This window comes from Choloepus didactylus, chromosome 2 (genome assembly GCF_015220235.1).
Source record: "Choloepus didactylus isolate mChoDid1 chromosome 2, mChoDid1.pri, whole genome shotgun sequence".
NCBI lineage: Eukaryota > Metazoa > Chordata > Mammalia > Pilosa > Megalonychidae > Choloepus > Choloepus didactylus.
This window is the reverse complement of record NC_051308.1, coordinates 59,484,296-59,606,191: the sequence shown is the minus strand read 5'-3', so window position 1 is coordinate 59,606,191 and position 121,896 is coordinate 59,484,296. Positions and strand designations below refer to the sequence as shown.

Here is a 121,896-nt window from a genome sequence, read left to right as displayed (position 1 = left end):
GATCTCCTAGAGGTCAGGGCCTCGGGACTCTGGCTACCCCAGCCACCTCAGCAGCTCCTTCCTGAGCCACCAGGGAGCAGCAGGGCCTCCCAGCGTCCAGCCTTCACTCCCGGGCTTTGCCACACAGAGGTGAGGAGGTAACTGGGCACAGAGGTCAGATGGGGATCCAGGTTAGCGGGAAAGAAGCTTAAACCACAGCAGGAGGAGATTTAGGTTAGCCAGTCAGAGGAAGCCTAGGATAATCCCTTCCCTCTTCAGGTCTCTGTCCAGCTTCAACCCAGCCACTGCTTCCTCTCTCTGGTTTCTACCCACCCCCACCCCCTCTGCCTCCTCCCAGCCACTCTTCCTCTTTCCTTTTCTTCTTCCCAGACCCAGAAGTTTCTCAGGATCAGCTGCCTAATCTGCACGTCTCCCTCTAACCTTCCCTCTCTGCCTGACAGTAACAGGCAAACTCTCTCTCTCTCTCTCTCTCTCTCTCTCTCTCACATGCACACACACACACACACACACACACACACACACACACACACACACACACACACACACACACACACACACACACGCACACACAGGTGGGTTGGCCCTGCACCCGCTAATTGGACTGGAGTTTGAGAACTGGCTTCTGTCCTAAGCTGAGGCCTTTCCCCCCCTCAAGGCATCTTGAGGTTTGCATCATTTCTTCTGACAGGAGCTGTGGGCGTCTGGGCAGATGGGAACCTGGGGGAGGTGTAGGGGGCCACTCCAAGGCAGGAAGCGCCCATGCTACTGTACTTAAAATATTCCGACAGCAACTTGGGAAGGCCATCTGGCCCATATCTCTCAGGCATGGACCAGCTCTCAACAGCAGCCCCTTAGAAACAAATCAAAATACCTAAAAGAAACCCATGGGCCTTTGAAACGTTGCCAAAGATGGCCTGAACTTGAGCCCTGTTCCCTAATATCTTCTTTAGGGTGAGAACTGGGCATTGGCTTTTGCAAAAACTCTCTGAGCCTGGACCTGAAGTTCTGGGGGAGGAAGTCCCAGTATTCTGGACCTCCAGTCCTAACCCCCAGCCTTACTCTTACGGCTCTGCTTGGTTGCATGAGAGAATCGGCATTAGCTCATCCTGCTATCAGATGGTCCAGCCACACCCTCCAGTGCCTACCTGGAGACACTGCCCAGTTCTGTCCACCAGCAGGAGTTCAGTATCCCAGTAAGAGCCTTTTGGGGTGCAGGCTCAGGGCCGTTAACTCAGACACAGGCTCAGCCTGACTTCCTCTGTAACAGGAGACAGACTTAGCTACAGAGGAAACCAGAGTCTGTTATAAATAGCAAGCAAAGGAGAGAACTGCTGTGGATTACAAACACCCCATCAATCTTAGGGAAAAAAAACAACTATTTTTAGTTTCAAATGTTAATGAGGATTTAATTAATGTTTTTAAACCTCAAACCTGGGCTCTCTGCCCTTCTACTTAGCAATGCTTTCTACTACAGTATTAGGGTCAAAGGCAGAAGCAGGTGTGGGTAATTCTCAATGTCACAGAATCCTTGAGTTGGATGGAACCATAAGATTATCTAGTCCAATCCCTTCCTTTGCAGGTGAAGAAACAGAGGCCCAGAGAGTTCCAGGTTGGTACAGTTAGCTAGGGGATGAGCAGTGACTGAAAGCATGGTCCCTGTATGCCCAGAGTGGAACATTTTCCACGACAGCACAATAGGACTCTTAAGACCTCACTCTGGCTAAACATCTGAGATTGAGCTGGTAGGTCTGGATAAATGTTAAGTCTGTGCAAAACAATAAAAGACAGGCCAGAAGCTGAGATGTGGTCTTTCAAGTCACGGAAACCTGGGCTCAAATCCCAACTCTACCACTTCCTAGCTAGGCAACCCCAGGCAAGTTGTGTAACCTTGAAATGAGGATAACCATACCTGCCTCATTGTAGGGCTATTATGAGGTTGAAATGAGGTAATCTGGGTCAAGTGTTCAGCAAGTTGTAGGCACTCAATACATGTTAACTTCCTTCCCATTTCCCTTGCATTCTCTATTCCCTCAATGGACCTTTATCCTCTAACCAGGCAGAAGAGTGGATTTGTCATAAAGAAGTCCATTGAGGGATAGGAAGTTTCATAGATGAGTGTGAGTGAGGCTGGGGGGTGGGGGTGGGGGGCTGTTGCCTGGCGCAAGTGGTCAGTGTTGGATCCAGGGGGCAGGACAGTTATCTACCCCCTGCTAGCCCCTCAGGGATGGGGCCTGGGAGCCTGGGTAAGTGTGCAGAGGCAGGAGGGAGCCATAGCACGCTGGCCCCCATAAACACAAATACCACTGGTCCCAACCTCACCTGGGGCTCTCTGGAAGGGAATCCAAATCTTATTTTATTCACCCCATGTGCCACTCCATGATGCCAAGGGCTCTAAATGAATTTTCTCATTTAATCTTTGCAACGATCTATGATGTAAGCACTGTTATTATCCTCATTTTTCAGAAGAGGAAATGGGCTCAGAGGTCACTTGGAAAGTGTGGTGGTCATTAGGGCTGTTCACCAATTATTTCCAGCTTTCTGCCTTCTGACAAGAGGGTAGGACAACATGTCCTCGCTTTTTGATGTAAACTGTGGCCCTGTGACTTACTTTGGCCAATGAAATATGGATGGAACTGACACACGTTGACTCTGGTGGAAACTTAGAGAGCCAATGGCACCCTGCCAACCCATGTGGTTTATAGAGGGTAAATGAGAAATGAACAGTCATTGTGTTAAACCACTGCAGTTCTGGGCTTGTGTGTTACCACGGCATAACCTAGACTATCTTAACTGATACAAAGGCAGAGCCAGAACTCACAGCCCTGGTCTGTAAATATGCCAAGGGGGCCCAAACTCTTTGCAGTACTCTATGCTGTCTGCCTGGCCTGTGGGGGTTCTGATTTGCTGGCCCCCCTGGAACCCTGTGGGGCAGGTAGAGGGGGACAGGCCACCTCTCTTCTCAATCCTCCACACTTCCACCCCCTCTCCTCAAGTTGTCGGATATGAAAAGTGTAGCTGGGAGGTGGAGAGCTCTAATCGGGGAAGGAGGCCCATGATTTGACAGGCTACTCAGGTGTCCAGGTCTTTGAGTCCTGAGGTCTGACTGGAGGAGGGTGGTTTTTAGGGGCTCAGAGTACTCTGGTTGGCTGTACTGAGCTACCTTTTGGGGATCCTCAGGAGTCACCCTAAGAAGTAGTTAGAAAAATTCTGACTCTTCCTCTGCCGCTGCCCATCACCTGCCTGCAGAACAGTAGAGATGGGCATCAAGATTGTGTTATCCCACAATCGAAATTAGAGCTACTACAAAGCCTTAGGGTAACTGCCCAGAGATCCTGGAGCAAACCCATACTGGATTGTAGAGATCTCCTCAGAGGCACGTGCAAAATAACAGCTACTATTTCTGAAAATCGTACTGGGCATTGGACTAAATGCTTCAGATACACACTATTACTTAATCTTCCCCAAATGCAAGGAGGCAGGACCAGTGTTAACTCCACTAAACCAAAGAGAACACCAAGAGATGCACAACGTCTCTCTGCAGTGGTGGAGCAGGGTTCGAATCTAGGCGATCTGATTTTCCTCTTTCATCCTGTGCTGACTGACAGGGAAAGGAAAAGATGGATCTGGGCCCTGACCACTGCTGAGCCCTAGGAAGTTGCCTGCTCAGGGCTATCCAAAGGCTTGTGTGGGAATGTTCCCAGCAGCTTTATTTGCCTTGGCCCCAAACTGGAAACAACCCAAAGGGTCCCCAACAGGTGAATGGATAAAGAAACCAGGTCCATCATACAGTGGAATACTATTCAGCAATAAAAAGGAATGAACTGTCCATATATGATCCGACATGTATGAATCTCAAAATAATTAAGATGAGTGAAAGAAGCCAGAGGAAAAAAATAGTACATACTCTATAATTCCACTGATACCAGTTCTGGAAAATGCAAGCTAATCTGTAGTGTCAGAAAGCAGACCAATGAATGCTTGGGGGTAGGGAGGGTGTTGCGAAGTGGGGAGGGGAAGGAGGAATGACAAAGGGGCATGAGGAAAGTTTTTGGGATACTGGATATGTCTGTTATCTTGATGGTAATGGTTCTGCAGTGTTTGTATCTGTCAAAACTTTTCAAATTGTACCCTTTATATGTGTGCATTTAATTGTATGTTTATACCTCAGTAAAGCTGTTTTTTTTTAAAGTCACTTCCTCTTTTCCCAACCAGAGGCACAGAGTGGACTGGTCATCAGGTCACTAAACTGGAGTCCTGGCCAACTGAAAGGCAGGCTGTGCTCTGCCCCTGGCCCCATGCACCTCTGGACTAACTGAGGGTCCCCTGTCCTCATCTCAGATAATAGACAGTAGGAGGGATGAAACCACAAAGAGGGAAAAGTGGGCATGAAAAAGGAGAGGGAGAGCACGGAGGAGAGAGCTGGAGACCAGGCTGGGAAAGCAAGAGAAGAGAGGAAAACAAAGAGATGGAGTGACAGGCTGGGGGACCAGGAGAGGGGAGGGAGGTGGCACCGGAATCCCTCCCCGGGCCTGGCCACGAGAAGGTGGCCTCCCGGCAGCCCTGCCCAGAGTCTCCAAGGACCCATCTCCCCACTGCATCAGATGCCATCCTTGTATGCCCCTTCCCTTTGATTAAGTTAACAAATAACTACCCCCTTCCCCATCTTGCCTGGGAGCTATTGATTTTCAGTCCCCAAGGAGGCATGCTTTTCTTGGATTTTAATAGGTATTTGCCTCAGCCAGATCCTGCAGAGCAAAGTGCCCAGCAAATGAGCATTTAACACTTTATAAAATAGGGGGAGAAGTGGGGGATTGGATGGGTGTGTGGGGGTGAGGATGGCAGGGTGTGATGATCACACAAGATTAACCTCTGAAGTGCCAGCTCTCCAGAAATGCAACCAGATGGAGGGTTTTTATGGCTCAGTAATGAATGGCAGCACTCCAGGGTGTGTGTGTGTGTGTGTGTGTGTGTGTGTGTGTGTGTGTGCACTCCGGAATCTCATGGGACAGTTTTAGAAGAATTTCAAAGGCCCTTTTGACAACAGTGGCTTACACTGGGTGGGGCAAAATCATCTCTGGAAAAATTAATGTTTTCCCCTTACCCCACCCCCACAACCCCCTCACATTTTCTGACACTTAAAACTTGCACTAGTGGACAGAGGCATCTGCTGTGCCTTGAGGAGAATTAGATGGGTCTAGTGAGGATGCAAAGAAGAGTATGAAAAGAACTTTTTTCTTTAACTTCCAGATTATGTTGGAGGAGCCAAAGGGAAGGTCAGGACTGGGTGGAGCAAAGAGTTTAAGTTGTAACTTAAATTAGAGACAACCTAGAGGGAGAGGCCCATATCTTCTCCCATCTCCCTCCTCCAACTCCCTAAAGACTTGAGGAGGGTCCTTTGGGCTGGCAGAGGAGAGAAAGAAGATGGCCTTGGCGTTGGAGGAGCTCAGGCCCCAAGACTAGAGGAGCAGACTTGGGGTGTCCTGGAGACAGGTGGGGGTCCTTCTGGAGAGGCGGCCTTTGACAGTGGCTACCACTGGGTGGCTGGGCCCGGGTCTTCAGGCCTCTCCTCGTCACTATGAGTGAGCCTCCACCTGGCCTCCAGAGGAGACTGAGAGCAGTTTTTTACCATGACGGGTGCCCAAAGCCTGCAGGTGTGGCCCACCCACTGTATGCAGCTCAAGATGTCCACCTTGGTGATCCCCCAGCCAAACTGTTTTGTGATGTCAAGACATGTGTAAAACATCCTAAAACAAAAGGTGGAGTCCCTGCTCCCCAGAGGGACAGTGGTGGTACTTGGGTGGCTGTAAACAGTGGGGAAACCTACCTTCATTATATTAGGTTAAATTATTTAAAATTGCTATTTTGTAGATCAAAAATGATAGAATATTGGCAATTTCAAATGGTATAACTGAATATATATTATTTAGCAATTTATTTGGTTATACTCTTGCATTCAACCTTCCTTCCTTCCTTCCTTCCGTCCTTCCTTCCTTCTGATACGAAGTTGATAAAAACTCAGTCTCTGCTCACAGGATACTTGGGAGAAACAAATTGTAAACCTGTAATTATGAGATAGTGTAATAATTGCCATAATTATAAAGTTATCAAGTATTATATACAAGAGCATTAGGGAAGAAGCAACAAAGATTACTTTGGCCTCAGGGAAGGCTTGCCAGAGGAGGTGAAGTCAGGCTGAGACCAAAGGAGGAGTTTTTTGGGTGTAGAAAGGCTCATAGTGGGAGGGAAGGGCATGGGCAGAGCAGGGACCAGGGAGCCTGGCCGTGAGAAGAGGGAGCTGTTGAGTGTGGAGGGCAGGGGGCATGGCGGGAGGTGGAAAGGCTCTTGGGCCAGATTAGCAGAGGATGCAGTGGGAAGTGGTGAGGGGAGAGTGTCTCTCTCTTCCAGCCATGCAGGAAGCAGTTTAATCATAGTGCATGCTGGTTAAGCAGGCAGGTTGCTGTTGGAGGCCTGGCTTCACCAATTCTTGGCTGAGCGACTTTGGGTAAGTCACGTAGCCTCTCTGAACCTCATTTTTCTCATCATAAAATGGAATGAACAGTAATGCCTATTGTATAGGTGGTGTTGCAAAGACTAAATGAGATATCAAAGGCAAGGCCCTTGACAAATGAGGCTTGATAAATGTTAGCTGCTTATTGTTCTTCAGATGAGGAATCCAAGGGGCAGTGGCATTTTTCAAAGGACACCCAACTAGAAACGGTGATAGGTTTTCAGCGAGCCTGAGCCCGGGGCTGCATTTTGCTGGCTCCTGCACACACCATTGTCGCCTTTCTGAAGTGTGGATGAAGGAGCCCGGGCTCTCCTCCTGTCCCTGCTCCCTGATGGTGATGCCGGGTGTGTTTTGCACTTTCCTTCTCTGGGTCCCATTTTCTTTTCATGCCACTGTCATTGCCACTTCTCTTCATTTACATTTATTTATTTATTTATTTACTTACTTACTTACAGGTTTATCCACACACCATACAATCCATTCTAAGTGTATAATCAGTGGTTCTTGGGATAATCTCACAGTTATGCATTCACCACCACAGTCTTCATTTTATTTTAAACAAACACCAGTCAGAACTCCCTCCTCTGAACTCTCCAAACCCCAGCATCTCTCCCACCAAAAGCACTGTTTCTGATACCCCTAGCATTTCCAATTGGTATTCTATACCAGCGCTATTGTTTTGTCCCATGTATTTATGACCAGTTTCTTTTTAAATATGCCTCTGCTCTCTGGTTTCCTCAACTGGATTTTAAATTCCATTCAGGGGCACAGTTGTGTGGTTTAGGGGAAAGCAGCAATGGGGACAAATCGTAGTCCTGCCACTAACCAGCTGGGGAATTTTGCTCCTCGGGTGCCTCACCAGTGAAATGGAATTAGGAAGCCCTCCAGTGTGGGGCAGTGCTGATGGGATCACCTGGCACTATAAGCTGTCAGCCCCAAGGCAGGAGTGACATGTTACTGGGGTCACATGCCAGAAGAATGGGGCAGGAGCCTGTGAAATAACAGTTGGGGGTCAAGGTCAGTTCTGAGGTTGGCAGGGCCTTCTACAGTGATCTGCAGCAGGATCTGGACTCTACATCCATGGGTGGTCAGTGAGAGCAGAAGGGGCCTATAGGGGTCTAGGCCTGGTGCTGAGGTACATAGGCCGAGCATCACTGCTTCCTGGCTTCCCCTGGAAGGCCCAGGATCCTCCCTGAGGTTGCCTTCCCCTGTCTTAATGGTATGGGCCTCTCACTAGCCAGCATCAGAATCAAAATAACTTCTTACCAAGTGCAAGGGCCTTGCATTGTCTCATTTATACCTTACAACAACTATAAGTAGGAATTATTCCCCCATTTTACAGAAGGAGGAGCAGAAGCTTGGGAGGGTTATGTTATGTAAACTGCCCAACCTCACACAGCACGGAGGTAGGGGAATGGGATTCAGATCCAAAAAGGTCCCGCTCCCAAGGCTGTGCTCTTAAGCACTTGCAGGGAGTAGCCATGTGCCTCCTTTGAGGATCCCAAGACAGGCAACCCGGCGGGAGTCATTCAGCCCTCTCCAGAGTAGGGTCCAGAAATACAGCAGGATCAGAACCAGGAGCGCCTCCCTGCTCCAAGGATGTTCTCCAACGGGGCCCCCTCCCTCCTCAGCCTTTCCAGGGATCCTCCTTCTGAGCACTGCACCTTCCGTAGGGGGCCCCGGGTCCCCACAGCCCTGGGATGCTGCTCTGTGCCCACCCCCTCCTGCCAATATACCCCCACCCCATCTGGCAGGTCCCCTTCCAGCAGCCAGGCACCAAGTCTGTAGGGAGCTGGCAGCAAGAGGCCCCTGGCACTGCTCCCAGGTGACAGAAGGTGGCCCCACCCTGCCGCCCCCCTCCCACCACTTGACCCTCACCCTTCCACAATATATATATATTTTTTCACTTTTTGGGCTTTATTTGAGAAGATTGGCACCCCTATTACTGGAACCCACCCATTACCAAGGTGAGGTAGAGGCAGGAGTTTGCACATTCTGATGAATCAGAATACTTTATATGTCGCAAAGAAAACTGCCCAAGCTTTTCAAAAGGATGAAGAGCTCTTAGGAAAGTTCTCCGAGCCAGCACATACCTGTTAGTCAGCTGGGAGAGCAGCATAAAATTGGCAAACAAGATAGTGGTTCAGGACGTGGAATTCAATGCTTAACTACCTAGGTTTGAATCCCACCTTTGTCCTCCTACTAGCTGTGTGACCTTAGGCAAGTTATTTATCCTCTCTGTGACATATTTGCAAAACAAGAATGGTGACACCTCCTTCTTAATTGTCAAGAGGATTCAATGGTTAATATATGCAAAACACTTAGCATAGGACCTGCCAAACAGTGTTCTCTATGTGTTGGGTATTAATATAAGAGGCTTCAGTCCTTTTTATAAATAAAAATACCTTTTAGAGTTTTACTGTTTATGAAGCACTTTCACATATGTACCATGTTCTTTAATCTTTCAAGCACCCTGAGGTGGATTATCTCATTTCCCCTTAGCACTGAGTCAGTTGAGTTGGAGATAGTGACGGTGGCTGCCTCTGGGCGGAGGACGGCCTCTGTCCTCTTGCAGGAGCTGTGATGTGCGTCCAGCCCCCATGGCCAGGGCTCTACCAGGGGGCTTCGGGCACCCAGACCACTGTGAAGGCGGCAGGGGCTGCAGGGCTGCTGCGGGAGGCACGGGGCAGTGAGCCTGCTGAGGGCTGGGGCCGCGCCCTCTCTGAACTCTTCTTTCCAGCATTTTATCTAACAAGCAGTTATCAAGTCACTAACTGGTGTTGAAAGCTCTGGGGGGAGTAACTGTGACCAGGGCGGACCTGGCTCCTGCTTCCCCGCAGCTTAGTGTCTGGCTGGGGTAAACTGATCCCTTGCTATAGCGGGAAAGACGGAGCCCTATTTGGGCTAGACTCCAGAGCGCTAGGGGGCTGTGTGCAGGCAACACTTTCTGCAGGAAGTAATAGCCAAGGTCGGAAGGACTAGGTGTCAGTTAGGTAGAGGGTTCAGGAAGTTTTCCAGAGAGAACAGCACTTTGGAGATCAGGGGTGAGAGCTGCTCCCTGTGGTCTGGGTGATTGGGAGTGGTGAGCAGGAGATGTGCACAGGGCCTAAACTGGGAGAGGCTTGTAAGCCAAGACAATGGGGTATCTTGACAGATTTTAGGTGAGGGAATAAAATGATAGGTTTTTCCTTTTAGAAAGATCAGAGATCTGTTGGGCAGAAGGGACCATTGCAACAGACGAGGCAGGTGAGGATGAGTGGACGGATCTGGAAAGAGTCCAGGGGGTGAAAGGAAGGGAGACAGGTTAGAACGGTACTTAGGAAGGCAAATCTATGGGACCTCATGAGAGCACGGTGGGAGGGAGAGGTGGGAGCCCAGGGTAACACCCAGGTGTCTGGTTTGAACAAGGAGGGGGCTTTCCGGAGAGCAGCAGCACCAGAGGAGCAGCAGGCTTTGGGGAAAGGATAATGAAGTCAAATTTGGACAAGGTGAGCTTTAGGCACAAGTGGGACCTATGTGTGGAGTTGTCTAGGAGGAGTAGGATACTGAGATCTGGAGTGGAGGACGAGAAATCTGGATTTGGAAATTTTCACCACGTAGAAGTAATTAACATAGGAGTAGATGAGATCACCAGGGAGAGTTACGGAATGAGCAGAAAGGGTCAGGGAGACAGAACCTTGAGGAACACCTCACCTGAGAGGTGGGTAGCCCAAGGGAAATCTTGCAAGCAAGCTTCAAGTTGGAGCCCTCAAGGGGTAGCAGGAAATTCAGGAGATCCTAGGGGGTGGGCATTTCAGGAAGGAGGAAGGAGTGAATTGTAGATAATGCAGCCCAGAAGTCAAATAAGACAAGGACTTAAAGGGATCCACTGGATTAGCAACAAGGTTGTTAGAGATCTGGGTGAGCTTGGGTTCAGAGAAAGGGCGGGGCAGAAGGCAGATTGCGTGGAGTGAGAAATGGGAAGTAGATACAGAAATTAAGACAAGGCAACATCTAGGTTAGAAGTTTGATCCTGAATAAAGGAAATAGATGTAGGTAGGTGGGTAGGTAGGTAGAGATACATAGGATGGAAGCACCTCAATGTGTTAAGCTGACGAAAGGAGCCAGTAGGGAAGGAGGGAGAGGGGATGATGCCTGGGGTAGAATCCGCAGGGTGGCAGGAGGAGAGAAAGGTTTCCTCGGAGTCAAGAGGGCAGGAGGAGAGCGCCAGAGCAGAAGCAGGTAAGTTCATCAGTTTGGTGACAGGAGCAAAGGGAGGGGCCTTCCGTTGGCTCCTGTTTCTCTATGAAGGAGGAAACGAGGCTCTTGCCAAGGGGTGGGTGATGTTGAGGAGAGAGGACAGCTGATGTGGCTGCTCTGCCCAGAGACGGAAGCCAGCTCTGGGGCCCAGCTGAGACACCAGGGACGCGCAGCCTGGGGCAGGCCTGGAAGCCTGGCTAGGGGTTTGCCAGGAGGCTGCCCCAGGAGGCCAGCGTGGTTACCATGGCAACGGCCAAAGAGCAGGTGCTTGGCAAACACTTACTCAATGAAGGAATGGTGAGGGGAAGAAAGAGCATCCAGTGGGGTGGGGAAGGGTGCCAGCGGGGGACGTGGAGGTCTAAGCCCTGACGTTGCCTCCCCCTGGCTGTGCGACCACAGGGCCTCCATTTCTTCATCTTTAAAAGGGAATGTAGGCCCACCTCACCAGGCTGTGGGAAGTAAGTGGCTATTGCATGCAGAAGTGCTTGGTAAATAACACGTATTAAGACCCCTCATGTCAGAAAGTGTATGTAGCTGGCACACAGGAGGTGCCTGGGCTACAGTAGCCACTGCTCCTAATTCTTCCTCGGTGAGGATACGTGCAGCCAGGACACTATGGATCTTTGATAGCCGAGGCCATCAGCAGAGTGTGCATTGAGAGCTCTGAGGACCTGCGTTGGCAGTGGACTTTGGCCAGTGAGGCACAGTCACAGCTTCAGAGAAGCTTGGTCATGGTGTGACCTGGGGGTGGAGCAGCTGTGTCTGAGGCCACCAGTCCTTCCTGTGGACTTCCAGGAGAACCACACTCTCCACAACAGGCCCCTCTCTGTCTCAGTGCAGACTGAAAACCCAGATGACCCTGCTGTCCTTCTCCTGGGACCAGGCTCCCAGGCCCATGGGCAGGGCTCCTGGGGAAGGGAATGAAGGGGTGAGGGGAGTAGGGGGAAAGGGCACAAAGTAGGAGACGAGAAGATGCCAGGTGCCGATGTTACAAGCCTGGAGGCTTTAATGTCCTGCCGGTGGAAGGCCTTATGCCAGACTGACACTGGCACTGAACAGACCTTTTTGAATGGCCAGGAAAGCTCCATCCCATCATGCCTCTTGCTGGTGAGGGGATGGGCCCATCAATATACTCCCTCTTCACTGAGATGGTTCCTGACCACCCCCACTCAGCCCATCCACCTAGCTGCTGAGAGGAGGGGAGGCTGCTTGCCCCGCTCCCGACTTTTGATCATGCCAGCTCTCAGCCCAAGCCGATGCCATGCCTTCACTGCCGGGGGGGAGTCAGGGCTTCCTGGGAGTCCTGATGCTGGTCGAGGCTGCCCAGGGAGGGGGTGCAGCTCTGACATCCCAGGGCACCGGCCATGACCTCTGGGGACTCTCGTCCTTTCAGTAGCTCTGTGGCTGCCACCTCCACTTCTTCCAGTTCCATCTGGCAGGCCTCTGCCAGGGCCTGGCGCGTTGCAATGATGAAGTCGGCATCCGCCACCAAGGTGTCCAGGCCCCCTCGAACAAGAGCCTGCAGGGAAGAGAGGAGGCTGGCTGGGCTATTCCTGGGGAGCTGCCTCTGGGGCCCACCTCACTGCCCCTACTCTCTCTCTCTCTGTCCCAGGCCCCCACAGGGCCACCCCTCAGCGCAGCCCACTGCTCTGTCCCAGCCCTGGCCTCACCTCTTGTATCAGCAGAGCAGTGGCTGGAGCTGGGCACCCAGAAGTGCTGTCCTTGGTCTGCCTGCTGTGGAGTGTTTCCTCCAGCAGGCACCCTGGAGGGGAGCTCTTCCTCTCCTCAGACATAGGAGACTCCACCCTGGGCGGCTGTTCCAAATGCACAGAAGTAAAGACCCCACAGGGATGCTGGAGCCCAGTGGGATCTGGAAACCCTAGCTCATCAGAGGGAGCCCCAGCCAAGACCCAGGGATCCCGTCCCTCCCGTTTCTGGTGGGCACATTGCTGTCACACCCATCCTCTGTCATAGCCCTGCTCCAAGCATCAGGCCAGGCAGGGTCTGTGTATGGGGTTCCCTGAGGCCTCTGACCCTGTTACCTGGCAAGGGACAGGAGGTGCCTGGCCTTCAGGCACTATCCTGTGAGTCAGCTGTCCCTTCATCATTTCCATGCAGAGTTTGCTGCAGGGGCCTGTGGGGGAGATGAGGCAAGGCTGGGAAGAGCTGCTGACTCCTGCCAGGAGCCCTGAACAACAGAGCCGGGCTTGGCCAGCCAGACCCTGTGAGCTCTCTGAGATCCTTGGGGCTGCGGAAGGTGTCCCAGAGGGTGGACACATGCTGAGGCCCAGCTACCTTGAGGTATCTGTCCCCGGTCTCTGTGCTTGCAGGTTTAGGAGAGGGGACTCCGGCCAAGCTGTTCTTCGGTATGTGCATGTGTGTGCGTGCGTGTGTATTTGGAGCAGGTATGTACTCTTATCTCCCCCAAGATCCCGCATCTTCAGAGCACCTGTCTGACAGAGGTGTAGGACCTACTGGGAGACTACCAGATCATCTGATGAAGGGACCCAGAGCTGAGGTATTAGAGGGTTCAGAGACTACCATTCAGGGGGCTTTGGGGAGACAGGATGTCTGACCCTGGAGAGAATCCAACACCAATGCAGGCCTGTGGAGGGCCAGTCTTGAGTGCCCAGGTTTTCCTCTTCCACGTCATTCAGCCCCCTACATGGGGTCCTTCTCCTCTGCCTGGACAGGGAGTTGGTTCTTACAGCTCACCCCTAATGGGGGCCCAGCTGGTTCCCATTGCAACAGGCTCCCCACTCGGCCTTCCAGCTGGGCTCCCAGACAGGAAGGGAAGAATAAGTCTCCCTGGGCCTCAGTGGGACAAGGCTGCCTTTCCTGGTGCCCGTAAGAGACTGACCTGGGGCCTGGTGGGGTTGGCCGGGGGCTCCTCCTCTGGTGGCAGGCACTTCTGTCTCTCTGGGGAATTCCCTTTCATAGTGGACACTGAAACGGAAGTAAGACCTGTGAGGCAGAGCAGGCTGCTGGTTCTCCTGCCAACGCTGCCCCCCTGCAGCCCCTAAACCCTTTTCCATTGGGTTCTGGACCCATCAAAGTGAAGAGTGACGTGGCTTTGACTCCAGGGGCTGCTGCCCCACCACTAACCAGGCCGTGCTCTCGGCCCAGCCAGCCCTGGTTCTCCAAGGCGAGTAGGCCAAATACATTCCAGCCTCCATGCCTCTGCCCAAGAAGTCCGTCCACGAAGACGCTCTTCCCTCTACCTTTCCCAAATTCCGTTTCAAGGCCCAGTTCCAGCCCCACATACTTTAGGACACTCATTCTCTGACTGTTAAGGGGGTGTGTCAGCCCTGGTCATGCACGTTGGATCACCTGGGGAGCTCTAAAGACTAGCAGTGGCTCTGTCCCCTCCCCAGAATCTGGGGTGCAGTCCAAGCACTGGGATTTTTGAAAGCTCCTGTTATGGATTGAATTGCATCCCCCCAAAAGATATGTTGAGGTTCTAATCCCTAGTACCTCAGAATATGACCCTATTTGAAAATAGGGTTCTTTCAGATGGAATTAAAAAAATAAGGTCAAACTGGAGTAGGATGGGACCTTAATCCAATATGACTGGTGTCCTTATAAGAAGAGGTAATTTGGACAGACAGAAGGGAGGACTCCATGTGACAACTGAGGCAGAGAATGCCATGAATTGCCAGCAAGCCACTGCAAGAAGCCAGGAGAGAGGCATGAAGCAGATTCTTCCCCACAGACTTCAAAGGAAGCACGGCCCTGGCGACAACTCGATTTTGGACTTCTAGCTTCCAGAAATGCGAGACAATACATTTCTGCTATTTTAAGCCGTTTCAGTTTGTGGTGCTTTGTTATGCAGTCCTAGGAAGCTAAGGCTGCTCTTTGCATGTTTCTAATGTACAGCCAAAGGCAGGAACAGTTGCTTAGTTCTAAACCTCTCCAACCCATGGCGGTCTCTGCCCCCTCTGCACTCACAGAACACCTTCTCTCTGTGACTATTTGTTTGGTCACAATCATATCACATGCCACACCCTCCAGTAAGACCTTCAGGTTGGGGCCCAGGCCTGATGCTTCTGCATCTCCATGGCACCTAGCTTCATGGTGACCCAACGGCACATGTGTTCTTCAAGTGTTGTTGACTGAACTCCAGGGTTCTCTCTGGCTGGTAAGGGGGTGCAGTCAGCCCTGGCCATGGGAAGTGCCTGTCCATTTCCAAGGCCCTGGGACTCAGTCCTTCCAGGCCAAAGAGACCACAATCTCCTGGCCCCCTGGACTAGAACAAAAGCTCTGCTTGGGGCCCAGCCCACAGATTATGATTGCTGAAAAGCTCTTCTCTCATCTTGCTGTTTTGCATGACACACATGTAATCCCAGGCTATATTTAGAGATAGTCTACAGGCCTAGGGTTGGTGATATTGAGTCTCCCTGGAACCCAAATCCAGTGACGGAACCTTGTTGTTTACAATTTTTTTTTGTAGTATGTGCTGCTGTTGAAGGCCCCTCCTTCTAACCTGCAGTATGTTCAATACATCTCTGCTCTTACACCTACTGTGGATGATAGAATGAAAAAACCACCCAGCATTGGAGCCAATGATGACATGAGGCTGCCCCCTGCTGGCCAAAGGAGTTTCTTCCTTCTGGTTCTGCCTTGGCATTAAGGTGCAGGATGGATCCCAAAGGGCACAAAGACAAGCAGAGGACAGCCTACCAATGTCAGGGTACCCCCTTCCTAGCCAGACTGGAACCCTCTAACCTTGCCCTCCCAGTCTTACCCCAGCACCCCAACACTCAGGGTTGGCAGTTGCCTCCATTACCTGGAAAACACCCTGTTGTTGCTATGGTTGCTATTGCCATAGGCAACGTTGGCATTGGCATTGTTGATATTGGCAAGGGCAAGAGGGTTTGTGCTTGGATCATGAGGGAAGTCCTCCAAGAAGACAGGTGATTCCATCTCCTCCATCTCTATCTCAGCAAACTGGAGGGGTCTCTGGTTGGCCATGACAGGGGGCAGGGAATTGGTCCTTTCCAGGAAGTTGTCCACCTGGCCAAACAAGCCTCCGGTCCTCTAGAGACAAGGAAGAGAGTGGAAGAACTGAGATCAGGGCCTGAGGGATGAAGGCTGGGTGTTCTCTGGGAACTGCTACCCTGGGACGATGGTGTTGGGAATAAATGATGTGTTGGGAGACAAATCCTATAAGGCCAGAAGAGAATGAACAGAGTAGTGAGACCAGTAGGAAGAGAGATGGTCCCACCCTCAGGGACTTCTTAATTTGATGGGGTAGATAGAATATGCTCAAGGAACCATAGAGGAGATACAGGCATACAGATAGAGAAATATGGTGTAGTGGAAAGCAGTCAATTGGGAGCATGGAGAACTGGGTTCTAGTCTCACCTCTGAAACTAACTTGCTAAGCGAACTTGGACATCTCACATCATGTTTTTGGGGCACCATTTCCTTATGAATGACCCAAAGGGGGTTAACTAGGTAGTCACAAAGAGCTTTCAGCTCTAAAGTGTTATAAGAAACACTTGACAGAGCTATGGGCTAAGCCTCTGGCTAGAGGCTGAGGTAACTGCAAGCAGGTGGGGCATTTGCTCTTGGACTGTTTCTGCAAGATGGAATGTTAACAAGCCTGGCAGGGAGTGGAGGAAAGGGATGAGGCTGGGCAGAGGAAGCTGGTAAAGGGTAGATTATATTTCACACCTTGAGTAGATTCTGAGTCCCAAGAGATGTAGGCAGTGAGGTGGAGAGGGGTGTCTTCAGCTCCCACACTCCCACCTGTATGGCTGGGCTCCCGAACCCCTTCTGTTGAATGTTGCTCCCTAGATCACTAGGGATGGTCCTCACTAACCCGGAAAATCCCCTCCTCAATCGCAGCCTCCACCATGGCTCTCTCCAGCTCCTCCTCAGCAGTCAGGTCTCCTGAGATGGTGCGGCGGATCTCAGGGGCCGCCTCCTCCTCAATGGTCCGCAGTCCAGCCTGGGGTAGGCGAAGAGAACCAGTGACCCTTCCAGCCCAGGAAAGGAGACCAGACCTGCTTCCCCTGGCCCCACTCTCATCTCTGATCCCTGCAACCAGGGCTTCCCTGAAGCTCCAGCCTTCTTCTCCACTCTCCCTCCTGGCTCATTCAAGGTTCCAGAACTCCATGAGGCCACCAGGTCCTGCTCTAGCCTTTGGGACAGTCCACACTTTAATTGTTCCCAAGGAGTCTTCTCTTAACTCCATGGAAGGAGATTCCACCCGTGGCCACCTAATTTGGAAGTGTTTTTACTCAGGGCAGTTTTCTTGTCAAGTGGTCTCTTTTGATTGTAGATGGTATTAATAGAATTTTTTAAGCTGATCAATGGGCAATGGGACAAATCAAAACTGGTGCCACCTGATAGTTTGCAATGAGAAAAACACAGTATCACTTCTGTGACGTTCATGTCCAAGATGCATATCTTAAATCTAGCATGAGGAAACATCTGACAAGTCCAAGCAGAGGGACAGCCTGACCTATCATCTTCAAAAGTGCCAACATCATTAAATTCAAGAAAAGACTGAGGAATTCTTCCAGGTGAAAGAGACTAGAGACATAACAACCAAATGCAATGTGTGGTTCTAGACTGGATCCTTTTGCTATAAAGGACATTATTAGGACAATGGTGAAACTTGAATGGGGTCCAAGGATTAGATGGTAATAAAGTAGCAATGTTTAATTCCTACTTTTGATGGTTATATTATGAGAATGCCCTTGTTTGTAGGAAATACATATTAAAGTGTTCTGGGTTAATGGAACATCATGTTGGGAAATATACCCAAATGGTTCAGAAAAAAATGCTTTTGTACTATACTTGAAATTTTTAAAAGTATGAGATTGTTTCAAAATAAAATTTGCAACTGAAAAAATTTTGAGTACACAGCCCCGAAAATGTATATATACATTATGAATTTATAAACTATGTACATTATAAGTAAAAAAAAAAAAAAAAGAGAGAGAGAGAGAGATAAACCAGACAAGAGAAAGCAAAGTTCTCATTTTCTTTTCACATCCAGTGGGTCATCTTAAGCACTACCTGGAAAATGGTCCTTCTTTGAAAATCACTGCACTTATCTAACTCAAGTCTCCCCTTTTAACAAATCCCTATTTCTTTGGTCCTGTCATCCAGGAATGAAGAGTTCCTGGTCCTTTTCTTGAGAACATTTATGTCTTCCATCATCAACCATCCAGAGCTATCATCTCACTTTCTCCCTCCTCCGTTACTGACCCAATGGGGACATGGAGAGGGAACTGGAGTCTGGGGACCTGGGTCAGCAGGAGAGTCCCCTGGAGCATAGGCTGGGCTTTACCTGGATCTGTACCACGTCCTTCTTCGGCCGATACCCATAATACTCTTCCTGGCGCTTCATGAACTTCCGGAAGTGCTCCTGGATGAGGAATGTGGCGTAGAACTTCCCTACTGTCACCTCATCATCTGCAGAGAAGCCAACAAGAGATGCCCTGAAGACCAGGAGGAATCTGACACAGGATTCAGAGTGGGAGCCCCAGTGTAGCCAGGACTGGGTGCTCCAGGCCATCCCTTGTCTTGCTGATTTGGCTGATGGCCAGTTTCCACCCTGAGGCTGGTGACTGCCCTGATGATTGCCCATGGGGTCTATTCAAGCTATTTTTGGAGGCCTTGGGCCATTCTCAGATTCCTGTAGGGCTTCTTGGAGAAGCCCCTTTCCCCCTTTCCTCAGCTGCCTCTTTACTCCAGTCTCCCAAAGCAGCACCCACCTCCTATTGGAGGAATGACCTGGTCCAGGAGCTTCATGCTGGTTCTCTTCCAGATCTTCTTGATGATGGCCCTCAGCTCCTCGTTGGTCTGCTCAAAGTTACCTGGAAGCAAGGGAAAGGCAGAGGCAGCCCCAAATTCATCCAGACCAATCCAACTCCACTTGATAAGGCTGCCCAGTACCCTCTGAACCTCTAAGGGAGCTGTTCATTCACTCAACAAGCATTGGTTGAGGCAGGCGCTGTGCTGGGCACTGGCAATGGGAGGAGGGCATCACTGTCCGTCCACCTGAGGCAGCCCAGCCCTAGAGTCATTTGCTTTCTCCCAACAGGCCTTGGCTGCCAGTGCCTAGAGTGCCTGCCAGCCTTGTAAGGATGTCACCTCCTGCTATCATGCCCCTCCCTGACCCTGTAACAAGCCTTTGGTTTCCTGTTCCCTACAGTCTGTCCCAAGTACTCCAGGCAGCCTTCCTGCTGCTCTATCTTTGCTCCTTCCTGACTCTTGACCTTCTTCTTCTTGCCCTTTTATAGAAAGCTTCCCTGTGGCTGTCTCAGAAGCCTGCAATGGCCCTGCTGCCAGGATGGCCATGAGTGAGGGTTCAGGGACAACACTGACACCCCACCTTCACTCCCTCCCTCTGCTCCCACCATGTCCGTCTTCCCAACAGTGGGGCCCTGCAGGTTCAGTGGAGCAGAGTGTGACTTCCAGCAGCCTGCTCAGAGCCAAACCTCAGGACACCCCCACCCCGGCAACAACACTGGCACTTCTCTGACTATGTTCAGACAACTCTGAAGCAAGTAGGACCAGATCCGTAGCGACCTTTGTCCTGTGGAGAGTTGTTGGGCTCCCTCTGAACCCAGAGAGGTGTGAGGATTTTGTAGCCAGGGTCTGGGCTCTTCCATCTGCTTTTCCTCAAGGCTCTTGATTCCAACCTTTAGGTCTGAGGATCTGGAGGAACATGCGCTAGAAAAGCCCATCCTCTGATGGAAGGGAGAGGGCAGCACTGGGGAGACCCTCACCTTCCGTCTTGATCTTGAGTGCTGTGCGGACCAGGGCGAAGAGCGTGGCATTGAAGGTGACAGTGCCGTCGCTGTTCAGGGGCATGTTCATGCCCACCAGCCGCTGTGCGGGGAGAGGAAGTGGCCCGCTGCCAAGGCGGGACCTGGCCAAGCATGGCAGAGCCCCCCCACCCCTCTGTGAGCCAGGAGGGGCTGGGACCCAGGGGCTGGGGATGCAGGCTCAACAGGACACCCTTCACCAGGGGAGGGCAAGAAGCATTGGGGAAAATGGTTGAGAACTGAGGTCCCCAGGGAGGGATGCGGGGACCCAGGAGATCACTGCCCTAAAATGACTCATCCCATCAGGTCCCTAACCAGCTTCCGGGCCCCACAGTACCTGTGCCTCTTCCTTTTCCAGGGCCAACCCCTCCCTGGCAGCTCTGGTTACCTTACAGGCTACCCGGTGTGGGCAGAACTTCCCGAAGCCCAGAGGGGGCTGGATCCGTCTCAGCAGGGTCACCACATCCAGGTGTTTGATTCTCCCCCTGCAGAAGGACACACAGACTGTCTGCCTGGCAGCCTCCCCTGCCCCAGAACCTCCCTATCCACTCAGAGAACAAACAAAGGGGAAAAGGAGATGGGGGGCCCTTCCTTATTTTCCAACTGTGCTCAGAAAATGGCAGCTGAGCTCCCTTTTTAAAGAAGAGACAATGTTTGGATTCACCACCAGGAATGGGCTCTCTTCTTTTTTGCAGATATGGGACCTGCAGGCCTGAGCTCTGGGCCTCATTTTCCCCATGCTGGGGCCTTCCTTGGGTTTTAGTTAAGCTGATAGGGGACTCATGGGCTATATTAATAGATATAGAGGGTATGGATCAAGGGAGGTGGAAGGCTACTTCCAGAGATTGGTCACTGGGACCATGACCCCAGTATAGGCATAAAGCAGGGCAACCAGAAATGTCAGCAGAAGAGAGGACCCAAGCAAGCCCTGCTGGTATGCGCTGCCTTGAGAAAAGTCGATCTGGGAGGCCCTATTTACCTCCTCTGTTCTCTGATGTGCAGCCATGTGAAAGAGATTATACATATCCTGCCTGTCCCCAGAGGGCAAAGTTTAGGACTTGTGTGTGGCTGCTAGAAGCAAGTACAGTGTCAAGGTCACCAGACAGACCTGCATTGAATCTTGGCTCCATTCTTACTAGGTGGGTGACCCAGGGAAAGTTACTTAACCTCTATGAGCCTCACTTTCTTCATTGGTGAGACAGATGATTAGGGGACCTATGTCACAGGTTTTGAGGAATAAATGAGATAAGGCAAGTAGTGTTTAGCACAGTGCCTCACACATGGGAAACTTCCATTGACTATCAGTTTCTTGCCTTTTAAAAGAGACTTTAAGTATGCTTCCCAAGCTTTCATGTGCATACAAATGCCCTGAGGATCTTGTTAATAACAATGGAGAGTCTGATTCTTCCAACCTGGGTTGGAGCCTGGGGCCCTGCACTTATAACGATAGCGGCTATAGCGGCTGCTGCTGGCCAGCCGACCGCACTTTGTAAGCAGAACCTAGAACGCCTTGTAAGGTCCTGAGTTCTACACTTCTAGAAGTATCCAAGTAGAAGCTGGATGACCATTTCTCAATACAGCCAAGGAGGTTTCTGCCCTGGAAGTCTTGTGGGAGATCTTAGATAAATGAAGGGAGAACTGGAGAGTGACTCCTTACAGGGCACTGAGGCAAGGCCTCAGAGCGAGAGTGGATGGTTTAGGGAGGGACCAGAACAGACCCTACAGACCAAACTCACTTAGCCTCCGGGTCATACTCTGCCCAGATTGCCTTAAATTCATCTAGGTGGTGAGGGCCCAGGATGGACCAGTCCCGTGTGAGGTAGTCAAAGTTGTCCATGATGACAGCCACAAAGAGGTTGATGATCTGTAAGAAGAGAACCAAGGGTTCCCAACCTGGAAAGTCTGGTGAGTTAATGCGGATGGAGTCGGGGAGCTGGTAGGTTGCCACTGGGTGTGGGTCCATAGCCTCTCCCTTCTTCCTTATGCCCTTTGTTCCAGCCTTTCCAAATGACCCACAGTTCCACTCTCAGATAACGCTGCTTCACGCCTTGTGCTTTACTCTGGCACATGCAGTACCCTCTGCCAGGGGTGCCTGGGGCTCATCCTTTAAAACCTGATTCGAGCAACTCTTTGGAAACTCCTCCAGTTCTCTCTGCCTTCCACCCCTACCCCAGAGACAGATGATCTCCCTGCCTTTGTGCCCCCACTGAACCATGCCCCTATCATGGCAATTATCTTTTCTACAGGAATTGTGTGTTCCTTTGAATTGAGAGATTTGTCTACACATGGACCTGCCCAGAACCCTGAGAGCTACTCTAGGGCCAGGACTGTGTCATTAATATTTCTCTCCCCTGCACTGAGCCCAGGGCCTGGCACGTATCAGGTGCTCACCAACTGTTTTGAGTGAATATATGGAAGAAAAAAGAGCAAAGGAGCAAGGAGGGCTCAGTGGAAGGTGCCAGTTCTTTGTCTACCCCATGAACAGACAGTATTCCTGGAATATCGAAACAGCATGATTCTCTATTTTCAGGGTGTCAGCTTCTGCATGATGGGGCAACTTTCTCTTCTGAAGAATAGTTAGGGGCAAACAGCTTTATAGGAAGCTCCTACCTATTTAGGGCAGAGCCTTGTTTAATTCCTTTGATGACTAATTGCTAACCAAAACAGCAAAACCTTTTGGCAACCTTGCAAGAGCATGAAAAAGCACTCATAAAACAAAGCTGAACCCAGAACAACCAGCACGGGGGTCCCTGGGATTGGTCCCTGGAGAGCAGAAGCCAGCCAGCAAGGAGAAGGCAGCTCCCACCTCCTGGGCCCAGCCCTTTCCCTCGCCCAGAGCCCCCACAGGACGTCTCACCAGGAAGGCGCAGAGCATGTAGAAGCTGATGAAGTAGTAATAGGCAAAGTTGGTGCCGCACGTGTACTCCTCACCAGGGACGTAGTCTGACTCCGGGTCGCACAACTTCCCATAGCTGCAGGCCAGCAGGATCTCCTGCCAGGCCTCACCTGTCGCACACCTGGATGAGATAAGCTCCTGTCGGCCTAACCATCTCCAGTGGCCCCTCAGGAGGCCAGAAGCCCCTCAGAGGGACACGGTGTGGACAGATGGCCAGCCTGGGGCTGCTCCACAGGTTCACTGCACAGCCCAGTGTGAACTGGGGCTCAGTTTCCCCTCTGCACTGCAGCTCCACTGCTTTATTCCTCAGGGGGGCACTGCAAGCAGACGCTGAACTAAAGGAAAAGGGTTCTTTGGGTGGAGGGCAAAATCAATCCATGATTTGAGTCATGGGGGGCAGCAGGAACAAAAAGAGAGACCGTGGTGCTGGCCAAAATGAGGCAGGGTCAGAGGTCACCGAGGCCTCCCTGAGCCCTTGGGAGGGACCTTTGACTTCTGTCTCCTGCTTCAGTGGGATGAGATTGGGGCAATAGGCACCACTCCACTCAGGACTGGCTGCACAAGTTGCAGGCCCAGTGCAAAATGAAAATGCAGGGCCACTTGTGCAAAAGTTAACAATTTCAAGACTGTGAGTGAAGGGCCCAGATCACCTGCTCGGGAAGCTGGTCTGCCTCCAGTGCAGAGCAGAGCAGAAGGAGAGCCCTCCGGATGCCTTGCAGGGTAAGCAAAGAGCAGGGACCAATGGCCCTACTGGCAGGGGGTTGGGGAGCGGGTATATGGGGCTCCTGCCTGAAGAGCAGCAACACTGCTTGGGGGAAAGTCTGGAAGTTGTTGTTCCGGTTTATTTGGGTCCCATCCACCATGGCGATCTTTCCGAACATCTGCAAATCACAAAGGGCTCTGACTTTGGAACCCAGAAAAAAGTCTATCTTCAGCTCATCTCCCATTGCCCTCTCTCCACTACCTGCTCCCCACCTTCACCCTAGCTCCCCCCAAATCCCCGTCACTTCAGACCAGATGAAACCTTTCTAGATTGAATGACGTTCTTCCCATCAAGCCAAAGAAAAGTAGGAGAGCTGAACAGTTTTCCTAACAGCAAGCAGATAGAGACTTGTGTTGGGGGATCAGCTCTCAGGTAAGGGTGGCTCTCAGGAGGCCACCATGACCTTCAGCTGTGGCCTTAGAGACCTGACCTGGCCCCTGCTGTCCACCTGTGTGCCAGGGTTTCTCCTGGATTGCTTCCAGGCTTCTAACACTGCAGCCATCTGGGGATAAGCACAACAGCCTCCTTCCTCAGTCTTGCAGCTGACCCCTGGGCTGCCAGTGTGAATGAAAGAGCCCAGGAGGGTGGTGGGTGACACCTGCAGGCTGGCTGGGCCTCTCCATGGTCCACTGGTGCCCCGCTCACACCCCAACTTAGCTAAGATCCCTCCTTCCGCCTGAGCCCACTTGCCTCTCACCTGCATACCGATGACAGCGTAGATGAAGAAGAGCATGACAATGAGCAGAGCCACATACGGCAGGGCCTGGGGGAGAGAAGGGAGAGTCAGTGCCAGGGGGCTCCACTTGCTGGCTCTCCAGCCCTGCCCCCTTTTAGCTCACAGGGGGCTCTGTCTTGCTCCCTCTCCCCAAGCCCCTCTCCCCCAGGGCCCCACCCTGGGCTGAGGCAGATGTCCTCCGGCAGCCTCTCAAGGATAGCGCAGCGACCAGGGTCCCCGTGCAGACACTGCCCTGGCCGGGGCTGGGCGTGAGCACCTGGAAGGACTTGATGAACGTCCACAGCAGGGTGCGCACTCCCTCTGCCCGGCTCAGCAGCTTGACCAGCCTCATGACCCGGAACAGGCGGAAGAAGGCGCTGGAGATGCGGGCGCTCTCATCTGGGTCCTGCGGGGCGGCAGCCCCAGAGATCAGTCTGGGGGCAGCTCCTCAGAAGGGCGAGGGGCAGGGCAGGGTGGGAGGTGCAATGGCAGGCATTGCGCTCTGTGTGTGTGTGTGTGTGTGTGTGTGTGTGTGTGTGTGTTGAGAGATGTTGGAGGGATGCATTCCCACCCCACCTCATGACCCCTGCTGTCTGCTGGCTGTGGACCACCCCCTGGCTCTGAGGCCCGGGGCTCTTCAGCTGGGAGGAGGGGAGGTGCACTTGGAGTGCCAAGCAGTGCAGCGAGCCCATGCTTGGAGCAGCAGCAGGGTTCCACCCCGGGAGGAGGTGAGGCTGCAGCCGGGACCACTGCCTGCCCTTCTGGAGCCTTCTGCCTCACCTCACCTTCTCCTCAAGCTGCCCGAGTTGAATGCCCTGGTGGACCTCTTGGGCCCCCTCCCCTATGTCCTCCCAATGAAAAGGTTTCTAAAAGTTGGGCTGCTCTGTCACCCTAAATCCTGCCAACCCCAGTCCTTTCCCTCCCTCCTGAGGCTGTTTTAAGCTGGGCAAGCCTCTACCCTTTTGCCAGCCTTAGACTCTCGGATAACTCCGGAAGGAGAGAGCCCTCCCTGCCTGGCTTCCTGTATCACCAAACACTTTGCACCCATGAACTGCCACTCAGGTTCTGTCCCAGCTATCACTGTCCTCTCCGGATGCTCCCATCCATCTGCATTGAGGGTGTGGAGAGAACCCTCGCTCTGTTTCCCAGGCTCTGAGACAGCCACTATGTCCATGCAGGCTCTGCTGCCCAGCCGTGCCCCCGCCCTAACCCCAGTGGACCGTTGGGTGGGCCTGCTCCAGGGAAGGCGGCCCTGAGTGCTGGGGCCGCCCCATGCAATCCACGCAGCCGCAGTCAGGCCTAAACATGCAAGCTGCAGGGCAGAGAGCTGGCGGGCAAGCCGGGCAGGCTCATGCAGCCTGGAATTACAACGTTCCCGCAGCCTCCACCCAGGCAATACAGTCCCCCGCTGGAGGCCAGGAAAGTCTGTGGAGAGAAGAGACGAAGGGAGGGGAAAGAGAAGAGAGAGAAGAGGAGGGACACGGTGGGAGGGAGTCGAGGAGAGGTGTCAGAAGGGACAGATACACCGAAGAGTTAGAGAAATAGAGAGGCAGGGGAAGAAGACCCCAGATGGTGGTCATTCAGGGGACAGGGGTGGGTGGGAGTGAGGATGAAGCTCTATTGGGGACAGTGAGGCAGGCAGCTGGGGATAAGGGAGCAAGAAGGGAGGGAAGACCGGACACACTTGGCCCTTTCTCGTCTCTAAGGAGCAGCTACATGGACAAGGGGCTCTGGTTCTTCCTGTGTGTCTGGGTTATGGGATGCTGGTGGCAACTCTGGCACATTGCAGGGTATCTGCCTCATCGAACATTGTACATGGATCCACCCCCCCATCTTCTTGAGGCCAAGGATGCTGCCTGTCCTCAGGCCACGGAGGCCCTTGTGGAAGTCTCATCCTCCAGGTGCAGAGTGCACCTTGCCTCTCAGCCACATTGCCTGAGAAGCCCTTGGGCTGGAGCCCTGGGCTTGGAGAAGTCTGCTGTTTCATCTTCCAGTTATCCATCTGCAGGTGCACTAGTCCCCAGCCTGCTTGTTTCTTCAGCCAAACAACTTTCTCTTGGGCGACCTTTCTCTGGACCACTGGTTCTCAACCCTGGCTGCACATCAGAATCACAGGAGAACTTTAGGTATCTATATATACTTGGTCCCCACCCAGGCCAATTAAGTCAGCCTCTCCGGGCTGGGGCCTGGCTACGGAATTTAAAAATACATCCCAGGGATGACAACCGATGTTCTAATCCTACACTGTCCGATATGGCAGCCTCCAGGCACATGTGCCTATTTGAATGACAATGAGAATTCATTAAGTAAAATTAGAAATTCAGTTCCTCAATTACACCAACCCCATTTCAAGGGATCAATAGCCACATGTGGCTAGCGCCTGCCACAACAGACAAAGCAGAACATTTCTGTCATCGCAGAAAGCTCTAAATGACCAGTACTGCCCTAGACCTTTCCCCAGTTTGTGCTTCAGGAATGCAAATCAATTTAAATACAGCCTCAAGCCGACTTGACAGTTAAGGAACATCTGCTGCTCCTAAAGATCACATAATGACCAATGACACCCCTTCCCCCAATCCTCCATCACTTAAGAAACTGGTTTGATATATCTAGGCCTCCCCTACTTGGACTCAAACTTCAAGAAGTAACTGAATTTTATTTTGGATTGTTTATTTGGGCTGTTTAGGGCCCTCTCCTTTGTGCTGGTGAGGAGAGCTGTTCTTGGAGCATAGGGCCTTTTGGGATGCTATTTCCCAGCAAAAACTGAGCATGGAGAGAAATATACAACACACACACACACACACACACGCACGCACGCACACACAGACACACATACAGGTTTTGCCCGGAGCCCACCAGGCCACTCCTTGGCTCCGCCCCTCAGGGGTCCTGAGCATATGGAGTTCTGTCTGTCACTGTCTGTCACTGCTCCCTGCCAGGGATCAGCCTTTGGGAGCCTCAGGCCAGGGCTCCTCACACACTCCAGACTTTTCTTCAGCTGTTCTCCTCACCCCCGCCCCCTTTCAGCTGTCTCTAGTGCTAACCCCCTCTCTGCAGCCATAAGGTATACCCCATGGGCTGGCATAGTCTCAAGTGCTTTTGTTGAGCAGTGAGAAGTTGAAGGACACCCCACATTGGGAAGAGCACCTTCCCCTTCCACCCCCCACCCAGGGCTTTGTGGCTGGTCCACACCTGGGGCGCCCAGTACCCATACCAGCCACCGCCTCAGGTAGAGGCCTGCCATGACCAGTGCAGTTAGGGTGACTCAGAAAGATGCATGCTATTCTCCTTCCTCCCCCTCCTCCATCTTTCCTCCTCCTCTCTCCCTTCTGCCCCTCCCAGTCCTAAGAGGCCTCTCAGTGCTCTGCCTGTCTTGTGAATTTCAGCCCCTACCTCTTGGATCGCCTCCATCCTGTCCCCTGCTCCCCTCCTTCATTCCACAGCTTCACATCCTCAGCAAGGCTGCCCCTGGAGGCCTCAACTTCTAAGATATTGGACGTGGACAACTCTGGCCAAAATCTCCTCTCTGCCCCCTTTCGCTCCCCCTCACAATACCCATCCGGCTGCTATTTCTTGTTATACCTCCAGGACCTCATCCTTTCCATCCAGTCTCTTGGTCCAGTTCTTGGGACCACCTGCTTCCCTGCTCAGCCTGGGCTCCAGGACCTGCCCTTCTGACAATATCCTGGCTTCCACTGAGATGCTCCATCCGATGTGCTGTCCTTGAGATCTGACCTCTTTCCTTGGGCTCCAGGGCTGCCAAGCATTAACTCAGGGTAAATCCAAGCTGACTGGGGTGCCTGCCCCACTGCTGCATGGCAACCCTGTCACTCTTCCGGTAGATTCATTCACCACATCATCTGTTCTTCAAGAGTCAACTCATGCCCTCCTGCCCACTGTCCCCCTTTAGCAGAGGACTCTGCCTTCACCTTTCAGACACTCTATGGCCATCCCTTAGGAACACGCTGCTTCTCCCCTCCCCTACCTCCTCGCCTCTTTCCCTTCACAGTTCACATTTCTCATCACTTCTTTCTTACACTGTTTATTTTACCAGTGTTCTGAATCATGTCTTTTTCTACCCCCTCTGAAACTCTATTTCCTCAGTGATTGCTTCTCTCATATCATGAATCTCTTCTCTGCACTGTTTCCAATATAGTTCCCTATTTCCCTAAAGCAAATCTATATCTTGAATCTCCCATTCTCCAATAACTACCTTTCATCAAATATCTCATAAGAGCTGTTTACTGTACTCACTGCCTTATTTTTCTCACACTCTAGTCGCTGCTCATTTCTTTGCAATCAACTTAAGCCCCATGATCTTCATCACCTCGGAGCTCCCTGATGGCTTCCTAATTGCTGAACCTCACTTGACTGATCTCTGTGGGAATCTCAACTCCTTTACAGTCATCTCGTCCCACCCAAGCCACCCACCATCACCCTCCAGTCATCAGTGTCCAGCCCATGTTTATGGGGCACCCACCATGCACCTGCTCAGAGAGATACGAAGCTCCTCTCCTGGATTTCCAACTTCTTTCCACACATTTCGGCTCATATAACCCTCCCACTCTCAACAGTACTGAAAAAATTATAGTGAATGTGTTCCCCAAGTCCTGTTTCTCTTCTGGGTTTCCTGTTTCTGTTAACAGCTCAATACTTGGAGTCACCTGGACACCTTCTTTCCTCCTGCCCCCTGTCCAACACTCAGCAAATCCTGTTGGCTCCCCTCAAGGTCTCTGAGCTTTTCTCTTCCTCTACCACAATCTGAGCCCCAACTCTCATTGCTTTATGCCCATTTGTTCTGACTCCGTCTTGCTACCATGGATGAACTGCTTGTTTTCTTAAGCCCTGCCCCTTCCCCTGGGAACTGGGTCCTGAGCCCTCTCATGTATTTAAGAACTTTGCTCCTTCAGTTGTCCCCCTGCTACCAGATATTTGCAAGAGCCCAAGGATATGCCATAATTTGTCTCATTTTCAAGAAAATTCTCATTGACCCCACATCCTCCTCTAGCTTCTACCCTATTTCTCTTAGTAGCAAAACACCTCAAAAGAGGTGCCCATATTCATGGTCTTCACTTCGGTCCTCATTCTACTCCAAACATGTGTTTCTCCCCATAGTTCCAAGAAAGCTGCTCTTGTCAAGGTCGCCAGTGACCTCCTTGTTGCCAGATCCAAGTCTGTGCTTATTCTCATCTTTCTTGACCTTTCAGCACTGCTCAACACAGTTCGTCACTCAGCCGTCTTAAAACTTGATTTCGGGACACCACCCTCTTTTGGTTCCCCTGCCTCAGTGGTCAACTCATTCTCAGTCTCACTCCTTGATCCTCTTCTAATACTGGAGTGCTCTGGAGCTCAGTCTTTGGACCTTTACTCTCTAAATACCCCTTCCCTTCCTAAGTAATCTCACCATTCCCGTGACTTGAAATATCTTTATATTACAGAGACTCAGATTTATATCTCCAATTTCACCACACCTCTGGACTCCAGACTCGTAAATCTGACTGCCTACCTGGAGTTCCCACTTGGATGTCAGTAAGCATCTCAAGTTGAGAGGCTTGCTAGACCAGATGCTCCATACCTGCTCTCCAGCAGTTTCTACATCTCTGTAAATGGAAGCTCAGTTGCTTAGGCAAAAGTGCTTGCAGTTATGCTTGACTTGTTTTCTCTCACCTTAAATTAAGTTCAACAGCAAATATTGTCAGCTCAATTATCAAAATAGACTCAGAAGCTGCCCACTTCTCGCCACCTCCAGAGATGGCAGTGCAGCCACTTTCACCTCTCATCTGGACTATTGCAGTGGCCTCCTGATTGGTTTCCCTGGGTCAGCCCTGGTATCTCCTGCAGCTAGTTTTCAACATAGCAACCAGAGTGATCTTTTTAAGTCCATTAGATCAGGCTTAAACTCTCCAAATATCTCACATCTCTCTCAGGATAAAAACCAAGATCGTAACCACGGCCTTCAAGGGCCTAGGTGATCCGGCCCCTGCTTCTCTCTCTCTGACCTCATCTCTACCATTCTTCACTCTATCTACAAGGGCTTCTTGTTCTTTCCCAAGCTCACCAAACATGTTCCCACCTCAGGGCCCTCATACCCATGCTTTCTCCCTGCAACTCGTCCCCCAGTGCTTGCACGGCTCACTCCCTTGCTTTATTCAGGTTTCTGCTCAAATGTCATCTTGTTGGAGGCTTTTCTTGACACCACTCCCCTGTTCCCTTTCACTATAAGTCTTTAATCTGCTTTTTTTTTTTCATAAAATATACTTGATATCACTTGCCATCATACAGACCTATTTGTTTATTGTTTGCCTAATGGCCAGGTCTCTGACACCAAAAGCCATACCAGGTACATGGGAGGGCCTCAACAAATATTGGAGGAGTAATTGAATAATCAGCTCCCTAACTTGGCCCTCTATGTTTAGTCATGCTCACCTCCTGCCCCTCACCTCCAGCTTAACTTTGTAGAAGTATTGCTCTAATCCTTTCACTATAAAACAAACCTTCGGTGACTTGCCTGCTACATAAAGTTCAAGCCCCACCCTCCCCCACACTTATCTCTCCAGTCTTACTTCCCTTTCTGCCCTCTGCAAGCACATATGCTTCTGCTAAACCAGACCACTCAGCTTGCCCTGAACTCTCCTTTCGTGTCCTACTCTGTGCCTCTCCTACAGTCACCTTGCTCTCCTCCTCCAACTGCGATCACTTCCTCCCTTTCCTTCAGGACCCAGTGCAGAGTCACCACCTCCACGAAGCCTTTCCAGACCACCCTACTCAGAGGTGACCTCTCCATCCCTTCAACCACTACAGCTCTGGCCTGGGGCAGTCTGCTACACTCCTTATGTCCACCTGATATCTGCATTATCTGTCTACCCTGCAGAATTGTAAACTCCTTGAAGGCAAAAACCACAACATGTGATTTCCATCTTTATAACCCCCAGGGTGCAACCCCCAGTTTCACATGCAGTGGGTACCCCCACAAATATCTGTGTAATGAGTGGTTCTGCGTGCCTGATACTCACGTCAATCTCGCTGAGGATGACGTCAATGATGCTGCCAACGACAATCAAGAAGTCAAACACATTCCAGGGGTCTCCAAAATAGCCCTGGGAAGGAAAGAGATGGGAGAACGAAGGGTAAACTGTGGGCAGAGGGGCGCTGTGGCCAGCAGAGGGCAGTGGTCTCTGCCTGAGGTAATGCAGAGCTGCTGAGGCCAGGGCCAAGGTGGGGTGCCCGTGGCCTCACTTCCGTTGGTGCTCCAGTGTGACACCCCCTCCCCATCACATATCTTCCTCCTTTTGGATCTTTATGTCCCTCTCTCCAGAGCACAGACTGGTAGAAGGGGAAGGGAAGAGTTGTTGGGACTTGGGTTTTGGGGTCTTGATCTAGGTTGGGGAACTCTTTCATTCCCTGCCCTTCACCCCCGACTTTAAGCTTTGTCTGGGCCTGACAGTGCAGAACTGGCAGGAGGTGGCTGGGCTTGGCCGGGAAAGTGGGAGTGAGCTTGGGAACCAAAGAAACAGGATGAGACATCCTCTACTCATGGCCCTGAGCCTATTTTTCAGAATTTATGGAGTGGCAGGAGAATGTAAGACAGGTCAATAAAGGGGCAGGGAAGAGGTGCCCAGCATCTAGTCTGTCATCAGTCCATTGTGAGCCCCTGATGATTTTGCCCACCCTGTATCTGAAGGTGGAAGTAGACAATGGGGTGATAAAGTTGGAGCAGAAGTGCATGAAGGGGCTTCCGGTAGGATGAGTGTTCCATGAGAAGCCTCTGACCCCACCAGGCCCTGGTTTCCCTCTCTGCATCTCATCTTGCCCTGTGACCTCAGCACTTACCCTGGCCTTGAAGGCCATGAGCTTGAGGATCATCTCCAAGGTGAAGATGATGGTGAAGGCCACGTTGAGGATGTCTGAGATGTGGTTCATCTCTTCTGACTGGTTGTAGTGCTGCAGAAGGGACAGGAGAGAGGTGGGTGGGGGCTGGGGGCAGGCTTTCCCATCCTGCAGACTCATTCCCAGAGCCCCCTATTCCTCCTGGGCTGCCCCCAACCCTCCTCCTTGGCCTCCATGCCCAACCTTTTCAGCTCAGAAAATGAAGACCCCACTTTAGCAATCACCTGAATCCCATCCACTCTTATGGGCACTCTCCCTTTTCCTTTTACCCTATAAGATGTAATGAAAAAAGGAGGAGCAGCTCTGATTCTGACTCTTGCTGGGTGGGTTTATTTGCAATCTGTGTGGGGATGACTCAAGAAGGGAGTCCCCCTGGCAGGGCTCTGTGACAGGCCCCACTCATGATTTTGGCACAGGACTAGCAGAGAAGACCCCTGGGTTCTAGAGCTGGAATTATCTCTGACTACTGGTGAGATGCTGAGCTCACCAAGCTCACTGTGTCTGCACACAGCCCACTGTGATGTTGAGACAGTTGAAAGCAATAACTTTGGCCCCCTTGCCCCAACAAAAAGACCCTCCTCAAATCCATTTCTTTATACATTTTCCAAGGAATCTCATATACTTTTTAGAAAGCTGATGAAATCCCACCTCTTCCAAAAACCTTCCCAGGTAGCTCAGAAGGATCTGATAGGTGTCTCCATCCCACCTTGTCTTAGCAGGACTCTCCTGATTCTGCCCCCCCAGCCCTGTCCCAAACATGGGCCATTGCCCGTGAGCTGCACAATCTGGGCCTGCTGGCTCCGGGGTTCCCCTTCTGTATCCTTATGACCTGACCATGCATGGTCACGTCGCTGGTATGTCCTGGACTCCTAGGGGCAGGGAATCTAGATGTGCATTTCTATTTATTAGGGCTTAAGGGGGCAGATGCTTAATCAAGGCTTGATAATAATGCTGCTGATTGTGATATTGTCTGTAAAGTGTGCTCAACTCCTAAGGGAGACACCTGTTCTGTGAATACTAAACCCGTTTTTCTTATGAACTGAGCCAAGATTCCAAACAACTCATCGCTCCAACCAGACGGGCAACAGCAAGAGAAGAACAGAGAAAGCACTTCCACCTCCTTCTCCCACAACCATCTCCTGTTTACAGAATTGCCACAGCCATTTGTATGCACAAATTACCTCCTTAAGAAACCGTAAGTGCCTGGCAGACAAGGCCCAGGTCCACTTCACATCAGTGTCCCGCACAGCACATCACCACTCAGTGCACGGCACTGAGCAAGCTGGGGAAATGTCTATTGGGAGGACCTGGATTGGAACCCCGCCCTTACCTGCATGCCCAGGCAGATGGTGTTGAGCATAATGAGGGCAAACATCAGGTATTCGAAGTAGGAGGAGGTGACGACGTACCACACCTTGTACTGGTATGGGTTTTTGGGGATGTAGCACCTCAGTGGGCGGGCCTTCAGGGCGTACTGTACACATTGGCGCTGAGGCACAAGGCGAGGGGGTACGTCAGCATCAAGGGGCCCTGGGCACCCCCTCCCCATCCACCCCCACATTGGAGGGTATGCAAGCCAGGAGCAGCTGTGGCCAGGAGCTTGTGCTGAGATTCTGCTGGACTATTTAGGGGAAGAGTCCTATTGGGCTCTGAGCCCAAAGACCCGCCTCGGGCTCCCCTTGAGTTATCACAGCCCAATCCTAACATAGCTCTAGCCCAACCCAGTAGCTCTGAAGGGTTTCCTATCTCTGAGCATCACGGGGGAACCATTAGAAGACCCTCCAGCCCACCAGCTTGTACTGTGGCAGGTTGGGGATGGGATGGGGTGGACGGAGGTTAGGGCTGGGCATCAACTGAAGGCTCTGGGGCCACCCCCAAACCCAAGGCTCTCTTCACTGGCCAGAGCCTAGGACTTGGGTTTGGAGGAGGGCTGCTGGAGCCCTGCCCTCCATCTCCCACAGGCGGCCCAGGCACCTGGTTTTTGTCCAGCTCGCAGTTCTTGTACTCAGTCTCCCCCTGCTCCTGGAAGGTGACGATAACGAAGCCCACAAAGATGTTCATCATGAAGAAGGCGATGAGGATGATATAGATGATGAAGAAGATAGCCATCTCCACTCGGTTGTTGTAGATGGGGCCTGTGTCCTCACTGTTTGTGTCTATGGCTTTGTACAGTAGCCTTGGGGTGGGCAGGGGAGAGAGGATGGGCTGGGATGGTGGGAAAGGGCCAGGCCAGGGAGGGTGGGTTTTATCCCACAGGCCATGAGGAGCCAAAGGAACTTTCTGAGCATTCTAGCAATCAGAAAGAAGGAATTAATTCCAAGAAGAGGGGAACAGATCCTGGGATGCCCCTCTCTTTCCATGGGGTGCCCCATCTATCTCTAATCAATCAGTAGGGCTCCCCTTGTGGGTTGAGAGATATACAAATATGGGGGGACTGGGTACATTTGGTCAGAGACCCTTGGTCAAGCTCACTTTGGAATGACAGTCAGCGTGCCAGCCTTGCAAACCATCTGGGAGTTGGTGGGATTTGTTGAGCACCTGCCACGGGCCTGGCATGGCGTTGGGTGCAATAGGATTGCAGAAGGGCAAGCGAGCTCCCTGGCACAGCCCCCACCATGCCCATGTTGAACCCAGACCCCAGCCCTCACTCACTGAGGCCATCCCTCAAAGGTGGAGACTGTGAAGAGTGACATCATGGCCGAGAGCACGTTGTCAAAGTGGAAGTCGTTGTGAATCCACTGCCGGGGACGCAGCTCTATCTGGGTGGGGTCCCCATCCTTGTACACGTAGTAATAGCCCCTGATGCACGGAAGCCCAGTCACCCCCTGTGCGTGACTGGGCTGCAGCCTCCCCACCCTCATCCTATGGACCTGGCAGCGAGGGTGCAGGGAAGTGAAGGTCCAGATCTGGGACCGAAGGGGACTGCTGGGCATGCCCTCCCCATGGTTACCCAAGGGAAGGGCTTCTCTGAACATCCCTCTTGGGACAAATGGCTCAGGGTCCCCAGTTCCCCCCAGCCTGAAGGGTCATGCCACCCCTTAGCACAAGGCCCCCGACTGGTGGTCCCTTCCACAGCATACCTGCACTCCTTCTCTGTCATCTTGGATAAGTCGTTGCAGCTGAAGAACTTCCCCTGAGTTCAGGAGAAGGAGGAAGAGAATGAGGGAGGGAGATGCACTGTCATGGAAACAGGCTTAAATGTGGGCTATGGAAATGAACGGTGGGAAGGAGAAGGGCCGGCAGGACAGCAGAAAGCAGGGGCCTGTCCTCCTCTCCAGCAGGGCCACCTAACCCTTGCAGCAGGGCCCCAGGATAGTTTTTCTCCTTTCTGGAGCTCCCAGCAGCCTCACCCACAGGCTTCCCCACCTGGCCTAGATGCTGCCAAGGCTGAGAATTTAGTTCCTTAGACGAGCATATTTGCTGAGTGCTCCAGGCCGGGCTGTGGGGATGGAAACAGGAACACAGCTTGTCCCCTGCTCTTCCCCCAGGGGCTGCGGCCTCTGAGCCCCCTCATCACCTCCACCGCCGCAAGAAGCCCTCTGGGGACCTCCCCACTACAGGGCAAGGAAGAGGGGATGCCCCACTCCTACCTTCCTTCTCCAATCAGAGGTGAAGTTGGGGGGTGGCCCATGGGGCTGCTGCGGGACTGAGCTACAGACAGTTCAGCTGAGCCTCAGCAACTCATGGAGAGAGCTGGAGGGACCCAGCACCCCACTTCCCCCAGGCCTGGGCAGACAGGCTCTGTGCTGCCCTACACTGATTTCAGCCTTTTTATCTACGTCACGTACTGGGCACCCCCAAAAGATTTTGTTTGAACAAAGGGAGTTGATTGCTAGGTCTCAACATGGCTAAATTAAGTTGGAAACCCATGGATTCTGTTTCCTCAAAGGTCCAGAGAGAGAAGATGCCTTAGCCAAGGACACAGGACTAGTTGAAGGCATGGCTGAGACCCCCGCCCACCTGTCCCCTACCCCCCAGTTTTTGGCTGTTCCTGCCACATCCCCCCTGAATGGTTGCTTAGCCAGAGGGGTGAAGGGAGGCAGGTGACATTGGGAGAGGATACAGTAGCCACCGGGTAGGTTTCTGGGCACTTGAAATGAAACACCCTGTTTAAGACAGAAAGCAAATTTAAACTCTTCAATGTACTATAGAATACATGGGACAAGTTTCCAAAAGGTAAACTGTTTTGTAAAATGCCAATTGTAACTGACAATTTACTATTGTCTTGAGTGGACAGGAGCTGGGGGTCTTTGGATAAGAGAATAAAACCCAGAGGGGGTCCGGGTGTTGAAGGGCAATTGCTCTTGCCTGGGGGGTCCCGGGGTCCCAGGCCTGACAGAGGAGGCCGGGGAGGGGCAGCCTGGAGTTTATGGCCACAGGCAGCCGGAGGCCCTTCCACTCCCCAGGGCAGTGACCAACAAGCCCAGCCCCCCACAGGAGGCCCACCCCCGCTGCCTCCCAGAGCTGCTTCCTGGCCACAAGGAAAGGACTCGTTCAGTTTGCTTTGTAACCACCTCATCCCTAGCACAGGGCCTAGCCCAGGGAAAATGCCCCAAAAATGTTTCCTGAATGAACGAATGATTGGAAGATGATGTTATCGTGTGTCTAAGACTGAGGCTACAGAATCGTGATTTTTAAAGATCGTGCTTTGGGGACAGGAGGAGAATGGAGGTCATGAAGGAAAGTATCAAGGCTATAAGAGGGATACCCAGGTACTCAGGTATCACTTTCTGTGCCCTGCAGATGAGCTAAGAGCCAGGGGCATCCAGAAATCAGAGCTCAGCAGGAGGAGACACGCTTGTAGGACTGATTCCTAGGGGGTAGTGAATAATTGTGTTTTCCTGGGAAAGTGGGGATGGAATGAAGTGGGTTCCCAGACACCAAACAGACCCCAACCCAGGAGCGTGGTATGCAGAAGCCCAGCTGCACTGATGGAAGAGGAGGAGATTTTGGACAGGCCGGGTAGGATGGAGGAGTGGGAGAGGATGACAATGGGAAAGGAGGTGACTACAGGGCCTGTCATGCTGGCAACACACTGACGGGGGGAACAGGTGAGTGTAGGGGACACTTGGGGACACTTGGGGAGGGGGCCTCATCCTCAAGGAGAAGGTGTAAAGAACCAGAGAGAAAGCAGGTCCAATGGTGATGGCAGCCAGGTGGAGAGGCCCGGGACCCCTGCAGGGCCCACGGGGCAGCCCTCTGGTGGAACAGAGAGCTCCCTATGGGCAGCTCCCCCACAGCAGTGCTGGCAGGATGAGGGGAGCACAGGGGCTGGGAGTTAGCATCACCTGGAAAACCAGACCTAGACCTGGGGTACCTTAGCCCCAAACTCGATGCATCCAAGGACATCTGACCCCACAAGTTGGTGCTCCCTTTGCTTAGAGGAGGAAACCGGTTCTCGCCTCAGCCTGGGGCTGGGCTCTAAGCTGGGGAAGCCACCGAGGTCGGGGGTGGGGCTCACCTTGAAGAGCTGGACGCCGATACAAGCGAACATGAACTGCAGGAGGGTGGTGACCAGGACAATGTTGCCGATGGTGCGGATGGCCACGAACACGCACTGTACCACATGCTGAAGAAGGGAGGGAGGGGCCAATGGGGGAGGGTGGGTCCGCGCCCCCCCACCCAAGGGGACCCGCAGAGTGCAAGCCTTGCTGCCTCTCAGCTCCGGGAAGGGAGGAAGAGGGTCATGGGGAAGCACGGCTCCCCCAGCCTCATCCTCGCCCCCAGTTTGGCTGCATGCAGGATGGGTGCCCAGCTCTTGGTGGGCTGAGATTTCTGGAGTCAGTTCCATGGCAGCCCCTCTCTCCCCTCTCCCGGGGACCCTGCCCCAGCTCCTCTCTCACCTTCAACCCCTTGGCTCTGTTGATGGCTCGGAGGGGTCGGAGCACCCTCAGCACCCTCAGGATCTTCACCACGGAGATGGTGCTGGACCTGCGGGGAGGCGGTGGAGGGGCAGGTGCAGGGGGTAGAACGGAGCACTCGGCCCACCGCTGCCTCCCAGTCTCCACACAGGCCGCCTTTCTGCCTGAAAGCACTCGCCTGTTCCCCCACCCATTCCCCTACCACCAGAGCAAAGCTGCCTCCTGCATCAGCAAGGCAAGACGTGCAGCAGAATAAGGGCTTCCTCGATGGGTGGGTGCAGACGCTGTCTCCCCCATCAGATTGGGAGCTGCCCAAAGGCAGGGCTGTGCTCCCCGTGGCCAGCCGTGGGTCCCCTCGTGGTGTCCAGGTCGGGGAGCATTGTTGCTGCAGCCTGGCTCTGAGAACCCAAGTGTCCCTCCCTGCCTCAGTGAGCCTGAGAGATCCTCCTCTAGCAGCAATGAATGGAGAATGGGACTCCCACCCTAAGGCCCCGGCAGGGAGTGGAGGGGCCTGTGTGCCCGGGGCCAGGCCCTGCCACTGCTCACTCAAGCCCCATGGAGATGAGGGACACGGCCACCACCACCAGGTCCAGGATGTTGAAGTAGTTCCGGCAGAAGGAGCCCTTGTGCAGGAAGGCACCGTAGGTCGTCATCTGCGGGGAGAGAAGCAGCACCCTGGGCAGGGAGGAGCTTGGGGAACAGTCCTGTCCCCGCCAAAGAAGGCTTTCTCAAGGGAGCACTCGCCTCAGCCTGCTCAGGAGGAGCATTTATGGAGGCAAAGAGCCTGCTAGGAGCTCTCTCTATTTCACTCAACACCTTACTGTGTCCCTGCTCACAGTGCAGGGAGCCCCAGGCCTCCTGCTCATGTCTGCAGGACACGATAAAATTCCTCCTCCTCCCTGGAAACCTCTGCCTTTAGGATTTCTAAGTCAGCTTGAACAACCCTCTCAAGGACTTGAAGACCTTTGCCCGACCCCTGAGCCCTCTCTCTTCCCTCTGCATCCCCTTTCTAACACCCCTACCTCCTCCCCACCCCCCACATATTCATTCTTGCTCACTCTTCAGCTTCCTTCATAGTTTCTCCAATAACCTTCTAGCCTTTGCAAAATGCCCTTAAAGTTTGAGAGGGTTGAAGGCCGTTCCTGGTATTTGAGGCCCCATAGGATTTCATCTCAACTTCTCTTCCCAGCCTCAATGCCCAGGCCTCCCCTAGATATCCCAGCCCAAAGGGCCACCTTCTCCTCTTTGAACAGGTCCCATTAATGCACTTGCTGTTGTTCTGTCTGCCGGGACTGACCCTGCTATCTCTCTCTAATGAAATCCCACCCAGTTGCTCTAAGGCCACCACCTTCACCTCGGGGAAGCCTCCATCTCCACCTGCTCAACTCCTTCCAGAATCGAGGCTCTGAACTAAGGGATAGTCCCAGTTTCATATGACAGCCTGCTCTGGGCCTGTCCCTCATGCACAGTTACCCTCTCCTCTCCTCGTTTGTGAACCTGAAGGCTGGGGCTCGGGTGTTTCAGTTTAAGACAGGTCCCTGTCTGCCATCCAGAGCCTCTAGGATGGCTTGAACCCAGGTGCCCACCACGAGAACAGGTGAGCAGTGATGTGCTGTAGATGAGGAGCAGGGGGCACGTGAGCAGGCAGGGCCTCTGGAACCCACCCCAGGGCAACTGGCACTTCTCCGGGAGGGAGGGGCCTTTCCAGTCATTAATAATGAAGATCTAGGAACAAATCATGGCTCCTCTGGGCTACTGTTGAGTTATTCTGCTTTGAATATGGAAGAAAATGTCTAAGGCTCCACAGACCTGGACTGTGCTCTGCCGAGAGGAGGGCAGGCCCCAGGGGGGTTCTGCATTACCTGCCCGTCCATTCACCTGCTCTCCCACTTCTCCCAGTCTGTGAGCTGAAGCCTCAGTCGGCCTCCTGGATCCCAGGCGTCCTTCCCGGATGCCCCCCACCTTCTTGACTTCCCCCCACCCCTGCCAGCCCCAGCCCCTGAGTGAGCTCAGTCTGAGTAAATAGGAGCCACATCAGAGAGGGTCTGATTTCCTGGCCTGGAGAAGCCCCAGGCTCCGGGCTGTCTTCACTCACCTTGAGGACAATCTCCACAGTGAAGACGGAAGTAAACGCAATGTCGAAATACCCAAGGATCTGGGGACAGGTCAGGGGGTGACAGAGAAGGGGAAGGGAGAAGCCAGTGAGAGGAAGGATGAAGTAATGATTCCACTGACATCATCATCATGATCATGCAAACCAGGCAGAGAGCCTGTCTGTGCTCCATGTGGCGATGACACTGTGCAGAAGGGGTGGGGTGGCCCTCAGGGAACTTAAACTCTAAGAAATTCTGATGTTTGCAGCCACCTAGAGGATACAGCTGGGTTCTGAGCACCAGAGGGAGGTGTGACCTCCCTCCCTGGCCAAGGTGGGTGCCAGGGAGGGGCACAGAGCCTGCAGTGGTGGGCTGGGGGGAGAGGGGGTTCCTCACCTGATTCCTGACCGACTGGGCCCGGATGGGGTCCTCCGCTGCCAGGGCGGCACTGCTGAGCAGGATGAAAAGCAGGATGAAGTTGGTGAACCAGGTGGCGTTGACGATGCGGTGACACAGGACACGGATCCTGGTGAGGCGGGTGGGGGTGGGGCAGGGGAGATGTTAGCTGCAGCCTCTGTCCTGCAGAAGACACAAGATCCCCTCACCCCTTCCCAGGGTCAGTAGAGAAGTATACCCTGGCTACTGGAGGGTCCTCTGGCTGTACATGCAGGGGCCCTGCCCCCCACTCTGTCCCTGTTTTCTGAAGCCTTGGCCCCATCTCCCAACCGAGCCCCTCCCCTTCTTCCCCACCCCCATACACCACCACCATCACCCGCGGTTTCTCCACCAAAAGAAATAGGTGGGCTCATCTCCATCCGTGAGGCAGACAGATGAAACTCCATATTTATGCATATTTTGAAGGTGTCAGATTATGAAACCAATAAAAACTACAGGTCCCCCCTTTCTGTTCTCTTCCCCCATCTCTTCTTACCTGCCACATCCATTGGCCTCTTGCTTTCAAACCCTGTCCCTATCTAATGGTACTCTCGGGAAGGAATCAAAAAACATAGTCCCTCTTAGGTGTAAGCAACTGGTAAGTTTCAAAGCATCACTTCCAGAGATGCTGGCACAATGACACCAGGTTTAAGCTAAAGGAATGAATTTCTCATAGTGGAATTATAGGCACAGAGAATCAGGAGTAGGAGATCTTTTTAGGGCAGAGAAGCAGCCCTCTCTGAGAGCCCCATCAAACACCCTGCCCAGCATTAGCAGGCACCACCCACTTATTGGTGGGGCTGAAGATGAAGAAGGAGCTGGCTTCTGGAATGGGCACTGCCTTCTCTTTCAGCTGCAGTTCAGCCAGGGGGCGTGGTCGGGGGCTTATTGGGATCTCAGGCTCATCTTCTTCATCATCCCCTGTGGGGAGAAGGGGGAGGAGAAATTGGGGGTGCCTTCCCACCCCTTGCAGCTCTCCTGGCTCTGTGCTCTGAGCCCTCCTATGGGTCCCAGACGCTGGCAGGCAAAGGTGGTACCAGGCTGATGTTGGCAGGAGGATGTCAGCAGTCTGCTCCCCTTCTCTGCAGTGAGCTGGTTTGGGCTATCAGGGGTGGGTGGGGCAGGCCCAGACCTTCTGCATGTAGAGTCAGGAGCAAGGTCAGGGAGCCTTGCTGCTGTGTTTTCTTTCTCAGGGCTGGTCCCACGTGGCCTCCAACGCCACAGGCTGGGGGGTAGGGGAGCCCTGCTTCAGATGAGAGGACTTGAGTTCTGGTCCTGGGCTCTACCAACAATTTGCTGTGCAACAAGTTCCTCCCCTGTCTGAGCTTCAGTTTCCCAGTTTGTGAAAATGATGTTGGGGCAGGAGGGTGGAGTTGAAATAAATGGACCGTAAGCTGGAATCCCTAGAATCTAAGGCTTAGAATCCTGGGCTAAAGAGTCTAAAACTAATAATTTGAGAGGAACTGCAAGCATGAAAAAAATCAATCAGTATTTCCTGAGCTTCAGCCAGTCCCCAGGACCATGCCAAGTCTGGAAGAGGACAGAATGGGCAGAGGAGGAAGAGACAGGCATTTCAGGGACATTTGCTGGGTCTCATGGCCCCCTGGGAGAGCTGAGCACCTGAGGTTCTCAGCCGCAGTGTGTGGGAGGTCCAGTGACTGCCCTGGTGCGCCCTCGCTAATGTTGGGATGACCCTCCTTTTGCAGCTACTACTCCAGGCCCTTATTTCCAACAGCAGCTGCCTCTTGCCTCTCCCCAGGCTGGCCCCTGCCCTCCTGCCAAGGACCTGGGGCAAGGTGGAAAGTGTCAGGTTAGGTGTGTTCAGGCTCCTCAGAATGGAGATGCGATTTAGGTGGAAGCTGAGAACCCAGCAGGTTCCCAAGCTGGAGAAGGCAGGATCTAGTGTCTCCTGGCTTCTCTGAGGGTCTCTGCCAGGTCCAGAAAACCACAGGAAGGGCAGGGGATGCATTTTGTGCTTAACTGCAGGGACTGTTAATCCTTAGAGTTAGCATATTTGCTTTCTTTTCCCTCTTAATTCTTATTTCCTCTAGGTCCTTTTTGTTAATTTTACCATACATATCTCTTGTTGAAAAACCACTTCAAATTATTTTGGAAAGAGGCCAGATATAAATAAACATTTTCAGTCCCCCTCAGTAAGACTCCAACTGCCCAACCCACATGGCCTCTAGCCTCCACCCTTCCTACTTCTTTCCAGCCCCTTCCCTTTCCCCTGGAGTCCTCATCTCGCAGACCCCAGGTTTCCCAGGTCATCCACCCTCCCACCAGCACACTGGCCACTCCCAACTAACAGAAGGTGGTTACTAGAGGAAACAACTTAAGAAGAATTATTCTAAAACCTAAATATTCATTTCTGGAAGACAGCCTTCAAATTTTATTAAAGTCGTCTACTCTCAGCTCTGTCTTCCCCACACTTCACTTGGCAAAATCATTGATTCATTCTATGTATTGAGTGCCTACTAAGTGCCAAGAACTGTGCCAGTTAGAGTGTGAGAGCTTAGAATCATCGGGGAAAACAGATGCAAATTGACTGATTCCAGAAATAGATGGAAAATTGCCCTAGAGACCCAGTACTCTGAAGGATCACAAGTGGGCTAAGAGAGAACCTGAGAGCTCTTGGGCACCAGGGCTCTTCCAGAAGGCCTTTTAAGATTCACCCAGCTTGGTTTTGCTCACTCAGTCTGTTGCTCTCGTTGGTACCGATGAACAGGGATTCTGCAGCGACCACTGGCTAGTTGAATTTATGAGATGTTTGTAGTTTATCCATGGCTCTGTCTTACCCAATCTTCCTCCTCCCTCTGCCCCTGTCTCCTTTATGATTTTTCCAAAATTATGGTTGTGTTCATCCCTGTATCAGTCCAGCCCTCAGCCCTGCCTGACATCAGATGTGATTGAATCTGTCCCATCTCCTGCACCAGGTGGATGGGACGTGCCCTTGTTCACCATCTCTCCTGCGTGGCCGCCACGGAATACATGTGTGCCCACACCTCTCTCTACTCCTTGAAAACAGGGTTCTCAGCACTGAAGCACATAGCTGGCACTCAACAAACCCTTGCTGAATTAAGTGAAAATAAAAGGTGTGGATTTTTCTATTGTGTGTACTGTACTGAGGGAGAGGCAGGCTGGCAGATGGCTTCGTTGCAAGGCTAAGTGCAAAAGGGACGTCAGCAGCGTCCAGAATTCCTCATGGAGGAGTTGGGATAGAGAACACGCAAGAGACCGTCCCTGGGGAGAATTCAACACCAGCATGCTCCCCCATGGTCCCAGCACCCCACTCCAGCCCAGGCTCGAGGACCTCACCTGGGAAGTCAGCTGAGGGGTAGGGATCCTTCACCTCATTGACATTAGATTCAAACTCATCAATTTTCAGCTGTAGGAAGGAACATGATGAAGATGAAGATAAGAACAAAAGCTGTAGTTTCCATTTATTGTGCATTTACTGGAGGGCCAGTGCAGTCTTCCTTCCCCTCATTTAATCCTCCCTGCAGCCAGAGTGTAGGTAACATTAGGATTATTACTGTCTTACAAACGAGAAAGACAGGCCCATAAAGGTCAGACAACTGCCCAAGCTACCAAGCAGCAACGCCAAGACCTAAGCCCAGCAGCCCGAGTGTGTCTTCATGGCACCTCTTGCATGGTTCTCTGGAAGAGAGCTGAGCTCCCCAGGCCAGCAGCCCCAGCCCTTCTGGGGCCCAAAACCCCAACCCTGTGAGCTGCTCTCTCAGCCTCCAGGAAGGATGAGCTGAGCCAGCCTTGAACGAACAGGGTGGGGCTGGAAATAGTGGGGAGCCAGTCCAGGCTCTTTAATGAATAGTGGGTATCAAGTGGGGGAGGGGGCCACCTTCTTGTTCTGGAACGAGGTGCTGGGACTCTGAGAAAGTCCGGTTTCCCAATGAGAAAGTCCAGTTTCCCAACGGAAGGTGTCTCTCAGTAGATGCCGTCACCTGGTTAAGGTAACAACATAACCACTCCCCTGCCTCCTCGCCCCACCCCACTAGCACTGTAAGGCACAGTGGTGAACCAGGGGACTTTTGTAGGTCCTCCCATCTGCCTCTGAAAATAGTCATGTGATGGGCTCACCTTGGCAGTGGTGGGGATGCCCTCACCCTTGGGTTTCTGTTCCAGCTTCTTGGCCAAAATTGACTTCTCCTCCTCTGACTTGTCTGGGAGACCCCTGAAACAAAAAAATCAAGAAATCCCGAGGTGGAGGTCCAACCAGAAAGTTCTCAGGGATTCTGCTCAGCCTGACAATGCCCTCAGGGACACTCACACTCAGGGCTCTGTGGCTCTCTGGAGGAAGGGGCAGCTTTGGCCATCAAATTGGAAGGGCTGTTGGCCTGGGCAAGCCCATGTTGAGAGAGCTTGATGCCCAGCATGGGCCCGTGGCAAATTATGGGTCACTGTTCAGTTATGTTCAGTATTCTTTGATTGGTTTTGCACCTGGTTCATAAAGAATTCACAGCATGGAAGCTTGGTTTGGTCCAAGACTGAGCTCAACTATTTGGAAATCTCTTCGGAGATACCTGAACTCCTTTTCTAGTCTCTCTCTTTCTCTCCCTTTGTCTTCCCATCTGGCCTCTACCTACCCCACCCTAGGCATCCCTTTCCCGCAGATATGAGCATTGGAGGAAGCAAGCCTTTGGTTAGAACTTAGTCCCTAAAAGTGTGATTCTCAGACTAGAAGCAGTGACGCCACCTGGGAGCTTGTTAGAAAGAGAACCCCAGAAATTCTGAAGCAGAATCTGCATTTTAGCAAAATCCCTAGGTGATACATTTGTACTTTAGGGTTTGAGAAGCACTGGTCCAGAAGACTAGTCCTGCTTCCACAATCAGAAGAGGAGTCCCAGAATTAAGTCACAAAATCAAAGATGGAGACAATTGTAAAGGACCTGAGAAATCAATCCCCACTGCATAGATGAGAGGCCTGGGGCTCAGCAAAGGGAAATGCCTCCCTTCAAGAAGCACAGTGACTAGGTGCAGGGCTGGGAAGAGAATTCATAGAAACCCCCATCATAGTACCCTGGCCCAACCTAGGCCTATCTAGAAGGACAGAAGCCTGCCCACAAAGGTCAAGGGTCATGGTGTCAAGGCCCCTGCTCATCAGGCTCCTGGGGGGCATAAGCCCATCTCTGGGGGGCATCAGCCCATCTTTGGAGGGCCATGGCCACCCCAGTTGAGCACTCCAGGTCCCTCCCCAGCTGCAGGTGCAGATCTCACCTGGACATCTTCCTGCGTTTTTTCTCCTCATCCTTAGCCTTTTGAGCAGAAGTCAGGCTCTCTGCCTCAGCCAGGTTGTCCACGGCAATGGCCAGGAAGACGTTGAGTAGGATGTCTGAGGGTGTCCAGCTAAGGAGCTTCGGGGTGTGGGTGCAAGGGGAGACTCCTGAGCAGGAGTCCTGCCCTGCCTGCTTGGTAGGACCTAACCCCACTTGCCTGGTGGGGTAGTTGGAGCCCCTCTTGCCAGAGCTACCCCATGGGAGGTGGTCACCTTAGGGATGTGGGATGAGCATCCTCAAGGCACCTGCCTGCAGACAGTGCCCATGACAGGGCCTGAATCCACTGTGGCCTTTGAATCCCATCCATTTCCTGCCCAGAACTGCCCTCAGCAGCCACACTAGGTTGAGTTAGGAGCTAGTGAGGCACTGCAAGCGAGAAGCACCCCTGTGAGCTCAATGAACAGCAGTTCTCTCTCTCCCCCTCCCCACAATATCAAATTCCAGAGTGCAGGCATCAGGACCCCTTGGGACAGCTCCCTTTCTGGTCTCATCCATCTGACCCTCCCATCTGCTCCTCTTATCTCTTGGCCCACCCTGGCTCAGACTGGTCCCAGAACCCACACTGACCACCCCTGGCCACCAGGCCCTGGTTCTTCCCTGCCTGCCTTCCAACCCTTGTCTTGCCATCCTCACTGCTCTTTGGTCAAACCCTGTCCTTTCCCTACCTGCCCCATGCTCACCAGCCCTTCAGGGGTTAATTCTTACCCCTGCAAAAAATCACCCCTATGGTTCTCTAACCTTCCTGGTGGAAGATATTATCCTACAGCTATAACTGCATTTGTTATGTCCTATATCCCTTCCCCATGAGCCTGGAGCTCCCCTCCAGGCAGAGAGCCTAGATGCCTGGGAAATGAGCACCCTTAACTCTTGTTTCAAGCCCCGCTCCCACCCCTTTCCCTGAGCTGCTCTCTGCACCCTGCTTCAAAGGGGATACAGTTGCCACAGACGAAAAGTATGATGAAATAAATGCACACAAGCATTCCAGGATAGGAAGGCCCGCCATAGGCCATGATCCCGTTGTACATCACTGAGTTCCAGTCTTCACCTGTCAGGACCTAGGGGCAGAAGGAGGAAAGGGGATGGTAACACAAACGGACTTGAGAGTCCCCTGTTGGAACTGCACTGCTCAAAAGGCCTCTTCCCTCTCTGCAAGCTTCTCCCACACCTCTCCCCTCCTCGATCACTTCATCCCTTGGCACAGGATGAACAGTTTCTGCTCTCCTCGTTGCAGCTCCTTCAATGATCTAACATATCATTGTTGGCTCTCAAGGGCCAAGGAAGCTGACTGTGCGGTCGCCAGTTCCCTTTGCTGTGTTCCCAATCCCCAGGCCCCCTGTCGGGTCTGCCTCCAGGGATAGTGTAAAATGTTCAGTCTTTTGAAAGATGCGATGACCAGCCAGTTGGATGAACAGAAGAAAGAGAGGGTGAAGCCACTGTGGGACCAACCGATTGTCCAGACACTGCCCTTCCGGCTGGTACCACGAGGTGCTGCTACTCCTGACACACCGTCACTGGCTATGACAGAGAGGAGTATAGTGTGGGCACACCAAGAAATTCCTCCATGAGTTCCATGACTCATAACCATGCTCCCTTGGGTGACTTTTAGGGAATGGTTGGCTGAGCCACGCTTCCCGAGTGAGAAATGGTTTTCGTTTCTTGGGGCTTTCACTACCTGGCAAAGGGAGAGCTCGCCTTGGCTTGACTTTGCCCTCAGAGATGTGAGTAGCACATGTGGAGAGAAAGCACGCATCTGGGCTCCCAGCCCACTGCAACTCCATTCATTAAATATTATCCTCTGTGGGCCAGCACTGTGCCAGGCACAAGGGACCAAGGCAAACAAGACAAACTGGGCACAGTTCCTGGCCTCAGGAGCTTAGAGTCCCATAGAGGAGACAGATAAGCAACTATTACAGTGGAGGGAAGCTCAGGTGGTGAGAGAGTGGGGAGAGACATGGAATGGAAACCAGCAGTCAGAGAAGGCTTCCTGGAGGAGGTGACACCCATCCTGATCTTGAAAGGCAAGAAACAGGATGCAGCGACCGCAGCAGAGGACACTGCACACAGGCAGCCTACCTGGAAGACACTGATGAGGGCCTGGGGGAAGTTGTCGAAGTTGCTGCGCCGCACCTCCGTGTCCTCGAAGTCGTACCTGCCCCCAAAGAGCTGCATGCCCAGCAGGGCGAAGATGACAATGAAGAGGAAGAGCAGCAGCAGCAGGGAGGCGATGGAGCGGATGGAGTTGAGCAGGGACGCCACCAGGTTGCTCAGCGACGTCCAGTACCTGAAGAAAGAGGAAGAGCGAAGTGGAGAGGAGGCAGGAGCTCTCCCTGGTCCTCGTGAGGTCTAGACGGGCTTGGGAGAGAGGCTGAGGACTGACGGCATGCGGAGGGAGAAAGGGCCATCTGGGGGCTGGCAGCCCTGGGCTCCTGGCTGCCCCAACCGCCCTTTCCTTCCTTCCTGCTGGCCCCTTAGCTCAGGTTATAATTGCCCATTCCTTAGTAGGACTGCTGATTAACCTGTGGTTCTGTGAGAGCAAGGACCACTTCTCTTAGGTGTACCCCACATCCCCGGTGCCCAGCCCAGCTCACACCAGCACTCAGGAAATAAATGCAAATAACGAACACATCTCCTTTCCCCTCACTGCTCTCTGGTCTCTCCCTGATTCTTTGCTCCCCTCCTCCTTTCTTATTTCCAGCCCTCTTTCATTAATTCTCTCCCCCTTTCCTCCCACCTTCCTTCCCTTCTTCCCTCTCCCAGTCTGTCCTTTTCTCTCCATCATCTCTCTTTCCCACTGCCCTCTCTCCCTGTCCTGCTGTATGACAATGGTAAGAGGCAAGTAGAAGAGAAATGAGGTCAAAATGGGGAGAGTCATTTTCCTTCCACAGAGGGAGGTTATATCAAGGAGGGAGAGAAGCCCAGGCCAAGGGGCCACGTGTGGCCTCGCACAGCCCCCAGACCACCTAAAACAAGATGGTGTCTGCTCGGAACCCCCAGAGCTCCCATCCAGCCTGGCCCTCACTTGGTGATCTTGAAGATCCTCAGGAGGCGGATGCAGCGGAGAACAGAGATCCCCAGGGGTGTCATGGCACCCGACTCTACCAGCAGGATCTCCAGGATGCCACTGCACACCACGAAGCAGTCGAAGCGGTTGAAGATGGACATGAAGTACTGGCGCAGGCCCAGCCCGTACATCTTCATCAGCATCTCAATGGTGAAGAGGGACAGCAGCACCCGGTTGGCAACATCTGTAGGGTTAGCGGGGGTCAGCACGTCCCAGCCCCTCACTCTCCTTTCCTTTTCCTGCCTCTGAGTCTTGGCTTTGGTCAACCCCTTGGGCCAGGACACCCTCACCATGCTTCCAAGGCACTATCCTTTCATATCTTCAAAATCCAGTAAAATCTGGGGAATTTTTGCCCAGGGGAGGAACTCCAATCTAGATTTCTAAAAATCTGAGCCATACCATATTTAACAGGAAGAAAGTTTGATGACTTTCCAGTTCATGAAGTAGTGTAGCCTCTGCTATTCCCTCATTACTACACACCTCTCTCTCTCCTGCTAAAGGAAGGGTCCCTCCACCCACCTAAAGCCGATCTGTCCACTCATACTTTGAGCCACCTCCCCCTCCCCCATCACCTCCAGATCCCCACTGTCAACGATTCCTTTTTTCCCCTGTATATTTAACCTCTTCCTTTCAAATGGATCCTCCATCAATACTTTTGAATACCCAAGTCTCTAGCTCCTGCTCTAGCTCTTTCCCTGTCACACCCAAACTACTCTCATCACTCCACCAACACAACTCTCCAGGGTCCCAAATCAGCTCCTTGTTGCCAAATCCAGTGAACATTTTAATCCTCATTTTCCTGACCTCCCAGCAGCAACGGGCACTGTTGACCATTTTCTTGCTTTTTACAAACACTCTCTTTGCTTCTCTGATGCCATACTCTTCTGGGTTTCTTCTACTTCTCTGGCTTTGCCTAAGCCTCCTCTGAAGACACTCTCTAATCATTGAGTGCTGGGTTTGAGCTTTGGCCCTCTTCCCTCCTCACTGAAGACACTGTCCCCTGGTGGTTTTATCTAAGATCCCAGCCTCAATTGCCATCTTTATATCAACAGCTCCCAGATTTTAATTCCTTAGCTTGGACCTCTCTTCTGAGCTCCAAACCCGTTTTTCCATCTTCCTCCTTGACATCTCCATCTGGATGTCTCAAACTCAACATCCAAAGACAAGCTCATGGGGCTGCCCATCCTCTCCCAATTCTCAATAATACCTGGTCATTGAATGTCTTCCCCTCTCAGTAGGTGGCACTACCATCCATTTACCTGCATAGGCCAGAAACCTCAAATTCATCTTTGACTCCCTTGGAGGGCCATGTTTACGTTCTTGTCCACATTTGGTCTTTGATAATGCATTGGTGGTGCAGGGCATAGATAAGGCGCCCTCAAGAAAGACTAGTAGCAATGAATGAATGAATGGATTCATCTGATCTGTGGCTTTTCTCCCTACCTCATCCCCATCAAAAAAAGACTATCTTCTTTTCCTATTTCTTTTCCTTCTTTATCTCTTTCATCATTTTGAATATAGTCTCTTTTGTGCTGTTCTATTATCTCAGGTTCCTGGGGATGCTAGCTCCTGATGACTCTTCCTCAGGGTGGCTCTATTCCTTATTTGGTTTGCAATTTTTTATTGTGAGCTCATCTTCAGGAAACTCTTTTCCCTGCAGGAATTCTGTAAGCCTTGGGTTGAAAAGCATCCTCAAAGAGTGGCTTGTGTTTGCTTCTGTTGGGCACCCCAGGGGTTTCATTTGTCTAAGACTAGTTTTTACGTTACTCTCTTAGCTTAGGATTCCTGCACCATGAAGCGTAGTGCAAATTGGACCCCAAATCTGGTCAGACAGACTTAAATTTTTACTTTTCACTTGACACATTTTTCCTTCCTCCTAGAGCCTCCAGTAGTGATTAACCTCCAAACTCCTCCCATGCCCCAGTGAACAGAGAGATTTTTGTCTCTCTTACATGGGGAAAGCCCCTTCCAGGGTGATGGCTCTCTGCAGGGATGTCAGTTCCAATTTACCACCTCTTGCAGGCCAGAGTCCTGTCTCTTGTCCCTGCATAGACATGAAGGACCTAGGTTTATCCTAGGGCCTGTCCACTAAGCTAAGAGAGCAACATAAAAATTAGTCTTAGACAAATGAAACCCCTGGGGTGCCCAACAGAAGCAAACACAAGCCACTCTTTGAGGATGCTTTTCAACCCAAGGCCTAGCTGTCACCCGTAGGGACTAGGTCTGTGTTGAAAATGCCCCTGGAAGTGAGCTCATAAGTCACTGCTCCAGCTTTGGGTTGCTTCTTTGTTTCTGCCACCTAAAAACTTCCCTTTCTCTCTCTCTGAAGTATTGTTAATATAACTTATGCAGCATTACTACTTGCGTATGTGGGAGTGAGGGTGGTGGTTAGTTTTTCCACCATGTTGTTGGAACTGGTCCTCCTTTCCTCTCTCTCTCTCTTTTTTTTCCTTTATTAGAGAAGTTGTGGGTTTACAGATCAATCATGCATAAAATACAGGATTCCTATATACCACCCTAGTATTAACACTTTACATTGGTGTGGTACATTTTGAATTGATGAAAGCATATTTTTATAATTGTACTATTAACTAAAGACCATGGTTTAACTTAGGTCCGCTGTTTAAGTAGTGTAGTTCTATGGATTTTTTTAAAAAAATTATTGTTACCATATATACAATCCAACATTTTCTCCTTTTAATTACATTCAGATATATATTTCAGTGCTGTTAGTTATATTCAAAAAGTTGTGCTATTATCACCACCATCCATTATGAAAACATTTTCATCATTCTAAATAGGAACCTTGTACATTTTAAGGCTTACCTTCCCATTCCCTATCCCCACCCCATCCTTTTGTGTCTGGTTTATTTCACTCAGCATGATGTCTTCAAGGTGCATCAATGTTGTAGCATGTATCAGAACTTCATTCCTTTTATGCCTGAATAATATTCCATTGTATGTATATACCACATTTTATTGGTTGAAGGACACTTGGGTTGCTTCCATCTTTTGGCAATTGTGAAAAACGCAGCTATGAACTTCAGTGTGAAAATATCTGTTGGAGTCCCTGCTTTCAACTCTTTTTGGTATTTACTTAGTAGTGGGATTGCCAGATCTAACAGTAATTCTATACTTAACTTTCTGAGGAACCCCCAAACTGCCCTCCTTTTCTCTTAACCTACTCATCGTCATCATCCAGAGCCCCCCCCACACACACACACACACAGGAAATCATCTAATAAGTGGATGAGGCTGACTGGTTTACCTTCCTCCAAGACTGGTCTTGCAAAAACTCAAATTTAATCATGTTATGTCCTCACTTATAACTTTTCTCTGAAGTTGAAAGTCCCAAAATTTTATTAAAGTACATGAGGCCTCTATGAGCAAACACATCTCCTGCCACTCTCTTAGTCACAGGCAAAATTCCAGTCAAATCAAAGTTTGTATGGCTCCCTGAATTCATAATGCTCTTTTACATGTTCATATCTTTGCACTTGATGCTCCTTCTGCTGAGATTCCATCCTCCCTTTGCTGCCTGGGGCCTATCCACTTACCCTCTAAGAGCTACAAGCATCTTCTTCCCTGAGAGCCTCCCCTTGGCACCTTATATTTACCCCAAGCATTGCCCCCTGTATATTGAATCGAAATTATTAACATCTGTCCTTTTCTCTAAGTAAGCTCCTTGAAGGCAAGAGTAGTGTATTCATTGTCTCTGTAGCCTGAGTTCTTTTTCTATGCCTATCACATAGAATGTATTTGATAAATAGTTGGTGAACGCCTGCTATTTTTGGTAGTAGGATTTGAACCTGGATGCTTAGAGTCCTAAATTACTGGTTATTTTTTTGTCTAGTGACCTCTCACTGGAGTTATTTGCCCAGACACCTGGGCAAGCAGCTGGAGGCTGTCCCAATATACTGCTGTCATTGCCCCTGGTGATGCCAAGAGGAAGGAAGTTGGGTGTGTCAGCTCTCCCACTGTGAAAGGAGGGTTCAAACCATATGACCCGGCACTGATAGCCTGTAATTTCTAGAAAATGTCAATATCTAATCAAGCTTTGCTGCAAAACCTGTGATGCCACTGGCTGACTTTGGCACCAGGCTACTTCTGGCCTCTCCCGGCTTCACTCTGCTCTCAACTCACCGTGCAGATGGGTTAGCCAGAGGGGCTGGTTGTGGTGCTCTGAGGCGATAGACAGGGTGTTGAGGGCAACGATCAGGATCACCAGCCAGTAGAAGACCTTGGACTTCACCATGTCGTGGCACTTCCAGCGGAAGATGCGGTTCCACTGCCTCCAGTGTCGGCTGCAGGCAGGAGACAGTGGAGGATGGAGCGGAGGAGCTGCTTCACTCCAAATGCCCACACCCTGTGGCCACCTGCAGCCAGACTCTGGCCCAACTTGATCTGATCACCCACTCTCCCCTCCAGCCACAGGAGAGGAGCTAAGGTCATGAGCCAGATAGATTTAAAGTCTTGCAAAGTTCCTCCTCTTTCAAAGGAGAATATTTGTGATGCCAACCTCAGAGGGAATTAAAAGAGATAATGTAAGCAAAATGCTCAGCATGGTGCCTGGCATAGAGGAGGAGCCCCATGCATTGTAATTTTAACTGAGACAACACTGAGATACTATGTTTTACCCATTAGGAAGGCAATTCTTTAACAAATTAATATTTGCTGAGGGGAAGGGTGTAGGAAAGGGCACTTTCATAGCACTTTTGTGGGCAGCAAATTGGCAGCACTCACCAATGTTTAAAATCAATAGGCACTTTGACCCAAAAATTCCATTTCTAGGAATCTGTCCAGCAGAAATGTTCCTACTTATGCACAAGAGTTTGTATACAAGGATATTCCCTACGTACTGCTTATATTTCCCCAAATTGGAAAGATTTGTTATACAAATCATGGTATAGCCATACTGTGGAATATTTTGAAGCCAATGAAACGAAGGGGTGTGTGTGTGTCTGTAGAGTTGCCCTCAATAGATATTTTTACATGAAGAATGCAAGTCACCAATTAATACGGGTATAACAGTTTTTCAACAAATATTTGGGGAGCACCTCCTATGTGCTGGGCATTGTCTAGGTTTTGTAGTGACAGCCATTAACATAAATAACCCCGTTATGCAAAAATGAAAGCCCTGGTGTGTTTGTGTGTGTGTGTGTGTGTGTGTGTGTGTGAGAGAGAGAGAGAGAGAGAGAGAGAGAGAGAGAGAGAGAGAGAGAGAGAGAAAGGGAGAGAGAGGGAGAGAGAGGTCTTGGAGGAATACAAATCAAACCATTACCGTGGTTACTTTTTTGAAGGGCAGTGGGGTCCTTCACTTTTCCTTCACATATTTCTCTATTTTTTTGCTCTTTTAAAATCACAATTATATATGCATTTGTAAAAGGAGATAAACAAACAAGCTGTCCTCTTAAGACAAAGGCGAGAGAACTAGGAGAGTCCCCTTGTCCCTTCCTGAAAAGCTCACTGCCCTGCCTCTTTGCAACACACCCCTTCCTTCTTCCCTTGTGGAGGTTTCTAGGACAAATTTCGTCTCCTGACTCTGCTCTGTCCAGACACTGACACCCCCACCCCCCGCAGGCCCCGGCTCCTGCCTAACTGTGCAGTATAAACAGGTTATCCACTTGGTGCCGTCTCTGATTGCCTGTTTCCTGAGGGTTCGGTCACTTCAGAGCCCCATGGAGCAAAAACTGGCCTTCCTTTCTCTGAAAGGCTGCCTTTCTAAGGGATCGGAAAGCAACTCTAAAGCCACCAAGCGGAAGGTAAGTGGGTTCCAACTCCACGGTCTCAGGGAGCTTGGGCTGGGAGCATGCGGGGCAGAGGGTTAGATAGATACTCACATGAACTGGATGATTTTGTTCAGGCCCTCGATTTCATACAGGCTCTCCGTGTCAGAGCCACCTTCGTCCAAAGACAGCTTCCCTGCAGATAGGAGACAGTTAGCCAGACTTGAGGGCCCCTCTGGGCTTGCAGACTTGGGCCAGGCACACCTGGAAAGGGCACAATGAGGAGACATCTGCAAGAGGGGGTCCTAGGGACCCAGATCCTTCTGTGCTTTCCTGAGACTCAGATTCCCAAGAGCCGAAAAGCCCCATCTTCAGGGGAGGGCGGTTATGGGGGGGCAGCACAGTGCTATGGGAAGACCCCAGGACTCAGAGTCAATGGTAGAGTCAAATATACCATTTGGAGATGGAAGGCTTTGGGCAAGTCGCTTACCCTCTAAGTGCCTCATCTGTGTCATGGCAATATTATACCTGTTCCATGGACCTCCCAGGCTTGCTGGAGGGTTAAATGAGTAGTGGCTCTCTATGTTGTGGGAAGGGATGCTGATGACAGCCTTTGGGCCCAAACCTTCTCTCAAGTCCTCAACGTCCATGACCTCGCCCTGTGTGATCCAGCTCATGTAGCCTCGAAGGTCCTCCTCCAGCTGCTGCTTCTCCCGGAGCTTCTGGAATGTTCCCCTGGACTTGGCCTTCTCCCTCTCCTTGGTGAATTCCCTGGAATGGAACAGGGGAGAAGGGGAGGGGAGGAGACGAGACAAGGGGGGTCGGAGAAGGGCTGAGCTTCCCAAGGACAGGGAGAGAGCTCTCTGGCTGGACGTGCTCCTTCTTTTGATCACGGTGTGTCCGAGTGACCCTCGAGGCGGCTGAGGGGCAGCCCCTCTCACTGCCCCCTCACATTCCCCATCCTCCAGAATGCCTGGTAGCTCTCAGGCCCTCTTTCTCATTTCTTTCTTCTCATCCCACTTGTTTTATCCTACCTTGTGTTGGGGTTACCTTTGGACATTGGGGGCTAAAGATATGACCGTCCACTGCTCTAACCAAATCAGCCCTGGATCCTCAAATTGTCCTCACTGCCAAGACCCTTTAAGGCACCCTTATTTAATTATGCTTATAGACCTGTGGCCTGGGAGAACTGCTCTTGGGCCTAAAAGAAACCAGGTGGCAGGGTTGGAAGGAGAGGCTCTGATTCCCTGCCCTGAGGGAAGCGAGGGGTCTTCGGACCAGCAGAGGGCAGCCCTGGGCAGCAGCAGGGCCCCGAGTGGAGAGGGGGAGACTCCACCCAGCCATCAGCTCTGAGATCTCCCAGCCGCCCCAGCACCACCCAGAGCCCAGAGCCCGTCCCCTGGGACGGAAGAGTGAAAGGCAGAGGCTCTTGACCACAGAGCCTCTGGTAGTCCAGTGAAGTCTACGGATCCCTGGATCCCTTCTCGGAACCATGTTCTTAAACGCACAGAACAAAATCACAGCAAGACAAAGGGAACCAATTATATTACAATAGAGTTATCAAAAGGTTAAAAAATGTTTGTGATAGAGTATTATTAACTAAAGAGTTAGTTAATTCATTAATTAACTAACGAGATCTAGCTGCAGATATAAAAACTATGATAACTCCAAAGTAGTTTGTCAGTATAACATTTGCAACATCCCTAATGTGATATGTGCTTTCTATTGAGACAAGTCACTGGACTGCTAATCCACAGTAGTTAAAGGAAACAATAAATTTCAGTTAGATGTCAATGAAATATAAAGACAATTTTTTCCTATCCAAGTCCACAGACCCCCTGAATTCTCTCCACAGACTACTTGGGGGAAGTTTCCAGGGTGGGGTGATGTCAATGGGGAAAGGGGCTGTGGTCACGCCCAGCCTCTTCACTGTGGCTGGTGTGGAGGGGCCACAGCAGGGCTGTCCCAGAGAGAGTGCCGCTCATTAATAGTGGCCACTCGTACTCAGCACTTGTTAGGTGCTGGACTCTCTTCCAGGTACTTCTCATTATTAACTCATTCAGTCCTCACAACAATTCTAGGAAACGTGTACTGTCAAATTATTCTTATATTTCCTATTTGACAGATAAAGAAACAGTCACAGAGAGGTTAAGCAATTAGCAAAGGTCACACAGCTACCCAGAAGTAGTGCAGGGATTTAAATTTGGGTGGTCCAGCTCGAGTCTGTGCTTAATCAGAAGACTATGCTGCCTCTTAGGGCTGAGCATCTGCATATGCACATCTGCATATGCAAATGTAAAGGAGGAGGGCAAGAAGAAGCTTGAGGAGGAAAAGGGAAGAAAATTAAAAATTGCAGAGGGGGGTGGGGGACTACTGCCTGAATCTTCTATCTCTTCCTCGTTAACCAGAGAGACAGTTTTGGCCCAGTTGGGGCTAAAAGGGATCAGAGATGAGCCTGAGGTTCTAACCCACATCTCCTTGCCCTCCTCCTCCCCCTTATCCCTTTTTTCTCTTCTCCCTTCTTTTTCCTCCCCATTCTCCTCCCCTTCCTTTCCTTCTCCTTCTCCTCTCCCCTCCTTCTCCACTATCTCTTCTCCTCCTCTGCACCCCTTCATCATCCTCCTTCTTCTCCTTTCTCTCCTCCTCCTTCCCCTTTTCCTCTTCCCTCCTCTCCTTCCAGCTGCCTGCGAGCTTTCTTACCCACTCAGGACACCCAGCACCAGGTTGAGGATGAAAAAGGATCCCAGCAGAATGAGGGTGACGAAATAGATCCAGGGCCACTGGTTCCCAATGGCGTCGTTGACCTGGTCCGAATAGAGGTGTGAGTCCTGCCCTCTGGCTCGAGGGCTTAGGTCCCCCTGTCCAAGCCTGCCCACACTCAGATGCCCCACGACCCTGGGGAGCAAGGGGAGAAGCTGTCTGAGCTCAGAAAAGGGGACTTTTGTAAGACCTGGGTCTGGAAGGACCTCCCAAAGCAGGGCTTGCTGACTGTCCCCCTGGTGCAGGCAAGACTGACCCATTTTCCCCTCTGCCCCAGGGCATCTTCGATCGGCCCCCCTGAGTGACTCCTTCACGGATGGCATTTCCAGTTGGTCTCTTTACAGCAAATATTTTAAAACAGATGGAACACTAAAACGTCATGTCCTGAGGTTCCAACTGCTTCCTGAACAATCTCTGTAACCCTGCACAAGTCACCTAACCTCTCCAAGAATTTCCTCATTAGTCCAATGGGGAGGTTATGTGCTTTCTCTCCTCACAGGCTTGTAACAGAGGTGAAGTAACACACATGACAGTCCCTTGAAATTTTTAATAATTTGTTCCCCTAATATGAGCTTACAAGAAATATTCATACTAACCCTTTATGAATTAGAAATTAAAGGAGACAATAAATTTCAGTTACAGGTCAATGAAAAATAAAGACATTTTTTTTCCATTTGACAGTTTTTCAATTTTTTTCCCCCAGACATTATCACATGGTGATGAAGAGTGCAGGGATTAGAGCCAGAAGGATCAGAGTTCAATTCTTGGCCCTGCTGCTGACTAGACCCATAACTGTTGGCAAGTTACCCAACCTCTCTGAGCCTCAGTTTCCTAAAATGGGAACACTGGCTTCCATCGTTGGAGGATTAAATCAGAAATGCAACCCGGCTCGGAATAAACACCAAATAAAAAATATGCTCCCACAAGCTAACTGTTGTACAGCATTGACCATGTGCCAGGCATGCACTGTTGTAACTTGGTTAATCCTCCCCTACGATTATCCTTATTTAAGTACTATTATTCTTATTTAGAAGTGAGGAAACCAATAGCTGATAATATTTATACAGGAAAGCAGACTTGCCAGAGACAGGGAGAGAGACTCAAAGTGTCTTTCATCCCCTAAAGAGTCTGAGATTTTAGGCCATCGGGAATGAATTGCTCACAATCTGGCTTAGAGAAAAGTTAAGAGCTGAGACCAGAAACCACGGAGCTCCAGGTTTCCATTCCTTGTCCCCCCACTCCCCTCCTTGGGCCCTGCACAGACAGGGAGGACCAAAGCGTGCTGGGACACATACCCAGGACCTGTAGGGGGTCATGCACCTGTGACTGGCTTCCTGGGCGGACTGGAGAGCCCTCCCTACCCACTCCCCTCACGAGCCTGCGGATGAGGGGTGATGGCTCAGGCAGGTACGGGCCCAGACCCACCCAGTAAAGGACGTCGGTCCATCCTTCCATGGTAATGCACTGGTACACGGTGAGCATGGAGAAGCCAAAGTTGTCGAAGTGGGTGATGCCGTGGTTGGGCCCCGGCCAGCCGCCCCGGCACTCACTGCCATTGATGGTGCACGGGCGCCCCGAGCCCGTCCTGGCGCAGGGCGAGGGCTTCTCATTCTCCACCGTGGCCACAATGTCTGGAGGAGGAATAATGAGAGAAGAGCTACTTAACAGCCGTTTAAAACAATGGAGCAGTAGGTCTAAAGGCACACACTGCTGAAAATGCACACGACTGTTCCTTCTGGCCGTGTGGAGACAGATGAATGCTTGGGACCAAGGATTCAGCAATGACAGCGACAGGCAGCAGAAGTGATGTCTCAGGCCCCGGGGCCTCACTGGGGGCTCTGCTTCTAGGCTCATTGTCCTAGAAATTGTCCTCGAAAGTGTGACCTGTGAAGCAGGAGTGGCATGAGTGGCATTTATACCCAGAGAGCTTTAAACAAGGAGGTAGTTGCCTGGACAGGGTGGGGTGGGGGACGGGGGGCGCTCACCTGCTCTGACTGGAGAGTTCTGAGAGGCTAAAATGGAGATACTCAGAGGGTGCTGGGATTAGTGCTACAAGACATCCAGCTCAAGGGCAGGGGTCTGCTCTTAGGGGCGTCCCCAACAGGCCTCAGCCTGCCTTCCTCTTTGTTCCCCTGGATGGGGCTTTTACTGTCACCCAAATCCTGCAATTTCAATGATGTCCTGTATCCCCTTTTCTCTTAGGATATTTTATGGTCTCCTTTTGTGTTTTGTGTTTAGAGATCAGGTTAGCTCCTCAGAACTGGAACGTCCTCCCTGAAGATGGGAGGGGAGGACATTGCTGGTCCTTAGCAGGGTCCCTGACACCATGTAGTCAGGCAGCCCTGCTCCCAGACGGGCTCTGGAGCACCGCCGGTCAGCACTGGTCAAGAAAGGGGAACACCCAGTGAGACAGCCACATTTGGTTTGAAGGTTGTGATAGAAACTCCCTTCCTATTTGTCCTGATGCTTATTATAGGATGTAGGTTGTTATGGTGGTGGGAATAAGGTGAAGTGGGAGGGGATTAGGAAAGTGACCATTGAAAGCTTTATCAGAGTTTACTCTTTTGAGCTGGGTTTGGGATTTGCGTTGACTGCCCCTTGTTATCAGTGAGCACCATGAAGTGAAAGGAGTCTCCTGAAATGCTGCAAGACAAGGTGGTCTCTCCTTCCTGTGTGTTCAGGTGACTCAGATGCTGTGGCTGTGGGGGGAAGGGATAGTTCTGATAGAGGTCAAGTCTATCTTGGGTCCTGTGCAATTTCCTGTGTAGATCCCAAGGTAAGTGACACACCGTAAGGCAGCAGTTCTCCAAGTGCAGGACCTTGGATATAGTCAAAACTATTTTCATAATAATGCTAAGAAGTAATTTGCCTTTCTGTTACCCATTCTTTCAACAAGCTTACAGCGAAGTTTTCCAGAGGCTGTAGGACGGGTGATATCACAACAGATTGAAAGTGAAGCAAATATCAGAAACCCGCTGTCCTTCTATTAAGCCAGACATTAAGGAGACTTACAAAAAATGTAAAGCAATGTCACCCTTCTCACTAAATTTTCTTGGTTTGGGGAAATAGTTATTTTTCATAAAACTATTACATTTGTGGGTAACAGGTTCATTAATATTCTTTTAAAATGAATTAATAAAAATTGCAATATTTCCTCAGTTTTTACTTCTAATACAGTAAGTATCAATAGATAAAACCACATGAACAAAAGCTTTTTGGCATCCAATAATTTTTAGGAGTGTAAAGGGGTTCTGAAAGCAAAAATGCTTGAGAATTGCTGGTTTAAAGGCTTTAGCTCAAGTGCACCCAGACCTCTGACAACCCTACAGACAACCTCCTCAGCTCCTGGGTGTTTTTTTGAGGTCCCGTTCAGACCCTACTCTGTGGGTCCTGGTCCTGGGGGGTTAAAGCTAAAACTATGGGTACATGGGAAAGCACAAATTCAGGCTTGTCCTCAGGCCTCGTCGCAATTCAGAAACCCCCAAAGATATCACATTGTGTGTGTGTGTGTGTGTGTGTGTGTGTGTTGCATGGGGGGTAGGGATATTCAGAAGAAGCTATGGCCCAGGCCCCTGCCCATTTCCATGCTGGGCTGTACTTCCCCCAGCTGATCCTTGTCCAGGAGAAACCCATTGCCAAGATCAACAGGTGCGGGAAGCAATGGCCTAGCCCTGGTTCTTCTTCACTAGTTGGGGTGACTTCCCATTTCTAGTTGCCCAAGGGCCTCTCCCACCTCCCGAGTCCAGCCAGGAGCTCACCTGTCCCAGTGAAGTAGCAGGTCTTGTGCATTTTGCCCTTGAAGAGCTCCAGCCCGATGATGGCGTAGATGATGACCATAAAGAGGACAAGCAGGGCAATGTGGAACAGGGGGAGCATGGCCTTGAAGATGGAGTTGAGGACCACCTGCAGGCCTGCAGCGGGCAGGGCAGGGAGGAGAATAGACAGGTTGGCTCTCCTCGAGGCCTCACAGCCCTCCCTCTCCAGACAGCCTGGGAAGCCTCCGGGACACCAGGGTCAGAGGCGGCCCCAGAACTGGGGACTAGGGAACAGGATGTAAGAGGAGGAAGAGGGTCTGTCATGAAGGCACCGCCACTCACTGGGCACCCCCGACACCAGCCGGAGGGGTCTGAGCACGCGGAAGGCTCTCAAGGCCTTGACGTCCAAGCCAGCTCCTTTGCTGCTCATCGGGGCTGTGTTGCTTTGGATGAGGTTGACCTGTTCCAGAATCACAGTGAAGACCCTAGAGTAGAGAAGAGGGAGAGAGGGTCCTCATGGTCAGGGAGGCCATTTCCCCAGTGGTCTGGGGCCCTGAGCACTGTGTCCCACCCATGCTCATGGGCCTGTACAAAGGACTAGGAGAGAGAAGGCAAAAATGCTTCATTACCTGCTAACTCTGATGATTCGGTAATGGCTGTCTGGAGCATTTTATCGAAAAGGATTTTGAGGCCAAGTTCAGACTCATGGAAAGAGTATTGTGATCCATGGGTGATGTCTGCTCTGGGGGCCACAGTTGGGGTTTGAGGGGCATATGCTAGGCACTGGCATCCCCAGCCGAGAGGCTCAGTATACCCCACAGTGGGCTGAAGGTTATCAGAGCCCCTCACTCAAAGGCAGCACAGAGAAGAATGTATGAAGCTCGTTCTCCTTCTGGGCTTTTCCTCATTCTGCACTTCCTGATAAAATGCCTCTTTCTTGTTCACCCCTCCTCCTCCTCTCTCAACTTACTCAAATTTCCATTGTTATCTGAGGTTGTCTGAAAGCCACCTTCCCTGTGGATCCTTCTGACAACCAAACCAAAAGGGACGCATTGCCTTGTGAAACAATGCTGCACTGTGTGGTATTGTTTCCTGACATTCTATTATTCTGTATACATTTGTCTTGGCTTCCAACCAGAGTAGTTCACTGAGGGCAGAGACTGACTCAGAGAATTATTCCATCTTCCCTGTTGTTCCTAAAGCAGCACTGGATAATTAGTAGGTGGTCAACATAGTATTTACTGAATTGAAGGACAGCATGGTCTCTGGACTGCGACTGCCTCGTTTGAATACTGGCACTTAACTCCAGATGCTGTGTGACCTTGGGAAAGTTGCCTGACTTCCCTGTGCCATGGATTCCTTATCCAAAAATTGGGGAAAACAAGAGGATTGTGGTGAGGATTTGATGAGATATAAAGCACATAGTAAGTGCTCGATAAATGCTGCTGTTATAATTAGATGGTAGTTACTAGAGAGAAGGAACTAAATGTCCATTTTCATGAACCCAAATAACAGGTACTCCACAGAGGTCCATGTAATAAATGAATGAATGACAAAAGCTGAGAAGCTTATGAACATTCAGAAATTGCCACCCACTGGAACCAAACACATCATCTCCAATTTTGTGTGATGAATAAAGGATAAAGGAATTTAAATTTAAAGTGCCTACAGGGGTAGGGTGAGGTTTCACTCTTTCGCTCACCCCCCCCCAAACACTGGCTGTACTGCTGCTGGGGGCCACCCTCTGGTGGGGGCTGGGACAATACGAGGGTCCCCCCCTACACCTCTGGGATGGTGGCGGTGGAGGTGGTGGGCACAGTCCTCAGGAAGCCCCGTGACCTCGAATCCCCACCCCCAGGCCTCACCCCAGGAAGACAATGATGAAGTCGAGCACATTCCAGCCGCTGCGCAGGTAGGCATCCTGGTGGAAGAGGAAGCCGTAGGCGATGATCTTCATGGCGGCTTCAATGGAGAAGACGATGAGGAAGAAATACTCCAGCTTTTCCTGCGGGAGCAAACGCAGTCACGCTCACTTCTCTGGGCAGGACTCTCCGGGGCCTCCCTGTCTACTCAGCGTCACAGAAGCCCACACATCGCCCTATAAGGCTCTCCAGGATCTGGACGCCCTGCTCCCACCCCCACTTACCTCCCAGATCTCATCTCCATGGCACTTCCCCTTACTTTCTCCTCCAGCACACTGGATTTCTTGCTATTCCTCAGACACACTGTGTGCTCCTGCCTGGGGCATTTGCACTTGCTAGCCCTGTGCCTGGGCGCTGCCCACCTCCCACAGTCCCTCACTCCCCACAGGGCTTTGCTCAAAAGCCATCCCCTAACCGAGGCCTTCCCTGGCTACCTGAGTGCAAGCTCAGCTCCCTCCAACATCCCATGCTCCTCTTCCTTGCTTTGTTTTGTCTTCTTAGCACTTATCCCTGGCTAAGATACCACATATTTTCTTATTTATTTTGTTCATTGTCTTCCCCACTGGAACATATACTCTACGAGGTGAGGCAATTTTTGTCCACTTTCTCCACTGCTCTACTTCCAGTGTCCATAACCAGATGAATGAATGAATGGTCCAGGGACGCCCCCCAAGTGAGGCTCCCCAGATGGTTTCCGGTTTGGGTATTTTTCTTCTCCCACAATCTGAGGACTAATAGCAGGAGGTGGGAGTGGATTTCTCTGAACCCCAGCAGGCCCTTTAATTTTTTTTCCTGTAACCTCCCCTGCCCACCTCCTGCCCCTATACCTGCTGCTTATGGGCAGCCCCTTAAAGGTCACGAGCACTATTATGCAGGGTGAGAGGAGGAGGGAGGACACTGTGTCTGGAGGAGGCCCCGCAGGTTGGAGGCAGAGGGTTTCAGCTTGGCCCTACCCTGCAGGAGACCTTGCTGATACCTGAGGCCCTGAGGCCCCACTTCTCTTGTAGCCGGATCTGCTCTACTCAGTTACCCTATCCCTGCTTAGGGCACCTCCCCCCCTCCTCTGGGTCCAGCCAAGAGCTATTTCTAACCAAGCAAGCAGATCCCTCCTCAGGACTCCAGGCTGAAATTGCTCTCCTTGCAGCCCCTGGAACCCTGGCTTGGCAGCCTCCAAGAGCTCTGGCCCCTCCTCTGCACTGCACAACCCCAGGAGGCACCAGGCACATAGAAAACAACTCGAATGGTGCCCCCTGGAGTTGTGTGAAGAGAGGGTCTGTGCCTCACAGTTCAGACGCTCATTAGTGTCTTAATCACCAGCACCCACGCCCAGGGATGCACCCTCCAGCCAGGGCCTCTCCCCATCCGCACACTCCGGAGGCAAAAGGCTGCATATTATGGGTTCACAGCCCCATAATCTGCTGGAAGCCAGATCAGGGAATTGGCCACCCCATTAATGATTTGCAAGATAATTTATTTTCACTTGGTGACAGTGGGTAAGTGTGGGAGGCAAGGGAAGAGGTCTTCAAATTGCTCATTGATATGGGCATGGTCCACAAATCTCCAAACTGGTTATTTAGGGAATTCTCCTGAAAGTATAATTTCCCCTTCCATACAGATGGGGAAAGTGAGGCACGTGTGAACTAGACCCGCCTTCCTTAACCTCACCACCAATTCCACTCTCCAACTTGTAAACCCAAAGCCTTCTCCTTCTTTCAGAAAATGACAATGAAGAATTAAAATGCAAAGCCATACCATTCTGCTAAGGGGCCTGTTGTGAGGGCCTGCACTTTATGCTAAGTGAATCACTAAGGGCAACCAGCTCCATGACAGGAGACGGCAGAGGGAGGTCTGGGGGGGCTCCTGGCTGGGAGGGGCAGGCTTGGGGACAATAAGGCAGGGCCTCCTTGGATTCAAGCAGCTCCCACATCCCTGCAGGGCAGGCTTCCTGGATGTCTGGCACACCTTTAAGGGAAAGGCACAGTGAGGACAGTGAAGTTGAGTCAGCATTTAAATTTTCAGTCACTGCCATCCCAGGGAGGCGGACAGGAGGAGTGGGGTTGAGAAGAGGGAAAGCAGGGCCCAAAATAGTGCGGTCAGGCCAGGCAGCCAGCCATCTATGCCGAGAGCCACCTGCACCTGCCTCTGCCTGTCCAGCCACCACCGAGCCCTGAGAGAGCTTGTCAGGGGCTGCGGGCCCACGGATGGGGTCACTCAGGTGCCACAACCCATTAGCAACAAAGGCCCAGCTCTCCCTACATACTCTCCCAAGCCCAAAGCTGGAGTTCCTGCAATTATAGCACATTACTGTGCACAGCCCGCATGGGCCCCTGTCCAGGAGGAGATGGAAGAGGGATCTGTCTGTTCTCATGTCATAGGAACAGTGTCATCGGTGTCACATTGGGTTGGGCCCATAGCCACTCTGACCTAGGCTCGGTCTTTCACAGGGGAATGAGAGACATTCATTCCGCAGATATTTATTGAGCACTGGACTGGATGCACTGGGCAAGGCCTGGCTGTCTCCCTGAGATCAAAGTCATCAACCTTGCCTAAAGCACCCCAGTTTCCTTCAGTACACTAAGAGCCTGCCATCAGCAGATGGGAGCCAGAAGGTATTTGGTGTCATGAAATGGTCCTCACCAGTTCTCTTTCTTCGGGCAAGTCCCTAAACCTCTGTGAACCTCAGTTTCCTCATTTATAAAACTGAGATAATGATAACTGCCTTGAAAAGTCGTCTTGAGGACTAGGTGGCACACTCTAAGCAAGTGCCTACCATTGCCTGGCACATAGCAAATGCTCAATAAATCACGACTATTTATATAAGACATCTGGGCCTTTGTGAAGGTCTGTTTACAGCCTGCTCTGCCTCTTGAAGGATTGTGTTCTATTGGTTTCACAGAGCTGTTGCATGAGGTCATGTCTATTGGTGGCTCACCAGTGTTCAGCTCTGTTCTACCTCAAACGCAACATGGCCAAAACAGAGCTCCTCTTCACCCAGAACCTGCTCCTCCTTATGTCTCCCTGCCCATGTAAGTGGCACTGAGTAGCCCAAGCTAGAAGCCCAAGGAAGGGTCTTTTGGACTCTTCCCTCTTGCTCTCCCCTGGGCCTCACCATCCTCCACATCCAGACCTGTCTACTCCCTAATATCTCTTCTCTCCATCTCCACTGCCCTCACTCACCCTCCCTTATCTGCAGTTATCTGCTGTCTTAGGACACCTCCTCCCTCACCCTTGTCCCTTCTCTATATAGATCTTCCCACCTCTTTGCCCACAATTCTTCAATGGCTCCATACTGCTTACCAGATAAAATCCACATGCCTTCCTGCCTTTGGCATGCAAGGTCTTCTATCACATGATTCCTGCTGACTTCCTCAACCTTATCCCCAGCCATCCCGCCTCTCCAGTCATGTGGACTAACTTTTAGGGCTCCTAGCTCCCCAGCTCCCCAAGTCTGTGCCTTTGTTCACATGGCCACTCTGAATGGCCCCAGAGGCCCATCACCCAAGCAGAATTACTCATCTGTTAAGAGTCTTCTGACCCTCCAACAGCTAATTGCATACAGATGTTCATATCAGCATTATTCACAATTGCCAAAGGGTAGAAGCAACCCAGGTATCCTTCAACAGATGTGAGGTGTGTGTGTGCATGTGTGTGTATATTTGATAGATAGATGGATAGATAGATAGATAGATAGATAATGGAATATTATTCAGTTGTAAAAAGGAATGAAGTTCTGATACGTGCTACAACAGGGATAAACCTTGAAGATATCATGTTGAATGAAATAAGCCAGACGCAAGAGGACAAATATTGTGTGATCTCAGTTATATGAGATTACAAGAATATGCAAATTCATAGAGACAGAAAGTCGATTACTGGGTACCAGGGGTGGGAGTAGGGATTGGGGAGTTATTGCTTAATGGGTACAGAGTTTTTTGGGGGGGATGATGGAAAAAAATTATGGTACTGGTTGGTGGTGATAGTAGTGCAATATTGTGAATGAGGTTAACACTACTGAATTGTACATGTGAAACTGGTTAAATAGGAAATTTTGTGTTGTATATATTTACCACAATAAAATTTTTTTTGAATCCTTCTGAACCACATCTGTATGTCCTCACGGTCCCTGTAACACTGTGCTGCTCTTTACTGCCTTCCCCTACCCTGCAGCCTCCTCAAGACCATGTCTGGATCCCTGCTGTGGGGATTCGTGAAGGTTTTCTGCCCCCCAAGAGAGGAGATAGGTGGCATTTCCCCATTAGTATTTGTGTACAGAGCTCAAAGGACATCCTCCAAAGAAGGCTCCTCGGGGTCTCTGTTGGTGGTGGGTGGGGGGAGTTTCTGTGGTTTGAAAAGGCCCCCACTGGTGATTCATACTCTTTCCACAGGAGTGTGTGCTCCTCTCCCCCAACTGAAAATACTTTGGGCTCAGAGCTATTCCCTCTGCTGGAATGCTCTTCCCCAAGATAGCCACAAGGCCCGCTGTCTTATCACTGGGGTTTTCCTGACCATCGCCTCACCCGCCCAGCACTGTCTCCCCCTGCTTTATTTCTCTTTTTAGTAGTTATCCCCTCCTGGCCTGCTATATATTTATTAATTCCTTTTAAAAAATAATCTGTCTCTCCTGACTGAAATTTGGTGCATGAGAGCAGGGACTTTGCTTCTTTCACTGCTGTCATCTGCACCTAGAAGAGTGCTTGTTACTTAAGCATCTGCGACTGAATGAATGAATCAACGTCCTTGTGCCTTGCTGCTCAGGGTAGGCGATGTGGATAGGTGATGGGCTGTGAACTGTTTGTTATCACTCTGAGACAAGCTAACTACATTTGGAAACTTTTATAGCAATTTGCCACAACTTCCAAGCATATGGGTAGACTTGTCTCATTGAACAGGGAATAGACCAATTTGGGTTTGTCAAAGCTGCATGGCAAATCCCACATGGCCCAAGCTGTGAAGCAGTCATATGCAGTAGGACCACGTATTGGTCCACAGCAGAATGGAAATTTAAAACAACAATCAAGCTGGTCCTTCTTCACAAGTCACCTGAGAAGCTCTGCTCCAGAGCATAGTACAGCATCTGGCATATAGTAGCTGCTCAATGAATGTTCGTTGACTGAACGAGCAATGGAAAGTTGTCATCTCTGTTGCAGAATAATTCAAAGGAAGATGCAGCCTCAGGATCTCTATTCTAAGGAGGTACACCTGGGCCTCAGGCCCTGAAGTCAGAGGAGGGTAGACAGCCTCTGCCCTGACCCCCTGACCCCCTGACCTCAGGGGAGGAGTGTGAGCCTGCCTGACCTGGTGAGGTGGGAGCTCCTTTACCAGCTCCCTCCAAGGCCTTTATTACCAAACCTCTTCTTCAAGGGGGTTCTCACCCCCGCACAGACAAGCCTTTCAGTTGAGCTCCCTGCGGCCCTGCTTGGCTGGAGGTGGGTCTGGTGTATGACCCTCACTCACATCCCTTGCACCTGCTACAGCAGCGTTGGAGCTGGGCACTCCCAAAATCTTAGGCTGAAAAAAGCAGGGCTTAGACCACACCTCTTCTCCCCTCTTACTTTTTCTATTTTCAGGCTGAATCTTCTATCTCCACCCAGAATGCTCTTCCCTGATCACCCTCCTATCCTGGCATGCATTGGGCTTTGGGAAGATGGTGGGAGCCTTCTCCAATGGGACCCACCCAGCTCCAGGCTCCTTGTCTGGGACCACAGAGGCAGCTGTCACCATGCCCTCTCCTCCCCCCACCCCCACTGGTGACTACAGGCACTGTCTCTGCCCCAGACACTGTGGCCTGCAAGAGGTCTGGCCTGGACTCCAATCCCCTGGGCCACTGGAGCCTTCTTTGGAGGGGTCTGGGATCTTCAGTGACAGTCAAGTCTGGGGTGAAGCTTATAGATGAGTCAGAGTAAGCACATTTTAAAAGCTCCCTAGGAAGGTGTCCTGTGCCCCATGCCTTCTCCATCACCTGTGCCTGAAAGTCTCCTTCCTTAGCATCAAGGCACTGTGACACAAAATCCTGCTGATGGGGTAGGCATTGGAGTAGCATTTGTTGCTGACTCTTTAAGGTATATTTGCTTCATGGATCCAAAGTGGATTTGGCAGAAGGTGAGAGGGCCCAGGGTGCTTTGCAGGGAGCTCAGGCTGTGAGTGGGTAGGGTGGGTTGGTCCTTCACTCTTAAGGGCTTCACAGCAAACGTATGAGGAAGGCTGGACAAATACTAATATTATATGATATTTTAAAAATATTAATTATTCTCAGCAGATATGAATGTCAGTATTAACACATACAGCAACTGTTTAAAAAAAAAAAATCTGAAAAAGAGCCCAGACTTCAATTAGAGATATGAATGAAGCAGATCTGGTTAAGACCAGGGCAAACCGGGCCAAAGGGTAAAGGTTGAAACTGACCGTGTGTTAAAACTTCAAATTCCATGTGAGACCAAGGGAAGAAATGTTTATTTCGTGTAGGACCTATATTTTCTAAACAATATAACTTCTACAGTCAGTTTGTTCAAACACCACAATTGCATGGAACTTTGAATAGGAAGTGAGCTATGGTAGGTCTGTATAGGTTAGAGTGAAATAGCAACACATCCCAAAGTAATTTGGGCAGAGAATGAAAATATATACGCAGGGCCCCCCTGAGGAGCTGGGGGAGGATGCAGAGGTGTTAGACTTCCTTACCTGGATGGTTGCAGATATTCTCATAAACATTGGGGACTGACAGCTTGATGTGCTGAGCCCTCTGTCTTGGGGCTTGCCCCTATGAAGCTTGTTACTGCAAAGGAGAGGCTAAACCTGCTTATAATTGTGCCTAAGAGTCTCCCCCTGAATGCCTCTTTGTTGCTCAGATGTGGCCCTCTCTCTCTAACTAAGCCACCTTGGCAGGTGATCTCGCTGCCCCGCCCCCGCCCCCCGTATGTGGGACCTGACTCCCAGGGGTGTAAATCTCCCTGGCAACGCAGGATACGACTCCTGGGAATGAATCTGGACCCAGCATCGTGGGATTGAGACCATCTTCTTGACCAAAAGGGGGATGCAAACTGAAACGAAATAAAGCTTCAGTGGCTGAGAGATTTCAAATGGAGTTGAGAGGTCACTCTGGCGGACATTCTTACGTCCTATATAGTTAATACATTTTAGGTTTTATTATATTGGAATAGCTAGAAGTAAATACCTGAAACTACCAAACTCCAACCCAGTAAGTAGCCTTGACTGTTGAAGACGATTGTATAACAATGTAGATTACAGGGGGTGACAGTGTGATTGTGAAAATCTTGTGGCTCACACTCCCTCTATCCAGTGTATGGATGGAAGAGTAGAAAAATGGGAACAAAAACTAAATAAAAAATAGGTGGGATGGGAGGGGATGATTTGGGTGTTCTTTTTTATTGTTATATTTTATTCTGATTCTGATTCTTTCTGGTATAAGGAAAATGTCCAAAAATAGATTGGGGTGATGAATGCACAACTATATCATGGTACTGTGAACAGCTGATTGTCAACCATGGATGATTGTATGGTATGTGATTATATCTCAATAAAACTGATTTTAAAATTTAAAAAAGCCATAAAAAATAAAAAACAAAAAAAGTTAATTATTGTTTTCCTCCTGGATTCATGTCCTTTCTCTCTCCCTGAAGTGGGCAGCAGCGCTGTGCTTCATTGCCTTGGGAGAGGTTTATATCAGGGCCTCCTGGCCTTTGTTTTCTAAAGCCTGAGGCATGATGAAGGGGAAAGGGTTTGAAGACAGAGGGCTATCTCACAGCACAACAGACAACCCCACAAGGGCTGGGAGGTCTTGAGGGCAGAGTAGACCCGGCATCTGTTCCCTCACAGTGCCCTGAAGATGGGGGGAGGTCTGGGAGGAGTTGGGGTCCAGCCTTGCCAGTGACTCCTACACCTCAACTTTACATGGAGGCAGCAGAGGATAGAGCTGAGGGGACCATGTGGCTGGAACGATATGGCCTTAACCAAGTAGACAGAAGGGCCTGTGAGCACTTCTGAGACCAGAGCCTGGGCACAACCCCAGGGCAGGTGGGATGGCTGGAAGCACCCAGAATAACTACGTGAGCACAGAATCCAAATAAAGTTGGTTTATAGGGGAAATGGTGACATTTCTGGCTCACTTCAGCTTGCGGACTGAGGGTCAGTCCTGCTACCCTGCTTCTCCTATTCCCCAGACCAGGAGAGTGAGGCCTAGCTAGGTGAAGCGAGGGGCCCAAGGCTGCAGATGACGGGGTGGACAAGGCCCCTGCCCCGGCTGCCGGTACTGAGCCCACAGCTTTCCAGGGGCCACCTGTTGGCCTGGTGCCTGTGGCCACACCGCTCACTGGGTGTCCAGGGCCCTGGCTTCTCCACAGCCACCTCAGCATCCAGGTTTGGAAAATGACCAGCTGAGGAGTGAGAGAAGTGGCTATATTTAGCCTCATGAACCATCACCCAAATAAACGTGATCTGGGCAGGTCTCTCCTCCCTTCTACCGCTCCCAACAGGGACGTCACTCCCCCTTCCCTTCTCCCTCAGGGCCCCTCCCACAGCAGAGCACCACGTTCCCTCCAGGCCCAGGAGGCTCAGACCACTGGAGCTTCCAGACAGCAGAGAGAGTGGGGCTGGGAGGGATGGGAGGGGCCTGGGCAATAGGGGTGGCATTGAGGGGGCAGGATGGAGGAAGCGGAGCACCCAGCCTGAGAGCAGGTGGGAGACCAGCACTGTCCTGGGTGATAATGATATTAATAGCTAAGATGTATTAAGCACCCACTATGTGCCAGGCCCTGTTCTAGCCATATATATTTCCTCGCCCCAAATCCTGTAAGGCAGGCACTCTGAGCCCCATTTTACAAATGAAGAAACTGAGGTACTAAGTGGCATTCATTCTATGAATCCAGACAGTTTGGCTCCAGGCTCCATGCTCTCAACCAACCAGGCCGTGGTGGGGAGGGAGAGAAAGAGGCCCAATGGGGACAGACTGCCCCAACCTCCCCTCCACCTCCCAGCACCAGTGAAAGCTTCCCCAAGCCTAGGCTCAGTGTGACTTCTGCTGTGGGTTTTAAGTGCCAAAGAGGGAAGGAATGAACATTTATTGAGCACCTCCTGTGTGCCAGTCTGGACATGACGTCATCTCACTAATTGACCTAACAGCCCTGGAGGGGTGGATATTGGGGTCCCATTTTTACAGATAAGGTAACTGAGGTTCAGAGAGTTTTAGAAGCTGCCAATACAAGTCTAGGTAGATGGAAGCCAAGTCTGTGTGACTTGAAAGCCCAGTATGTTCTCACTAGGACTCCTGAGGACTGCACAGCTTGGAACAAGTGGCCTGAGTTTTTCCCAAGGCTTTTCTTGTTCAGTTAAGCGCGATGTCCCAGCCCCTCGCCTTGGGGTGAGGAGGGTACACACGGCGGCGCAGGAGGATGCTGAGCCCCCAGGACAGCTCAGTGGAGCGGCTAACAGCCAAGATGTCTATTCATCTTGGAGACCCTTGCTGAGCACCGTCTGTGCTCCGTACCCACGAGGGAATGAGAACCCGGGTAGGCCTGGTGCAGACTCCGGCCTCCCTGTGCCCTGCAGGTCCCGCAGCTCCGAAGGGCAATGGCAGAGCTGGGGTCCCGCGGCGGACCCGAGCCTCCCCAGACGGCGAGGACTAGTGGGCTGCCGACCGCAGGAGACGGCGGGCACATTCCGGCCCCTATAAAAAGAAAACGCCCTGCATGCCAGAGGGATCTGGCTCTGGCCTTAGCGGGGAGGCAGAGCTGCAACCTGAACCCCAGGAATGTACCAGGGTCCTGGTGGAGACTGCTGACTGCCGCGGCGCCGAGGAGGGGCGGGCACGGGCGGCTCTCCCGCCGAGCACCGCCCCCGCCCCGCCCACGTCCGGCAGCCAACCCTCCTTCAGGGGTAAGAAAACTCACCCAGAACTTGGAAATAAGGCAGAGGGAGGCCCCTGTCCTTGAAATGTCATGTGGGAGCACTGTATAACAGGCCTGGCCAAGTGGTATTTAATTATCCAGGGCAGGCTTCTCAACCCCAGCACTACTAATATTTTGGGCTGGATAACTTTTTGTTGTGGGGACCTGTCCTATGCATTGTGAGATGCTTAGCGACATCCCTGGCCTCCACCACTCCATGCTAGTAGCACACGCACCCCCAAGTTCCAGACATTGCCAAATGGCCCCTGATGGGCAAAACTACTCCCTGTCCCCCACTTCCTTGAGAACCACGGATCTAAGGCAATGTATCTTTGTTTGACTCTCACTATTCTGTCTTGTAGAGATGCAAATGATTTCTTCCTTTTAGAAAAGGATAACTCCAACAGTTAAAGGTTGATTGCCCTGTAGGACATTAACTAGTCTGGCATCTAACTTGGCAATCCTAGCCCAATCATACAATTTCTGTTCCTCTAATTCTCTTTGAACCACCATTACCCCCACTTGTTCTCTCAGTGAGTTGACTTCATCTTTGACATGTATTCCTTCTGTATCTTTATGATATGTGTTTAACTTTTTGAAAATTATAATTTGACACAGGATTGCTTTGAGGATGAAAGGAGACAATGCAGCAAAATTCCTAGTTATGCCCAATAATTAGTAACTTTGATCATTGTTGCTTTTCGACATGGGTCACCTCAACTGGCTGCAGTTGCAATGGTGGCCTTCTCAAAGGTCTCCTTGAATCCAAAGAGGGGTACCCCCTAGAGGTAGAGCCCCTTGAGACTTCAGGAGCAAGTAGGACTTCAAGGAGCAGAGCTCACTTTGAAGGATTTGGGGCTGGGCTTGGAGCCAAGGCCCTGGGTTCTGGTCTCAGCTTTGAGTTCCCTCGGCCATCTCACTGCCCTTCTGTAGCTCAGTGTCTACTCTGTCCTCCTACTTCTCTGATAGACAGTGCACCTGTGTGACCTGCATACTCCAGCTCCACTCTCCTGGGAGAATTCTGAGAAGGCTGTGTTAGACACATGCTCTCCGAGCCTAAGGAAGGCTTCTCTCCTGGGCAAGTGGGGTCCTGCCTGGAGGCTGGGGCTGGATACTCAGAGGGACCCTTCAGGCCTGGGTAGACTGCAACTCCACAGTCAAGAAAAAGCAGGATTATGGGTGAGGGGCTGGGGTCCTCTCTCCTGGTAACTCCCAGCTGGGGTTCTGCTCTCCTGTACCACTCCCTAGGGAAGCCGAGATGGCCATCTTCCTCCTTCCTCTTCTGATAGACAGAAAGCATGTCAAGATGCCCAACAAAGGTCTGCAGAACCAAACTGGGCATGTGCAGTGACTTAATTTCTCTGTGCCACAGTATACTCATCTGTAAAATGGGAAAAATAATAGTACCTGCCTTATGGGGCTGTTGTGGGCATTAAATAAGATAATGCACATAAAGCATTAGAAGAGTGATTTCAATAAGGAAATAACTGAAATGGTGGAACTGTAACCCATAACATTCTTTGAAATTTGCCCTCTACTTGTTAAATCATACTTTGAAAATTATCACTTTTCTGTATATATGTTATATTTCACAACAAAAATGTAAAAAAAGAAAAAAGAAGAGTGTCTGGCATGATGCAAGTGCTCAACAAATACTGGATGTTGTTGTTGATGGTGATGATGATGAAGATGTGAGGATTTGTAGGAAGAGGGGGAGCGGTGGCCAGGAAAGCCATTCAGGAAAGTTGGGTGTTTTAAGGGAAAATGAAGGGCTAAAAAGGAATCAGGGACAAATGGTGGGCAAGGTGATGAACAAATTTTTATCTGAAATAATCCTTTGGTCATAGCTGTTGAGGTTTAGACTCTTTGAATCTAGAACAACCTGGGGTTTCTACAGCCAGGGGTTCTGTGGCTGGGAAGCCCACTCTGAGGCCCTGTGGTGCCTATATGATAAAAATTCCTTAAGCTGATAGATAAAGCAGTACAACTTACAAGCTTTTGCTCATTCGGTCATGTCTCTGAATACAATAGTTAACCCCATTACACAAATGAGGAAACTGAGTCTCAAAATTGTTAGCTTATAAAGCACTTGCATACTAGGCACTGTTCTCAAAGTTGTGCACGTATTAATTTATTTATACTTTATAATAGCTCGATCGGGTAGGTACACTATTATCCCCATTTTATAGATGAGGGAACAGAGAGGTTAAATAACCTGCCCAGGATTGCACAGCTAGCATGTGCATGGGCCTGGACTCTAAACATGCATTCTAGCTCCAGAATCCATTCTCCTGGCCACCATGCTGCACTGCTTCTCTAATCTGGTTGATTTCAGAGCCCCTGTTTCCTCTCCATTGTGATGTCACTCAGCAGACCTGCATCAGGCCAGAAGAGGTAGGGGTAGACTGCCTGGCCAGGACATCAGCACCCCAGATCCTCTTCTTGATATCCTCTCACTTGCACTCTGTGTGCCGGGAACTCCTTGTCCTCTCTGGGCCTCAGTTTCCTCTTCTCTTCAGGGAAGACTCTGGGCTTCCCCACTGCCACAGGACAGGCAGGCTCACAGGAGTACTCCCAATCCCAGGAAATCCAGAGCTCCAAGTCCACCATGCTGGTGGGGAGTTGAAGGAGAGCAGGAGAAAGTTCCTGGAGGGGCACCCAGATCTCCACAGACAGGCGTCTCCTCCCACCACCTAGGAAGCCAACAGCCCCTTGCACAGAAGGCCATGTTGGGAAGACTTTCCTGACACCCCCACCCCCCACTGCTCCAGCTGGTAAAATGCTCAGAGCTTCGTATCCAATTGCCCGGCAGACACGGGCCCTGTATCTCAACATGCCTAAAGTTGAACTCTCTGTCTTCCTCCGCTCACACCACGCCTGCTCTCCCCCAGTGCTGCCTGTCCTGGTAAATGACACCACCATCTGCTCTGTCACCCAAATCTGAAACCTGAGTGTCATTCTTGCCTCCTTCTTCCCCTCTCCCCACACCCCCATCCTCTCTTCCAGTCAGTCAAGAACCCTCCCATTGACTCCACTTCCTAAATACCTCTGTGGACCCTTGAGCATCTTTACAATCGACAACGTCTGTACTCCAGTCATCTTCCCCATTTCTGGCCTGGACAACTTCAGTGACCTCCTCACTGGTTTTCATGTCTCACCCCACCCACCCCAATCCGTGCTCTCCATGGCAGCCTGAGAGATTTTTCTAAAACCCAAACTGGTCTCTCTATCTCTTGCCTCCAGCGCTTTGCCCACCTGCTTCCTTAGCCTAGAACCTTCTTCCTGCTTGGCCCTTCATACCCTAACTCCTTATCCAGGACTGACTACATAATTTGTGGTGCTCCTTGTTCAAAATAGGAAAAAAAGTGTCATTAAAGTATTAACTAAAATATAAAGCTTTTTTTTCCTTCCACAGTCTCTCAATTGATCACGCTGTTTTTTTATTGCCTATTTTAGGTTTTGCCCCTTGGGCATGGGGATACTGGAGGCATCCCCTCCCAGAGAGAACCAGTTCCCAGTTCCCCCTCGTGCCAGCTGCCAGACAAACACACTGTGCCCTGGCCAGAGGCAGAGAAGTGGCACCAGGCATCTCCCCTTCACCCAGGCCCACTGCCCCAACGCCCAGTAGACAGACAACCCCCAAGGGTACTGCAGCCTCCTCTCCAGGAGACAGTGGGTGCCTGGGTGGGGGGTGGGAAAGAGGCCTGACCCTACCCTAAGACCCCAGAGCATGTTCACCCAACCCTGACTCCCCCTGTGCCCACACCCAGGCCCCTGCCAGGCGGCCAGGAGATCCAGAGCACAAGGGATGGGGCTGAATATTCATCTTGGGAAGCCAGGAGATGGCAGGAGGCAGCAGAAGATAGGACCACAAGTGAGGCAAGGTTCCAAGCCCCTGGTGCATGCTCCATTGTCCCTTTGGACTTCACTTATAAAAGAAAAATTCAAAGAAGAAAGCATTAAGGATTTCAGCACTGTGACCGCACACCTCAAGCATGGAGCCCTTCTGTGCTCTGTGCGACTGCACAGCTCGCATGCCCGTGGAGCTGGCCTTCACCTCATCCTTCAGTTCTCGGGTTCAATATCCCATCCTTCTGGAAGCCTCCCTGATGCCAAGACCAACTTAGGTGCGCCTCCAGTAAGCTATTATAGTGTCCCCAAGCCTTGCACTCTTCCCATTTCATTTTAACTACTTGTCTAATTGGTTTGGTTGTAATTACTTGTTTAATTGATTCAATTAATTAAGCTCTGTGAAGACAGGAGCATGTCTATTTTGTTCACAATTCTATCCCCAGCCTGTGCCAAGCATGTAATAGGTACTAAATAAATATTTGTTAAATGAATGAGGAAATGAATGAAGAGTTGGTCCTTAGCCCTCCCTTCTTAAAAATTATGGGTTATTTTGGATGATTGAAAAGTCCCCAACCTTTCTCAGGTAACTATAAAGCAGCCCATAGAAAAAGAGAAAGAGATTTCCCTCCGTTCTGCTCTAACTTGTCCCATTTCTCTCTTGCTGAGTTTTGTAGATAATTGATAAGTGGGAGGGAGAAGGCCTCTGCTTCTAGCTGGCTGTGTGACCTTGAGTGTCCACTTACTGTCTCTGTGCTTCACTATAAAGAGGTCAGTTTAGGGTCTCCTGCTGATCTTTAATATTCTGCCCAGGTCTGACACTCAAGGTGTCATTTGCTGCTGTGGAAAGGTTTCTAATCAGATTTTCCTCTTCCAAGGAGTCCATAATCCTGTCTCTGTGAGCTCCAGACCTGACCCAAGGTTTTGCAAGTCCAATCCATATGCTAAGGGAAAAAACACACAGTACCATTTGAAACGTTTAGAGCTGCCATTCTCTTTCAAGATGGAAGTTGGCATAACCACTAAGGTGTAATTTAATATCCTCCAGGAAGGGACAGAGTTCCTTTCAAGAGTTGTCAACTTCTTAAGGAGTTCAAATGGAACTGAAATCCAAAAATATGAACTCCTGAAAGGAGGGGTGACCCAGAGCCCTCCCTAGATTCAGGGACGTAGAGAACCAAGCCTGCTCCACCTTGCAGAAGGTCCAGGGCTCTGCAAAACGCTTTCCCTCCAGTGTCATTTGCCTTGGCCCTGCCCACACTTAGTCTCACCCTCCTTCCACACTCCAGGGCTCTGAGCTTTTTCTGTTCATAGCAGGCACACATTTAGAAGCCCAGCTTCTCACCAACTCAAGATAGATTCCCATGGAAACCAGCATTAAGGAGAGGCAGGCATAAATATCTTTCGTTTAGGCCCTGGATGCAAGCTGACAGGCCTCCTCCCTCCTCACCCCTGTAGGAGAAGTACGGGGGAAACCCTGTGGCTGGATACAGAGCCCTGTCCCTTGTGGGGCCGGAGCAGCATAGGCCTGAGGCCACTGTTTCTAAGGGGGCTTCCCTGAGGGGACATAAAACTGTCACTGCTTTGGCAGCACAGCAGGTACAAGGGCAGGTCCGAAAGTCGGAGAGACCCGAGTTTGAGGTTCTATGCCAAGACTTAGATGTGGTGACTCTTTGAGCCTCAGCTTCCTTGTGTTTTAAAGAGGGGCTAATGATGTTACCAACCTCGTTGGGGGAGTTATATATTAAAAGTGGAAAATATGTATTACAGAGTCTGACATCTAACAACAAGCACTTAATAAATATTAACCATTTTTATTATTTAAATTAGCTATGGGGGAAGTAAACCCCATAACCTCTCTAGGCCTCAATTACTTTATCCATAATACAATGAGATAGGGAGGAGGTAGGACAGATTCTTGAAAATCTGCTCCAGGGCTGGTATTTTCTGGTTCCCTGTATATGTTACTAGGGAAGAAGTGAGGAGAAAATGGCATAGAACTCTAAGCAGGCCCTCTCTTCCAAGACATAGGTCAAACTTGCATGAAGGCAAGTGGTTTTCTTCTGGATTATATCCAGAGAAGGGAAATTAGCCTTCAGATGCCACTGCTCACTAGCTGATACCAGGCCTCAGCTCCCCCATCTGTGAAATGGGACTGACTACCTTAGGGGGTTGATGTGGGGATTAAGTGAGATTACTTAGTGCAGTGCCTGGGCCACAGTGAGTGCTCACTCAGTGCTGGCTGACAATCAAATAGAGTCCAGAATCGGTAGGTTGCCCTGGAAAGCTGTTGAGCCACTCGGTCAGCCAGGCAGGTGCTGGGGAAGGCAGGGCCAGCCTCCTCGGGAGGCTGGAGCACCAGCATCATCCACCAGAAGAGAGCCCACCCCGGGGGGCCAGCCTCCCCCTGCCTGGGGCTGCAAGAGTGGACCTCCCTTACCAGGCCAAGGTTCAGAGAGTTGTTGTCATCTTCAGGCATAGGCAGGTACACAGCCAGGGCCACACAGTTAGCAAAGATGGTGAGCAAGATGATCATCTCAAAGGGTCTGGCGCCAGGGTTAAGGAGAGGTTTTGAGTGAGGGTAGGATTTGCAGGTTTAAGGGGGAAGAGAGTGCTGGGGGTCAGTCTGGACTGAATACGAGGTCTGACTGACAGGCAGGCTTTGGGGGTCTCTGTCCATGCTTGCTCCTTTCCTGCTCTCCTGCAGAGTATAGAAAGGGCCAGGTTCTCACCTGGGGAACGAACCCACTTTGGGACTACGAAAGGTCAGGACCTGGCTGAGGGCAACTCAGCTTTAAGGGTAAGGGGGCATGAAGACTGCCCTACTCCACCCGCCCCACCAGGAGCCGTGACTTTCTGAGATGCAAGCGAGACAACACTATGGGGGCTCACCCAGGAAAATGGCAAGGGAAGCTTGGGGCCATTGCAGATTAGGACTAGGCACCCGCAGAGCAGGACTGGGAAAGAGTGAGGATGGAGAGATGAAACCTATACTTCCAAAGCTTGAATACACCCATGCTGGTGTGCACCCACGCTGCATGTTTGTACCCACTTACACATCTGCCCCTCCCAGACACACCCACCCATCTGCAGTCATCTTCCAGAGGACACCCACATCCCCATGCCCATTCCTTTCTTGATTTGCCGGTGAGCAGCATGGGCCAACCGGAGAGGCTGACCCACTGGTGGAAGGCGTAGGGAGAAAGAAAGGGAGGGAGAGTGTGAGTTGGGTGTGTGTGGTTGGAGTGGGGGCAAAGTCTATGGTTAGGGGGACTGGAAAACACCTCCAGTGTTTGAGAAGAGGAATGGGCTGCAGGGACAGGCCTAGGAGGGATGACACATGAGCAGAGAATGGAGGGAAGGAGGGAACCACCGGGTAAGCCTGAGCTGAAGAAAACAGGCTGGGAGGAGGGGGCAGAGGAGGATTTGATATAGGAGGCTGAGCACAGCTGTAGGGAGCAGGGCCCATGCCGACCCCAAACAATTTCAACCTGACCCCATGTTTCCCTTGTCATTCCAGTGCTCCCTTATTCTCCTTTCTTCCGGGGAACAGCTGGTGGGAGCCCAGTCTTCCAGAAATATTTCAAGTATGCCTGACCCTCTCTCTCAGACCCCATTTGACACAGGCCTCCCCTCCTTCCTATGGCTCCTTCCTCCCTTCCCTGAATAACCCAGATATTTTCATCCATCTTCCTCCCAGAGCTAATGCAAACACAGAAAGGGATTTGAAGTCCCTGAACCCAGGGTGGTCAGTCTAAGCTAAATCAACCAGGCCCACTTGGCCTGCGTCTTGGAGCCATTCACGGCAGCCCTTCATTGAAGCCCATGTCTCCTCCAATTCCATCCCCAGTCAGGCCCATGTCTGGATTTTCCCAAGTGGAACCCTTCTCCCCAAACTTTGCCTCTCTTCACATTCACTCCTCTCTCACCAAGAGGGAAGATTTTCTCACAAAGGCCATTGCTTCTCTTCTTCTCACCCCATCCTATTCCAAAATGAGACTTCAAAACCTATAATGAGGTTCCATTAAACGTGGATTTGGGCAAACCCAGGAACAGCCCCTTCTGTCATGGTCAATAGGCATTGCAGGACCTGGTCATCCACTGCCCCCATGAAGCCCACCCATCCTTCCTCCTCCTCCTCTTCTGCCCCCAAACTCATGACATTCAGTGGCATTTCACCCCATCTCCAAGCCCCTGGTCTCCCTGGCCCCCCGAGTTTCTGCTGTGACCCCCCTGCCTGGCTCCCCCATATCACACACTCTCCCCACTGCCCTGGGCCCCGGAAGGATACTTCCATTCCACGATGCTGATGCAGGCCTTCCTCAGGGGGTTCTGGAGGGTCAGGCAGAACAAGGCCCTGGGTGGCCGGGGCAGTATCTCTGGAACGGGCTTCTTGGGCTGCTTCTTCCTCTGGCCCTCGTCCTGGGGTGAGGAGGGCTCCATGGCTTCCCTGGCAACCTTGCTCTTTCCCACTTCCCCACCCCACTGCCGGCTCTTTCCTGTGTCCCCAGTGCCCCCACCTTGGGGACTGGGCCGGCTGAGCCTGCTCCACCGAGCCTGCCCTGCTGAGCCAGCCGGGGGTGGGGGCGGGCAGATTACTCTCCCAGCTCCCAATGAGTAAAATTAGCCTCCACTCGGTTCCCTGCTGCCCGGCGTGAGCTCCTGAGGCCACGCAGCTGTCATTTCTTCCCAGCCCAGTCAGTGACATCCCAATCTGTCCCCGAGGAGATAGGGGGTGGGGGGTGGGGTGGAAGGAACTTACACACAGGCCTGGGATGGGGCAGTGGGAGAAAGGATGGAAGGTTCCAGGGGTGGGGCAACAAAGGGTTCAAGAGGGAGGGCTACCTATTAAATACCCCACAGCATTGTCTGGAGGTGCTGGGCAGCCAAGTTCCAGATAACTCCAGAGCTAGCCACCCACCCACCCATCTCAGCACTGGCAGTGATGAGGCCAAGACTCCTTCCCACCTTCACACTACCCCCACGCGCCCCCCTCCCCAGGTGTAAGACCCTGGAACAACCTCGAATGTGCTCACCTCTAGCATGGCACCCGCCACAATGGGTACTTTGAGTCTTCCTCCAAGGGTTGTTTTTGTTTGTTTGTTTGTTTTTTTTAATCTCTGGGCCCTCTTCCCACAGTTCTTGGCACACAGGAAACTCTCCCTAAATGTTAGTTTAGAGAGAGCCAACAGAGCACACCCTCCCAGCAAATGTTCTGCCATGAGAGTGGGAATGGCAAAGGGGCACAAGGACCGGTGAGAGAAGACAAGGATCCAGGAACCACAAACCTCAACAGGCCTTTTATTTAGCCCCTTGAAGCAAACACTGCCAAGGCTTACAGCGTGAGGGGGAAAAAAACAGGCCCCACCCAACTTGGGATAATCGAGAAGGCCACATGGTAGGGGCGAGGGGTGCAGAGGAAGCCAGAGAGCGCCACCACTGCGCACGCATAGCCACTTCCCAAGTCCGTCGGTTTGGTCTGGGCTGAGCTCAAGCAGCAGCCCCGTCTCCTACCCTCCTTCCAGGTTCCCTTCCCGAGGGGCAAGCAAGCGCCCAACAGAACGCTGGTATTTGAGGCCATCTCGTGGAGAGCCGGGGCATGGCGCATCCGAACCAGAGAGCGGTCCACGCTCGGCTCCGCTCGCCTTCTGGGAACTCGCAGACACAGCGCTGCACCTGTAGCGGGGAAGGACGCGGAGGGCCACCAGGGTCAGGTGTGCACAACCAGAGGCTGGGTCCTGATGCCCCCCTGAGCAGGGTCGAGGCAAGTCAGAACTAACCCAGGGATGGCTGGCCCGAGGCCTCCAGCAGCCTAGAGAGGTGCAGCGCCCACTCGGAGCTTTTCCAGGCCCTGCCCCTCACTGTACCACGAGTTTCCTCCGGTCTCTGTTGGGCCACGCGTACTCCCTGCCCTGCACTCCGCCCCAAGTTGGAAGGGATGAGGCTGGTGGTGGGCGAAGCAGGAGGTATTGCAGACAAGGGAGTGCCCCACGCTGCCAAGGGCCGGCTGCCTGCGCTGGACCATGGGGTGACCCAGCAGCCCCCAGGCTGCGCCCCGGAGTGGAAAGGGACCTGCGGATCCCCCGAGCCGGTGGCGGCGACAGGGCCGATCAATGACAAGATTTCTCCGACTGGAAGAAAGGAGAGAAGAAGCAGGACTCGGAAGATTCGGGCACCAGGAAGGGGGGCGCCCGGGCCTCGCCGTCGCAGGGGCAGTCCAGCGGGGGCCCTGCGGGCGGCGTGGGAGCAAGCCCGGCGCCCGGGAGCCTGCGGGCGGCAACGGGCGCCGCGCTGTCTGGGGCCGCGCTTAGCAGCTCCTGCAGGTACTTAATGTAGCGGATAGCAGCGCGCAGCGTCTGCACTTTGCTGAGCCGCTTCTCCGCCAGGGCTCCGGGTAGGTGGCCGCGGAGGCGCGCGTAGCCCTCGTTGACGCACTTGACGCGCTGCCGCTCACGCTCGTTGCGCTTCTGGATGAAGGCAGGCTCGAAGGGGTAGTCGTAAACGCCGAAGGCGCTGGGGAAGGCCACGAAGGGGAACACCTCCGTGTAGGCGTCGTGGTACTGCGGCTCGGCGTGACCGGGGTACAGCAGGAAGGGCGAGTTGCCCACGGGCTCGGCGGGGAGCAGGGGCGCCTGCCGAGGAGGGGCCACGATACCCAGCTGCATGCAGCCGGGGGACGCCATGGGCCTCCGGTCCACCAGGGCCTGGCAGAAACTATTGTTCATGGTGTCGCGTGGAGCTGGAACCAGATTGAGATCTTCACTGAATCGCCCCTGCCTGGGGTCTCCCGGGACCCGATTGCAGGGGCGAGTCACATCGCTATCAGCAGCTTTGGGGTGACAGAAATTGCTAGGGTCTTTTTTTCGCCCTTAGGGGTGGCTTCTGGGGTCTTCTTAACGCGAGCCATGGCTTCGGACAAGCGTGGCCCCTTTCCTAAGATCAGCGGGCACCTTCTCAAATGCAGCCCGTGACGCACTGGAGGCCCTCGGCCTCCTCGGGGGCGCCCATGGCAGGGCAACGGGCCTGCGCGCCCTGCCTCCGTCTACAGCCCAGCGTGGGCACCTCCCACCGGCGCTAACCCCGAGGCTGCAAGCTGGGGCTCCCAGTGCCTTGGTCTTGTCCCTCTCGGTCTGGGAGATCCTCAGGCTGTCCCAGGGGGCGGAAATGAACCACTGCTCTTGGGAGTGTTGCTTGCTCAACAGAAGGGGGTGGGGGAGTGGGGTGGTATCTGAAGGAGAAAAGAGTGAAAATATCATTTAGGAAAGGCGTTATATTTTGGGCTCCTCGGTGTCACTGCCACCCTCAAACGTGATTGTAAGTAGCATGAGGGGAAGCAGTGTGGCTCCTGAAAAGGATACACAGAGATGAGGGGTTGAATCCCAGGTTTATTCCATTACCTTTGGGTGACCTGCCTGAATCATGGTTTCCATATGTGGTGATAATTAAAACATCCCTCACAGAAGGTTAATAAGATATGAGAATTAAATCAGAAAAAAAATACATATATACCAAAACAAAACAAACAAACAAAAAACCCCCACCTACTACCGGGCTTGACTTTTAAAAGTGCCTGATAGTGTCATTTCCTTTGAGAAAAGGGATCAAGTCTCCCCATCACCGATGCCTTCCAGGGCCTTACATCTGAAGAGATCCAAAGATTGCTTCTTGGATTAGCAGTAGAAATTCCAGTGGCTACTACAAGCCAACCAAGCTAACTCATTACTGAAGGAATTGTTTCTTTCTGATTCCATGACACTCAGGTGGTGTTGGGATTCTAAAGGGCTTCTGACTGGTGGAGAGACTGTGCCCAAAGCCATCCCTGGTCCCAGTTACATTCCAGTCCACTCTGGGTGGCCTCCTTCGTGGCACTTCACAGAAGTGTCTGTTCTTTTACTTCCCTGTGCCTGGAGCCCAATCCCTGGCATGTAATAGATGTTCCAGAGATACTTGTTAACTAACTAAGAGAGAGGATTAGGCAGAAAGCTGGGCTTGTCAGGGTGGGACTAAATTACACATTGCTTTCCCCAGGTTTTAGGAAGCTGTTATTTCAGAAATAATTGGTCTGTGTAGAGATCAGAAGTTTATTTACTGCTAATGGCATTTTAAATAACTTATTATCTATTAATGTTGATTCAATATTCATAATTTATTTCTTCTCTTCACATACTGTTAATGCTTTTTTCATAAAAGTTTCAGAAAAGTGAATCAAACAAGAAATGTCACAGCTTGACCATGTATTTCTTGAGCCAGTTCTCTCTTTACTGTTAGGAAAGAACTAACAGCCTGTCAGGGAGCACAGGTGAGGACACACCTGCAAGCAAATTGTGTTCTACTTCTGTCGCTGAATCCCCTACCTCAAACCAGAAGCCAAGGGACCCAGTGTGGTAGATTGTCGTTAAGTCGCACTACAGTTATTCATCCAACAAATATTTACCGAGATCTTTTATGTACCAGGGACTGTTCTAGGCACTAGGATATAGCAGTGAACAAAAACATTTTAGTAAAATGACAATGATGATAATAATAGCTGTCATTTAATTATTTACAATATGCCAGGCAGTATACATGAATCATCTCATTTCATGCTCACTCCAGTCTTGTGAGGTAGGTGCTAGTATTATCCAGTTTTACAGATGAGAAAACTGAGGCTCATAGAGATTAAGCCCTTGTCCGAGATACCGCAGTTAATTTCATGAACTAATAAATACTAATTGACCATACCCAGCTTCCTCCCTCTTTTTCCTGGAGGCTTCACATTTAAACCAAAGGATCAGAGGGGTTTGTACTCTAAGACAAGGATCTGATTAAATTATGATTCCTGCTGGAGGTGATGTTCCACTGCAGAGTAACATTATAGTTCTGTCATTTCATTTTTGCTCTGGTGAGAGAGATACCGCAGGTCACCTTAGCCATCCTTGGAAAGGTGAACCCTCTTGAGGATGACCTTGTTGCTCTCTTGTTGGGAAGAGGAGAATTGGGGTATAATTTAAGTTTGAAGTCTGGAAAGAAAAATTGCCAGAACCTTGGGGATGTGGATTCCAGATATGGCAAGGGGAGGTGATTCTGGTCTACAAGAGGCTGGAAGCCCCAGCCAGCCTGACTTGGCACACCTAAGGCTGCTTGGAGAACTGGAGGAGTCAAGCACCAGGAGTTCTGCCCCTGGGAGCCAAGCCTGACGAGGATCCCCCTTGTCTGAGCTTGAAAAACCCTGAGTAGTGGGGTCACCTTCACTCAAAGATCCCCAAAGGCCTGTACAGGGTCTGAACAGCAGCAGAGAACCAACCTATCCCACTCAGTTCACTGGAATGGGCAGAACCAGTTGTCAACAGCGCCACTGTGTGGTGGTGAGAAGCAATGACAGTAGCAGACAGATGAAATTCCAGGTCCTGATCCCACGGGTAGGCAAATGATGACTCCCTGTTTTAATTCCCCAGAACTTTTGGGAGATTCAGGGTGACGAAGGAGCTCCAAGGAAGAGCTGCTAGGCCTTCTGTTAACACCTCCTAATTTGCACCCTGAGTTTGTGGAGCAAGCAGTTCACAACCCTTAAGATACATCAAATATATATAATTAAACATAGCTTGTTATATTTTTTGAACAAAAATAGCACACTGTATCAGTATTAGGTATGGTTCTGAAATAGTGTACAGGAGCTTCCCCTGCTCCCCAAATCAGCCCGATGATGATGACTATGGAAAGAATCCAGTTGAATTAGCCCAAGGAGTGACACAAGGAATCACAGAATAACACCTGCAGGCAACACTTCCCACCTTTTTAAGGGTGCTGGTTTCTCCCTGGGACTGGGGGCATCCTTGCCCCCGACACCCCCTTTCTCACTATCACAGCTCCACCCTGATTTGTTTTGCCCCTGGAAGTGTCCCCGTGCAATCTCAGGCTGTGGGAGAGAGCAGTGCAGTTAAGCTTGGCTGGAGATATCCAACGTCCTATTTTCATGAAGCTTTCTCCATGACACAAGCCACACCGGGCTTTCCTTTTTATGTCCACGGTATATCCAGCCATACTCTGAACAGTTTATTGAAGGTAAACAATGATCAAGGTGTGCACAGATCTTTATAATCCTCAAATCCACCTGGCAACAGAGAGAGGAAGTAGTTTGCTAGTGGGGGTCCCTAGAGCCCTCTTTACGGGTCCTTGTGTGCAGCATGCAGGGTTGGCCCCACGAATCCTTGTATCGCACAGTGCCAGAGGCCCCAGCTGTTCACATCCCCCAGGTTGGCACATGATTGTCCACTTGTTGCTATTTCATGAGCATCATCTGCCAACCTCTGTCCCTGGCTGGGCCCTCTCCCGGTGTCCAGTGTTCACCCAGCCCCACGTCCCTCCTCTCCCTGGCCCAGGGTCGCCTGGAACCCCTCTCTCCACAGCTCTTCCTGATGCTGCCTCCCAAACTAGGTCGTAAAATGTGTAAGTACAAGAAGTACCGACTTGTGCTTCATTTTTGAGACACACATATGTGTTCAGTAAATGTTTGTTGACTGACACCGGTGGGAATCCCTGGGGAAGACTGAACCATCATTTATCGAGCAAAGGCACTGGATGCACTTTGAACAGGCTGGACCATTTAAAAAGCAAACAAATAATTTTACCTCTCTAGCTTCTCTTGTGTGGAGCCAGAGCTGTGGGTCTGCAGTCAGCATCTGGCCAGAGTCCCCATGGCTCCAGAAAATGCCTTGAGGAAAGTGAGGTCACGGTCTTCTGATGTCCTACCACTCTGAAGGATTTCTGATGCTGTCAGTCCACGATGGGACTTTCAATCCACGATGGGACTTTCTGTGCCATCGTCGATTCTGCTTCCAGAGTCTCTCCCCAGCCCCTGCTGCCGAAAACTAGGAGAATTTTGTAATGAAACCAAGGGCTTAAAGTAACAGAACTCACTGGCCCTGTGGCGTTGCTCACCCTTCTACCTGCCTCCAGACAAGGTGGTCTCTAAAACCTTTTTCCAAAGGGCTCCACGGTCAGAGATGCAGTCCCAGCCCCCATAGGCTGCATTCCCCTTTGGAGAGCCATGGGATACGTTAACATACTAGAGGACTTGGGAAGCCCGAGAGTATTGAAACCCGTTTGTATTTAGCTCAGAAGTTCCCTTTTCTTACCTTATTCCTACAAACATCACATAGGATATATACATCAGAATATTCTGCCTTAAAATCTGCAAAATAAGTAAGTGCTTTCTTTTTTTAATAAGAAATGTCTCAGTCTCCATCAGGAAGTCTGTAACTATTTCTAGGATAAGCTCACTACCACTATCACCACCCCCAAATACACATTCAACATTTCAGAATCTCAAAGACACTAAACTGAGAGTAGTTTCTACATCCGTGGGATCTGATTAAGGAAAAGGGGCAGCCGGGCAAAGGAACCTGAGCCCCTTTGGTGGGTTAGAAAAAAATGCCCATCCTCTGGGTGGAAGCAGAGCTTGGCAAGGGGAGTGCAGGCTGTATTTCAACATAGTGGTGTTACATGTGGGACCCAGCCCCAGAGTCCCTTTAGCCCTCACACTGCCCTCTATGCCATCCTTCCTTGCCCAGGTTTTAGAAACCTCCAATTGTTCCCAAGTAACCTGTCTGCTGCCACTTTCACCAAATGAAAAGCACTGCAGGGTTTTGGCATGGGCCAACAGAGCCAAGCCCTCAAACATGGCATCATTTGTTGAGTATCTTGAAGGAGAAGAAAGACTATGTGGATCAGATGCCTCTGATGTCATGTGCTTTGCTTGGTGTTCTGCTTCCCTTAGCTCATTTAAAGCTCACACCCGAGAGGATCTATCAGAAGAGAAGACTGAGGCTCAGAGAGACGAAGAGAGCTGCTCAGGGTCACACGGCTCGGGTAAAATTTACCAGGGTCTGGTAGGGTTGATACAGGAGGACCTTCTTGGCTGGGCAAGGTCTCTAACTTTTTTTTGTAGGAATCATGATTGTTACAGGATCTCCAGGAGCCACAGTTGGGTGAGGGGCTTGGTCGTTCCTAATTCCCTTCCCTACAACTTGGCATTTGAAATGCTAGGGAGCACAGGAAGTTGTTCTTGGTGGTAGTTGCCCCCATTCCCCAAGAATCACAGCATCCTGCTGGGAGGAAAACCTCAGGGCTTCTCCGTGTATGAGCAGCATGCCTGCCTGGAAGTCCCTGGGAGAGGCAGCCTGACTAGCAGAAAGAGCACATGGGCCTCAGATCACACCATCCTTTAGCTCAGGATTGAATCCTGGCTCCGCCTTTATGGATTGAGGGGCTTTAGGCCAGTTACTGATTTCTGCAAGCCTTGGTTTCCTCACCTGCACAATGGGGTTATTATAAGAATGAAAGGTAATGTTTGTGTGTCATGCAGCACCTAATAGGAATGAATTAATGGTCGCTGGTATTGTCTATAAGGTGGGAGCTACCTTGAGAGAAGTGCCTGGAAACTCCAGGATCCTCAGATGTGGCTCCAAAAGTCCCAAGACAGTACGTGTGACCGCCCCTCGTGCCCTCATCATGCCACATTCAGCAGCTTCCCACAGTCACAGCTGTCCAGATAGAAATTAAGAAAGAAAATTCTATACATTAAGGGTCTGATTTTTTACAGTCTCTGAAGGAAAAGGATAACAATTCAAATAATTCTCTAAATAAGTTGAATGCATTCGGCCATGTGTCCTACTGTCCATCAGTCCACCCACCAAACATCTACCGAGCTCCCTTCAGGAACCCTGCTGTGGTCTGGACCCTCAGCAGAGGATAAGCTCAGCCACTGCCCACAGGCTGGTGGAGAAGATTAGGGCTACACATTAGTGACAGTGCTCACCCCTTATCTGGCACTTACCTGTGTGCCAGGCACTGTTGTGAGTGTGCTGTGGGACTCTCATCACAACCCTGTGATGTCATGGCTTGTAGTATGTATCCCCATCTTACAGATGAGGAGACCAAGGCACAGAGAGGTTAAGCAACTTGTCCAAGGTCACACAGCCAGTGCAGGGCAGAGTTATGATTCACACCCACACGGTTGGGCTCCTGAGTAAGTGTGTGCTCTTTATCACTCATTATATTCACAGCAGGGAGGGACCAATTCCACCAGACAGGAAAAAACAAAAGGAGAAGAGAAAATAAAGACACCTGGGCTGCTGATGAGGGAAGTGCAGGGTGCTCCTGCCTCAGCTCTGTTCCTGACTCCTCATGGCTGGAAGTGTGGACAGTAACGTCTGTCCAGTTTACTTCAGGGGTCATTTTGATGATCAACCAAGTAAGTTTGTAAAAGCACTTCATGAACTATAAAAAGCCAGACTAATACAAAAATAATTACTGTTTTTAATTATTGTGATTGCCATATTAAAAGAAGCAGTCCCCAATCAGGTGCCATCTTCTCTCTATATGCTTGAAGGGTGAGAGCAGAAAGGGTCAGGAAGATTTCTGTAATATCTTTTTGAGCCTACCATAAACTTTGGGAAAAATTCATTCTTGCCTTTAACATCAGGGACTTGTTGGATTCACCTTCAGAAACAGTGACCTGCCGGCCCAGCAGTCACTGATAGCTTGGAACTTGGAGCATGCCTGGACCAGAGCACAACAGCTGACCTTTATAGCATTCCTCCGTACCAGGCGCTGTTCTAAATGATATGCCTGCAGTCGTGCACACAGCTGCACACACACACACACACACACACACACACACACACACACACACACACACACTCACACACTACAAGATAGGTACGCTTATTATCCTTATTTTACAGAGAGGAAAACTGAGGCCCGGAGAGGTAGAGTGACTTTCCCAAAGTCACACAACTGATAAACAGTGAAGCTGGGATTCAAGAGAAACTGGTAAACACTTTGGGACTAGCTAGGCATCTGTGGTCCTATCCCGGGATGAGTCTAATGACCCAAGAGAATGAGTCAGATTGAGATTCAGAACAGAGATAGAGGGATCCAGACCTTCTTCCTACTATCCCACTCCCAGCCATGACCCCTGCTCTCCGTTACACCTGGAAATGGGAGGGGAAAGGCCTAGGCTTAGGAGCCAGGGCATCTAGGCTCTTGTCCCCAAGCCACCAGTAAGCGCTAATGTGACTCCATGGACAAAAGTGCTTCTTACTTTGTGTTTCAGAGAGGGCGTGAGTAGAAACAACTTCAGAGGAGTCAAAGGACCCCAGTGGGCAAGACTGGGGTCATAGGAGGGCAGCTGGGGGGTGGAGGGGAAGGGAGAGACCCTGCCCCAAATTGTGATTGGGAGCCCAATATTTAACCGATGTCCCTGGCTGCAGTGATAACACGCTGTTGTACAAATGCAAGTTACTGATTCCTGCTCTGACCACTGTTTGCGCAGAGTAGGTGCTCAGGGTTATTTTTGAATTATTAATAATCAATGTCAATTTCAAAAAAGAAAAAGAGGAAGGAAAATCCACTCTCTTGGTGTATTTTCTCTTCCTCTGGGATGGGGATGACAATAGTATTTACTTCCCTGGGCTATCGTGAAGCTGCCTGACTGGTAAGCATCAGCTGTTGTTGATGCTGCAGTGAACTGCTCTCCTGGCACCCAGCTCACCCCACACAACTCTCTGGGTGCACATAACCAGATTCAATACACTGATCTTGTTGCTTCCCTGATAAGACAATTTACAGCTCGCAAAAGTCTACACTCCCTTGCCTGGTATTTAAGGTCTTCAGCAGTCTGCCCTCCTCCGCTTTCTTCCCCAACCTCCCCCACAAGGCATCCCCAGATCAACCCTCAGCCCCAAGTGGTGCGTCCACTCGCTTCTCCCAGCCAGTTCCTGCGCCCCACTCCAAGCATACCTGCAGCTCAGCCCCTTGCCTTCCCACTCCTCCAGCTCCTCCTCATCCTTCTGGAACCAGTTTAGTCCCTCCGCGTCCACAGAACCTTCCCTGCCCTTTCTTGTCTCCACATCTTTCTCTTTCTCCCCTGATCCACTCATCAGTCGGCATCAGTTCTGGGGTGCTTTTGATTATCTTCTTGCCTTGCCGTCTGTGTTTTGCCCCCTCAGGGAGGAGGGGCTCTTGGAAGGACAGGACTGTGCCTTCTGCATCTCTGCCTCCTGCCGTGCTTGACATATAGGAGGTGCCCAGAAGTAGCCTAAAGGTGGGGGTGCTATTCAAGCACCTGGTCATGTCTGAGAGCTGCCACCCCACAGAACGAATGCAGTGGTGGAACAGGTGCTCTCACCAGCCAGTTTGTGTGGAGCTGCCACACGGAGGCACTGAGCCTGAAAATTCGGAACCCATCGATCCAAACTGCTCCCTCCGGGACAGGACTAAAAGCACAGGCACTAAGTGGGAGGAAATACGGTATTTTCCCAGGGACAGAGTCTTGGCTAGTGTCAAACGGAAGGGGACTACTATATATCGAGCACCTACTAGGGGCCAGCAACGTATCTAATCTCCTCAAGATCCCTTCAAGGTAACTTTTTATCTGCATTTTACAGCTGAAGAAACTGAGGTTCAGAGAGTTTAAATGAGGTGGCTGGGAACACTTGCCTACTCAATGGCAGGATTAATAAAAACACCGACCACCTTTATAGCCCTTACTCCTGCCAGGTCTAGTCTAAGCCCTTCTCGTTTTCCACTCATTTGATTCTCCAAACACTGCTAGGAGGTAGATACTATTTTAACCTCATTACACAGGTGATAAACAGAGTCCAGATAAGCAAATGGCCTGTGGTCAACACAGCTACTGAGTGGTGGAGCTGGGAGTTGAGACCAGACTGTCTGCTCCAAGGCCAAGGCCCTAACCCCTGCCCCACACCACCTTCGGGCACAGGCCCAGCTTCTCCCCCTGCCCCACACCCTTCACAGCTTAGGTCCTTCCTGGAAAAGCCTTCCTGGCTGATTTCAACCCAGAAAACCTATTGCTTAATCTCTGGACACTGGCAGAAAGGCATTGCACCAAACCCAGTCAGCAGTGGGCTCTCTAAAGGGCATGTCCACAGAAAAATTCCCGGTTGGTGAAAATGCCCTTGGCAGCACAGTGAATCTCACCCTTCTCCCCTCAGAGGCAGGTGCTGGAACCCCAGCCAACAGGAGGCTCAGCTCTCTTTTCCTTTCCCGTGGGCAGGAAAGCCGTGGGGGGTGACTAAGCCCTCAGCAAATATCGTTGCCGGCCTCACTCCTCCTGGCTGGGTGGGGCATCACTATTTCAGGACGGACACATTCCCCAGCCACCGGCCACCGCCTTCCCACGGTTACCTCTTGGGGACACTGCTCTGGCACTGCTGCTCCCCTCCGTGGCACGGCGCTTCCTGGGGACTGCGGAGCCTCCGAGTGCTGCCCACCTGCCCCACTGCACCTTCCGCTGCCTCTGCCCCAGCTTCCCCTGCCACAGCACCAGGAGCCAGGTACACTTTACCTGATTAAGCTTCCAACGGCGACACACCCAGAAGGGGAGGGAGGAGGGTGGTGGGGGGCTCCTCTGATCTGGGATCCGCTGCCAAGGAGGAGAGAGGGCTACTCCTGGCATGCTGTGATTGGCTGTCCTGAGTCGGGCAAGAGACAGGCAGCTCTGGGCTGGCATAGGGGCGCGTGGAGATGCTTCCCGGGACACCGCCCACGGAGGGGCCGGGGAGGAAAGACACACGTGGCCCAAGATGGGCAGGGAAGCTCTGGTAATGTTTGAGTGGAAGTCCGTGCAGCTGAAGGGACCTGCGTTAGGGCTTAGGAAATGCCTTGAGAGTGTGCAGGGTGGGAGGCCCAGGAACACAGGGGGAATGGCTACTCGTAGGGGGATCCTGATGGCTGGAGGGAGACAGCCCTCTCCCTGGAGTGGATTTGATGATGCCAGTTTGGGTGCCGTGGGGAGGTGGTCTGCTAGTCCACCCCTGGGCACTCCTGGGGTTGAATCGGGGCCTGGGAGGGTGGCAGTGGCTCTCTAGGGACCCTGCTCCAGGGCTGCGGAGGGCACCCAAGAAGCCAGCACTGCCGGGCTGGGGACCAAGTAGCACATTCACAGAACCGCCTGCAGCCAGAGCTGGAGGGGCCCTTGGTGGCACCCCAGGCCACCCTGCTCGTTGATCAGCTGAGGAAACCAGCACCCGGGCTGGGAGGGGGCTTGACCGAGGACACCCAACTAGATAGTTTAGCCTCCACAAAGCAGAATGCCGGGTGTGCCTGGTGAGGCTTGCTGAGCTAGGGAGGGGACTCACGCTGGAAGTGGGGACAGTGCTGTTTCAGCCACCACCTGGGCACCCTCGCCCCATGTTGAATTCTAGACTATTCCCTGAAGGCACAAAAGCCTGAGGAGGGAGCCTCTGCTCTCAGCAGTGGTGGGGAGACACTCCCGTCAGTCACGTAGAAAGGATGATAGCCAGCGACATCCTCCCAGCTTCAACATTTATCCTTCTTAACAACCCTAAGAAAGGGCTAATATTCCCATTTTTCAGGTAAGCAAACTGAATTACTTTGCCCAACGTTACCTGCTAGAAAGAATCATGCTGGGATATGGACTCAGGCGGTCTGGCCCTGGCGTCCCCACCTCCAGCCACTGCACTCTCCTGCCCCTTTGGTCTGAGGAAGGCCTGGGGTTTCCGGGGACGGATCCATTTGGGGCCTGGTCTGAGCTGCCTCCCGTTGCAGCCATTTGATCAATGGGGAGACTGAAATTTGGAGAGATTAGGTACTTTACAGGTCTTAGAGCTACAAGTGCCTTAGAGGTTGACTGGTTCCTGAAATCCCACACTGGAGTCATTTGCACATAGCACCTTTCAGAGCCCTACCATTTGCATTCATTGTTTTCCTAATACTTTTCTTTACATATACTTACCTTTCCACTTGTACTTGTCCTTAGCATTAAAATCCACAAAACCATGACATTTATGTGCTAATTATGTGTTTAACACACTTTAAAGTAATTACATAATTACTTAGAATAAAAAGTATTCTGACTACCATCTGAAGCCGTTTTGCCATGTATATGTGAACCACACCTTGGGAAACAATGGGTTAGTTTAATATCCCATTCTGTATTCAGAGAAACTGAGACTGAGAGGAGACCTGACTGAGTTCACACAGCCAATAACAGCAGGACCAGGACTGGGGGCCCTGAACCCCAACCCCAGCCTGGGGCCTTGAACCCCAAGTCCGCCAAGATACAGTAAATGGAAGAGCCGTTCAAGCTCCACGTGCCCTCAGGGTGAGCCTGCCCCTGCCTGGGCTCTGAGCTCAGCCCCACGCCTGGAGAGGGGGAGGCTCGTGTCTCCAGGACCGTCCACTGGCCTGAGTAACCAGCCCCCACGAAGTTCAGAGCCGAGCCTCAGCCAGGGTGGGGGCCAGGTTTTGAGTCTGAAGATCCTCTGATCACACCGAGTTGGAAGTCCCTGCCAAGTCTACAGAACCTTGACCTGGTGCGTAGGAGGGTATCCTGTGGTATAATAACAGGAATAGGCATTGCCAGCACTCATTGAGTGCTTACAGTGTGCTAGGCACTGTACACATTAATGATTGATTTCTTACAACAAACCGATACAATGGGCAGGAGAGGAAACAGTGGCATGTGGGCTTAAAAACTTTCTCCAAGTTGCCTGGCTAGTAAGTGGCAGAATTAGGATTTTCGTCCTGGCTGTCGGGCTCCAGGCTCACGCTCTTAACCCTCCACTGGCCTTTGCTATCTTACTACAGGCTCAACCCTGGGCTGTGGTGTCATTACAGATGAGACTGGCTCAGAGGGGAGGGCAGAGCTGAGTGGAGAACTGGGTCTACTGCAGCCTTACGGCCCCACTCTCCACTCCACCCTCCCCACCCCCTGGAGCCCTGTAGGAGTTGCCTGTGCAGTGGGAGCAACCATTCAGTAATAAAGGGTTCCAACAGCCCTTTCCCCCCTTCAATCACTTTCTGCTCCTTCCCAGGGCAGGGCTAGTGAACTGTGGGAGCTGGTGGGGAGGGGGAGCCCGAGTCAGCTATGGCCTGGTGCCACCTGCCCAGGACAGGGGGCCTCACGGGGCAGCTCGGGGCCAGCTGTAACCCTGAGACCTGAGGCCTGACTCCCTAGTAAGCACGTGTCAGTAGGGCCCACCTGACTTCCCGGCTTCTGTAGGTTTGCAGGGGACCCATCAGTAACTCCTGACAATTGGTCCTGGAGCTACAGCTAGGAAGGGCAGACATGGTCGTGGCCTTATATGCCTCAATGAAGAACCCAAGCCTGACAGTTTTGAAGGAAGAAAGTGGCAAGTGCAGCTATAGGGCAAGCTCTCTAGTAGCTCCAAACAAGAGCTGCAGTAATCCTGTGGGAAATGATGAGGGATTGGACTACAGTGGTAGAAGTAGAGGTGGAGGGGAGGAAACAGATTCCCAAGCTTTTTGGGGGTAAAGTTTGTGGGACTTTGTGAGTGATTAGATGTGGGAACAAGGGAAGAATCAAAACTCAAATGACCTCCAGGCTTTGGATGACTGGGTGGGTGGTGGTGCCACCAATGAAGATAAAGAATAGCAAAGTAACAGCCAATTTGGGGGCAAAGATGAGTTTAATCTTGGACAGTCAGGAGTTACTGATGGGTCCCCTGCAAACCTAATTATGAACAAGCTCAGGAGCACCCTGGGGGGAGATTCCAGCTGAGAGCCAGAGAGATGAGACTGGAGTTCAGAGGTCAGGTGTGGGCTAGAGAGAAGAGAAAGAGAATAAAACTATTTCAGAGAGTACTCAGACTTCATATTTTAATGTGAGATGAATGGGCATTTGAGATTGGAAGCCTGGGAAATAGCAATATTTCTGGAGAGGTGGTCAGATGGTTGGGAAGGGCAAGGAGAACCAAAGTGGCCAGGTTCCAGAAACCAAGGGAAGAGCTTCATGAAGGAGGGAGAAGGGTCAACAGCATCAAATGTAGAGAGAGGGCCAGAAAGATACACATGGAAAGATGTCCTCTGGATTTAACAATTACAGAGTTACCAGTGACCTTGCTCAGAAAGGTTTCAGTGGAGAGCCAAGGGCGAGGTCAGACCACAGAGGGCCCAGGGTAAATAGTGCAAGGGGAAGGTAGGGGGCACGGTGACAGAGGACACTCCAGTGTAGTCAGAGGTGGATGTGGGAGCCCATGGAAGGTTTTTCTTTTTTTAAGGTGGGAGACTTGAGCATGTTAATAGGCTGAGAGGAAAGAGCCAGGAAATAGGTCAAGGTTGCAGAGATGACCGAGGTCTTGGGGAGTAGGGGATGGGTGGGTGGGCTTCAAACAAGAGGGACACATTGTTGCCAAGATCTGGTGAAAAGGGCTAGAGGAGTCCATTTGCAGGTAGGGAGTTAGGAAGCTACAAGATCATAGCTAATGACCTTGATTTTCTTCTAGTAGTAGGCAAGATTTTCTAGGGTAGGGAGAGAAGAAATACAGAGAATTGCCTAGTGGCCTTGAGAAAATATAAGCTGGCAAAAGAGAAAGGATTCATGCCAAAGGATTAATGGCCCTCAGGAGGTTGGGGACCATGAATCTGGAGTGGCCACACTCAATCCTGCTCTGTGATCTCGCCTAGCAGCACTGAACTGCCCAGGGAGAAGCAGAGAAGCCAGGCTGAGTTACAGACCCACAGTTGGGATTTTGCTGGCAGATGCCTAAGGATGGATGCAAGGAAACTGAGAGTGAAAGGGAGATCAAGTCAGCAGAGTGAAGGAATGAAGAGAAGCCACAAGGAAGGAGGCTGAACCCCACCTCTCCATTCCTCGAGGGCCTCACTTCCCTGAGTCCCCGTGGTCTCCCCTCTGGAAGGGGATGTGTGAAGGCCTTGAACTGCAGGGACCAACCCTAAGTCTTTGGTCCCCAGGGCCAGACCCAACCAGCTGTTTTTCCATGTGGGATCAATCTGTGGAACAGCAGGGCTGCTGGGTTTGATGGGAGTCAAACAGGATTTCTGAAGACAACATTTAATTCTGATCATTTTATACCATACAAGTAGGGATGAAGAATATTATATCTGATCTTCCCCATAATTGGCTGCAGGGATCCCCATCTCTGTTCCCAAAATCAGGAAAGCAGTAAACTCTCCCTCTGTGGAGAATTTCATCATCCATAGAAAGAGATACACTCTTGGAATCATCTGAAAATCTGATTTTGTGTGTTAGGTTGAAGCATACTTAGGGAAGTGCTTCTGTGAACAGTCACTCCTAATCTTTTATATTAATTTACTTTCATAGATTGAGCTTATTTCTATTGGGGTTTATTTAGTTAGTGACAGCTGCTTGCTTCAGAACAAATCCTCAGAATTACTAAAGACAGGTTGGATTGCCTGTGGGACTTAACCAAGACTCAGAAAAACACAGAACTCGAGGTAGGTGGTTTTAGAGGGGGGATCTGGCAATGTGGACATCAATTCCTGGCCCACTTTCCCTGCCTCTTAAAGTAAGAGTATCCCATCTAGAAAGAACTGAACAGCCCGCTGGAACTTCCAAAGCAGTGTTTGGAGGCTGAGTGTTTGCCCAGTGAATGAACAGGATAGAACGGTCATCAGAATGCACTCCTCTGTCCCACTCTTGCATCCGTGACCCTCATATCTCCATTAACTCCACCACAAACTTCATCCTAGCCAAGCAAGCACACTTGCTCAGCACCCCACATTCAGCTTATTCCTCCCTCCTTACTTCCTTCTAGTATATGTTCCAGTCTCTGCTCCTCCTGGAGTCCCATCTGGATTTCACCCCATTCTCTCCTCCTTTAACTATTTGTACTTGGCTCTGAATTTCAACCAATCTTTGCCAACCAAAGCCCCCATGTAGAGTTGTTCTCTCATCCTTTACCCCCTACCAAGAACCTAGCCCAGGGCTCCACCCAGAGGTGTTTAACACATGATTATTTACACAACCCGAGAACAGAAACTGCCATTGGCTCAGACACCAGAGGTCCTTCTCGGTGCCTTGTCTCGGTGCATTTCCTGAGATGGAGCTAATTCAGAGCTGGGCTCCCTGGGTGGCCCCTGTGGAAGATGCTGACACTTCCTTCTCCCATGCAGCTGGTTTTCATTTTGGGGTACCTTCGGGGTTTTGCAGTGAGCACCATTTACTGTACCTGTGAGATGTTAGGATAATATCAAGGATAAGAGGAAAGATAATAAAATCTCAGGATAATTCCCAAGGGCCAGTTGACTCTGCTCCCTGCAGGGAATGGAGCCCAGGAGTAGCAGCATCAGCAGCCTGCAAGTCTCTTTCCCCAGCCAGGTCGGCAGGACTCCCAGCAAGCTCTGGGCTCTGCCCCAGCCACCTGGACTCTTCAAGGCTCTGCCTCTCTGTTTGGACCTACCAAGGATGAAGACAAAGGACAGTGCTCTCTGGGATGCAGCACTTACCCGGCCACTTGAAAAATACCCTCTTAGTTCTCTAAATCTCTTGGAATCCAAAAAGTGAGAGAAACAAGACAATTTAATGAAGGCTTCCATTAGTTACAGACAACACTAAAATGACAGGCATTTCTCTCCATGCATTGGTACAATGAAAGTCAAGAAAAGTGGCGCTCCAAAGACAAGACTATGGTCCTCAGGCCCACTGCCCAAACTCCTGTGTCACGTGGTCTGTGCCACTGTCTGGCTCAGCACCTGCAGACGTGGGGAGAGGCCAAAGGGACTGCCCAGGCCTCCTGAAGCAGGAGTGAGTGGACGGGCAGTGGGATAAACAAGAATGCACGGGCATGGGCACAGGCAAGCATCAGTGGCGGTAGAAGGAAGTTGGAATAAACTTCCAGGTGTGCTCTGAAGACCACATTGCGTGCTAAGTGGAATCTGCTTTTCCATCAGAACTGTTCCCAAGGGTTGGAACCAGGCCAAGCTGGGGCTGAGGTGTCAGCATTGGTAACAGGAACCCCTGCCCAGCAGACAAATCAGAAAGCAGAAGGGAGAACGTGCTGAATGCTTGGCCATGCTTTCTTCCCCAATGCCGAGTTCTTGATAACCCAGCACCATCTTCCAAAGGGTAATAAAATTCCCAAGATTTGGAATTGGAAGGGTGGCAGGGGTGGAGGAAAGAGAGAGACTCTCTGAGCTGTCTCCAATCCCTTCTGGCCTGCCTCCCCACTTCCCTCAACCCCAAATGCCCGAGCAGGCACACTGGAGATCAGAGACCCCAGCGTTCTTCCCCAAACAAACCAGCTAAGTACAACGTATCTAAAGAGAGGGTGAGACAGGAATATGCCATGGGCTTTTAAAGGAAGACTTGGGGAAGCGTGGCATTGAGGGAAAGGCGGAAGTGGTCCCCTGGCTCTGTCCACCCTGTGACTTTGGGAAGCCAGTAGCCATGGCCTCTAGTCCTTGAGCCGACTCCAATGGCCCATTTAACTGAGCATCTTGTGCCGATCAAAGACTGTCTTCCGCTGCTCCTGCACCTGCAACTTCCACCGCTGCTGAGCACCTTCCACGCGTTCCAGGACTGTGTTTGCTCGGGGTCCCCCCAGGGAGGCAGTGGCTGCTGCCACAGAGCGAACATCCTACAGAGGAAGAAAAAGATGAGACGATTTGGCACTGGGAGCCAGTGGGGTCTTGTGTCTTGAAAACCTGACATGGAAAGGTTACCCTGTGAGCAACCCCAAAGTCTGAGCTCCCTCCGGCTTGGGAGGCCAGCCCTCAGCAAAGGCTGTGGGCTCATTGAGGACCTTGCCATCCAGCTATCCGCAGAGCCTACCACAGCGTGCCTGGTCTGCTGGAGGCTTTAGTGTCTGCAGATTCTGAAGGACGGGACTCCTGCCTCTCCCTGGGGCCTGGGAAAGGAAGCATTCCAGAAGGAATAAGTCTGGGGGCCCTAGTTAATACAACACAACTGGCTTGAGTCAGGTCACCAGCCTGAACCCCACAGGTTCATTAACTCAACGATGTTTGTTGTATGAAGAAAGGCACCAGTGTGACCCCTTGGCTGGTACTGGGCTGTCCACCATTGTCAAGTGGTGACAGAAACCTCTGTCCCTGGCAGGAACACTCAGGAATTAGGGTCTGGCTGCTCCAATGGCAGCATACCTGCTCTGAGGGGTCTGCACAGATGACGACCCACCGGATCTGCTCTGACCCATGGGGATAGCTCACCTTCCCTGGGAAGAGGGGTTGTGACACCATTCAGGGAGTCCGGCAGGGATGGAAATTTGGAGCTCAACTCCAGCATTCCCATTCCAGAGCCTGCTCGGGTCCACTCCATCCTTTGATAGCTTCGGATTGCTCAGCTCCTTCCCTATCTGCCTCCCACGGATCCCTCTTAGTCTTTGCTCTCAGGGCTGTTTCTATTGTCAAAAGGAGCATCTCCTCTAATTACCACTTCTCTGTCTCTGAAGCTCCAGAGCCCATGCATTTCCTGCAGGACCCAAACCTGATCTTTGGGAGGAATTAAGAGGGAGGGCCAGACCCACACCCCCGTGGGGATTTCCTCCCTAGCTCTCCCTGGCCTCTCATCTCCTGCCACACATCTCTTAAGGGATTAGCATAGCTCTCTAAGCCCACCGCCGCCCAGTCAATGCAACTCTGCTTCTAATGCCCCGAGCTGACAGGGCTTCTGTCGCCATGCAGCTGCCGAGCTGGGGAGAAGGGAAGGGCAGTTAGGCAAGGGGTAGGGAAAGCAAAGAACAAGCTGGCAGCTGCAGAGAAGTGGGCTGGCTAGAGGTGAGGCTGGGAGTTAGCTCATCTTTGTTGCTACAGAGCTGAGTAACCCACCTTGTGAGCCCTCTGTCCAGGACCTGGAGGAAGGCTTCCTCCACCAGGCCAGGTGAGAGTCACAGCAACGCCTCAGGGGCAGCCGCCAGCAGCAGCCGGCAGGGGGTGCACTGACCTCCAAGTCAGGACTCCTGGATTCTCTGCATGGGCTCAGGGAGCACCTTCTCCCCATCACAGGCTCCTCTGGGCCCATCTCACAGGGTGAACTGACAGGCAGTGCCTACAGGTCCACAGAGGGAGCTGGGGGGAGCATGGAGGGCCTCGGCCACCCAGCAGCTGGGAGTCCCTGGACAAGTTACTTGATTTCTCCAAGACTCAATTTAATCCAGTCTTTCAGACTTTTTTGAGTAAACTGTTGATAGAACTATATTCACCTGACAATGTCTTACACACACACACACACACACACACACTCACATTTAAGCAATAAAAAGACGTTTCACAAAACAATACTTAAGCCTACCTTAGTATGATGCATTCTGAAATTTTCTGCTCTATTCCATTTCATTTTTCAAAAATTGCTAGTCATGACTCACTAAATTGATTTCATGACCTGATAATGATAACCCATAGTTTGAAAAATACTGACTTGATGATTACTCGAGTATAGCAAGGTCAACTAAAGACTGTACGTAAAGCACTTCGTATACTGGCTGTCACAGAGTAGGACACCAGGAAACATTTAGTTTTCTTCCCTGGGGCTGAGCTTTTTCTTCCTTCTTCCCATGACCATGCTCATCCTCAGCTATAGAACCAGGAACCTAGCAGAGGGCGCTCGGCTGGCAGGATGGCAAGTTCTCTGTGGGGCAAGCCTGAAGCTGGTGGGTACCTCTTTTCCCAGATATGGGAGTTTGGGCTGAGGCCAAAGAAGTCCTCGCCTTCCACCAGGCTCTGGCCTGGCCCGACAGAGCCACAGTGGGAGGCCTGCCAGCCCCACCACCCTGTTTCTCCTGCATCGAGGACACCAAGCTCAGGCCCTGTTGCCCCATCAGAGCCCACCTCTCTTTTTCCTACTGTACCTCCTGACCCAGCTTTTGCTCCTTGGAGGGATGCCAACTACAACACAACCAAAAGATGGGTGCAAAACCAATGCTTTCCCCAGAGCCAAGGCTACCTTTTGGCTCTTCACCTGTGGCTGTTCTGCAGTGTTTAAGAACACTTTGGAATCCAGCAAACCTGGATTTGAATCCTCGCTCTGCCACCTAACAGTTATATGACCTTGGGAAAGTTCCTTCATTCTTGGAATCTTTCTCCCAGTCTGGAAGATGGGAGACTGAAAGAGCTTCTTTTTCATGAGGCAATGAATGTAAAGCCTTTAAGAGCACCTTGTAGATAGCAAACACTCAACAGTAGCAATGATTAATAAAGACCCCAGAGCAGCTGCCTTTGAAAAGTGACCCCAGCTGTTGCACTATCTTTCAATTCCATTCCTTCCCAATTCAGCTGAGCCAACTGAGCAAGCCACAGCGCTAAGGCCAGGCATTCGCCCAGCTCTGCCTCTGTGAGTCTGTCTAGATGAGGTGGGCATGGAACACCCACCTGGGAAGCTGTAGGCCCACCAGGAACTGGCCTTTCTGGCTGTGGGGGGTAAAGGGGCTTCTGTTTCTCCATACTTTCTCCTCCCTTCTGGGACCAGTGCCCTCACTGCAGAGCCTCAGTGAGGGGTGGCCTGGATGTGACCCCAGAGGACCAGGCTGGGGCACTTGGAGGCAGGCTTGGAGGGGTGGGAAAGCTTCAGCCCTGCTTCTCCTTCCCTTGCTCTGCACCTTGAGAGACAGTCTTGAGGAGAGGCCAGGGGAGAGCCAAGAGCAGAGCATTAAGGGAACATGCTGCAATACAACACATTACCACAGAATCATTTGTCTTCCCTTCACGTAAAGTCTTAAACAGCCCCTAAGTGGGGGAAAGCTGCTGTGGAGAGGCTCCGTGTTTCCACACTAATAGTCTGATTAAAAGCTATTAAAGCCTCCACACCTGTTCCAGAGATGGCCCCGAGTGGGGCCTAATCCTTGCTTGTTCTGCAGCAAGAGAAATACCATTTCTAACCCTTCTCCCTCTGAGGATGGGTCTCTGGTAACTCAGGGAGGCAGAAAGGAGTCTGGCGAGGAGGTGGGTGGAGCCAACCCAAGGGCTTGGATGTCTATAGGTTCCCAGAAGGTCCCCAGTGGGACTCTACCAGCCTGTGACAAGGCACCTTACAGGTATGAGTCCAGGCCCACAACACTGGCTTGTGGGTGATATTATTTCCATTCTGTAGATGAGCAAACTGAGGCTCCAAAAGATGGATCATCTTGCACCCTAAAGTCACACAGCTGTTAAGTGGCTGTGTCAGAACCTGAACCAATGTCTGTATGTCGCTTATCCCAGGACTCAGCTGGGTTCCTCCTTCTGCTGATTTCTCCAAAGAGGGAACCAATAGTGATAACAAAGGAAGCAAGTTGGTATCTTTCCCCAAGGTCAGAGCAAGAGAGCACCTGCAAAGGAACCGAGGCGTTTCAGGCTAGCCTCCTCCCCAGCCCCGGGAGAACCCAGATATTCGTGTGGACAAGCCCAAGCTGATAAATTACCCCTGAGCCCATCGAGCCATCTCAGATGAAACCCTCTTTAGCCCTCCCCAGAGGACCTGGTTTGGAATCAGTGCTGGACTGAGCCTTGCCTGGGTCTTTCTAACAAGAAGAAGAAGGAGAAAGAGGAGGACTCCCCACTTCAGGGGGCCCTTCCACCCTCCTCCCCAATCCTGGAACGGGCACGGGACCAGGCAGTCTTATCACTTACCCAGCCACACAGGGTAAAGCCTTTTAGAAGGGTGACTGCACAGCTTCCCACAGTTCTCCCAGGGAAAGCCCTCAAGTTCCACCCAATTCCTTCCTGCTGTAACCAAGTCCCACTGCATCTCTCTACTGCTAGGCTCTCTCCCAGTCCTACATGCTACTGCCAGAGCCGTCTTCCTAGGACAGGTCAGATAATGCCACTTCCCTGCTCAAAAACCTTAGCCATCTACCTAGCTCCTTACAAAGGAAAACACTGCGGAGCATGGCATGCAAGGCCTTTTGAGCTGGCAGGAACAGGCACACCCAGCCTCCCCTCTCCCTCCTTCCCTGGTCCTCCAGCCACACTGGTCCATCTCTCTTTTCTCAGCCGGGCTGCCCCTCAGCCCTTCCTCCAATGCTCCTGAGACTACTTAAGCTTTAAGGCCTGATTAATATTTCATCCCCAATGTCAAACACACACTTGTAAGGCTTCCTGTACATTACCTCAACAATTACATTGAGGTGAGAACTATTACATCTATTTCAGACTCAGAAGACTAAACCAGGGGGTTAAGGACCATGGATAGTAAGTGGCAGAGCTGGGACCCCAACCCAGAACTATCTGACTCCAAAGCCATGCTCTTAGCTGCTGTGCTGTTATGGCTGGGGGAAATTCTAGAAATGTTGACTGAATTGCACACCTTCCTGCTCTGTCCTTGGGGGAGATGAGGCCATCCAAACTGCCCTCATCAGTGTGTCTCCTCTGTGTTTGTCAGTCCCCAGAGTACGGGTCCTCAGCACCCCGTGCTGCCCAGCCATCCTTGGACAGGAGGGGAGACCATTTCCCAGTGGCCCAAATCTCCTCTTCATCCCAGTCCCTGCGTGCTCCCAGCATCATCACCTTTCCTTGATTCCCCATGATCCCTGTCTCCCACAGAGAGCCCAGAGCTGGAGCCACAGCCCCAGAGGGTTCAGAACACGGAGGACCCCTTCAGAGCTCGGGGGTCCACGCTGTGAGTAGCAGACACCCAGAGCCTCACAGAAACCCTTATTTTTCTCTCTTCAAAGAGGGCCAAACCTGTACATCTAAAAAAGCTCTGTTTGCCTTTTCTGTCCTAGCAAACATGCCTGCTTCCTCCTTTCAAAGGGCGTCTGAGCCCAGGGATTAGGCCTAAGGCTGCCGGAATCCCAGGGGAGGCAGCACACGACAATCAGGGTCCCCTAAGGCTCTGCCAGCACTTTCAAAGGGGACATGACAGACTTTCATCTCCTCCACGGACTCTGGGGCTGCAGGGCGAGGCCCCCTTTCTCTACCAGTCCTGCAGTCCTAGGGCAGCAGAGCCTCTGGCTACAGGAATCAGAGGGATGGGGCTGTGGGGCCCCCGATCCTGGGATATCACGCCTCCAGACCCCACTTCTGATGGGGTCCCAGACTCTGGGAAAGGCTGATGGGGGCTGGAAGCCCCTGGAGAGCACTTTTCCTTCTCAAGGTCACTGAGCTGTATAGGCCTAGGTGAACTTCCCAGGGAACCCTGACTCTTCCTCTTGGGGTGAATGCTCAATCTGTCCATGCCATATAGGGGAGGCTTTTACCTTCCTGTCTACTTCTTGAGGGAAATGCTCTCCAGACCACTCATGAACCCAGAGACACAGCAACAGCTCTGTCAATGCACAGCCTGTGACCCTGGGGCCTCCCCTCCCTGCCCCTCAATCCCACACTCCCCCCCCCCACCTCTTTCCCCACCTGTACCAAGCAAGAGGGGTTGGGTCAGCGGATTAACCTTCTAGGACCAGGGTTGTTGGATCTCTGCAGAGATGAGATCCTTGGGCTCCATTTAGCCCCCAGGACACTGCCCATCTGCCCCTAGCAATGATCTCCCATCCGTCCTCTGAGCTGGCACTGCAAATGCCTTTCTGCAAGGAAGCCTTCCTTCACAGACCAATACAAAGAGAAGGATAACTTCCCAAAGCACTGGGCCTTCTCACCTGACTGCCCGTCTCAGGAAACCTGACCTCCCTGACTGACTGTAGGTTTCCTGCTGTGTCACCTGGCCTTGGCTCTCTGGGTTGGGACTTAAACCCCTGTGGGCAGAGATAAGGTTATGTCAATCTCAACACAGACCACCTGCGGGATTTCTGAGCATAGCAGGTGGAAGAGGAGCCAAGTGAGGAGAAGAGAGAAGCACGGAACTGCTGAGCCATAGGAAGGGAACTACTGAGCCACAGGAAGGGAAGATGGGGACACCACAGACCACATGAGGTGCCAAATAGTAAGACGGAGGGCAGTCCCAGGTAAGGGTGCTAGTAAGTGGAGGCAGAAGCAGATACAAGGACATTTCCTTAACTGCCCTAAGGGCACCTGATGAAATACTCTTTATTCCAAACCCAGCACTTCTGTGTCTGACCAGCCGCAGCTGGCTGCACATGGTCAGGTCGGGGTGTGGAAGGGACTGAACATAGCCTTTCATTCCCTTTTAAAACCTCCCAGAGCAGGAATCTCCTCTCTAGCATGTAACATGGGCTTGCCAGCCTCTGCTGTGTCGGCCACTGCCCATCACAGGGACTTATTATTTATGGCCGGGCAGTGCTCCCCATCAGTTAGTCCTCCTTTCTACTAAGCCAAAATCAGCACCGGGGAAACAACCACCCTCTGATTTAGGTTCTGCCCCCAGGAACTAGACTGACCAAATCTAATCCCTCCTCCCCGAGGCTACCTTCAATCAGAGGCAGTTGTGTCTTAAGACTGAAAGTGGGGGGCACCCTGGTCTCTTGGGGGAAAGAGGGGCCTGGGCTCGGATCCAGATGGCAAGCTGCCCTCTCCTCTGGCTCCATATCTGGGGCAGAAGGAGACACATGGATGCTATGCCCAAGAGCCACACATTCCAGGAAAATCACAGCAAAGGCTGCGTAATCATCAGGCTGCATCTCTCCATTACTCCCCGATCAGGACAGCAATTAGCACATTACCCCTAATCACTGAGTGTTTATTAGTGATGTTCTTTGCCATCAGAGCTGCTATTACTGTATGTTAATAACCAGGTAGGCACTCAAGGTTTCCTCTCAAACACAGACCACCCAACTTCCAGTGACACCACCTCCCAGGCCCCAGCTCCAATGGGGCGAGGCTTATCCTCTCTGCTCCACCTTTGGGGGATGCTGGAGGGGGGCAGACTGGAAATTGTCCAGGCTGTACCCTAGTAAAGCAGCAGGCCTCTCTCCCTGACCTGTCCTTGTTCTCCCAGCTCATTTTGGTCCAGGCACATCTCACCCAAGCAACTTCACACTTAGATCTGAGCCCCTGGCCCTCTTTATGGTGGGAAATATCCTCTTTCCCACCTCCAATTCAGTGCTTAAAAAAGCTCTAAACTGACTATAAACGGCAATTTAGCCTATGCTTGGTTACCTCTAGTGACACAAAACTCATTACCTTACAGGGAGCCCACCCACTCCACCATGGATGGAATGCTCCTTCCTCCACTGATTTAAGTTTCCCTCTCTTACTCCCAACTCAGTCCTCCTGGCCCCTGGCTGCACCAGGTTAAGGCTATGCTCTCTTCTACAAACACATGAAGGCAGCTATCACATACCTCTTTGAGTGTTTTTTTTTAACTTCAACCTAAACATCCCCATTTCCTCAACTAATTCTCCCAGGACAAGGCCAAGACCCTTCACCACCAGAGCACCTTCGTGTGCACCTCATTCACTCATTCCATCACACACTCTGTCGATCCGCATTCGTGAGTCTCTACTGGCAGCGAGACTCTAGGGACAGAGCCGGCAGGTGCAGTCCATGCCCTCTGCAACCCCCCGAGTCCATCCTCACACTGGAAAGCAGCGATGAGCCTGCCCTGCCCCAGACAGCACCGCCCATGAGGCGGCCTCCTCGGCTGGCAGACCCTCCTCCTCACCACCGTCTCAGTGCACAGCTGGCTGCTGTGAGTGTGTAAAGGGGGAGCCAGAGGCACATGGCGGTGTGAAGTCACCTCTCCATGAGGACACTTCCCTGGACTTCTAGGGGACACGTGTTGATCCTTTACAGTGCTGCCTGAGCTCAGGCTGCATAGCACACATTGCGAAGAGCTCTTCAGCATGAACCCTCCTTCTGTCCACCCCGGGTTTCCCCTCCAGGACAAGGCAGTATGGGGATGGATGGGAGGAGGATTTGGGGCCTGAGCTAAGCCCCTCGAGCTCCTCACCATCACATGAGCACCAGACCAAACCCCACAGGCTGTCTGGCATCAGTGGTTCCCACCTTCCCTAACAAAGCAAAAATTTCATAGCTTGGTATCTGAAACCTTTAATAATCCAACCTAAACCTACTGGCTACCTCTCTTTGCCACTACTCCTACATGCTTACTCTATCCCTGAATTGCTGGAAGTTCCTCAGGCACAATACACAGCAATTCACCCCCTCTGTACCTCTGCCTACCTTCCTCCTCCTTGGCTCCTGACATCCTACTTTCCCCTCAGGGCCCGGGGCTGTGCTCTGCATTGAGCAGGTGCTCAACAGATATTTGTGGAATCACTGAACAGAAGAATAAATTTGCCACCTCTAAGGCCACCATCGACTTGTCACCAATGACTGAGTGACCTGGATATCATGTGTATCTGTGGGCGACTGGTTTGGTTCACTTTCCTTCTGCTTAGAAATGTGACAGAACAGGAAGACAGGGCTCCCCCAGCTTGTGCCCTGCAGCTCCCTGATGCCAGGTACAAGGAAAATTCAGGGCCATCTCCCATTTCATGTGGAAGTGCAAAGGGCAGTTCCCTGCTGAGGAAAAAGTGGGATCTGGGTGATGTGTAGGAGACTGAATAGGAGAAGAGCAAACTGGAGCATGGGAGGGGGTGTGAGATATGACACGGATCCCCATCTAGGTTCAAGAGACACAGTTCTAGGTTTTCCTCTGGGGACACGTGTGTCAGGAGCCCAGGACTTCGGCCGTGGACAGGGGCACTGGCCAAGCCCTGGCTCCCAGAGCTCCGGTTACCTCATTCTCCTCTTCGTTGTGCAGCTGTTCGGTGTATGCGTCTGGCTTTCGAATCAGGGGGTCCACCAGCATCAGGAAGGCCATGTAGAGCAGGAGGGCACCCACCACTGACAGGTAGATGACGATGATGACCTGAGGAAGAGACCCGGTTTGTCCCGTGAACCCACATCCTGGGCTGGCGATGGCAAACTGGGTTATATTCGTGTGCCATCTCTGTTCCACTGGTAGTGACTGCCTCAAGGGCTACATGGAGGGTGGACTGGGAGACTACTTGGGCTCAGAGGAAAGAGCTTTCTCCTAAGCTAAAGGAATCCTGCAAGAACAGTGAGTTCCACGGCAGGCATAAGGACAGCAGCTGATAAAGGGAGGCGAGAGCCTAACACCCCAGATGCTCCTAGAATACTTTGTCGGGGTGGAGAAACAGGGCCTAACTGGCTCGAGAAGAGTAAGGAAAGGAGGAAGGCAACGAGAGGCTCAGTAGGAGCATGGTGGAGAGCTCTGAAAGCTTGGGCTCCCTCACGGCACTCTACTGGGCAGAGAGGGACAGATGGGCAAGAAGGGCTGTACTGATGGCTAGAGGCCGCACCTCACAAGCCCAAACAACCCTCTAATGTCAGTCATTCTGAAGGGACAGGGAGCCCCACAAGCTGGAGTAATCTTTGTCTTACAGCAAAGATGGAGTCAAATTTCTCAATGTGGATGCTCTGGGCATTTTAAGTAGGACCCTCCACCAAGACATCCAGCATCCATGGTCCCTAATGCCAGTAATAAACTTCAGTTATTGGGGCCACAAAAAAGCCCTCGCCCATCTCTAAATGCCCCCCAGAGTGCAGGCAGCATGCAACTGTCTGAGAATCGCTAGGAGAAATGATTCAACCAGATCCCAAGGCTACAAGATGGGAGAGATGTAACCTGAACCCAGATGGCTGCCTCCATCTCCAATGTTTTTTCAACTTCACAACCCCTGGCCACCTGGCTTCTGATCCCAGCCTAGCCCTAAGTTTCCTATGAGCCTCGGGACTTTTGAGTTCTGTGCTCAGCTCAGTCAGTAGCCAAATTCAACTGGACCAATCAAGCTCCTCCTCAGTTGGGGCATCCGCATTCATGCCTCTTAAACAGAGTGACTAATCAGGCCTTTTGCTTGTACTCCAGGAAGGGGGGAGGAGAAAGGAGGCTAGGTCTTTAACAGGCTGAAGTGGGGGGTGGGGGTCCTAGATAGAAGGGCCGGAGAGAAATTTGAGGGTTAGAAAGTTGTCTGAAGAGGTCCCCATGCTGGAAGTCCCTTTCCTGCTCAACATGGAGAGGCGACATCTGGCTGAGAATTTAAGGTCTCAGGCATCTGGTTCCAGAGGGTGGGGCCCACTGGAGCAAGTTCAGAGAAGGAGAAAGACTGCCTATGGGAGGGGCTGACGGGTAGGAGGATGCCAGGAGTTCAGCCTGCACCGCTTGACAGAGCGACGACTAACAGCTTAGGGGACAAGCAGCTGCTTTTTACCTTAAAGGTGAGAACACAGCAGAGCTACAGGACAGGGAAGCAGTTGTTAGCAACCTGGTCCAGGCAGGGAGGGAAAGCGGTGAAGATCATCTCCCCTTCATATGAGTTATTTTCTGATTGTATTTCTGGATTCTTTAGAGGACGAGCAGAAATAAGCTCTAAAACTGGCACAGGAAGGCTTACATTAGGAAATCAGAACCCGGGCTAGGAGATCTGGAGACGTGGGGGAACTAGTCTCTGGTGGAGTGGCTCAACGGCCCTCAATCCTGCCTGGCAGCAGAGGAATGGACAAGGACCTTGTGGTGTGCTTTGTCACCCACTAGTACTCCCCTACTGGTGGCAGCTTTCCATCACTTCTCTCCTGAACTCACCCAAATGACCTGTGAGAACAGGGTTCCAAGGCAAAAACAAGAGGAAGTCATCTGAAGCTTCCAGCACCCAGGCACCCAGCCCTAGCCCACAGGTCTCCGAAGCTTTGCCAGTGGCTTTCCATGTCACTCTGGAAGCTTCATGAGACTATAAAGCTCCAGGAGGGCAGGCTTACCTCTCTATCCCCTGCATCCTGCATAGTGCCCAGAAAATAGTAAGCACCCAAAACACTTAATGCATGAATGGAGAAAAATTGGAAAGAATGGAAGGAAGAAAGGAAGCCTTAATCATCTCTCACAGGGCTTTTCCCTCTAGCTCTCACTGTCTTGGGAGCCACTGGAAGGCGGCCAGAGAAGGGCACCAGCTCCTAGGAAATAAGGGGAGGGGGTCCTTGTGTTTGTAGCTGAGCCAGCCCAGAAGCCAGCCCCAGTCACCAGGGATATGCCAGAATAAAGCGCAAGACTGCAGGCGTGGGGCAGCCGGCAGGGGCAGGGCTGTGACTGCGCGTGGCCCCCGGGTGCGGCGTTACCTTGATGGTGGTGGTGCTGCGCTCCTCGTACTTGCACTCGCACAGCAGGCAGTAGGCCTCCACGTCGTGGCCGGGCACCGGCATGGGCTCCACCACGTGCAGGCAGTTGCTGCAACAGAGACGGACGGCCATGGGGGCAGGGCCACGGAAGGGGTCTCAAGACCTCAAGACGGGGAAGCAGGTGGCCTGGAGCAGGGAGGGGTGGGCGCTGGGCCTAAGTGAAGCGTGCTTGCAAGGAGGGGAGAGGGCTCGCAAAGGGTTAGGGCCAGTCTTCTCTAGCCACCTGGCAAGACCCCTTCCCCAGCCCCAAAGCTCACAGCCCCAGCCCCTCGCCCACCAGAATCAGCTTTCCAAATGGTAGCCACAATGCTGGCACCACACATGTCAGTGTTCCCTCAAAATTCTGTGCTCTGCTGCTTTCTTTTTTTTCCCACAGACACATTTGCATCAGCTTTATCTGTAATAGCCAATAACTGCAAACAACTCAAATATCCATCAAGAGGTGAACGGACAAACACACTGTGGTACATCCATACAATGAAATACTACCAGCAATAAAATGGAATGAACTTTTTTTTCCCCACTGAACACTGTCCTCATACTTTTTTAAAAAGAAACCCAACAGTTTTATTCACACACTATTTGATCCACCCAAAGTATACAATCAATGGCTCTTGGTATAATCAAGTAGCTATGCATTCGCCACCATAATTAATACAAGAACACTCTCATTTCTCTGAAAAGAGAAAAAAAAATCCCACACCCCTTACACACACACACACCCATTACTGATGCTTAGCTTTGGTACAGTGCCTTTGTTACAACTGATGCAAGAATATTATAATGTCACTGTTAACTACAGACCTTAGTTTGCATTAACTATATTTTCCCCCATTCCACCCTATTAGTAACACCTTGTAATAGTGACTTTTGTTGTAGTTCATGTAAGAACTTTCTTATATTTGTACAATTAACCACGATCATTGTCCACCATAGGTTTCGCTATGTTATACAGACCCATGTTTTATCCTTTAGCTTTCTTTCTAGTGACACACACGACCTTCAGTGTTCCCTTCCAACCACACTCACACTCAGCACTGTTAGTTACACTCACAGTATTACTACCATCACACAGTATTACTGTCCTCTGCTGCTTTCTCATCTCATGCGATGCTCTCCCTGGGTGGGCTCATCCATTCCAAAGATTCCCAAAGGTCTCAACTCAGAAGCTACCGACTCGTAGACTAGAATCTCCAGTTGGGACCACTCTCCTCCACTCTTGTATCCAGCTGCCTTTTGGATGATCCATTTGAGGGGCCCACAGGAACCACAAACTCTCCACGTTCCAAACGCATCAACTCTCCACACCTGCTCCACTACACCCTTTGCCCTTAACTCCCCAGACCCACAAAATACCTCCTTGGTCTGTTCCCACCTGAGAACACCTCCACCATCCACTCCGCTGACCAAGTCCAAAACCAGCCTTGGCCCTCACCTAGGAATCCTCCCAGCACCACTGATGCTAGTTCCTTAGACACGTCCCAAATCCATCTTCATTATTCTCTCTCACGCTGAGGGAATAACTCTGAGCTGAGGCCCTCATCCTTTCTTCCTTGGACAATTGACGTGGCCTCCCCACTGCTCTGCCCAACTCTAGCTGGGCCCTCTTCTAACACTACCCTCAAACTGCAGCCTAGGGATCTTATAAAAAAAAACTCCAGTCATGTCACTCCCCAGCTTAAAACCAGCCATGCCTCCACAGGAGCTCCAGGATAAGGGCCACCCTGCTTGGCCTGGGGTACCAATCCACTTCCACCCCCTGCCTACCTGTACAGCCTCATCTCCTACCACTCCTCGCCATATCCTCAGCCTCCAGCTATGCTGGACTTCTGGACTGTTCCCTGAATGAGCCAGGCTCTCTTCCTTGACACATTCCATGCCTTCTGCCAGGAATGTACAGCCTTGCCTGCCACCTCTTTCCCCCTCTGTTCCTGCACAACCTTCAAGATTCAGCTCAAAGGTTTAGCCTCTCCTTTCAACTGCCAGCCTCCATGCTCACCTCTGTCCCAGCACCAATCATGCTGCACTGTGGTCACATCTTTATTTGCACCGCCTTCCCCAGCAGATGCTAATTCCTTCAGGACAGGGGCTATGTCTATTCATCCCCATTCTGCCTAGCACAGCGCTTGCCAGAGCAGGGGTCAGGAAATAAGTAACTGTCAAATGAATTACACAGTCTAAGAGGATGCCCATTTAGTCACTCCTCTTACCTAGCAGTGTTCCCAAGTAGGGCAGACCAAGAATACAGGCCCTGCATTAAAAGAGAGGGAAACTGAGGCTCAGGAAGGCAAAGTGGCATCTCCTTAGCGATGGTGAGGCCAGGACTCAAATCCAGATCTTTGGCCTCAAAGCCTTTCCATCTGACACTCAACTTCAGTGAGGCCCATGCCCAGCTCTTAACTCAGGCATCTTGTTCCCAGTCTTCCTCAGATCAGCATGCTTCCAACTGTGTGGTTCATAGACTACAACGAGTAAGCAAAAATCCCTATGGAATGCACATTGCTCATTAACACTGAGAAAAAAATCAAACAAAACCCCTTAATGATCTGCAAAGGCCAACCGGGCATCAAGGTGTGATGGACAGCCAGGCCTACGCTGTCCAGCTCTGCCACTACATGCCTGGTGCCTTGGGCCTGTCGTTTCCAGCTCTGACAGGAATCCTGCAAAAGTCAAGCACAGCTCCCCAGGGTCTCTCAGACTGCCCTGATAAACAGTCAGGCCTGTCCTTCTAGGCCCACCTCTCAGAGTCTTTCTAGACTCAGGCTGGGTCTCTGGCAGAAACACCAGTGGTGTGCAATGTGAAGAACAAGTATTGAAATAAAACTGGGATGGTCTCTAAAAATCTCTGTTCCACCTAAAAATCCACTACGTAGCATACATGCGTTTATCTAAACCCCTGCTGATGCCAGTTCCATCTTTGGCACTTTCCACACCTCAATACTCCCTGCCATGTGAAAGGGTCCCCTGCTGTTGCAACTAAATGCACTCCTTCCAGACTCTGCAGGCTGCCTCCGCTGGGAGGAGCTGATGGACAAGGCCAGATTCATACATGGCGCTTGGTCATCATTCCCGCCCAAAGGGATCATGACTTTCCCCCGTCCAGCAAGTCTCCACCAGCCTCCCGGGGTCCAGATTCCTTGCTTTCCTGAGCCACACGGGATCCTCAGTTTGGACGTGTCATCACAGCACTGCAGCGGGATCTGCGCATTTCCCAAAAGGCCAGGGTGGGGTCTCAGGAGCAGCTGAGAGGGGTCCAACCCAAATCAGGCCCTGTTAAGTCAGGGGAATATGTATAAGGGGAGAAGGGGAACACCAAATAGGGAGCTGAAATATTTCTGTCTCTAGTTCTTTAGGGAATTGGTGAAATCCTAAACATGTTCTTGCTCTCTCAAGGGTCTCCATTCATCCTTTTGGGATCAGTGAAATCAAAAGACTCCACGGACTGGTCAGGGGACATTAAGGGGAGAGGGCTAAGGGGAAAGGCAAGCTGGGTTTAATTTCCTGCTCTTTTATTTATTCTGTGATTCTGGTGAGTTATGCTGCTTCTCTGGACCTCAGTATCCTCTTTTATAAATGGAGGCAGAAAGTTGAGCATTGTCTTTCAAACTATGTTCCTTTAGGTAACCCAGGAATCAATGTGGTGGTGAGGAAGGGGAACTTTCCCCTTCTACCAGAGTAATTCTGACTTTATGTTACTACCTGTTGTATTTCCAAAGCAGATTTTATTTGTAGAAAAGGTGTAATTTTAAAAGTTTGAAAGTCACTGAACAAGCCAACCCCATTAAGTTCCTTCCTGCTCTGGGATTCTTTATGTCTATAACACATCTCCTTGCCAGCCTCACTAATGGGCAAAATTAGGGTTTCGACCCTTTTAGAATGTGATTATTAACTTCCAATGCTAGTTGGCAGAATACCAGCAATGTGGGAACCTAAATGACTTGGCCACTGAGCCTGGCCTGCAGCTCAGACTCTCCTGGCTTAATTCTGTGCAACCGAAGGGAAGGGACAAGTGTTCTCTCAGCAATGGACCAATAGGGCACCAGAGGAAAACTGGGGCAGAGATCTGAAGACACAATCAAGCAGTCCTCCTCCGGCCCTTGCAGGTGAGTGCTAAGATCACATGCCAAGGGCCCACCTCCACCCCTGTGGGGCTCTAGGCAAGCACGGATGACTCCAGGACAAGGCCAGGGTCGCTGGGTCCCAGAGCCCTGGAGTCTTACATCCCAGCCTCAGTTTCCACCCACCACCCACAATGGAACTCTCTGGAGGTTCTTGATTTCAGACTGTTCATCAGGAAGCCCCTAATTCTGACCTGCAAAGGGAAGGAAATAAACTACAGCCTGGAAGGTCCAGAGAAGTGGACTCTTCCTCTGTAGCATCCAAGTCTTGAGGCCACACTAAAACCTCAGGTCACATATGGTGCTGTTAAAATCCCCTGGTGCCCACACAGAGGCATGGGCCGTAGATGTGTTCTCTGATGTGGGGCAAGGACAGTGCACCTATTTATTTGCTGATGTTATCTGAACCATAACCATAAGATACAAGGGGGCTACAGGGGCTCATCCCGGGACTTCGTGTCTCATGGTTTTGTGAATCTTACCGGGAAGCAGATGGAAAAAGTCTAGTGCTGCAGGAAGAGCCCATGCTTTCTGAGGCTGTGGTACAAGTCTGACGCTATTTATGTGGTCTCTTTGGTGAGGAGTGATGTGATGACGGTATATTAATAATATCAGCTAATATTTATACAGCACTTACTATATACCTGACATTGTTCCAAGTGCTATACTTATGTGTGTGCATGCACACACACTTATTTAATACACAAAATATTGCCAGCATTTTACAAATGAGGAAATCAAAGTTCTTTGGAGATGAAAGTAACTTGTCACACAATTAACAAGGAGCAAAGCTAGATTTGAAGCCACGCAGGCTGGATCCAGAGTCTGTGCATCTAGATTGCCTCTCAGAAAAGAGAAATATGAGACATGTACCATCTCAGATTTGGAAATTCAGCTAGCTTCCTAATTTCCAAATGCTTTTCTGGATCATCTGCATCATAATCACCTAAGAAACTCTTTAAAAAGGTTACTTCCCCCTCTCATGTTTACTGAATCAAAGTCTCAGGTTGTGCTGGCAATCTGTATTTTCTAAAAACTCACCTGATGATCTGACTGCACACCCAAGTACTGACCCAAACCCCCCACTCGATGCTAATCTCTTCTATAGTGGCTTCATCAAGGTATCATCTCATTGTACTTGGAGCCCTTCAAGGATGGGGCTTCCCAGCTCCTGAAACAGCTGGGTCAGAAATGTTCCAACTGACATTTAAATCTGTTCCCCTGAAGCTTCCATCCATTAGCCCCAATTCTACTCTAAGAAACCACACTGAACATAACTGATCCACAAGCCCCTATCCCTTAGTTAGGCTACGGGTCTCTGGAGGCCTTGGAATCCTGAAGCCCAGCCCCCAACCCCATTTCCAAGAACGGGCAAGAAGGTTAGGGGCCTAGTGTGGCGATCTGTGGTGTGGCCACCTGCCTCTTCTCCGACTCCGTGTCTCCCTTCCAGGTGACCGGTATTGCTACCTCTAGTTCCTTAAACCATTCCTTCTAAGACATGCACTGCAACTTCCCCTCACCAATCTGGTCTCCCTGCTCTAAACGAATTCTTAAGTTATTTCTCTCTTTTTTAAAGTGACACACTAGGAAATGAATTAAGACTACAGGAGTATAATTTAATTTCTCTCTCTGGGGCTCAGTCTCCACAATTACAAAATGGGAACAATACCTATCCTACCTACCTTACAAGGAGACTGAAATAGAGTAACGTGCAACTGGCCTTTGAAAAAGCACAGAGCGTTCATTCCACAGTATGTGGCCATAATACCTACCTCTCCCAACTTCTCTACTACCATTTTGCTTGGGTCCACGAAGACCCAAGTTCAAAGCAAAACAACAAAATCCATTCCTCTGACCAGGATCACCTCAGCTGGAATTCAAAACATCTGGGTCCTGTTTCCTATTGGTTGTGTGCCATGAAAAAAATATTAGTTTTTCAGGCTCTGCACAGGAAAAAGCATGTTTATCCTCCAGGCGCTCCAAATACCCTAGTAAACACCCCAAACCTCAACTATGTGTAGCAGCCAAGAGCCATCTGTGCAATGCCTTACCAGTCCTTCTGTGACACATTCTGGTTGTAAATGTGCCCACTGATGTTTCTATACGGTGGACAGATGCATTTGCACCGGATATCTTCAGAACTCTAGAAGAGAAAACACAGATCAAGTAGGTGGGACCCTTGGGTTCAGTTCTATCAAGACTCCCAACTTTCAACTCCCCATTCTGTAAGGTGACCATGTATGTATAAACTTGTTCTCTCTCCATTCCCAAGTTCAGCAAAAAAAAAAAGACCTGTTAGGAAGAATGCTGTATCACAGGGTCCTTAAGACAGAAACTGTCCAGGTGGCAACTGGGACACACAGAAAGTTGCCTAGGACTACCGTTCCCCAAGTGGGGTGCTTGGAGAGGGGGGAGAGCAGGGAGAAGAGTGTCAGGTAGGAGGGTACAACAAGCAAACTGATGGCCTGGGCCCTGCATCTGTACCTGCATCTCTGCCCAGTGGGTTTGGACACTAGACTCTCCCCACCCCATTCCATCTCCAACTTCTAGGTTAGAATTGGGGAGGAAAAGAGCAGGAGTGAGTAAGGAAACGTGAATCACCTCCAAGGGAATATTCAAGCAACCCCTTTGAAAGTTCTTCCCCACTGGAAAGGGTAAGAGGTAGCACCAGAGTATTTTCATTCTAATGAGGAATTTCCCACAGAGAGTGCAAAACCAAGGCAGTCCTCAGACTCAACCTTAGTCCAAAGCCTCGAGATCTTCAGAATCTCAAATTCCACGCACCCACCAAAACCCAGTCCCAGGACGCTTACCCCTCAAGAATTAACTCAGGAGTCCCAGCACTCAGGTTGGTCACCCTTCGTAACAGAAAATTCCATCTGTATAGACTGTACACATTTTTTCTTACATCATTGTGTAGCAATTTTTTACTTCATTATGTAGTGTGATTCTTCCTAAGTAGAGCCATAAGTTTCATAACCACCCCGATTTTACATAGAAGCAAAGGAAGAACTGAAATAACTTCTCCAAATACAAACTTCCTTGCTGCAGTTCCACCTGTCTCATGTACATCACCCTGGCTGCAGGTTTCTTTTTCCCATCCCTCTTCCCTTAGGGAAGTCGGCAGCCTTACACCTGAAAGGACACGGCGAAAAGTATGGTCCCATAGGTGAGTGAGGGGCAGGGCTCGAGCAGCAGCTGCCTCTGGGGAAGCCCTGCCCGCGGGGTGGTCGTGCTCTAGGCGCGGCTGGCTCACCGCCCTCACCTTGCTGGCTTGAGCTAGGGGAAACAGCAAACACCCGATCACCGCCGCCAAAGATAAGAGCTTCATGTTTACTCAGGCTCGCTGGAACAGCAACACTGGTCACCTGGAAAGGAGAAGCAGCAGCAGATGGCCACACCACAGACCACCACACTAGGCCCCTAAGCCTCTCGCCCGTTCCTGGGAATGCGGTTGGGGGCTGGGCTCTGGGATTCCAGGGCCTCCGGAGAACCGCAGCCAAACGCCGTTTCCCCCCTTCCCCAAGTCTCCCACTCCCCATTGCCCACCAGGTGCGCCCGGCGGAGGGGGTCTCCTGGGGACAGGGCCGCCCTGGGCCTAAGTGCCTCCGACAAGGCCCGGCTCCGACCCTCGCCTCGCGTCCCACCGCCCTCCGCCATCTCGGCCCGCCCCGCAGCTCCTCCCCGCTCAGGCCCGACGGGAACTCTGGATGCAGAGTCTGGGAGCCCTGATCCGACCGCGAAACCCAGGGCGCCCCGTGCCCAAGAATCTTGGGCAAGGCTAGACGCCCCCCTCCCCGGTACCCCTGCGACCCCACGCACCTCTCCGCCAAAGCCCGATCCGCTAACTCGGGAGTCCGGCTGCGGCCGCACAGTACCCGGCTGGCTCCGCCCCCCTCCGGCTTCTATTGGCTGCAAGAGCCGCCTCTCGTCCCAGCTTCGCTATCGCCAAGGCAGCAAGACCCGCCTTCATGTGGACGTGGAGGCTCGCGCAAGGGAGAGAGAGCCATTTCTCAAACCCGAGCAGAGAAGAAAAGGGAATGTCGGCCTTTTAAACTGGAAACTGGGAAGGGTCTTGTATTTGTGGCCCCTAATGCTTTCTTTTGCCCCTCTTTAGATTATGAAACTCGAGTTTCGGAGTGGGGCTAAGCCTGCCCGGTCTCTGTTTTAAAGAGAAAGTACTTTATAAACTATGAGATAGGAATAGCAACAATAATGATAAAAACAAACACAAGGGCTTCGTCCTTATTCACAATCTGGAAATGTTTTTCCGGTGCACACACACACACACACCTGAGGAGAAAGAAGAAAGCAGGGGTGGCAGGCAGGGTCCCTTCAGCCTGGTCCTCCTGCCCCAAGCATTGGCTCTGGGCCTGGCAAATTGGGGCAAGATGTGCAAGGCTAGGCTGCCCAGGGGCCCAGGCTGCTGGGGGGCAGGTGGGAACTTCCTTCCAACTGTGGAGGAAAGAGCCCCAGACAGGGATGTGGACACCTGGGTTTTGCCGGGCTCGGCCATTAAGCAGCTGTGTTAACCCTGGAAACGACACCTCCCTTCTGTGGGCCTCCGTTTCCTTCCATGTAAAACAAGTTGATTGGATACGAAGATCTCTTTCAGCTTTGATATTTTAGGATTCCTGGTGGGTGGATTAATGTGATCCAAATTTGAGTTTGGGGGCGGGAAGCAGCATATGGCTGGGTCCAGGTGGAACGAAGTCCCTCCCAAATATGCTGTAGGAGGTACTGCATCTGGAGTTAGTTGAATTTGTGTTTCTCTCCTACTTATGTCTTATTCATCTTTATATCCTCTCCTCCTGGCAGAGTGCCCTAAACTTGGATGCTCAGGAAATGCTTGCTGAACTGAACCAGGTAGAGTTAAATTAAACCCAGGGCATGGGAGAGAGGGCAGGAGGACTAAGGGATGATAGAAAGCTCATGGATTTTGGAACTGGAATAACCAGGGTACAAGTCCCAGTTCTTCCCTTCCTAGTTGTGTGAATTTGATAGATTGGCTTATCCTTTGAGGGGCCTCAATTTCCACATGCATAAAATGGGGATGATATTACCTGCCTTTCAGGGTTGTTGTAAGGGTATACTGAGTCTATATGTGCAAAGCACCTGGAACAGTGTCTGGCAAAAAGAGGGGAACCCCATAAATGGAAATGCAAGGCAGCAGAAGTGACAGTTCAAGCATTGGGAAAACATCCTCCTGTCCTCCCATACACCTCCTCTTTTGAGATGGGGGACCTTCACAGGGAAAAAAGAATGGGGCTAGGCTTTGGTCACCTCCAATGAATACCCTTCTGACACCCAACATTAAATATACCCAATACTGTGCTTACCATCTTCCCTTCAGCAAAAAAGCCACCCAGTGTCCTCATGGCACCATCATCTTGAATTTCTCAGGTCCCAGATCGTGATTCCAGAATGTCTTTGATTCTTCTCTCTCTGGTCTATCTGGTGTCTCCAAAGAGGCAGCCACTGTCACCCTGCCTTTATCCCTCCACAGCTAGCACTCTGCTTCCTGATATATACTCCCTTCCTCTGTCCTCCTGGATCCATCCTGTCTTCTCCCAAGGCTGTTTTCAGCATCTCCCTCATTGTCCAATAGTCCCTGGTAGCGTCCTGTCACATCAAATTCAGACCCCTCTGCCTGGCATTCAAGCCCTGGCTGCCATGATTACCCTCCCACCCCATCTCATCTCTGGTTACTCCCTGTCAGCTGCCTCCCACATCTGACTTTGCTCAATGACAGTTTTCCATGGATTGTCATCAACCTCTCAGCCCTGTCAATCCTTATCCTTCTTCTCCTTCAAACTTCTGCCCCAAACACTTTCATTCTAGACACCTTCCCAAGTAGCCTTATCTGACCCAGTCACCCTGTTCCCACGTGTTCCCCATATGCCCTGTGTTTCAGAGCTATCTGAGATGCCTTTGAGATGAGTCTGAATCTATCCATTCAAATCAATTCCACACACATGTGCAAGTGCTGTCTGTGAGCCACCCACTGTCCTAGGTGACCCTGGGTCTACAATGGACAAACCACATGTGAACCCTGCCATCAGGAAGTCTATAGTCTAGTAGAGGAGAAATCATATGACTGGAATATAATTTAATGTAAAAAGTGATACGTCATAGAAGAGTTCTTTTGTCCCCAAAATATTTTTCAAGCACTATGTACCAGGCACTGTGCTAGGTGCTGGCGATATACCAGTAAACAAGATAGAGCCTGTCTCTGCTCTCACAGAGCTTAATGTTTATTTCAGGAAAATGACAAATGAATAAGCAATTACAATTCAAGGTGACAACAGCAATGCCTGGGGAAGACCAGAGCCGTGGGCACATCCTGCACAGCCTATGGGAAACCTAGACCAAGGGCTAGGAGAGCCCGGAATGGTAGAGAGGGAGTTTGGGGGTGGTTGGGGGCTAGCTGAGCTGAGCCAGCTGTTGGTAGGCAGAGTAATGGCTCCCTAAAGATACCTGTTTCCTAATCCCCAGAACCTGTGAACATGTTGCCTCACATGGCAAAGGGTACTTTGCAGATGTAATT

The 121,896-nt window shown here is 51.2% G+C and overlaps 3 protein-coding genes across 5 annotated transcripts; all 3 read right to left on the bottom strand.

Moving 5' to 3' along the window:
* Positions 1-11,851: 11,851 nt before the first annotated feature.
* On the bottom strand, positions 11,852-80,892 carry CACNA1S (calcium voltage-gated channel subunit alpha1 S). The gene is made up of 44 exons (XM_037812241.1): positions 80,741-80,892; positions 78,890-78,995; positions 62,645-62,784; positions 61,122-61,264; positions 60,783-60,935; positions 58,450-58,655; positions 56,965-57,068; positions 54,890-55,035; positions 54,379-54,460; positions 52,682-52,842; positions 48,497-48,722; positions 47,551-47,758; positions 46,412-46,532; positions 45,419-45,533; positions 44,282-44,375; positions 43,502-43,571; positions 40,972-41,104; positions 40,145-40,274; positions 39,751-39,810; positions 38,202-38,308; positions 37,638-37,725; positions 37,256-37,363; positions 34,875-34,927; positions 34,447-34,593; positions 33,769-33,970; positions 33,125-33,283; positions 31,738-31,848; positions 30,921-31,004; positions 25,276-25,332; positions 24,185-24,313; positions 23,890-23,955; positions 23,219-23,310; positions 22,391-22,550; positions 21,270-21,397; positions 19,922-20,018; positions 19,495-19,597; positions 18,478-18,579; positions 18,051-18,175; positions 16,572-16,700; positions 15,534-15,784; positions 13,608-13,693; positions 12,790-12,881; positions 12,418-12,561; positions 11,852-12,266 (listed from the first exon to the last, which is right to left on the bottom strand). The coding sequence occupies exons 1-44, from the start codon at positions 80,890-80,892 to the stop codon at positions 12,015-12,017; spliced, it is 5,622 nt and encodes a 1,873-aa protein (XP_037668169.1). The 3' UTR covers positions 11,852-12,014.
* An 895-nt stretch (positions 80,893-81,787) lies between these two features.
* ASCL5 (achaete-scute family bHLH transcription factor 5) lies at positions 81,788-83,174 on the bottom strand. The gene is made up of 2 exons (XM_037812239.1): positions 82,230-83,174; positions 81,788-82,125 (listed from the first exon to the last, which is right to left on the bottom strand). The coding sequence occupies exon 1, from the start codon at positions 83,172-83,174 to the stop codon at positions 82,560-82,562; it is 615 nt and encodes a 204-aa protein (XP_037668167.1). The 3' UTR covers positions 81,788-82,125; positions 82,230-82,559.
* A 15,583-nt stretch (positions 83,175-98,757) lies between these two features.
* Positions 98,758-119,252, bottom strand: TMEM9 (transmembrane protein 9). 3 transcript variants are annotated; one of them, XM_037825067.1, is made up of 7 exons: positions 118,899-119,017; positions 118,615-118,717; positions 117,401-117,492; positions 113,442-114,501; positions 111,172-111,280; positions 108,779-108,910; positions 98,758-99,833 (listed from the first exon to the last, which is right to left on the bottom strand). In XM_037825067.1, the coding sequence occupies exons 4-7, from the start codon at positions 113,528-113,530 to the stop codon at positions 99,681-99,683; spliced, it is 483 nt and encodes a 160-aa protein (XP_037680995.1). In that variant the 5' UTR covers positions 113,531-114,501; positions 117,401-117,492; positions 118,615-118,717; positions 118,899-119,017; the 3' UTR covers positions 98,758-99,680. The 3 variants fall into 3 exon arrangements, with proteins under 3 accessions (XP_037680995.1, XP_037680993.1, XP_037680994.1); XM_037825065.1 differs by lacking the exons at positions 113,442-114,501; positions 118,899-119,017 and adding an exon at positions 119,172-119,252; XM_037825066.1 differs by lacking the exon at positions 113,442-114,501.
* Between the last annotated feature and the right edge of the window lie 2,644 nt (positions 119,253-121,896).

What these genes read in the sequence shown, in the direction of transcription:
- CACNA1S (XM_037812241.1), bottom strand. Translation starts at nt 80,892, where the DNA reads ATGGAGCCCTCCTCACCCCAGGACGAGGGCCAGAGGAAGAAGCAGCCC. An exon ending in CCCTCATCAGTGTCTTCCAG is followed by an intron (nt 46,533 to 47,550) that starts GTAGGCTGCCTG and finishes TTCTGCCCCTAG; the next exon opens with GTCCTGACAGGTGAAGACTG. An exon ending in TCATGGCCTTCAAGGCCAGG is followed by an intron (nt 31,005 to 31,737) that starts GTAAGTGCTGAG and finishes TTTCCTTCCCAG; the next exon opens with GGCTATTTTGGAGACCCCTG.
- TMEM9 (XM_037825065.1), bottom strand. Translation starts at nt 118,680, where the DNA reads ATGAAGCTCTTATCTTTGGCGGCGGTGATCGGGTGTTTGCTGTTTCCC. An exon ending in GCAGCACCACCACCATCAAG is followed by an intron (nt 108,911 to 111,171) that starts GTAACGCCGCAC and finishes TCTCTTCCTCAG; the next exon opens with GTCATCATCGTCATCTACCT. An exon ending in ACAACGAAGAGGAGAATGAG is followed by an intron (nt 99,834 to 108,778) that starts GTAACCGGAGCT and finishes CTTCCTCTGTAG; the next exon opens with GATGTTCGCTCTGTGGCAGC.
- ASCL5 (XM_037812239.1), bottom strand. Translation starts at nt 83,174, where the DNA reads ATGAACAATAGTTTCTGCCAGGCCCTGGTGGACCGGAGGCCCATGGCG.